Source organism: Plecotus auritus (genome assembly GCF_963455305.1).
Source record: "Plecotus auritus genome assembly, chromosome: 7".
Classification (NCBI taxonomy): domain Eukaryota; kingdom Metazoa; phylum Chordata; class Mammalia; order Chiroptera; family Vespertilionidae; genus Plecotus; species Plecotus auritus.
This window is the reverse complement of record NC_137774.1, coordinates 140,492,853-140,637,031: the sequence shown is the minus strand read 5'-3', so window position 1 is coordinate 140,637,031 and position 144,179 is coordinate 140,492,853. Positions and strand designations below refer to the sequence as shown.

General features: G+C 41.8%; 1 protein-coding gene across 5 annotated transcripts; it reads left to right on the top strand.

Moving 5' to 3' along the window:
- The first annotated feature begins 26,205 nt into the window (after positions 1–26,205).
- On the top strand, positions 26,206–110,061 carry PIK3R1 (phosphoinositide-3-kinase regulatory subunit 1). Of its 5 annotated transcripts, none has more exons than XM_080677149.1 (16): positions 26,206–26,631; positions 36,333–37,037; positions 84,097–84,189; positions 84,616–84,690; positions 89,873–90,004; positions 90,852–91,053; positions 91,243–91,322; positions 103,002–103,104; positions 103,853–103,951; positions 104,055–104,235; positions 104,492–104,617; positions 105,344–105,486; positions 105,716–105,892; positions 105,990–106,058; positions 106,675–106,845; positions 107,932–110,061. In XM_080677149.1, exons 2-16 carry the CDS (start codon positions 36,704–36,706, stop codon positions 108,119–108,121), a joined length of 2,175 nt encoding a protein of 724 aa, XP_080533275.1. In that variant the 5' UTR covers positions 26,206–26,631; positions 36,333–36,703; the 3' UTR covers positions 108,122–110,061. The 5 variants fall into 5 exon arrangements, with proteins under 5 accessions (XP_080533275.1, XP_080533274.1, XP_080533276.1 ...); XM_080677148.1 differs by lacking the exon at positions 26,206–26,631 and adding an exon at positions 26,995–27,230; XM_080677150.1 differs by lacking the exons at positions 26,206–26,631; positions 36,333–37,037 and adding an exon at positions 27,038–27,230.
- Positions 110,062–144,179: the final 34,118 nt, after the last annotated feature.

Genomic DNA, 144,179 nt, shown 5'->3' with positions numbered 1-144,179 from the left:
TTTGTGGATTTTTTCAGTTTTTTCTCTTGCTCTTGAATTCTAGTTTCACACTACTGTGGTCAAAAAACATACCTGATATGATTTCATTCCTTTTATATTTATTAAGACTTATTTTGTGGCCTAACATATGATCTGTCCTGGAATATGTTTCATGTACACTTGAAAAGAATGTATATTCTGTTGTTTTTGGAATGTTCTATATATGTCTGTTAAGTTCATCTTGTTTAACAAGTCATTTGAGGCCAGTGTTTCATTATTGATTTTCCATCTGGATGATCTATTTATTTGACAAAAGTAAAGTATTAAAGTCTATTATTGTATTGCTGTCTGTTTCTCACTTTTGGTCTATTAATATTCGATTTGTATATTTTGGTACTCCTATGTTGGGTGCATAAATATTTAGAATTATTATATTCTCTTGTTGGATTAACCACTTTATCATTATATAATGACCTTCTTGGCCACTTGTCCCAGTCTTTGTCTTAAAATCTATTTTTTCTGATATAAGTGTAGCTACTCCAGCTTTTTTCTGGTTCCCATTTGCATGGAAAATCTCTTTTCATCACTTCTCTTTCAGTCTCTATGTTCTTATATCTAAAGTGGGTCTCTTGTAGGTAACATATATGGGTCTTTTTGTCTTTTTTTTTTTAATCCATTCAGCCACTCTATGTCTTTTGATTGAAGAATTTATTTTACATTTAAAGTAATTACTGATAGGTTGGACTTATTGTATTCTGGTAATTGTCTTCTAGCTGTTTTATAATGGTTTGGTCCTTTTTCTTTAGCTCTTTTCTTGTGTAATTTGATGATTTTCTTTTTTCTGTGACTTTTTTTAAATTAGCAGAATGCAGCAGAAATGATATTGTAACAGTTTGGGTCCCAAACTTTAAGGAAGCATTTTCATTAGGGAGCCCTGAGACACCATGTATTCAGTACTATCCCTCAGCTACTGGAGTAAGCCTCGCCTAAAGCTTACACTCTGTTGGACCAGATGGACTTAACAGATATAGACAATAAATTTCCTTTATTACTTAAAAATCTTTATAAGTTGTGTTTTCTGTTAGTTACATCTGAAATCAACTGTGTATCAGGGCCAGTCCCACAGAAGAGAGAATTGTTATGAGCCAGGTAAATACCTCAAGAGGTGTCTACAAAAGGGGAAGGACTTCCCTTCCACCTAGATTAAGAGGTATCTTGGAAGCACAGAAGTCTGGGATGGTAGAAGGGGATGTGATGTCACCTGGCACCCTAGTGACATTACAACTCTGGATTTGCATGTCCCCTGTAATTATAGAAAAAGTAACTGGAACTAAACCTTAATGAGCACTTACTTCGTGTCAGGTGCTGGCCCCTTTTATTTAATATCTTACTGAATCTCCACAGAAAAACCTTTTTTTTTTTTTTAAATATATTTTATTGATTTTTTTTGTTTGTTTTACAGAGAATAAGGGAGAGGGATAGAGAGTTAGAAACATCGATGAGAGAGAAGCATCAATCAGCTGCCTCCTGCACACTTCCACTGGGGATGTGCCCGCAACCAAGGTACATGCCCTTGACTGGAATCCAACCTGGGACCCTTGAGTCTGCAGGCCAACGCTCTATCCACGGAGCCAAACCAGTCAGGGCCACAGAAAAACCTTTGATTAGTTACTATTAACATGCAGATGTAGAAGCTGAGGCACAGAGAAGATAACTAACTTGGCCAATGTCATTGCTAAAGGTCAAGCAAGTTTTCCATCTGACTTCTAAGCTCCTGCAACACATTTTAAAGCACCTCTGATATCAGTTCTGTTATCATCACCATCAGGCATAATTAACAATGAGGATAAGGAAGGCAAAAAAAACAACTCTAGGCACACAAATCTCTGGGGAAGGGGCAGTGGAGGGGACAAGATTTACTCTCCACCTCTGTTAGTCCACAGGCTGTCAAGTCCCACGGCCATATGTGTTCAATGTACAATCACTGAGTGCTGGAGCAGTGAGAGAACCGTGTGTCATTGCTCTGATTTTTCCTTTTACATTTGATGGAAATGAGGCCAGAGAGCTGAAATGGCCTGCCCCAAAGTCACACAAGAGGCAGTGCTTGAACTGGAACCAGAGTGTGCTTTGGCTCTCTGCTCTGGTCCAGAGCACAGGGTCGTTTTAAAGATCTGGCTTTGGAACCACTCTGCCTGGGTTCAGTGTTTGGCTCTGCCACTTACTGAGTGGGTTGGGCAACTTGTTTAATCTTTCTTGGCCTTGATTTACTCGCCTGTTAAACAGGGCTTAATAATAGCACCTATCTCTTGGCTATAAATCATATAAAACAGCAACAGGAGCACAGTGGGCGCTCTTTTCCTACATGGACCAGACCACAGCTCACAGCCTCAACTGCACTGACTTTCCCCCATCCTGGCCCATTTTAAGCACCTCTCAGGAGTCTTGTTAAACTTTGGTTACCTCCAGTGTGAATTAACCCTTTGTACGCCGGACCCGTTTTGGACACGTGGCAGTTAACTGGCTAAATTACAATGTCAGTCATCTGCCTATATCTGCTCTAGAAAAAAAAAAAATTGGTTACTACACTGTGAAGCAAGAAAGACAATAGGTTAAGAACCCTAATTTTAGTTTTAATCTGTCTAATATTTATTTTTTATTATATTTTTAATCCTTATTCAAGGATATTTTTCTGTTGCTTTTTAGAGAGAGTGGAAGAGAGAGGGAAAGACCGAGAGAAACATGGATGTGAGAGAGACACGTTGATTGGTTGCCTTCTGAACACGCCCCAACCAGGTCTGTGGAGGAGCCTGCAACTGAGGTACTTGCCCTTGCCTGGCTCTGTCCTCTGACTCAAACCAACCAGGGCTGTCTAATCTTTAGTTCTCCATTTTTGCTTTTCCTGACTGTTGGTGGAAGTAAAAGGAGAAAGGTTCAGCGTTCTTCTCTTTCCACTTTCTGATAAGCTCATTTAGTGATAACTTACTGATAAGGCTTTAACCAGTGACCTCTGTTTTGGGGGTGCATTTAGCAGTTTTACCAAAGGTTGAAACCTAAACCAAAGAATCTCGAATGTTAGGGTTTTGGTATCAGTCAAGGTTTGCAGTTGCATTTTGCCTTTGTTTTGCTAGTGGTGGAGAAGGAAAGGCAGGAAACCCCTGTCTTATCCAGGCTGGGAGTGAGCTAACCAGGAGGGAAAGAAATGTTGCATTTCCACCAGGATGTCCTGGGTTCAGCCAGCTAGGGCAGAAAATCAGAATTGCATCAGGGAGCCAAGGGGTGAGGGTGGAAGGCAGATCCACTGAGAAGCAAGGCCTGCCCTGGCTGGGTGGCCCAGTGGATTGGAGCATCGTCCCATATACCAAATTGTTGCAGGTTAACAGATGCATGTTTTCACACATGTGTGCCATGAGTTTTTCAAATGTATATGGAAGCTACAGTGTGGTTATGTTATTAATATCATCCCCAATTTATAATTATTTATTCTCTCAATGAATAGATAGTAAAATACAACTACTTTCATATGGGGACCCATGAAATTATTTTGACTTTCAAAAGAGATTCCCTTTCTTGAAAAGGTTGAAAACATTGGGCTACATAGTTGCCTTTTCATCACCACTGCCATGAGCTTCAGTCATAGTCTTGTGAATATGATCCCTTTGCCCACCATGACCTTCATCACCAGAGAGTAACTATTTGGTGTCCTCTCCTGAACATTGGATCAAATAAATATGTCCGTTAAAAACTTCCTTTAAAATACTCCTCAGTGTATTTCCATTGAGCTGTTCCCTTGGGACAAATAGTTCCTTATTTAGACTTGGGGCAGATTCTTCTGGGGAAAATTAACTCTGCTTTCTAAATCTTCCCACTCACAAAAACATTTAGACAAACGTGACTTACAGGCAAGATATATCTAAGTAATCTGGGACCTTGATAATATGTTAAAAAGTGTGCTACTCAGATTGCTAGTCAAGTAACAGTTCAAGGTCAAAGGTTCACTGCTAACTTTGTTCACTTTCCTTTCCACTGAAGTAAGTTGACTGTCAGATAATTTTAGATTCCTCACATAACTTCTAATTTTTTCAAAACCTTAAAATTTACAAAAATATATTGTAAAACATTTAAGGAGAATGGAAGTGTATTAAGAAAAAGCACCCTTGTTAGTGCATAGAGGTGATTAAAATTGAAATGTTCAGGCAGTAATAGTTGTGCTTACATATGACATTATTTTAGTGTTATTATTTCTTTTCTCGTATAAATACTGTAGACGTCCAAAAAATGCTCATGTATGTAACACTGAAGAAATGGTACTGCCTCCATCTCAAACTTCTAGCTTCCTCCATCATCTTTGTTTTCCTCATCATCAAAGGATCCGCTGCCTTTGTGTTTTGTTGGGAAATCTGTGTTCACAGCAGATGTCTGTTCCTATCTGTAGCAGACTTTCTTTCACTGAGTTGAGACACTACATTTATAAACTGGAACAACTCACTTCACCTCTCCAACTCTTCTGTAAAGAATGAGGGATGTATACAGCTTGACACTAAAAACACCATGCCATATTTTGATATTATTCAAAAGAAAAATAATACTAGTCCCTAAAGTAAATATCAGGATTCCCAACAAATTTCTGACTATCCCATGATGACTACTTCCTTCCTTCTGGGAAATATTAAATTCTTTCAATATGTGTATGTAGTTTTGATTCATCGGGCTATCATATATTCCTATCCTAAAAGGTCCAGGTGCACTTTATATTCCCTTCAAGCTCTGAAAGTCTATGATTTGGTAGTTACAATTTATAGAGTATAAGTAGAGGTAAAGAGATTAATAAATATAAATGGTATCAAATCAGGCTAAATAAGAAGAAATCACTTTGAAAGAATGGTAGAAATGAATAAGACTATTATAAAAGGTGACGAGCACCCCACTTAGGTGTGAGCTGCGCACAGTAACTTCCCAAGTGCACAGTATGGAAAGTTGCGAGGCAGAGTGGGTAACTTTCCAGTGGAGAAACCTGATAAACACTACTTCGGCAGGTGATCAAGATCAACATCAACAGTCATAAATCATGTTGATAGTATATACCCTTGATACCATGTGATGAAAATGGCACTTTACCTCGGAGGTCCTCTACTCAGAACCCATTAGTCTAATCATGAGTAAAACCTCAGACAGATTTCAAAAGGGGGGCATCCTCTTGCCTCCTACAAAATTACTGGTACATCTCAAAACTGTCAAGGTCATCAAAATTAAGAAACTATCACAGCCAAGAATTGCATGAATAAACTATGGACTTCAGCTATATTAATTAATTAATTATAACAAATGTGTGTTATTATCTATATATATAAATGGCTAAGTGACCAACAGTACATCCATCTAACTGACCAAACAGCTGGCTGGTATATATGACACACACTGGCAACTTAAAACTAAATGTTGACTCACGCATGCACGATACATATAAAGCTCTCGCTAGCACCAATCACACACGTTTTAATTTTGTAATATTATATTATATATACTATTTTGACATGTAATTTTTTTCAGTAACATAATTACTGCACAAATCTTTCTTCTAATTAATTTTCTTTCAATGTGCACAGGCCAATAGTATGATGATAATAGGAGAAGCAGGGTATAGGGCATATGGGAACTCTCTACTATGTTCTCAGTTTTTCCAGTAAATCTTAAACTGTTCTAATCAATGAAGTCCATTTAAAAAAATTAATGAGCAATTACTTATATAAGAACAATGGCCAATGGCATTAAAATTTTTTTGACAGGTTCACCAAGCCCAGACTGGCAGGGGAGGGGAGGGTCTTAAAGTATTGAGAAGGAATCCTTCTGCAATTCTGCCTAATGATTCTGCCTCTCCTGAATTTTCCTGGAATTCTCTGCGATGAAGAGTAGATGTTGTTGTATACATAAGTGATTGACTTACTCTGTATTCTGATGGCCAGCTCTCCTGCTTTAGGCTACAGCCACTTGGCACCTTGAATATAAAATTTACTAGGTATAAGCTATGTGTTTCCCTAAGAAAGAGTAAAAGTTATTTTATTGTCATGAACCATTTATAAGCTGCATAATAAACATTGAACAAATTACTTAACCTTTCTGAAACCTAATTGTATACTTTGTTAGAGAGAGAGAGAGAGAGAAAGAGAGAGAGAGAAAGAGAGAGAGGGAGGGAGAGAGAGAGACAACAACAAAACCTTGCAGGTTTGAGACGAATGAGAAAATAAGCATAAAGTGCCTAATTCAGTACCTAACACAGTCAAGTTCCTAGTAAATGATAGTTAATAATAAACAGGGCCATCCATCCAAATCAAGAGCAGATAATGCCCTTTGGTAGTGCTGAAATGTAACTTAGAGCTCTCCAATCCCCTTCCACTCTAATAGGTCACACTGCATCCGCCATCGAGAGGCCTCTCTGCCAACTACCGTGCTGGCTGTTATCTAAGGGAGTCTTGGTCATTCAGCCAAGTCAGGGTCTTTGTTATGGTTCTCATCACCACTGGCCCAAGGGTACATCTCTGCCTGCCAACATCCTGTATTCCTGAAACAAAAACGCAATAAAAAGGGCAGTCAGTGTCGAACCCTGAGCTGGGCTTGGGAGCGGATGGGGAGGAGGTCCTCCTCCTTGTTCCTCAGTTTCCTCACACCTGTCACTGATCCGGGAGGGCCCCTGCTGGGGCAGTCCTGCTTCCTCCTCTCCCCCCACCAACTCCTGGGCAGCTCCAGACCTTCAGCTCCCAGCAGCCAGCGCAGCCCACTCTGGGACTAGAAAGCACCCATTGAGGGCTTGCAGCTGCCCATGCCGCTTGCCCAGATACTAAATAAAGCCTCAACTTCAGTTCCAGTGAAGAAGTCACTACTGTGTTCTTCCTAAGCCCAGTCACGGCTATCAAACATTCAAAGCAAATTGGCGAGGGTTAAACACTGCATGTGTTTACACCCTGAATCTTGAATCACAATGGGGCAGCTTGAGCTGCCAAGGCCCAGCCAGGCCTGGCTTTATCCTGGACGCTGGAGTCTGTTCTCTAACCCAGAGGACAGGAGTAGAGTTGAGTAAATACCATATCGCTTTGCTTTTGATAGATGTTTGCTCTCAGAGACTTCAATAGGATTCGTCTGGGGGTGGGGTTGAAGGGCACATACTTGCAGAATCAAGATGCTGCCTCACATTAGTGGGCGTTCAGAAGCTTTGAGGCTTTGTAAGCAATCCAACAAGAGAAAGCCCGAGCTATATAAAATAAAATATATCCAGACAAATTAAAGGATAACTGTGATCCGTTAAAAAAAAAATCACTGCTTTGAAGAAGTGGGGAGGGAAAACCGGATGAAAGAAGGATGGCAGTGCGGTTAATGGGTTAAGGTGAGTGACAGGTCCCTGGGACCTTGCTTACTGTTCTCTTGAGAATTTAGAAGTTGTATTCATTAAAAAAAAGACTACCATAAAAATCCACTTTGTTCTCCCCATTTTCCCAGGCAACAATACAAAACATTGATTTTCTTATAAATATCCCAGTCTATTCTGTCTTTTTTAGCTTTTTCAGGTGTTTTTTTTTTTCTTTAAATAACATGCCAGGATTCTGTTTTTTTCTAGTTATTAAAAAAAAAAGTACATTATCATCATGGTAAATTGAGAGATGCAGGAAAGAAGTATAATGGAGAAAATATAAGTCTCATGTCTTTGAATTCGCACTTGTTAGTATTTTATATCTTCCCTTTGAATGTTTAGACACACACACAGAGGAAGAAAAAGGAAAAAAAAAATTGTAACATACCTAAATGGAACCCAGTTCTATCTAGCTGTTACACCATGCTTACCATGCTTTTTATTTCACCCCTGGTGACCATGCCCCCTGCCATTAGATAGTCTTAAAACAATGACTTATAAGGACTTGGAATATTTTCACCTTGTGTTTCTTAGTGCCAGAAAAAGTTCAGAACAGAGTTTTACTTACACCAATAGATACTTAAAAAAAAAAAAAAGAAAGATGTTTATAGAAAAAAAAAAAAAAGGAAATTTATTTTGCACTAGATATGTACCACTTCAGAATAACTTAAGAATTGCGATTGGATTCAGCATAGTATTTGGCAAATACAGATATAGTAGTAAGGTGAAGTTTTCTCACCTTCGATGTGCTCCAAAAGGAAAAATGAGGAGGAATGAAAATGGAGCACATACACCTACTTTTGCAGGCCCGGCATTAGCTGACATGGTCTGTCTCTTCATTAAGAGCTTTGGAATCAAAACTCAAAAGGATGCAGTGGAAATCACAAAGATTAAGAGGAAAAAACATATTACCTAGTAAAGTGCAAAGGAAACAAAGCGATGCCAGCAGATCCCGAGCAGGCTTCCAACACTGACTGAGCACCTCTGCACACAAGCTGTTCCCGGGATCATGAAGGTGAATGGCTAAACCGCAGTCCTTGGCCCTGTGGCCCTCACAGTCTAATGGAGGAGACATGATAATAAGCAGGTTATCTCAGTTCCTCATTGGAATTGCATGTACAGAGAAATGAATAGAGCCCAGTACAAGAGAAACCAGGATTCACAAAAGATCAAAAGTTCTCCGAGAAGAAGCACCTTAGAGCCACGGCCAGAAGAATGAGACCTCGCAAATGTAGGGGAAAGAAGAAATAATCAGAGAACATTTCACACTTGGGTTAGCAAAGAAAAACTATATTTTAAAATGCATTGGAACCTAATGTTATTTGATAGACACTTGCCCTTTGTTTTTCTGTAATAGAAGTATTCCTGAAGAGTTTTGCACAGGATGAACTTTGATATTTTTTAGGCATATTCCAAATAAATAAGGGAACTTGCCATTTAAAGAAACCCTATCTTGAATTTATCTAAATAACCCCTTATTCGTCTGTTTCTTTTTTTTTTTTTCATATGGGACTTTGTATATCACCTGCAGTTAGTGCAATCATGAAAACAGATGTCTTCCTACTTGTTCCATTCTTTAGTTCCAAACACAAAAGGACCTTTAGTGAGTTTCATGTTTATTTACTGACACCCTCCCCACATCCCCCCGTCCCCCGCCGCCCCTCCTACCACACACATACACATTCACTACTCTGCTTATTTAGTGAGTATTAACATTTAGATGACAAAAGGCAGGCAACAGCACAGGTAGATGTGGCCAGGGTAAATGTAAATTTTAAAGATTAACCATTTAAAAAAAAAATTCTGTTCATTTTGCAAACTACCATATTCGCAAAGCTGATTTAGTATTTTCTCAGGTTATCTTTTTTTTCAAACCAGTTTGCAGCTTCCCCCAACGGACACAGTGACTATTTAGGTAGGTCAGGACTATAATTTCAACTTTGCAAATAGAGAAACCTAAAAGAGGAGGCAAGGTTAGCTGCTCCCCCAGGTAGGCCTTGAATTGTCACCTGTTAATAAAATGGAACTATTGTCTGCAGTGACCGGAGGCTGCATCCTCACCCAAGCTCTTGGTCCATAGAGTCTGAAAGCCATCATTCTTAAGGGACGGGTCATGGTCCACTCTCCGATTGAATTAGAGCGCTTGATGATGTCGAAAATATCTATGAATTTATGGTGGGAAGGATCGCGTGCCACACAGGTCAGCTGAAGGGGTGGGAGGCAGGAGCTTATTCTTGCCTTCCTGTATTTTTCCTCTGATCGCTAAGCCAGAATGGGTTTCACTGTGGTTAGAGTAAATAAAGGCTTAGGGTGACCTCTTCCCCCCCCGCCCCGAAACAAAAACAAGAAATTCAGTTGTCCTGAAGAACACTGATAATGTGAACTAGGACAACTGTAGCTGTTATTTAAAGGGTCATGTTGGTTTCATTTCCCTTACATTGCATTTTTGCTTTTCAGAATATAGTGTTCCATGGATATGTTTCTAGTTTGAGGAAACAAATTACTTTTCAAGGCTGTACTTTAAAAATATAAGACATCTAAGGAAATTGCATGAAGCTTTTAGGTTGCTTAGTCCACATCTTTCTCTCCTTGAACACGGAGTGCATACCCACTGAAAAAAAATTGTAGTAATATTAATGTTTTCATGATTTTGATTCTGGATTAGTTTAAGAATAATTTTGGTGAAGATACTGGTCTGGTTACTATTGCTGTATAACAAACCACACCCAAACTAGTAGCTTCAAAACCACCATTTTCCTTTGTTCGGTTTTGTGAGTTGGGAATTCAGGAAGAGCTCAGCCTGGGCACGTCGCGCTTGAGTTCCTCGTGCCCTTCCAGTCAGATGCTGGCTGGGGCTCCCCTCATCAAAGGTCCCCTGTGCTCTCTCACAGGTCCACAGTTGAGTGGGTCCCCTGGGAGCTCAGCAAGGGCCGTTAACAAGCCTACACCAGCTTGGAAGTCTCAGGGTAGTCAGACTTCCTGCGTGGTTGCTGGTGAGTGCCCCAAGAGAACAAGGCAGACATCACACAGCATCACTGTCAACAGACCAAGTCACTAAGATTGGCCCCCTTTTGTTGGGAGGCATATCAAAGACACGTTTTAAAACTGCCATACAAGTGTTTTTCTTTAAAAAGTACAGCTTAGTGTATATTATCCTTTGTGTGTGTGTGTGTGTGTGTGTGTGTGTGTGTGTATTATCTTTAACTAGCAACCAGGATCCTCCTCAAGACCCCACAAGGCTGTGAGTGTACTTTGTACTTAGAGATCCTAGCACAGAGTAGGGTCCAGGTTATAGAAAATGCTCCAAAATGTTTGTAAAACTAACCAGAGGACTGAGAAGCTAAGAACCTTGCCATCCAAATGAAGGAGAAGAAACTTTGTAGCTGCCAAATTTTTACCCTTGATAAGTTGAGAGCCTTATCATGCTGATTAAACCACTCTGTAGAGATAACAAGAAAGCTTGGGTTTTTAAAGGTAAATGTGTCTCAGAAATCCTGTGGTCCCATCCTCCTCCTCCCAGATCTCCTCATCCCACGCCCGCTTTGCTGGGGAAGTTGAGTGACATAACTAAGTAATGGAGGTAGTCTCTAACCGTAAATTCTCTTCCATTTCATTGTTGTGTCAGTCACTGTTTGGGGTTTGTACTTTATTAAAAACCGCAGGGTCATTGAGTGTTTAGAGTGAGACTCCTGCCAACCTGTTGATCTCAGCTGGAGTCCTCTTCCTCCAGGACTCTCTATGCCTTGCATCTGGCGGATAAAGAAAAGTCCCAGAAAGATCTCACCAGGAGGCCACAGGATTCTAAGTTGCCCTGTTAAGATATAGGTCAGAAATTACAAACTTCCTGACCCTTTCCTCACCTCTTGCAGTTAAACTTTACGTTTCTACATCTGGGGCAGTACTGAGTCTGGAAGGCTTCCTGTGATTTGCCAAAAGCCTGTGAAGAAATGGGGATGTCCCTGAGCCTGCCTAAACCTGCAAGAGTGACCTGTGGTACTTCTAGCTGGTGACCACACACATCTGAGACTTAGTCCTCCCTGTTGTGGGTCTGGAAGGCAGAATGTCAAGCCACTTATTTTGCATCACAATGATGCAGTTTTGTCAGGAAGATTAGTAAGTTTAAAGTGACCACCCAGTTAATTAACATAAGGAAAGTAACCACACCTTCTCCTTTGAAGTTTCTATAGCTTCCCTTAGCAAGAGGAGGCTCTTGTCTTAGCCTGTGTCATGGCTAAATTGGAGGCTTTTTCAGTTTAGTAAATTATGTATTTATTGGGTAAGGAAAATGATAGAACTAGTGTCTGGGACTTGCTCTTAAACTAATTCCTTAGGTTAGTCAATATTCCTTAAACTCATTAAGCTGATGTTTGTGAAAGTGACTGGCTTAAAGAGAGCACTCAGTATATGTTCCTTCTTTTGTTGCCCACAGCACTGAATAGTGAGTGAGTCATGTTCGTTCATGTTCAGTATTTCTCTAAAATCCTCTGAGTCTTTGTTATAAGGAAAAAGTCCATAACTTTTGGTCTCCTGAATTTACTAAGGCAGATCATTCTCCTAAGTCCCCTGTATTAGTCAGGGCTCTCCAGAGACCCACTAGAATACATATATATGGAAAGAGATTATAAGGCATTGATCACATAATCCTGGGCCTGCCAAGTCCCAAGATGTGCAAGCGACAAGCTGGAGACTCAGGAGAGCGATGATTTAGTTCCAAAAGCCCAAGAACCAGTGGAATCAGTGGTGTATTCGTCTGAATGCCCATAGGCTTGAGATGCAGAAAGAACAAATAATGTTCAATTCGAGTCCAAAGGGCAGGAAAAATCACACAGTGTCCCAGCTCAAGGCAAAGGAGGATCACGTGGGAGGGCCAGCCTTTTTGTTCTGTTTAGGTCCTCAACTGATTGGATGGGACCCACCCACATTGGGAAAGATAATCTCTTTACTCAGTCAACCAAATGCAAATGTTTATGTCCAGAAGTACTCTCACAGACACACCCAGACTAGTATTTGACCAAATGTCTTGACACCCCATGTCCCAGTCCTGTTAACACGTGAAATGAACTACCACACTCCTCTTCCAATGAGTGCTCGTCAAATTGAAATGTCAGGTGACATTTGCGTGGTTGTAACAGAAAGGACTTTCTGGTTAAAAGGGATCTTTTACCAAGGATGCGTCATGTACCCAATTCTCTGTTACTGTGCGCTCAGAACACTTCATTTCAGGGCATGTGAATTAATGGGATGCCCCTTACCCCCATCCCTGGGAATGCATTACAGTGTTAATGCGGGGCAGAGGGAGGAGGATGTTCTCTGTCTCATGGTCGCCTCTGTGACCATCCCAGGAAGGGATTCTGGTGCAAGCTCTCCATCTTCACTCCAGAAAGTGACAGACAGACTTGCTTTTAGAGGTATCACAGGGCACGGAGATTATAGCACTGCTTCACAGACATTCCCAGACAGTGATGACCTATTAGTGCACACAGTTGGAAAACACATCACCTGTACAATTATGATCCATTTAAATTCAGAAATCATAACTGGGCTGCGCCGTGGTGTGTCATTCAGGGGCCAGGAGCCTATTTTCATTCCGTGGTAGGAGTTTGGCTTGCACAGTGGAGGCCACGTGCTGCAGTGGTTAAGAACATGGCAACTACCAGGGCTCCAGCTGCAGGTCTACCAACACAGAAGCAAAAATGGGAACCTTGTAGAGTTCTTAGCATAGGAATAAATTATTGAAAGAATGGCTGAAGAAGGCCGAGTTAACTAGAAACCGTTATATTTGTAATAACCATGCTGAAGAGATTATATCTGTATGATTCTATACACCTGCTGTGAGGTCGGTACTCTTGTCCCCATGCTGCAGTCAGGAAACAAGCATGGAGAACATCAGTAACTTATCCTAAGGTCACAGTGCAGTCAGTAGCAAGCTCCCTGTGGCGATCTGAAACTAGAGAGCCTGGCCCCAAGTCTAACCACCAAACTAGATACCTCTTAGTTGGGTGAGCCCTCTCTCTGCGACCCAAACAAAGCCACAGTCTGTCCCAGTGACTCACAGGGCTGCTGCCTTGCACTGCCAAGTCCCATGGGGATTACTGGGCAAAGGTTCTCTTTTTCTACTTTCAAGCTGTGTTGCTAAACCACAGGTGGAGGTTTATGGGGATGAAATGAAAGACCAGACCTGCTGAGGTCAGAGATCTCTCCTCCAGACCTTTCCCTACCCTAAGCTTTTTTATACCTGACTCCCTCCATCCTCCATCCCACCATCAATCATATGCCTCTTAAAGAACTATACTGTCCATTCCAGTCAAGACTTGAGTTCCCTTTAAAGTTTTTGTTTCTTTTATAACAAAATTTTAGTTTGCATAGCCAGTAGTGGTGCTCTCAGTAAATATCACCTTTCTTCTCATTTGGTTCTCATCATATATAAGGAGGGCCTTCTCTTCCAGACATAGGCTGGGGACTGGAGATGGGCTGGTGAGCAAAGCAAGCAGAATCCCTCCCTGCCCACACAGAGTTTGTAGTCTAGTGGGGAAGATAAACATGTTCAAAGACTTACATGTAAATATAAAGCTATCCTGTGACAAGTGCTATAAAGGAAGGATGCAGAGTTGGGTGAGCCAAAATGGACATTTGACCTACTCAGGGAGGTCAAGGAAGTCTTCCCTAAGGAGGTAGTATAAAGTGCAGATCTGGAGACAAAGGAGAGTTTGTCACAGGAAGAACCTGCTTAGAGTCCTGTACCCAGGCAGGAAGGAGTGTGGTGATTTTGAGGAACTGAGAGAAGGCCAGTGGCTGGAGAACAGAAGATGGGGATGCGGTCTATGATGAGGGAAGAGACGGAAGCAGGGGCAAGACTGTACAGCCAGTGTTAAAGATTTTGGTCTGTCTACAGCAGTTCTTTCAATTCTGGCTGCCCATCAGAATCACCTGGGGAACATTTGAAAAATACTTACAAGAATATCTTACTCCAGAATAATTAAGTCCACATTTCTGTAAATGAGACCCCAGGCATAGTTTTGTTCTGTTTTGTTTGTTTTTTCTTTATTCTTCCAGGTGATTTTATTGTGAAACCTGGGGTGAGATCATTGCCATACACCAATAGGAAGCCGTAAATGTTTAAAAGAGAGTATGTCACTGCATGTGTTTAGGGAGAAATGGATGCCATATTCAGATTTACATTTCAAAAAGCATCCTTTGAAGTTAGGAATTAAGATATTTCAGAAAGAAGACCAAATTAATTGACTACTGAATGATGCAAGGATGGATGGTGTAATAGCCATGGAGATGAAAAAAAAAAAAGGATAAATATGAAAGATTTTTTAAAATAAATCTTTATTGTTCAGATTATTACAATTGTTCCTCTTTTTTTCCCCCATAGCTCCCCTCCACCCGGTTCTCACCCCACCCTCTGCCCTTACCCTCCCCCCACTGTCCTCATCCATAGGTGTACGATTTTTGTCCAGTCTCTTCTCGGACCCCCCACACCCCTTTCCCCCTGAGAATTGTCAGTCCACTCCCTTTCTATGCCCCTGATTCTATTATATTCACCAGTTTATTCTGTTCATCAGATTTTTTATTCACTTGATTTTTAGATTCACTTGTTGATAGATATGTATTTGTTGTTCATAATTTTTATCTTTACCTTTTTCTTCTTCTTCCTCTTCTTAAAGATTACCTTTCAGCATTTCATATAATCCTGGTTTGGTGGTGATGAACTCCTTTAGCTTTTTCTTATCTGTGAAGCTCTTTATCTGCCCTTCAATTCTGAATGATAGCTTTGCTGGGTAGAGTAATCTTGGTTGTAGGTTGTTGCTATTCATCACTTTGAATATTTCTTGCCACTCCTGTCTGGCCTGCATAGTTTCTGTTGAGAAATCAGCTGACAATCGTATGGGTGTTCCCTTGTAGGTAACTAACTGTTTTTCTCTTGCTGCTTTTAATATTCTCTCTTTGTCTTTTGCTCTCTTGGCATTTTAATTATGATGTGTCTTAGTGTGGTCCTTTTTGGAATCCTTTTGTTTGGGGTTCTCTGCGCTTCCTAGACTTGTAAGTCTATTTCTTTCACCAGGTGGGGAAGTTTTCTGTCATTATTTCTTCAAATAGGTTTTCAGTATCTTGCTTTCTCTCTTCTTCTGGCACCCCCATAATTCGGATGTTGGTATGCTTGAAGTTGTCCCAGAGGCTCCTTATACTATCTTCATATTTTTGGATTCTTTTTTCTTTTTTCTTTTCTGGTTTGGTGTTTTTTGCTTCTTTGTATTTCAAATCTTTGACTTGATTCTTGCGATCCTCTAGTCTGCTGTTGGATCTCTGTATATTATTTTTTATTTCAGTCAGTGTATGCTTAATTTCTAGTTGGTCCTTTTTCATATCCTTGAGGGTCTTGCTAAATTTATAGGCCTTTAGTACAAAATTCTTGAAAAACCTTATAACCATGGTTTTGAACTCTATATCCCGTCATTTGCTTTCCCCCATTTCTTTCATTTGTGACCTGTTTCTTTGTCTCCGCAATTTGTTGCTTCCCTGAGTTGATAGAGTGGCTTTGTATGCTAGGTGTCCTATAGGGCCCAGTGGCTCAGCCTCCCCAGTTACCTGAGGTGGACACTCTTGGTGCACCCCTTTGTGGGCTGTGTACACAGTCTTGTTGTAGTTAAGCCTTGATTGTTGTTGGTATCACTGAGAGGAATTGACCTCCAGGCCAATTGGCTGTGAGGATTAGCTGTGTCTATGCTGGGAGAACTTCTGTGCTGGAGACACCCTTATGAGACAAGACTTGCTTCAGTGGGGCTTTGGTGCTCACTGAGTCTGCCCCCTGAGTGTGCCCCTTATGGATCTGAGGAATTGTAATCTGGATGGTCCCACTCTGACCCCTGGGTACACTGGCTCTTGGATCTCCAAGGAGGTGCTAATTTAGCCTCTGCCTGAGGCCACCCAGCTGGAGCTATGGAGAGATCTGCAGATTCCTCTTCTTTGTTTGGGTTTTGGAGGTGCCCAGATGAGGCCCAGCTGTGAAGCAATGCAAGCTGCTGCGGGGCCTTAGGCCTTCTTTTGGATGTTCTGGGTCTCACTGACTCAGCTGTTTGTTAGGTAAGTTTAGAATTCAAAGGACCAGGCCATTCATATGCAAAAGCATCTGTGCTCAGCTTGGAAGGGGTGGAGTCTCAGGGCGGAGCAAACAGCAATGGCTTCCCGTCAGCCCTGCCCTAAGAGTCCCCTGGGTCTCAGTGTCCCACGGTAATCACTGCAAGCACCTCTGAGAGAAAGCTGCCCTCGAGTTCCACCCGCTGCCAGACAGTCCAGTTTCTCCCCGTATGAGTCTGGGTCCCCAGATTCTTGCCCAGAACTGGAGTTCAGAGCAATCGGGAGCTTTTGTCTCCCTCCTGCTTGAGAAAGCCAGCCATGTACTCAGTTGCCAGCCCTCTCTGCACGTGTGCCTCCATACCTCTGCCTTCCACAGCTCCTGTGAGTCTAAGTGTGCTTTCTCTTTCCTTCTAGTTGTAGAATTTCCACTCAACCAGCCTTCCTCTGGTTCTGGATGATGTCCATTTTGTCTTTTAGTTGTAGTTTTGAAATGGTTGTGCGAGGCAGCAGTTCAGGTGTTTACCTATGCCGCCATCTTGGTTTCTCCTCTGAAAGATTTCTTGTTGGTTAAACCATTGGGACTGGTGGGATGATGAAATGATGGACTCAGTTTAGGGGAGAAGAGAGAGGATGATTATCAGGGTTCTGTGTACACAACAGGCTGGATAATTGTGCTATTTGTTGAGATGAGGACAAAGATTAGACCCAGACAGTGTTAGAGTGGGGTTGAGACTTTAATTTTGACATATGGTATATGCTTTTATTCAATCATGTTGCTTTTTACTTCTATTTTCTCTAGAACATCTATATGTCCCTCACCAAGTCTTGCTATTTATTATTCACTAAAACAAACAAACAAATGACCACAAACTATTGAGCACTTGCTAAATTCAAGACATTGGCCTATTAATCTTTGAGTATAATTTGTAGAAGTTTACTGATGAGTAAATAAACTTTCCTAGTACATACACGTTTTCTTAGGGAAATTGTTTCTGTTTCATCTTTTCCATAACTTTTTTATGTTGTGTATTTCTTAAGATGTTTAGTGCCAAGGGCAGAAACCCTCTTCAATAAGCGCAAACAAAGCTCATTTCATTGTAAAGATATAAAGGTATCTCATGGAATACAAAGATGAATCTGCAGCTAGGTTTCAGGAAAAACTAAAATCATGAACTCATGACTTCATGGCATCTCTCCTCAGTCCTTCCTCTCTACACATCTGCTTTGGTCTTTTCTCTCCTCACAACCCAGCTTCCATTACTAGTCAAGATAAAAGAAAACATGGCAGTTCACACTTCTGAGGTTTAAGTCTTAGAGCTCAGACATCAGGGAGGCTGCCCTGCCTCAGCACAAATTCCAAACCCTGAGGAAGGAACTTCACAGGCTCACTTGAGCCAGGTGTCCTTCTCTGGACCAATCAGCTGTGGCCAGGAAGTAAGACCTGAGGAAAAGGTTATGGTATTCCGTATTGATACACTGAACTGTGATTGAAATGGATGCCTCTGTGATAGTCTACCGGGATTGCATTGGGACTGAGGTTGCAATTCCTGGAAAAACAAGGACTGGGCGAATTGTGAAAGTTTGCCCTTACATTCCAATTGAGTAAATTACCACAGAATCTAACTGAAAACAATTCCAAGCAGGTTGAGAATTTTACAAAATATTGTATTTCTCTGGACTGGTATTATAATGGTATCTGAAGTTTTCAAATTTTTAAAATTTTTTAGATAGTGATGGATACAAATAGATTTGGACTATGAACTTTTTAATTGATTCAACAAAGCACTGCATTAGTTCTGAAATGATTCTAATTCTAAATATCATTTGCATTTGTGTAGATGGAAAATTATATAATAAAGTCTACTCTTTTGATTCTCATTAGCATTTGATTAAGACTCCCCAAAGCCCTAAACGAAGTAGCGGGAGTTGAGATTTCAGTTGCATTTGGGAAAATATGTACTTTGTTCCCGTAGAAATAAACTTCTAGATGACAAGTCATGAAGAAGTTGGTTTTGACAGTGTATTCTTTTGAAACTCTAAGATGAAATGAGGGCTTTGCAAATTACTGGTGATGAAAACGATCATAAATAAAGATCTCTTATGAACTTTCTCATGGAAATACTAAGAAAGAACCAGGTCAGTACTTCTATTCTGACTTCCTAGGGAGTGGCCCTCTTTGCAGACTCTACACCTCTTGTGCTCATGACCTTTGGAATTTCCCTCAAGGAATGAACAATCCAGTTAGGATTAAACAAACACATGATTAATGATGTTTATAAAATAATCTATTATTGAATGTCCAGTAGACAGCCTACAGTAGTTTAAAGAGAAGTAAGAGACTGGAAGTCCAAGCAGGCTTGAGTGGCTGGGCCAGGACTGGCCCTCAACAAAGCTGTGAAGTAGTGCAGTTTGTCTTGGGGGCCTTGAACCCTTGTCCAGCACAGACTGTGTCTTCTCCCTTTTGGCCTCTCTGTACTTATCTTTATTATCTTTACATCTCTTTTTCATCTGCTAGATGGTACCTACAGTTGTTCCAGCCTTGCTCTCAACCCATTTCAACTAATCCTTGCTAAGGTGCTAATTGAAAATTGAAGTGTTATTTCAAACACAGCAGAACTGTGGGTTTAGAAATTTGGATTATAGACCTGGCTCTGCTGTTATTACTCAGTATCACATAGGGGCAATTTTTCTTGTCCTCAGACTTTAGTTTCCTCATGTTTAAAATTATTGGGAAGGAATTAGGTAGATGTTAAACTGTCTTCCAGATTTTAAATCATTAGTCTATATAACAACAGCCTTCATTGTTTGTATTTTTAAAGCTGTGAGACAGACAGTCCCTGTTCTTCCCCAGCATAATTTAGAGCAAGGCTCAGCAACTTAGAAAAAAAAAAAGCCAGAGAGTATTTTAGGCCTTGAGGGCCATCGGTCCCTGTTGCAACTACTAACTCTGCTGTGGAAGCATGAAAACAACCACAGACAACAAGTTATTTATAAATATAGGTGGTGGGCCAGAGTGGGCCTGTAGAGTATAGTTTGCAGACCCCTGGTTTAGAATATGCTGTGTGGAGCCACGTTGTTTGGGTTCAAAGCTGAGCTCTACCAGCTACCTAACCTCTTTGTGCCACAGTTTTCTTATCTGTAAAATGTTAGTAATTGTACTCTGCCCACCTCGTAGGGTGGCTGTGGGGGACTAAATGAATTTATGTGTATAAAGCCCTTGGACTAGTAGTTAATATGTGCTATTAAGTACTGTTATTATTCTCCCTTTTTTCAGCTTCCTTTTGTGTTTTTCCTAGGGGAGAACTAGGGTAAGAGCCTGCCAGGTGGGAAAACACCTCCCCTTGTAAGGTCAACTTCCTACTTGGGAGCAGTCTTCAATACATTCAAAGCAGCATTCTAGAGCAAAAGCACTTTCCCTGGGACTGCCTCAAACTAATAGCTCTAGTGTTCATTTGTATGGCATTACTTTGAATCTAAAGACAAATGGTCATGTAGCCTTCTGCAAGGTGGCCAGTTGGTAAGCCAAGAAGTTTCTGAACCTCTTTCCCAGAAAGAAGGAATAAGGAAAAGCTTAGCAAAGCCACCTCACATTAGGAAGAATACTAGGCTTTTCGTATTACACAGAGATTGGTGAGGGAAGGTTCCCTGAATGATAGGACTATTAGGATACAGTGTTAATGGGGTCCAACATGGACTGTGGAAAGAAGATTGTGTTCGTGGATCTGGGGGTGTGTGCCAACATTCATGGTCAGGTAAATGGCTTGGGAACGGATACATTTTTTTTTTTCCTCTTCAAATTCAGTGACTAAAAAAACATCAGGAATTGCCAACTCCTTTGTCATGGAACGGTATGGTAGAGTATTTTATAGCATTTCAGGTTTAAAGAAGTTTGGTCTTAGATTGCATCATCAGCCTGCATAGCTCCTCCTGTTTTTCATGTGGCACAGTGCCTAAATTATATACAAGATTATTAATCTTTTACAAGGGCATTGTTGACAGGCCTGTAATCATGTAGAAGAGTCATAAATCTTTTCTTCAATAAGTCAACGGTGCCTGTTATATTTGGCAAGTATTTACCAGGTACTAGCTAAGCCGGAATGATAGCAGGAGGCCACAGGCTAGAACAGGGAGTCCTGTGCCTGGATTCATGGAACTTAGGTTCTTGTTATGATTCTGACACTAATTAGCTGTGTGACTAGGGGCATCAACTAACTTTGAAACATGGAGATAGTCATCTAAGTTCTTTGGGACTAAGTTTCCTTATCTGAAAAACTAGACAGTTAAACTAGATGCTTGAGGCACTTGCTAACTCTGTAATTCAGGATTACTCAGAGAGAGAGATGAGGTGATTCCAGAGGTCTGAAATTGTGTTGATCAGCCCGCATCCTTTTGGGCCTTTTCAAAGTTCCTCCTCGATTTGTGGTGTGATAGATCAGTTAGTAATCACAGTGGTTGGACTGAAAGTTGCCCAGAAGTGGCATATTACAGGTGTAAAATGCAGAGCACACTAACCTGAAGGCAGGTGTCACGGAGCAGTGAGGCAGCATGTGTTGCATTCCTGGAGTCAGAGACCCAAGTAGAGATTTGGTTCTGTTACTATCTATGGGGCCCGGGACAAATCACACAGCCTTCCCGAGTCTGTGACTCCATCGGGAAAATGGAAATCATGACACATGTTCTGCCTACAACCCAGGGCTGGTCCATTAAAGAAGACGACTTGTGGCCCTAACCGGTTTGGCTCAGTGGATAGAGCGTCGGCCTGCGGACTGAAGGGTCCCAGGTTCGATTCCGGTCAAGGGCATGTACCTGGGTTGCGGGCACATCCCCAGTAGGAGGTGTGCAGGAGGCAGCTGATCGATGTCTCTCTCTCATAGATGTTTCTAACTTTCTATCCCTCTCTCTTCCTCTCTGTAAAAAATCAATAAAAATATATTTAAAAAAAAAAAAAAAAAAAAAGAAGACGACTTGTGTAAAAGCCCTCTTTAAACATTAAAACTCAATACAAAAGCCATCATAAGCACGGCTCCCTTCTTAAACCAGAAAACACGAAATAAATGCTTTTCAAACATTTTAGTGGTAAAAGAAACGAATAACCTACCAAACATCCTAAATTATCAGTAGTCATTCCTTCAAAGTGCATTTTATTCAGAACTGGAGAAAGGAAATCCTTGTTAACATTGTGATACAGCCACCCAACAAGGATTTAGAGTGTTACAATGAAAGATTCTAACCATTTTTAGAAAAACTGGTACTGTCACAATATAGCCTGACCTTTTCTGAAGCAATTTTCTTTGCGCACACAGCTTGGCAAGACCCAGAGAAAAGGCTGTGTGATAGGCGCTCGATTGTGGGGGCTGATGGTAATGTGTTTCTTTATTCTGCAAAGCTGGCTGGATACTCACTCAGGGCTAGGCTCTATCAGAGCACTGACACTTCTGGATCCCCTCCAGTGGCGGGAACAAAGGCTGGTGTTTCTTTTGAAAAATTCTTTCTGAGCAGTGAGATTGTCCAACAGAGTTTCCTTGATAAAGGGCTCATTATCTATCGGTGTGACTTTGCCCTTAATTTTTATGCTGGCAGTGCCAACATGGGCATATTTAACCAAATCCTTTTACCCAGACAGCTGTAACAGCACCCTAACAATTGTGCTTGGGTGAGGTTTATAATCAATTATGGGCTAAATTTCCAATTAGTTGAATCACTAACGAATGTAGTTTGTTGGTTTGCTTTCCATTGTATTTACAGTTCTTGTCATGTTTCAAAGGCAAGCTCCTTAAAAAAAAAAAGATAGAATGGTTCAGAAATGCTTCTTTAATTCAAATGATACATCTTCATGGACCTTAAGATCTATGGTTGCTTTTGTTGGAGTAAAGTGGCTTCAGAACTTTTGGGAAAAGGTGACCTCTGAGAAAGCAATTGATAGAATTAACATGTGATGAATAATCTGAGAGAATCTGTAAATAGTGATGGAGAACATCTTGTATTACCCCATCTAAAAAGCTGATTAAGTTTTAGTCTCTGAGGCAGGATGGGGATGTGGTGTTAGCTCAGGAAGCTGAAAGCTAGCTAAGTGTGCTGTAAGCTTTGTGAAACATTTTTAATCAAAGTGAGGTAGATTCATGGAGTCTACAAAAAGAGATGTCATAGGGTAAGAGTGATCCCATGTCTATCAGACATACCAGGGAGAAAGTTTCTGAGATGTGGGATACACACATTCTGCTCACTAGGAAGATGTACTCCTTTGGGTCCTCGAACATGTCACTAAAGTTTTCCAAAACCAGAATGAAATATCCCTCCAGCCTCTTCACCATCATTTACCCTGAAGGTTTTCAGGGCTCATCCATGTTGTGGTATGTATCATAACTCCATTCCTTTTCAAGGCCGAGTAATATTCCATCATGTGTATATAAGATATTTGATTTATTCATCTGTGATGATGAACATTAGGGTTGTTTCCAGCTTTTGGTTATTGTGAGTAATGCTGCTATGAACATTGGCATGTATCTAAGTCCCTTCTTATTGTGATTTTAATTTGCATTTCCCTAGTAACTAAAGATGTTGAACTTCTATACATGAGCTTATTTGCCATGTAGTTATCTTATTTGGTAAAATGTTTAAATCTTTTGTATATTTTAAAAATTTTTGTTCTTTGCTTTTTTATTATTGTGTTGTGGGAATTCCTAATGTATATTTAGCAAATATTTCCTGTGGCTTTTTACTCCCATAACAATGTTTTTTGAGGAATAAAACTTTTCAATATTGATGAAGTCCAACTCATTGATTTTTTTTCTTTTTATAGTTCATGCTTATGGTGTGTAATATTTAAGAAATATAGGGTGTCCCCAAAACTGTACATACACATTTTGAATTATTATAAAGGCAGTGTTTATTAAAATAAATTTCCTTTTCAAAATTGAGTTATCAGCTGTTAAAGTGTATATACATTTTTTGGGACACCCTGTATATATATTTTAGGCTCACTTAATTGTATGATGTACAGCATCATAAAACCATAAATTGGTGGTCATCACACTTATGTGACCTAACCCAGGTTTCAAAGGATGTTGAATAATTGCCAGCATTTGTTAATTGAGAAATTTCCCATAAAAATCTAGATTTTAAAACTTTTCTTTGAAAATTGAAAGGTCTGGCAAATCTGGGTTTACATCCCTGTGTGGCAACAATCAGCTAAACCAGTGGTCGGCAAACTGCGGCTCGAGAGCCACATGCGGCTCGAGAGCCACAGTTTGCCGCTTTGTTGACTAATGAGTTTGCCGACCACTGAGCTAAACTCTAGTACCAGCTGCTTCCTGAAAGACCAGCCATTTGGGCTGCAGTCTCTCCCCAGCTGACTTTCCTGATGCACCTTTCCTACCTGGTTCCTCCAAGGCAGTGGTCCTTTTAAACCTAGCTTCCCATTGGAATCACCCGAGGAACCTTAAAAGCTACTGAGCCTGTGTCCCACCCCTAGAGGTTTTGATATAATCCACCTGTGCTGCAGACCAGGCAATTCCAAATATGTGGCCACAATTGAAGATGCCTGTCTAAGACAGAGCACCTCAAAGTTTAACTTGTATATCAATCACCTAGGGATCTTGTCAAAATGCAGATTATGATTCAGTAGGTCTGGGATAGGGCCTGGGATTTTTGCCTATATAATAAGCTCCTAGATGGTGCCAGTGCTGCTGGTCTATGGTCCTCTCTTTGAGAAGTAAGGCTCTAAGGCATTTGTATTTGTTTAACTTTGTTTTTTGAACCCTAAACTACATACTTAGGTTTCCAGTCTGGCACTGACATTGAGGTAGCTGGAGTGATGATGGCAAATGGGAGTATCCTCCTGGTCCTTATTGAGGAGGACACTGCTCTGCTTTCTGTGGCCACTGAAAGCCTTTCAAGGTGTGGGGGCGGGGAAGGCCTTGACTCCCTTAGGTCTGACTCCCAAAATGCCTTCACTGTCACCAGTTGTACATGACAGTCTCCTTTTGGTAAATTGCAAGCCCTCTGACATTTTGAGCTCCTTGATGGTGGCACCACTTGTCAGCCAGCAGTTTGGTCTTTACTGATTGAACTGTGGTGTTGGTGTGCTTATTTGAGCGTTTTATTACAGTCGTTTTTTACTCTGTGTTCCCAGATACCCTAGGCCTAGAGCAATGGTTTTCAAACCCCAGCAGGCACCAGACCATTTGGAAGGCTTAAACAGATTACTAGGCTCCATCCTCCCACCACCCCATATTTCTGATTCAGTGAGGACAGAATTTTCATTTCCAACAAATTCCCAGGAGATAAAGATGTGGCTGCTCCAAAGACCTATCAGCTCTTTTGGCCTTACCACATGGCTTCTTATAACAGTTCCATTTGGAAAGTCCAGATAAGATTTTATTAAAGAAAAAATTGTGCTTTTTTAAGTTTGAATACAGCTGTTTTGTTGCCTTTGTTTTATTTTTTCATAGAAACCAATGGAAATGAGTGTAAATAAAAATGTTAATATTAGTAATATGGCAAAGGTATCAATTTAATACAGATGACACAAAGACTGAAATTATTCAGTTTATGAAAAAAGAGGTCTATTGTCCTTCTTTGGACTTATCTATGTGTTCCAATATGATGGTAAAAAATGCTTTTAAGTACAATATATACTGGAAATAAATTACTGAAGACTATCTTAAAAAGGAAGCTCAATTAAGGCTTCCATGCTATTTTTAAGTTTAAGGGGGAGAGAACCCCAGTTCTCAAGCAGTCTCTTTCCAGGAACTCATCATGTACAAAGGAAGATTGCTGGTAAGCTTTCTTCAGACCCAACCAAGCCTAAAGGAGGTACTGTAAACATCACAGAAGTTACACCTCAGCTTATTGCATTGGATCAAAGTAATTCTACCACAGGATGAGGCACCTCACTTTATTTACAAAGCTCAGACAACATATGAGGGCCTTCATTTTACATAGTAGGTGGGAAGGATGTAGCTTGATAAACTTCCTATTTACTTTTAAATAGAGTGGATTCTTAAACAGGTAGATAGATGTCTGCTTCTGCATTTCCACTTCAAGAGACATATTGGAATAATAGAAATGCTAGTTCCTGATTAACCCAAAGTAGAACTTTTCCGTTAGAATGTGAGTCACCTTAAAAAAAATGGTATTTCCGTCCTAGCTGGTTTGGCTCAATGGATAGAGTGTAGGCCTGCGGACTGAAGGGTCCCGGGATTCCGGTCAAGGGCACATGCTGGAGTTGTGCCTCGATCCCCAGTGGGGGGCGTGCAGGAGGCAGTCAATCAATGATTCTCTCTCATCATTGATGTTTCTATCGCTCCTCCCTTCCTCTCTGAAATCAATAAAAATACATTTTTTTAAAAATGGTATTTTCTAAGGACAGTCCGTAAATTTCAGAATGTTCTTTCCTCTACTTCCAACACCCACTGGAATAAACTACCAAATTCAAAATTTGACAAATAAGTGCTTGGTGAAAAAAAAAAGTAATATTCTTGCAAGGAAATTGGGAAAGAGCAGTAAAAAGGCTTTTTGGGGCAAGCAGGTTGGGCCGGTGAGGAGGAGGAATCTGGAAAGGGCTTTATAAAAAGCGATTCTTAGGTGTTTTCATGGAAAACAGCGAACACCAGGTGCTGGCATGCCATCTTACCCAACATCAGGTTTGGGGGTGGCAACTTAAGTAATGATTATTATTTGAAGAATCTGCCTTTGAAAGCTAACATATTTATGGGACAATATAATTCGGGTGAGCTTTCTCCACTGACACCATGAACGAACAAGGAGAGAGAGGGCCGTGATCTGCCTGGGCGACCTACATTTGCTCGGTCATCTCAGGACTGCAAGGGATCAGCCAGCGTGCGCTCTCATAAAACTCTTCCATTCTCGCCGACCCGCCTGGCTCCCGGTGGCGGCGGTGCCAGGCTCTTGGATTTCGCGGCAGGCTGCGGGCGCTCGTCCCTCCGGTTCACCCTTTCACCCTTCCTTCACCCCCAGGCCCACGCGGAGTGGCGTGGTTTTTCCGCCCACTCCCGAGGCTGTGCTGGCGAGGCCGGGAATTGCAGGGCCTCCCGGCTTTGGCGAGTCCCTGAATCTGAGTCCTTCCCGCCCAGCCACTCTGCTGGGGCTGAGGGCTCGAATAAAAGCTGGGGTTTGTTTCAAGACGCTCGGATTAAAGACGCAGCCTCTAAGTAAGTCTAAACTTGTCCTAGACCTCCCCCAGCCCAGCTGCCTCTAGTCTGGGAGACGCCCAGCAGCCGGCTCTGCAGCGGGCGGGCTGCAGCCAGGCCGTCTCGGAGGACGCAGACCCAGAACGCTCCACAGCGGAGGTAGCGCGAGTCCGGGGCGCCCGGGGCATCGCCGCGGCGGGAGCGGAAGGCGAGCGGGGCAACTGGCGAACAGGCGACGGGAAGGGTCCTCAGGTCAGAGCTCCGCCCCACTGGCCGCCTGGCTGGGAGGCCGGCACGGCGAGGGGCAGCGGCGGAGGGCGCGGCGCCAGCGGAGAGGGGCGGAGACGCCGGCGCTGGTTGGCGCGGGCTCGGGGCGGGGCGCACGGGGCTGGACCGAAGGCGGAGCCGGCGCCGGGCGCTGGAGCTGCGGGCGCGCGGAGAGGAGTCGCGAGCAGCTGGAGTGGAGTTGGAGGAAGCGGCTGCTGCTGCGAGGCTGGTGGGCGAGCGGCTTGGAGACGGCGATCTCGGATTGAGAACGCCGGTGGGTCGGAGCCGTGCGTGCTTGAGGCCGCCGCTGCAGCCCGGGCTCGGGAGAGGAAGGAAGCCGGCCCGCGGGGGAGGTAGGCGGTGGCAGCGGGTCGGGGTGTGTGTGCTCGCGAGGGGGAGGCGGTGCGTGCGCGCGGCTGTCGCCGCTCTCTTCCTGTCACCGGCGGCGGCTTCTTCAGCGGAGCCCAGCCTGGGGAGAGCGGTCGGCCGCTGGTCCTCCTCGTCGCCGGAATCTTGCGCCTGGCCGGGGCCCCGCTCGCAGCCAGCGTCCTGGCTCCCGTTTCCCGGCCTCCTTTCGAGCTGGTACTGCATGCCGCCGGGCGCATCCGTCCCCGAGCTGCAGGCGACCCCCGGCTTTCCCTCACCCCTCCGGCCACTTCTGAGGGTCTCCAGTGTTGCCTGGCTGCAGTTTTCTGGAGTCCCTCACCAGAGGAGAGCGCCCTGACCGCTGCCTTTGCGTTAGCGGGAGGGAGCGATGCCTTCCTCCGTGCCCTCCAGCTGCAACCGGGGTCGTTGCCTGGGCCATCCCGGCGGGCGGGGCGGCGGTGGTCCCGGGAGCCCACTGCCAGCCCCCCCCCCCCCTGCGAAGTTTGTCTCCCTCCTCTTCCGGGGTGGAGGAAGTGAGCCTCGGGGCAGCGGGTCGCCGGGGCCCCAACCTGGTGTCTAGTGCCGGCCGGGCCTGGGCAGGTTGTTGGAGACGCGCTTAATGGGGTCTTGGAACAGCCCGGAAATCCAGCTTTTTGTAAAGCGGGTTGAGACTGGAGGGACTTGCCCAGCAATATGGAGCCGGTTAGGGAGGGCAAGAGAGCGTGCAAGCCCGAGCTAAAGTAGCTTGGGGAATTGTCTGGAAACCGCGGTTCTAACACTCACTTCCCAAGGGCAGACACTGCCCCGCAGATTACCAAAGAGAACGGAAGAGCCCAGACCAACCACTCCAGTCCAGAAATGTACTTTGGGAACCAGAATTGGAGGGTGTGAACGGAATGGCCGTTACATGTTAAATGCAGCATGTGTGTGAACTGTTTTAGGGAAATTCTTATGCTTCTCTGGGCGCTGTTAATACCGGGAATCCTGGTGGCTGCTGCAGCGCTGTTGGCAGCTGAAGTATGAGTTTACTCTCATTTGGGGTGGGGGTGGGGTGAGGGGAGTTAGGACTTCAGAAGCGATAGGATTTCTTTCTCTTTTCTTTCTTTCTTTTCCTTTTTTTTTTTTTTTTTCCTGTCCTTTTCCTCTTTGTCGGTGCAAAGTAGGAATGGATAAAGTAGTTCCGGGTTTTGAATGCAGCACGAGATTGTCATTTCAGTGGGATGAGGTTCAAGTTTTAGTTGTTAGGCAGGACATTCACCAAGCTTATTGACCCAAGCTTCATGTGGAATTGTATTTTAATATTTCATTAGATAGTGTTGCGTTTTGGCAACTTTAAAGATGGTGAGGTATTAGCTAGGAAAGGTTGGATAGGTAAGCAGGTTCATTTCTTAGGCTATCAGAGTAATGCATCTTCAAGGAGTAAAAATCATTAGGAATTTGGTGACTTCTGCACAGAAGGCCACAACCATCTTTTATGGTTGAAAAAGAAAATAAGAAGCACACTCCCCTGCCCGCCCCCCCCCCCATGTATACTTTTTTGACTGATTACACTGTTCTTGAAATAAACGGTTTAAAAGCAGTAGATAATGGTTTTTTTAGGAACAAAAGTTGCTTAAACTTTTGGAAGCAAATGTTTTGATCACTACAAAGAAAATAACCCCTTTCATTGATTTTTTTTTTTGGGGGGGGGTGGAAGTGTCCCTCTATAGTTTGGGAAGGTGTGTTTGGTTGGGAATCAAGGTTTAAACTGGAAAGGGCCATGGAGGAGGCTGCCTGCCTTGCAGAAGTGTTGGGCTCTGCCACTGCTGGCCTCAGCTTTTGTATGCCAGTTGCAGATGGGCAGTAGAGTCATACTTTTTCGTACGATTTCTATGATTGGAAGAAAGTTTTATGTATCTGATACTGGCTTTTAAAGTGTTATGTGCATTTGCTTTCTTTAACTTTCATCTTGATATGGGGCCTGTTCTTGCCAGTTGCCTCACAGAACACTGCAATGTACACACTATTATCTGCTGTTATATCTGCTTTTGTAAAATGATATCACTGTTTTTTTTACATCTGTGATGCTGATAGCCAATGTGAAAAAGCATTTCACTTCCCATTGATTAATTATATTGTCTACTTTAGTTATTTCTTGAAATGGAAATATATGAAGATCAGGAAATCCCCACAGTATAAGGTTGGTTTGGGGAAACAAGTGATGCAGTGAGTTACAGGTAATGCATACTTTGGTTATTGACAGTGGTGGTGGAGTATGCATTTACTCTTGGGACTGTGTTAGAAGAGTTTTGTATCTCAAATGCAAACCTACTGCACTTATCCAAAGTTTGTGTTGTTAAAGTGTTGGCCAAACCTTTAATTAAATTTTCCCATGAATGCCGTGTAACTTTTAGATTAGTATGTTGGTTGAAAATTTTTTTCTTAGGTAGTTTAGAGGACTGTTCTAAAAAGACATACTCTGAGAGATTGTTCATTAAAACAGGAACAATTCTAGTTCAGCTTTTATTATGCTTGCAATTTGTAATTTTCCAAATGTGTCTTACTAACTAAAGAGATGGTACATGAACAAATTGGAAAAAAAATGTTATGGTCAGGTAGACTATAGAAAGCTGAGATAATGTCTGCATTTGGGGTTTTACTTTTAATTCTCACATCTGAGGCATGCACAATGCAGAGAAAATGGGAAGTGCTTTTTTCAGTATGTTATACATTTTGGACAGGCTCCCCACAGGTCCCCCTCCTTTGGAAGGCACAGGGATTTTGCCATTTATGGCAGGAGAATTGAGCATCTCAGGGAAGCTTGAGAAGGTGAGCAAGTTACTCATCAATGGAAGGAAGGAATTGCCAATTAGTTTTTACCTTAGAAGGCATAATGTAATTATATGACATTTTTAAAATAAAAACTTAGGTTGTAATTAATATTTAAATATTCTTATTATATTTATTTTTTTCCCCATCTCCTTCACCCCTAATGCGATTACTTGCCATGATTTTGCCAACACTTTTATTGAAATTACTTGCCAAAAGAGTGGTGATTGAAAGTTATTTTATGTATATTATGCCAGAAGAACTGAAAAATTGTGTCATCATCTATAAACTTGTCTGTTTGGCTTATGTTATTTTGTATTTTATTTTTTTTGTAAAGGGTAGAATGAGTATAGTATAGATTTTGCTAAAAAACAAAAAATCTATTATGAAAACATCTCTGGATAGTTTATCTTCCCAGCATTGTTTTTCTTTAAAGTAAATCAAATGCATATCCACAGGCACCTGTAGTCAAAATAGTTTTCAGGTTAATGAACACCCCTCCCCAACCCCCTTCAGATTATTTAAATCACAGGAGTCTGGCCAAAATGTAAGGAGAGAATCCACCAGTGGGTGGAGTACTTTAATAAAGCGAGGTGCCTAAGCCATTGTGCCATGCCCCTTGCCCTCACTGGATCCCCAGTGGTCCAGACTCAGGGCTCAGCCCACAGAGCTGGGGCTGGCACATGCGAACTGTCAGTTCTGTAGGATTGCATTAGTGCCTTCATCTCTTCTCTTTGAGCGCACCTAGGGAGCCTCGTATTGTCCTCCCTGATAGACACTCTCACACATCCTTGAGACTCAGGAGGCAGCCTTTGCCCTGACCTCTGCAAAGCCACCCTCTACCTCAGGTAGGGAGAGAATTAGATGGGCAAAGTCTGCATGCAGCCTTTATCTGTCTATTTACTCTGGAAGGGAGTTAAGGGGACAGCAGAGAGTTTTATTTTGGCTGGTTTCCCAATTCATTTAGAACAGTTTGCAGTATTTAGAGGCAATACAAAAGAAAATTCCTGGCAAATTGTTCCTGTTTTAAATATGAGTTGCATAAATGGCAGTGTCATTCAATACTACTAATAACAGTGGTAACAATATTAACAAAACCATAGTTGCAATTTACTAGCCATGTAGCGTCTGGCACATTAATCTCTCCGCTTTTCTCATCTATGAAATGGGGATAATACTTGTACCTAGGGTGGCTGTAAGGATTAAATGGGTTGATATATGCAAAACTCTTAAGAACTGAGCCTGGCCCATCATAAGCACTGTGTTGGTGTTAATTGTTAAGCTCTAATTATCAATCATGGAGCTCAGTGCTTTATATGTGCCATTTAATTTAATCCTCATCATAACCCTATGAGCTGTAGGTTTGCTTTTTTTTGTATTTTTCTCACAGATGCTAAACTTGTGACACGCAGAGGTTTAAGTAACTTGCCCAAGTTTAAAATCTAGGCACTGATGGGGACAGCTGCTGAGTCCGAAGCTTAGTGCTTATACTAACCTTCTTGTTAAGAGTTTTACAAAACAGCATTGTATTTTAACAAGAGGAGGGGCTTTGGATTGTCTGCTTCAGCCCTCTCATCCCAGGGCATCTCCTTAGGGCTTCTCTTCAGTGATGATGCAGAGAAGCAGGATGCTCAGCCCTATGCCCATTTCTGGGTAACAGGGTGTCTCTCAGGACCAAGAAAGCCTTGGTGTGAGTGCCTGCATCATCCTTTCTCCTTGACCCCAGGTGATGACCTCTGAGCCTGGGAATTGTCTCCAGCTGGGCCTGGTCTCTCTCTCTCCTCTGCTCTCCCTGCAGTGCTTTCTGGAGAATCCTGCCTCCTGCCTCCTGCCTCCTTGTCCTTTCACCTGGGCTTGTTCTGTGCAACCTCCCCTCCCCAGCCCCCACCCCTCCAAAGGGCTCGCAGGCAGGGAGTCCTGCCCTAGACACTCCGCTTTCCCACAGTACAAGCTCAGCCCTGAGCGTGGCAGCAGGCAGTACATTCTGGTTGGTTTGAAAATGAATGGAGATATTTGATGACTGCAACTCCAAGATTAATTTGATCCCATCATTTTTATTTTGTTCAGTTGAGATAAAATTTATCCTGAGTGCATCATTTTAACTCGAACTTCATTGTGTTTACTAGGAAATTTTAACTTTTGTTCAGTTCGATTTTCATGATTTCCAGAACATACTTGAAAAGTGAAAAGATTTTTAAACAGTGATTTTTTTAGACTGTGAATTTAGGTGGGGAGCTTGCCCTAGACTCAGAGCGAGCACACTGAGGATGGAGAGATGGAATGTAGGGAGGTAACCGCTGGGGCCCAGGAACCCCTCCATAGCCCTTGCATCTGGATCGAAGACCCATTTTGTGCTGGGACCCAAAGCCAGATTGCTAATTTTATCGCAGGATAGAATCATATGATCAGGATATAGTCTTGATTTATTTAAAGTGACTTAACAATATCCTTTACCTCTCACCAAGTTTGCTAAACCCTTGTTCTTTGTAAAAGGGGAGTAAGTCAACAAAGTCAGAGGACTTTTCAAAGAAAAGTTTTTTTTGCCAAAATGCCTGCAGGTTAGAGGGTTAAATTGAAATTTTACTTTCAAGCAGTTGTACATTAAGAAGTCATGGGTGCTTGTCAGGCATCAGAAACAACATTTATTTTGAGGAAGAGAATGAGAATTTGCTCAGTATCTTAGCAGAGAGAGGAAATATACTTCCAATTAACAGTATCTTGGGTCATCTTTAAAATGGTTGAATGAATGGAGCAAAATCATTTAAGGAAATTTTGAACTGTTCATATGATGTTATATAAGTGAGTTAATTTGTTATTTGTTCATACGATTCCTTTATACCTTTTGTTACAGCAACAATAGTAACTAACTTGGGGACTAGATATCCTAATACCCTTGGTTATTTGAAAACATTAACTTAATGGATGGTGGATATTACCCACATATAAAAATCTTTACTCCGTGCTGGGTAGAAATAGCTCACTGGACAGGTGTGTGTAGCCAGACACTGGAAGCAAAATCTTGTGAATCTGGGCAGCGTGTAGCCTGTGGATCTGAATAGTTTGGGCTCCATTGATCTCAGGAGGTTTAGCCAGACACTACCAGTGCCTCAGGCTTCTGAGTTTTCTGCATTCCTGCTGAGAATTGGAGGGTGAGAGAAAAGAGAACTTGTCAGTCCTCTAGATGTGATGGCCCTTGTGACTGTGGGTTAATACTTCACATCTCCCTACGGAGGAGCTGAGTTTTCACACATTGTGCAATGAGGAGCCTGGGATGGCCACAGCAGGGTTGTGGGGGAGGGGGGACATAGATGCCAAGAGGGATACAGGTGGCAGAAGCTTCAGCTCATAGAGCAGAAGTGGGCAGCCTTCCAGAAGTGATGTGTCCAGTATTCTTTTATTCACTGGTTTATGGACTTCTTTGGCAAGAATGCATTTTAGTGAAGTCTCTCTGGAAGGAAATTTGCATGGTCCTAGATGCCTGGTCTTTGACTTGACGGAACTGCTCTGAGTTAGAATGGCTTCTTTTTGTGCAGGTGTGTTTGTGAAAGAGCCACAAACACTCAGTAAGGCTGCTGTTACAGAGAGTAAAAAGCGGAGGTCAGAGCGGGTGGGCAGGAATCTGCATCGGTCACCCCATGGACATATCTCAGGCATCGAAGCAAGTTGAGTTTGGGCAGTAGGTTCTAGTGGTGTAAAAAGTGGTGGCTCTGGCAGACTGCCTGGATCTGAATTCTGCTTCCACCTTTCAATGGCTCGGTGTTATCATGGCCAAGATACTAAATTTTTTGCACCTCACTTTCTCCCATGTAAAGTGAGAATTATTGATAGTATCTGCCTTATGATTATCTTGCTTTGAATGTGCTAAATGAATGTATTGAATGTGTTAGTACACATGTAACTCCCAACAAATATTAGGTGTTGACAGAACAGCTCCTGTAAGCGTTAGGTTAGGAGGAGGAGGAAGACGATTGAATCGGTTAGAACACACAGTAGCTTCCAGTAAGTGTCAGGTGAAGACCGTGTTGACCACAACGACAGTGACAGTCATTAAAATGGGCCTGGCTACTGCACACCTGAATAATGGCCCAGGTTGTTTCATTAGCAACAAATAACTTCTAATGGATTAAGCCATGGAGGGCAAAAAATAGCCTGCATCTTCTGAGCCAAGGATGCTGTGTACCTCATACTAGGACACAAGCCAATCATCACCCAAATGACTAATCAAGTCTCTTACAACATTGTTCTCCAACCACTTAATTGGCACCGAATCATGGCTGATCTCGAATTGTTCTGATTGATATTCCTGGCCTTGATGATGGAGTCCCAGAAGATAGGAATGGTGTATTCTAATACAATGGTGAACTTTCAATCCTAGAGTCCTAGAAGATCTGGGGTTCTTTTTTCTCAGACGAGGGCCCAGAGTGCTCTACAGCATTTATCTTACACAGTCAGTACGCTTCTTTTTGCTAATGGTGAGAGACCAGGAATTAATAGAAACACAGGTTTCTGGCACACATGGCCGAGATTGCTACTCTAGAGTCTGGCCTCAGTCAAGCCAGCAAGTTCTTCGTGTTTGTAATACCTTGAGTAGACATGGAGCCTTTCTGACTACAGTGTGCCCTAGCGAGGCACTTGCATAGATAGCTACATAGGTATGTGGTGAGCAGGGGCTCCCCATTCTGTTAAGAATCTCACCAAACTGGCACACTGAGTTGTTGAAATAGAGGAAGCCATAAGCAGCAGCTGGAGGAAAGATCTACCAGCCTACTGGTTGAGGAATTCCGCCCCCCCCCCCCCCCCCACCCCACACACACACACAAAAGATACATTGCCTGGAAAAGCTAACTAAAATTGCAAGACAGATTTGGGGGGATTACATTATTCTTAGGCATATTGCCTGGTTTCCAGGCATTTAGGGACATGTAAATTTTTTCATGTTCTTTAGAGTTCTGTGTCTCATTTGTACAGAGTGCATTAGTACTAAAAATGAGATTTGCTAGTTCTACATTTTTGTGTGAATTTATGCAGTGAGTATTTAATTTGATTCTGGATCTAGCAAAAGGAGAGGCTGTCTTCAAACATAATATAGTTTATTTTTTCATCCTCTCTGCTGGTTGCTTTCATTTTTTTCTCTGACAACTGAAATACAATGTAGAATAATACTAACCAAAATTCATATTCTTGCTACACAAAAATTTCCAGTGTTTGTTTTTGCTTCTTTTAATATGTAACTCTCCTAAGAGTGTTATTATATTACAGCTAAGAGGCTTTAGCCATGTAAAGTTGAATACTTTACACTTCTGAATGCCAACATAACAATTACTCAGCAATCAGATTTGTCTTCTTAAGATGCTTACACTGAAGAGTGCCTATAATATTAAACTTCTAAAGTGTTCCACACCGTAAAATTTGTACAAGCTCTCTTTGATATAGCACACCGAAATTGTGTGGCTGTTGTTTTTATTGCTTTATTGTTCGGCCAGCTTAACGGAAGCCTTTAGGTTGCTTTGACTTTATAATAAAGATAACGATGAGAAATGATTGGAGTGCTAAGTGTGCATATGTGTGCACTGTTCTTTTGGCAATCCAACGCTAACTTACTAACTTAGAGAATCTAATTTCTCTGCCTCCACCATGTTAAAAAAAAAAAAAAAAACACAAAACTTTTCATTTCCCATTTCTCCCTCCACTAAGCTCTCTTCATAGAATAATTTGCAGGAACGGTCTCTACTTCCTCTTCAGTTCCTTAACTCCTTAAATTCTGCTTGCTATCCTCAATACTACTAGACTGGAGCCTGCTTTCTCAAAAGTCAGCGATGCTCCCTCTTTGCCTCCAGACAGATTGGGCTCACTGTTCTGGCTCTTTCCAGAATATGATACTTGCTTAGTCACATTTGTACCTTAGGCCGTGCCACACATTTCATTCTGCCTTCAGATTCCTACAGTTAGATGTTATCTCTCCCCCATTTGAACTCTGTAGTGTTTAGTCGCTGCTGTCTTTTGGCATTTACCTAATGTTATTGTGTACCAGTTCCTTGTGTACCAGTCTTATCTCTGAGACATTGCCACATGCCAACACCCCTTCCAACCCTGCCTGGTGCTCTTAGAAGGCAGCGAGTGTGTCACTAATCTTTGTTGTGGATATCAAGTCCAGCAATAGCACGCTGCCCATGTACATCTGCCAAATTGATTAAGTACTTGTTGAATGGAAGTAGAAATTCAAATTCACACAGATGGCAAAGTGTGATGTTCATTCTTAAGTCTTGTTTTTCTTTTGCTAGGTGAAGCTTGCGTGAGGAGCGCACAGTAAAATCAGACGACAGATGGACAGTGTGACAAGAGTGTCAGAAAGGATTGGGCCTCGCTGTGAGAGTCAGCCTGGAGTCCAAGTGTTGACAAGTTGCTGAAAAGGAAGCCAGTGGGAGAACTGTGGCCTGCAGAGGAAGTGGAGCCCTGTCTTCAGTCACACCGTTGATGGAGGACAGATGGACAACCACCTCTCCTCTTAAACCTTTGGAGAGTTGTCCTTTGTCCTCTGCTGGACATATATTCAGAATCTTAACACACTCTCTGAGTTCACGTTCCATAGAAACATAAAATTAGACTGCAGTGTAACCAGACTCGTCTGTTGCATGGTCACGGATTTGCAAACATGAGTGCTGAGGGGTACCAGTACAGAGCACTCTATGATTATAAAAAGGAACGAGAAGAAGATATTGACTTGCACTTGGATGACATATTGACTGTGAATAAAGGGTCCTTAGTAGCTCTTGGATTTAGTGATGGACAGGAAGCCAGGCCTGAAGAAATCGGCTGGTTAAATGGCTATAATGAAACCACAGGGGAGAGAGGGGACTTTCCAGGAACTTATGTAGAATATATTGGGAGGAAAAAAATCTCACCTCCCACCCCAAAGCCCCGGCCACCTCGACCCCTTCCTGTTGCACCAGGTTCTTCGAAAACTGAAGCAGAAACTGAGCAGCAAGGTCAGTATTAATGAGTAATTTTTAAATGACTCTTTTTATTTTTATTTTTTTTAAAGGAAAGTTTTACATTTGGGTTGAGTTGAAATGCTCTGGGCAGAAGTCTTTTCGGCAACTTTACCTGAATTTATATATGTTGTGTAAAAGCGTGGCCAATCACTGTACGACTAGACTTTTGTGTTTGTGGGGTGGAGGGTTTAGTTATAAAACAGGGAGATGGTATCTGAGAACCTGTTTAGTGAGTGTTTTTAAGAACTACTTTTATAGTTATTGAATTAAATACTTTTTACTTCCTTATTCTTATATTTGGTATTATATATCTAAATCATTTTAAGAAAGTAGAGGGTAAGTCTAATGTAAGTATATTTAACATTAATGTGATTTGTGTGGAAAAAATGTAGAGAGTAATAAAATGACCACAGAACTCAGGGGAGAAGAAACCATTGTTTTCATAACCCGGTGTCTACCTCCTGGTTTCCTCTCCAGGATCACTGCGCCTGCAGCTGAAACCCAGTCCTGTCGGTAGCCTAGATGTGGAGGGAGTTCTCTTCCTCTGTGGGCAATGTGTATGTAGCATTGGTGCCTATAGTGCGCTTGGCCTTCATGAGAAAAAAAAGATCACTGAATGCTTTTCCTAATGGAAACCATCTTGATTCAAAAACCACTCATTGTTTATTGGAGGTGGTCCTTCTTTGAGCTTCGTTTGTTTGTTTGTTTGTTTGTTTGTTTGTTTGTTTCTGTTCAGTTTCACACAGAGACAAGCCTTTGACTCAGCTTTGCTGTTATCAGCTTTGTCAATTCATTTCCTCACTAGTAAATTTCAAGCATTTTTTCTTCCTGCTTGTGTAATCTTTCTTTCCCTTCCCAAGACTGGGATAGGTATGGAAAGGTATGCTTAGAATGGGTGGACTCGGTGGCCGTGGTTACAATAGAACTGGCTGCAGCATGGCAATGTATTTCTGGAAGAGATTTTGATACTGTTATGCTTTCTTTGGTGTTGGCTTGTTCTAGCAAAAAATGAATGAGGTAATGAGAATAAAGAAGCAGAATGTAAGGGTAAATAGCTGCCTTTTAGCGTAGAGTAATAATAGGATTGGGAATATTTTGTAAAAGTCAAAGAACTTACTAAGGATACCTCTTCCCTCTCCCACCTGACCCAAAAGAGGTACTTGTTTCAGGAACATTACACCGTATTTATTGTAAAATATGTCCATATATGTTTTACTATACATTTCAAAAGCCAAGACTTAATTTTTCAGGTGAATCAAAATCTAGACACACATACATTTTGTCAGTGGTGTTGACAAAAGGTGTTGAACCACCTTGATTCAGAAACTTCTTATTGATTATGGAGATGGTCCACATTTGAGCTTTGTGCACAGCTGCTCATTTAAGGGTTTGGGGTTTTTTTTTGTTTATTTGATTGATTGTTTCTGTTCAGTTTCACACAGAGGCAAGCCTTTTACTCAGCTTTGCTGTTATCAGCTTTGTCAATTTCAAGCATTTTTTTTTCTTTGTGTAATCTTTTTTCTCTCTCCAAGACTATGTATGGCAAAAACCATACATAATTGTTTTTTCCCCACCAAATTACTTATTTTTAATTTGAATTTTTGTTTTATTAATTAGAAACAGGTCCTTATAAGTAGGCTAATACAAGAGGGAAAACAATTTACTTTATCCCAGAATACAAAAGTTACAGGACTGCCCAGCTGCTGTACCAGGCTCAGTGTTTGAGCGTCGGCCTATGAACCAGGGGGTCACAGTTTGATTCGGGTCAGGGCACATGCCCAGGTTGCAGCCTGATCCTCTGTGAGGGGTGTGTGCAGGAGGCAGCTGATCAATGATTCTCTCTCATCACTGATGTCTGTCTCTCTCTCTCTCTCTCTCTCTCTCTCTCTCTCTCTCTCTCTCTCTCTCTCTCCCCTCTCCCTCTCCCTCTCCCTCTCCCTCTCCCACTCCCCCTCCCTCCCTTCCTCTCCCTTCCTTTCTGAAATCAATAAAAATATATATTAAAAAAATTACAGAACCATAAAAATATCTGAGCTGGATGAGAAAAGAATATTTAAAAGGTGGAAAGGGGTATTTTGTCAATATTAATGACAAAAAGATTTTGTAAAAGTAATTTCTGAACAAAATTGCACTTGATAATTGCTATCAGGTGTAACTTTATTTGGATATAGTATACAGAAAAGCAAGTCTTTTAAGAAAAATGTTTTTCTCTTTTTAGGTCCTAAGCTCTTTTAGCAGAATTTAAAAAAGAGACCCATGATAATGTGCATTAAAATAATAGAAAGAACAGGCCTGAATATAAATGAGAAATTGGGAATAATGGAGAGATTGAAAAGGCAGTGTTTGGGGGGGTTGGGCAGGGAATGTAGTACTAAACATTCAATTTTCTAGACTGTTAATCTTTCGTTCTCACTTAACTATGATTCCTGCCCTGGCTGAATATTCCATTGGTTAGAGCTTAGTCTGGATATGCCAAGGTGGTGGGTTAGATCCCCCAGCAGGGCACATACAAGAATCAACCAATGAATGCATAAATAAGTGGAACAACTAATTGGTTTCTCACTGTCTCTCTCCCCCTGACCCTTCTCTCTCCCTCTCTCTTTTTCTCTTTCTCTCTAAAAATCAGTACATAAAAATTTAAATAAATAAATAAATGCAATTTTATGAGAATTCAGTAACTCCTACTAGTTGCATGTCCAATTGATATGGAAAGTAGTTATAAGGACAAAGTTAGGTGTTGAAAGCTATGGGACTATGATTTCTTTTGCCTAAGCGTGTATTTGTTTGAAAACCTTTTGCAGTGACAATGTTCTGTGAAGGTGGAAAGGATAGTTCTTATTGTAACTGAATTCTTGAGTCCTTTTCTTCCTTTTTCTCCCCCCACGTGACTTAGCCTGTTTTTCGTGTTTGACTGCCTTTATGTTATTAGAATTGACCCCGGAGGTCTCAGGTCTCCATGCAGGTCCTTCTTGTTGAGACAGTGTCCTGTGGGCAGCTTTGCACACTCCCATGATGGGCAAGGGGGAAGTAGGGTGCTGCGACCTGCCTGCCTGCTGACCACATGCTCCTCGTACCCTGTGCTTGCCACCTACTGTGTTTAAAAGAAAGTTGTCATCAGACTCTGGCCAAAAGTAGACTCTTTGTGCAGGGTTCCTCCTTATATGATAGAACCAGCTTTTCCACTTTCCTTGTATGTTCCTGGAAACAAAGCTGTGGTATGTAACTTTTAGAGGGGAAAAGAGTAAAAAAAGCCCTTTTGAAAATCTGATGTTCCACTCCTCTCAGGAAAATGTATGTTCCGCCAATACATTTTGTGAACAGTTTTCTTACAAACCCTAGCCTGTAGTTTGGATTAAATTTGTGTGTATTGGGTAATCTTATATTTATTGGAATTTAAATAATTCAATAAACATGAACTGCATCCCTATTTTTTACTATGAAGCATGGATGAAAGATGAAATCAAGACTCAAGAGAGGCAGTTTGCCCTCTGATGCCCTCTCCTGCCCCCTGCCACCTCAGGGCTGTGTTTTGTCCTCTCTGCTTGGACACTCTTCCTCAGACATCCCTTTACCCAATCCACTCTCCCACCTTGCTCAAATCCTTCTCGTGGAGGCTGGCTCTGCTCACCTTATTCACGTAGCAGCCTGCCCTTCTGAGTCACCTCTGCTTTTGCAAAGCATTTGTCTTATCTGTTCCCTGTGGTAGATTATAAGATCCATGAGGGCAGGGACCTCAGTTGTCTGTCCATCATCCCAAGTATCTAGAACAATACAGTAGGTTCTCTGCAAGTGGATAAAATGCTTGTTATTAAGCTCAACATTTAACTATTTATGACCCTGTGACTTAAAATTAGCCACATGTGTTATATGTCATGTGCACGCACATGGGCCTATGACAGCCCATTTCTGTTTTCGAAATCACAGTTTATTTGTTCTTTGCATCATTCACATCTGAGGTATCTTGCAGCCTTCGCTTTGACCATTGCCTGCTGTGTCTCCAGAACTTTTTCTTTTCCTTTTCTTGTCCTCCTCACCGGAGGATATTTTTTCATTGGTTTTTTTAGGGAGAGTGGAAGAGAGGGAAAGACAGAAACATATCGATTGGTTGCCTCCTGCACAAGCCTTGACCAGGGCCCGGGCTGGGGAGGAGCCTGTAACTAAGGTACATGCCCTTGACTGGGGGAATCCAACCTGGGACCCTTTGGTCTGCAGGCCGACGCTCTATTCACTGGGCTGAACCAGCTAGGGCCAGACTGTTCCTTTCTATCCCAGTGGTCGGCAAACTCGTTAGTCAACAGAGCCAAATATCAACAGTACAACAATTGAAATTTCTTTTGAGAGCCAAATTTTTTAAACTTAAACTTCTTCTAACGCCACTTCTTCAAAATAGACTCGCCCAGGCCGTGGTATTTTGTGGAAGAGCCACACTCAAGGGGCCAAAAAGCTGCAGTTTGCCGACCACGGTTCTGTCCCATGGTTAGGACAGGTAGTTCTGTTGATGGGAAAGTGTGTTAAGCCGATGGTACTTTCTGTCTGCCACTTAAAGAGAGTAGAACATGTGTCAAGGTCAGCAAGTGTCCCAGGCACAGGTTTTTTGCCCTCTCTCCCCTCCTTTTGTCTCCTTCCCTTTGCATGAGGGTCACATTTCATTTTCCCACAACCCAGGAAAAGCCCCATTTTGCTGCCTTTGGAGAGGACCTCTTCCATGTTTTGTGCAGGTGAAGGATGTTGATGGGTGTTTCCTGCCCCTTAGGAGAGACATCCTATTCAAATAAATACTCCAGCCCTTTCTGCATGAGGCTGCTCGGACACTGGCATTTTATTCCCATGCACACAACCCCATTCAGCCCTGGTTCCATATTTCCTCTCACACACAAGGAAGTGAGTTAAAGGAGGTGGGGATTCAGAGATCGGGGGATGAAAATGTATTTCTTCCTTTCATAAGTAAGCTGTCCAGTGGGGTACTCCTTAAGACGGCATTTTAAGATCCTTTAACTAAAGCCATGCAAAGGCAGAATATTTAGGCTGGTGAGATTCTGTGGCCAGGTTAGTCTGTATAGAACATGGAAATCGGCTAACTTGAGAGGTCACTTATGAATCTGAGTTCATAACCCATTTCTATTCCCCATCCACACACTCCTCCCAAGCTCCCACTTCTGACTCTGACGGTGGGTCCCAGGTTTCATACATAAAATATAAAGCTTAAATTTTGATCAAAATTCTTTCTAAACAGTAAAAGAGCCTGCAATTTGTGTTTGCTTTTCATGGCTTCCCAGCCATGCTATTTTTACATTTCACACTCGGCATCGGAGTGACCCTCCATGGTTGTCAGTCCCCATCCAGAAAGCAAGGCTGAAATAAATCACATAAATTGAAGATACTGCACAGAGGTCACAGAAGACGGCGACCTGATCCCAAATTACACACCTTTGCCGGGCCCTGCGGTCATAACGTGTCTCTGTCCTTCACAGAAATAGTCTCTGTGAAAGTAATTTGCTTTGCTTCACAAACTCCTGCCTTTATGTATTCTGTTTAGTTCTGTTTAGTTCAGAATATGCCTTGTCGTAGCTTTCCTCACCTTTTCTCCCACTTACGTGAGACTGCTGAGAAGTTGGAGGATTGTGTTGTTAAAGCCCCCAGCGATGGGGTAAGACAGCTGACTGGTGCCGGCTGCCCCTTCTGGACTGACCACTGTGCTTCTGTGAAAAAGCGCGGCTGTTGGCAGGTACTTGAAGATGGGGGTGGGGGGCGGGGGCGGGCTTTGAGCCCTGCCTCCAGAAAAGGAATCAGAATGCAAGGTTCTTTCACCCAGGTATAAAAAAAGTGTGTTTTCCCTCTGTTTTAGCACAAAATGAAATACTTTCCAAAAGATGTAACAATATAATTGATTAAAGAGTAAATCCATCTGGAGAAAGCAAAGGTAATAATTAGTTTTGATAAAATCAGAGGAGCCTAGCCTCTTCTCTGATGACCACAGAATATATTCCTCGTGTATTACGTTACATGTTATGACACAGTTCTTCTCATGAGAACCAGCATTTCTTTTTTTCTTCTTCTTTTTTTTTTTTTTTTTTTTTTACTAAATTCTTGACTTTTAAGACATTTTCCTGTTAATTTTAGGTTTAGTTATTTTGTTTTCACAGAAATGTGAAAGAGACAGGGATGTAACCTTAATGAACAATTTACATGTCCAGGTGGGTGGGTTATTTGAAACAGAAATTGACAAGCAGAGAAAGTCTCACTTTGGCTGCTTTGTATTGTAGCAGGACTGTTCTGCCCTAAGCACTTAGAAATTTGCAAGCAGTCCCAAGTGGGCTGGGAGCTCCCCTTGGTCCTCCCTCTGACCTCCAGAGAAGGACCTGGCTTTCTCTTTCCTGGATTCGTGGTAACAATTAAGTGCAGGGTTATAGATGAGACATTATTTGATGAAAAACTTTCTGCCAGCCCACCATGACCTGTATCATTTAGAGTCACAGCTTGTGGTATGAAAATTACGTATTTTCTTATTTAAGTGAGACATATCTTCAGACACTTTCATTAAGTCTTCTGGCTTTAGGATTTCATTCTCTGTTCTCTTTCCAAAATGAGTAAAGGGTCCAATATCCACATCTGTACAACCTAAGTAGAGCCCTCACCCCTCCGATTCCAGCAGGAGCTGTGTAAGTGGTGTGAGTCTATTTTGTTTACCTACAACCAAGCTAGTGTTGATACTCTAATAAAATTGTCTTTGTTGTAAAAGTAGAACTCTATATGCTAAAAGTGTTTTCTTTTTAGCTTAGTTTCAATAAATTCTTTGATAACTTTGATGTCAGTCTTTTCTGATTTCTAAGTGAATGCATCTTTGTCTAAAACAGGAGAAATCCTGATTAATAAGCATTTTCCCAGTAAGTCTGAGTTTAAGAAAATAAACATTTGAAATTCTGAAATTCAACAACAAATGGTGCTTACATCTGCTAAGTAACATCCAAAAGGGGAGAATTTTGTACCTCTGTCAAGTAAGAATAAGTATAGGATGCCATTTACATATCCATGTTTTTCTTAGTAAAAGAAAACAGATGTCAGCAGTACAGCTGGCTGTCCCTTATGTGTGTCTTTGTTGCTAACAAATTTCCATGAGGAAAGACATAAAGTTGGTTTGAAGGCTGAAATAGGAGAAAATAACTTGGTGTGATAGCTAGAAATGAGAAGCATAATTGCATGATGGATTATATATAAAATAGAGGCCCGATGCACAAAATTGGTGCGGGGGCGGGGGGCGTGGTCCTTCAGACCAGCCTGCATCCTCTCACAATCAGAGAGCCCTCAGGGGATGTCCAACTGATGGCTTAGGCTTGCTCCCTGCAGGGAGAGGGCCTAAGCTGGCAGTCAGACATCCTTAGCACTGCCGCAGAGACAGGAAAGGCTCTTGCCACTGCCGCTGCACTTGCCAGCTGTGAGCCCGGCTTCTGGCCGAGCAGGGCTCCCCCTGTGGGAGCACACTGACCACCAGGGGGCAGCTCCTGCATTGGGCATCTGCCCCCTAGTGGTCATCATAGTGACCAGTGTGCATCATAGTGACCAGTCATTCCAATGTTGGGTCGATTTGAATATTAGCCTTTTATTATATAGGATGTTTTGAGGTCTTGATTGAGTTTATAGCATTCAATATCAAAACAGTTCTTAGACTTTCAATTATACTAATCTAAATGGAGGAGGTCAAAGGGAACTAGACATTGGCTTTATTTGAATTACTTGGGTACAGTTTCCCTAAAGTGTCAAGTTTAACAAAATATTGTCAGAGTACTTTATAAATGTGTTATTCCTACTTACTAATTTATGTGAAGGACCATGGTATTTTGTTTCTACCATGATAATTTCATACAGTATACATTGTTAAAGTGTTGTGATAAAATACAACTTTGTATTTACAACAAACAAGCAGCAAATCTTTCTGTTTCACTGCATGCAGAACTTTCTCCCAGTGTTTTTATGCTACCTAAAGTATGGCTGTCATTTTCAGGAATACCTTCTCTGGACTCTTTCTTGCTTGGAGGTGTCTGTGCTCATCTATTAATCGGTTCTCAGCAGCATGTATTATGCAATGCCTGTAGGTTCTTCTGTCCTGTCATAGTCTGAGGCATATTGAAGTTCCAAGTGTGAATTTATTATACTGTACTAGAGTCCCGGTGCACGAAATTTGTGCACCGGGGCGCGGGGGGGTGTGTGTGTGTGTGTGTGTGTGTGTGTGTCCCTCAGCCCAGCCTGCACCCTCTCCAATCTAGGATCCCTCTCACAATCCAGGACTGCTGGCTCCCAACTGCTCACCTGCCTGCCTTCCTGATTGCCCCTAACTGCTTCTGCCTGCCAGCCTGATCACCCCCTAACCACTCCCCTGCCAGCCTGATTGATGCCTAACTGCTCCCCTGCCAGCCTGTTTGCCCCTAACTGCCCTCCCTTGCAGGCCTGGTCACCCCCAACTGCCCTCCCCTACAGGCCTGGGTACCCCCCAACTGCTCTCCCCTGCAGACCTGGGTCCCCCCCAACTGCCCTTCCCTGCAGGCCCGGTCGCCCCCAACTTCCCTCCTCTGCCGGCCTGGTCACCCCTAACTGCCCTTCCCTGCAGGCTGATCACCCCCAACTGCCCTCCCTTGCAGGCCTGGTCCCTACCAACTGCCCTCCCCTGCTGGCCATCTTGTGGCAGCCATCTTGTGTCCACATGGGGGCAGCCATCTTGTGTGTTGGAGTGATGGTCAATTTGCATATTACTCTTTTATTAGATAGGATTGTAGGAGACTCTTTGTAATGTTATGAACAAATCTGATATCCAAGATAGTAAAGATGTAGGCATTTGTGAAATATAAATCTCTGGGATATATTATTTGAGTCAGAAATTTCACTCTGCTTTGCCTCCAGTAAATTTCTTAACCCTTCTAATCCCAGTGTCCTCTAATTGTAAAACAAGTAGCTACTGCCTCTGTGGAATTTTGGCTGTATTTTTGCTTTAGCCTTTTACACATGATCAACAAAAGTTTCTCCATTTCTACTCATAGAATTCTTGGAGAAACAAACCCCAGAAAATTTAAGTTCTCATTAGTAGTGTTTTCCCAGTAATGCAACCCTGAAGCCAGAGGGAGGGGTTTTATAGAGAGAAACAAGCTGGGATGGTTGGGCAGATGCTCTCACGTGACTTCATTGCAAGATCTGATTGGAGATTGATCCATGGGATTATTGCTGATGAAAGTGCCAAATCGGTACCAAGTTTTGGCAGATGTGCACCCTGTATGACTTTATGATGTATTTCACCACTGTGAGAATTCATGCTCTACCTCCGTTGGTGGGCTCTCAGCAGCTTCTGCCATCTAAATTGGTTTGAGACTCTTCCAGTTTCACACATTGCATTGCAGTCCATGAGTGAATTAGAGATATTCAGGGAATGTCTTCTTTGTACTGCACCTGTGAGGTATAACTAAATGTGTTGGCATGATATGCTCTCAGAGTTCCTAAGTATTTATCTAGGGCCGTGGTCGGCAAACTGTGGCTCGTGAGCCACGTGCAGCTCTTTGGCCGCTTGAGTGTGGCTCTTCCACAAAATACCACGGCCTGGGCGAGTCTATTTTGAAGAAGTGGCGTTAGAAGAAGTTTAAGTTTTAAAAATTTGGCTCGCAAAAGAAATTTCAATCGTTGTACTGTTGATATTTGGCTCTGTTGACTAATGAGTTTGCCGACCACTGATCTAGGGTTTTTGTGTGTTTTTTCCTGTTAAGTTTTCCAAGGCAGGTAGAGGGTGATGGTTGTAACCTGTGTCTACTCAGGTTGTAGTTTTGTTTTTTCACACCTCTTCAAGTATCTGTGATAGAAGTATTAAAATAGCACATTAGTATAGGCATTAGGCAAGGTTACATTGTAAAGCCAGTAGGACTTTGAGGTGGTCATCGTCATCCTGAAAGCTTTACCCTAAGGAGGCAAACTACCACAGTGCCCTCAGACTCAGCACGTGGTACCATGTGATAGTAAGAAAAGTCAGCATTGGTTCCAGCCTGTGACTGGGTTTTGGAAAATGCAGTTTTCAGAATTGCTTAAGGTTATTAATAAGATAATCTACTGTGAACCTGCATTAAACCCTTTATCCTATTTTTTAAAATAATTTTTAATATTTAAGAATGTTGTTTCTTTACCGGTAAACATGTTACTTGAAATATATCTTTCTACCTCTGTGTCCTAACTATAGAAACATAGTTGAATATCTATAATTTCGTAATATTGCACAGCATTAACTGAAGTCTTGCCATGTTTTTTCCAGGTAGTAAAAGGGACATATTCCATTTTGAAGGAGAGAGATTCAAAGAGGGTAGAATGACTTTATTGCTAAATAATACTGGATACCTATTAAGTACCAAGGAATGAGATTTAATGAATTTGATTAGAACATATCAAAGTATATATTATAGTCATTGTCCTGCAGTTTCCCATGGGTCTGTTTAAATGTTGAAAAGGCCTTTTTCAAAATGTACCTTAAAAATTTGCAGTTTTACTGCTTGCCAAGCATTCTGCTAGACATTTTAGATATTTTTCTTTTGATCCTCAGCCACCCTGCAAAGGTGGCATTATTATAACAATTTTCCAGATTAAGACAGGTAAGCTCAAATGATTATGTAAATATTTAAAAAGAAGGGGGTACATTCAGAGGGTTCAAGCAGTCCTTTCTGAAGTTATCAGAAACCAGATAGTTTCTGATGATTGGGTAGTCTTTAATTATGTCTGTTGTTCCTGAGTTTCTTTGGCTGTTGTATTCATACAAACACACAACACATTACCTCTGCTTTATGTATGACTTACATTTTCTTACATCTGTTAAATATATTAAAGGGTTGAACTATAAAGAGACTGATAAAGGCCATGAAACTTATGACAGAGTTTGGGTGTATATGTGTATATGCAGCTTTTCTTGGGAAGAAATATACCTTGTTTAGATATTCCAAAATTACATACCATTGATAAATGATTTTTCCTCCATTTCTGTTATTTTTGAAGAAGTTAAATATCTGCTTCAAATGTTTCTCTGAGTTTCAGATTTTCTTATTTCTGACTCATAATCATATCATTTTGATTAAAACCGAACACAGGATGGTTATTTCTGGCTTAAAAGCCCAAAAGCTGAAGGTATCCAGCATAAGAATTATGTGTTTTGGCATGTGGATAGCGGTTGCTTGAAATCCGTAAGTACAAGAAATCTCAAGTTGGCTCAAATGAATGGGAAGGCTTATACCTGAGTTCTGTCAAAGTTAGCAGCAAACGCCATTTTAAAAAGACTAGCGAAATGGCTAAATTCCTTTGAATGTCAAACTTCGTTTTTCAGAACAGTCAGTCACTGCCAAGTTTATAACATAAACATTGTGTTTCTGTTACCTGAATTCCAAGGACAGGAGGGTGGATGATGGCAAGTGGAAGGCACAGGTGAATTTTATTTCTAGGTGTTTAAAGGGACAGTGTGACATTGCACAGAGATGGTCTTTCAAAGGCAAATCTTTGATTAATAGATGAGCACACACACCTCCAGGCAAAGCCAAAGCCATCTGCTCCTCAGCTCTCTGCCTTTAACTCCGAAAACCTAGGTAGCTGTCCTCAGAAAGGTCTTCCCTTCCTCTTTGCCACCCCTCTCAATAGTGCCTTTTTATTTAGTTAAAAGGTTGTAGCTCAGAATAGCCAGGCGGAGCTGGGAGGGTGGGATAGGGGTTGTGTTACTATTACATCCTGAGGACCTTACTCTACAAAAGTAGTATTGTAGGTGACCCAAGTAGATCGAGAGAAGTTCAGAGCAAGCACCAGGTCTGGGTAGATCTCTCCTAGTTTAGTGATCAATAAACAGGAGAACTAAAGCCCAGCCTACTGTAAATTGTTGTTCTAGAAAGGAAACGAGAGGCCATATTGAAGATTTGAAGGAAGAGCAGATCTCCCACAATGATCCATTACTAAAAAAGATGTGGCCCTAACTAAAGAGGGACAGAAAGCAGATAGATGACTGTGAGCTGAGAAGATAATAGGACGGGATGAAACCATAAGAAGAATGATTATAAAGAAATTGAAAATGTAATAGCACATTAAAATCCCTATGAGAGGCAGCCAAGGGTAGAATTAACACAGCTGAAAATAAAATTAGTGTTGTAAAGGAGAAATGCAGATAAAGCTCTTCCAGAATCCAAAGAAAGAGAGAGAAAAACAAGGGAAAACTGGTAGCTATATAAAAGTTTTAACGTGATTTTAAAGTGTTGATAAATAGGAAGTCATATCAAGTGGAAAAGAACAACATAAAAGTTAGCTTGCATGCATGTGTATAGATTTGAAAGTATTCTCCACGTTGTTTGATTGAAGTCAATGAGAGGTCACCTCTGATAGGTTTTGGCAATTTTTTAAAAAAACTGTAAGAATACTATTAAAACAATCAGTCAAAATATCTGATTAACTACCAAGGAAAAAAATTCAGGCTCTCTTCTCCTTTGTAGTAAATGCAAAAGTAGTAGATTGCTTTAGTAGAGTTTTATGGAAAAAGATGGTGACTCAGGAGCTTACTGTTGGCTTCTTTATATTTCCTATGGAAAGGCCATTGAGAAGCATTCCCTGATAAGCAAGCCCCCAGAAAGGCATGTTCATCTTCTCGTGTCACCTGGGAAGATTTGGAGGTTGTCTTTTCATTCCTAAACTTTCTAATTAGATTTGAAAAGCATAGGTTAAAAATGATTTATTTTTAATAACTTAAAGAATAATTAGCAAAAGAATAAAACTATGTAAGGCATATATTTTTGCAAATACTTAGAAATACACTGTATATTAAAAAAATAGCAAGAAGAAGTGTAAAAATTGTATGGACATGGGAAAATGCATACTGCGTATGAAAACTTTAAAGAAATATAAGTATATGGATATATATATTATATATGTGTATGCATACATAAATATAGAACTGGATTTTTACCTACCTATAATCGTGTGTTCAACAAATATTAGTTCTGTGTCAGGTTTCGTAGTAATATTTTACTGCACTAACTTGTTACTTTTCATAAGAATTCTGTGACATTGGCCTCATTATTATACCTGTTGTAAAAATAAAGAGTTAAAGCTTAATTAAATAATGGCCTAAGCTCACCCAGCTGGTGGAGGAGTTGGGATTTGTCCCCAAACCACCTGACTCTTGACACAGTGTGCTTAAGCAACAGAACCATACTGTGTGCAAAAGGGCCCTTGGCAGTGGTGTTCGTGCTGTGTGACACGGCTTTGTTCCTGGACAGCCGATCAGCCAGGAGGGCATTCCCAAGCCAAAGGCAGATGATCCCTAGTTTGCCAGGGACTTAGGATGCAGCCTGATATTTGAAAATGAGTTAAACAGTAAGATTTATCAACTCTCAGGAAATAGACCCCAGAAATAACTAAGGAGAATGAAGCAAGTTACTCTTCCTTCCAACAAAAGAACCTTATTGGAGCAACAGGCTGGGAAGAGATGATTACTTTAAAGGCATGTTGGAACCTAGGGGGCTTAAATGGTTCAAGTTTGTACTTCTCTCTCTCTCTCTCTCTCTCTCTCTCTCTCTCTCTCGTTTCTAATATTATATATAATGTTATATATAAACATATCTGATAGTCTAGTATATAAGGCAATATAGAAAAGTCATTGTTGAGTTAACTATCCCACTGAACCTTTATAATTGAATGTGCTATTGCACCAAGATCAGTTTTAAAGGATTGAAAGCTAGTTCTAACTCGCTACTTTACTAGCCGTCATTGTTTGTAGTTACATGTACAGTTATATTGTAACTGTCATTTGTGGTCTAATCTTCCCTTTAAGGGAAACTTGAGAAACCTGGTCAGCTTGAACATTTAGAGGAAGTTTAAACACACTGGAGAAAAATAGTCACAGTTGTTTAGGTTAAAACTCCAGTTTCTTGTCAGACCATCTCTCTCCAGCTCTTCCGGGACTGGAATCGTCTAACTTTGGCCCGCCTGCAGGAAAGGTTTCACAAGGTGTGCAGAGTGCTTGCTTTTGTTTCCTTTGCCATGTTCCGGAGCCTACGCAGCAGGCTCCCTGCCGGTCTGGTGGCAGTGTGACCAAATAGTGAATTGTCCCCGTTAACCAGTTTTATTCCCCTGACTGCTTTTGGTGAGTTGCAGCCTAGTTGTTACATCCTTTTAATATTTTGAGTAATTTATATTCTTTAACTCTAAGGGTGAAAATATTTGTTTTGGTTTTGTTAGTCGGGGGAGGGTTAGTTTTAATCTAGTTGTGAGACTAGCTGCCCTTCATATACTCGAGAAGGGAAGCATGGGGTCATTTTCACAATGATATTTTCCCAAAATATAAAAATCATGTCCTCCCACCTCTCAGACAACTCCCACTCAATCCATTTTCTAGAACACATTTAAAATATTGCTGAGGCGTTTGCCTGTGAGGCTCTTGATTCAGAGGATCCCTTGGGACCATGCTTTGCCAGTGTCAATATGCTCTGTTTAGTGCACATTTTGAAACGTTTTAAATCTTATATCCCAGCAAATGTAGTCAGTAATCTTCAGATTATGCTGTCTCACATTCATGTATAATTTCCAAAAGAAGGAAATGGAGAGGGTGGGTTTAATAGTTGCAGTCATTAAAGCTTCTTAAAATGAAGGGGGAAAGTCTTTTGTGTATAAGAGTTGAAAAGAAGAAACCACTACTGATTGGTTTTAGCCATTTCCCAGAAATCCACCTCACAGAGTTTATATTTATTTAATGCTTTGGGCAAAGGCAGGACAGGTTTTGATGAATTTTGTTATCTTACTCTGGACCTCTCAGTTATGGGCTTGTGGCTGGGTGATTACATGAATTTTTGATTTGCTAATAGGTTGTATTTGCAGTGTCTTTATGTTTTTAGTCCATTGCTTCCGGATGCTATCTTTTTCTTTTCTTAAATACATATAAGATGAAATGATTTACCTCTGAGATGAAAAGTTTGACATTTCTTCAACAGGATTCTTTACTGATGTTTGCTGGCATGCTTTGAGCATTTGCTTTGTGCCGGCCACCGTGCTGCGTGCTCCACCTGCATTACCTCACTTTGTCCTATTTCCAGGTTGAGGCAGAGAGAGAAAAAGAAACCTGCCCTGAGGCAAATGCTAGTGGCCGGTGGACTGCGGGCACCTGCATGCAGACCACACTGCACCACCTCAGAGTGCAGTGGAGGGTGCGAGGAAACTGGCAGGATGAGCTTTTCCAGAGGTCATGTGCTAAAGCCATCACAGATTCTGAAAGCCAGTATTCAATAAATATTAGGAAGTAGTGGCCTATAAATTATAGACGTTTAAATACTGTCTCCCATATCGGTAATCTTTGCCCTTATTTCAGTTACCCTCAAACTAGTTTAAAAGTCTTGAAGATAGAGATATTAAAAATATTTGATTGACCAATATTTTGTTTCTGTTAAAGATCGTGAACTTGAACATACATCCAACTGGAGACTTACATGAGATAATGTGTAGACATTTGTATGAAATTATCAACTTCTTTAAACATTTTGATAGAGAAGAATATGAAATTTAATTAAAGCAAAGGCCTCATTCTATCAGGCAAAGTACTGTGCTCTTAGAACAGTATCAGTGTTTGAACCTAAGTTGGACTCCTTCATAGCTGGGAGAAGATTGTTTTGATTAAGTAAAATTTAATCTGTACTTAGATAAGAGAGCATTTGAGACTAGAACACTGATCAGGGTTCTGCACTTGTCCCTGTGGCCTCAGGTTGAGTCTTGCTCGGAGAACACAGCAGTCAAACTTTGGTTCTGGCCACAGTCATGAGGTATGAAGCCAAAAGAAAAGTCTTAGGTGCTAGAAGGTTGTCTTAAATCAGTGGTCGGCAAACTCATTAGTCAACAGAGCCAAATATCAACAGTACAACGATTGAAATTTCTTTTGCGAGCCAAATTTTTAGAACTTAAACTTCTTCTAACGCCACTTCTTCAAAATAGACTCGCCCAGGCCGTGGTATTTTGTGGAAGAGCCACACTCAAGGGGCCAAAGAGCCACATGCGGCTCGCGAGCCGCAGTTTGCTGACCACTGTAAATCATTAAGACAGGTTTAATGATTTTAGTGAGCCAAGGTAGTGGAACCCAGAAAGCAAGGTCTTGCATGGGTAGATTGGCACTCATGTGCTTTTCTAATATCAACTACTGTGATCTGGCTTAACCCTAAGACAGATAATCCTCCCCTTCTTAGGAGTTAGGGTCCCCTCTGTAGCTAGGATGGGGGAAATCATTCCTGTGAAATGTGAGGTATGCTGGGTTGATGGCCCAACGATGGCCCAAGGCTGAGCCGGAGCCAATGATTTCTCGATTTGGGAAGCCTCTTCCTTGAGCTTCCTTTCTTTCAAATTTAAAACTCAGTTTCTGGGTAAGTTGGAGTATATTTGTAGGGAAAGCCCCTGGTTTGGGTTTAGTCAAGTTGCCAGAGAAAACTGGATCTAAGCAGGAATAAAAATCGCTGACCCCGGTCTCAGAGGTTACATTTTCCTTTATGTTTTACATGAGTCATTTTAAATTACAGTGCTCTACCGATATAGAAAGAAGCCTTCCTCTTCCCACCCTCCCCTAGGCACCACATAATGGAAAAAGCAAGAATTTTCTGCATAAGCAAGGCTTTTTCTTTCTTTCTTTTAAAAAAAAAAACACAAAAAAAAACCAACAAAAAGCCAGTCTCTGGTGGGACTTTTTTCCTGCCAGAATTCCCACTGGTCAACTGTCGCAATTTTTACAAAAGGCCACACGAAAGAGGAAGGCCCATTCTGAGGTCTTTGCCTCTGTGTTACGTGAAGCGTTACTTGTATTTCTGTTCTTGATATCAGAAGAATTATTTCTGAACCTCTCTGGTTGGCATGTAAAACCTACTAAGCTCTGTAACTGTTAAAGTAATACTTTTGATTAAGAAAAGATTTGTTCTGTTAGACACACAAAACTTTGAAAGGTTTTGATGTTCTGTTTCCTGGTGTGTGTGTGTGTGTGTGTGTGTGTGTGTGTGTGTGTGTGTGTGTGTGTGTGTTTAATGTGTCCTTTCTTATGAACTTTGACTAGATGAAAGGATTTTCCTCAGAGAAAGTTAGCTCTGGGAAGAGCCATCTGTGGAGGTCATAACCTAGAACATTTTTGAAGGGGAATTTCAGTGAATTACAAGAGGGCGGAGTTAGGAAGCTGAAAGTTCTGTTCTACTGTAGCTGTAGCTGAATAAACTGTTTCACCTGAATAGTTTCATAATTTGTAGCAAATGTGTTTACAGAAGTCACCAATATTAGTTCATAGTGGAGGAGAGAGAGGTAACCTGCAGCCCCATGAGGAATTTGTACTAATAGTTGTACCTTTTCTTCCTCCCGGAGAACATACATGTAAACCAGCTGTGATAAACACACGTGTCCCATGTTGCAGCCTTTCTTTTGCTTTAGAGGCAGTCTAGTTTGCTAACCAAAAAGAAGCATTGTCAAGATTAGCTCCCAGACCAGGGCTCTAGCATAAAGCAAGTGCTCAATTAACTTTGGTGCCTGGGGATCCAGATTCTGAATAGTTTGTCCTTGAACAGTCACATGGACCAGAGTGACAGGGTATTTAATTGAAACTACATAAAATGGTTCCTTAAGTTTCATGGACAATTGAGTAACTTCAGTTTCCTCTCTTTACTCTTGTTTACTTCCTGCTCTTCTAGAATCAAGCATTAGGTATTCTGGCCTCTTACAATGAGAAGATTAAACAGCTGTAGTTTAAATTGTAGCATTAATTTAGAGTGTTCTGTGGCTGCATTAATTATATCTTTACTAAGATTACATTCCTGTGGATTTGACAGATGCAATAAGCAACGGTATGGCTTATCCAGGGCAAACCAAACTTCTGTTAACCACTGATCCTTGTTGATCTTTTATTTATGCATGAGAAGCTTTTATAATTGAAATTATTTGACTTGATTTTTTTCTTCTAGTGAGGTAGAAGATAAAGGAATCAGCATGAACCACAGTTGTGAGGAATGTATTTGGGATTCTGTTCTTTCATTCAGTGGGACTTAGCAGAAAGCATGTGTTAAAAGTTTCTTACCTAAATGAGTTATAATTAAAGAAATAAATAAGGTTTATTTCTTTTAATTAGAACATTAAACTCATTCGATAGTCCTTGTGAAAACTTTTCTTCTAACTGCGTATTTTATATCTAGTAATAATAAATTTCTGTGGCACAATGAAGAGTTTGTGACTCTAGCTCATGATGAATATATTTGTTACTGTTCATTCAATAATTGACTGGTCAGATCCATTGTTGATTTTAAGTTTTCCTCCTTTGTTTTCTAATAATATTTTTAAGACAATGTATGTTTTGGAAAAATGCACTTGCTTGAACTTCTTAGATATGATGTGGAGATGAGTGGGACTAGAGGTAAGAAATAATAGCTTTTCCTGAACATCATTGGAAATTCTATAATAATTGTATTGCACGACCTATCCCATGGTTTTATAGACAATTTTTAAGATATCCAAAGTAGTGTGCAGTCTTATTGACCTCTTTGCATCCCTGTGGCACAAGGAATTGTTTTTGTTATCGAGGGGACAAAACAGGGGTGAAGTGACTCATAGTTAATTGCCGGGTTAAATCAGGCATCCAAGTCCCTCTGCTTCGGGTCGATTTTCTGAGACTCAGCTGCTGTCCTCAAAAAGAAGAAATCATTTCAGATCCGAAAAGAACATAGCGTGCAATATGTAATGGGTCTTATTAACTATCACCTGTTTTCTAATCAGAAGAAGCCCTGGTTGGAGGGAAATTTTGAACTACTTTAGTACATCAACAAATCCTTATTACACTTCATAATTATTCATTACATTGTGAATAGCTATATTGAACAATGGTGTGGTTGTGCCTCTTGGAAAATTTGGAATTCTGATTAATGTGCTTTCTTTCCTTTCTCATTTTCAGTGGGTTCAGTTTTGAGTATGTTAAATTTGGGTCCTTGTGGGCCTGGGGAAGATACATAGGTGAATGAATCTGTGACTGATGTTAGAGGAACACCAGAGCAACCACTGCACTTCTGTTCAGCATCACGTCCTTTTCATTGTTCTTGCTTACGTGGAGGGTTGTGCACCGGCTGGGCATCTCAGGGATTTGAACAATGCCCTGGGCCAACCGTTAGTCCTAATTGCTGGGACTAATTTGTTGTGTGACCTAAAGTCATTCACATAGTTAACATTGGTGTTCCCATGTGTAAAATAGAATTGATGACACTCCTCCAAGCCAAGGATTTCCGTGAGGAATCATGATCACAGCTAAGTCCTTAAAAAACTAATTAGGATATTAAAAACCAGATCATTTGGTGCAAACCAAATATTTGTTGATACCATTTAAAAATTTTAAAAATGTTTTGCATATACATACTACGCACATACAAATTGTTTTGTATACTTACATGGTATGTTTAGATCTGAAGGAAATGAAAGGGAATTGAAATTGGTTAGCCATGGGAAATAAAGATGTAGGGCTGATTTTAAACAGGTAAAAATTACATGAAGCGGTGTACTATGGAGAGTAGTAATGAACTCTTTTTCAGCTTCTTTGAGGCTATCCACAGAATAAATGGGGTTAAATTACAGCAGAATTGCATAAATGAGACAGCAGTGGTTATAAATATTGTCCCCTGGAACATGTTGTCTAGTCAAGTCCTGTATTCTTTTTACATTGTAGGTCTTCGTTATGTGTGCTGTTGGTTGGGAGCCACTGCAGAGTTATTAATATGCCATGTGGATATATTCTATACTTAATCTATGCCTTACTTGGTAATAATACTGTCAAAACCATGCTGAGGTTGCGGGGGGGTGGGGGGGGCGAGAGAGGGAGGTCCCTTTTTCTTCTCTTTATTTGGTATGCATTTAGAGATTTTAGATTTAATATTCTCAGGTCTTCTTTTTCTCTCACAAGGCCAAAATTGCAACTATTTCACTTTTATAACAGGAGGGAGGAAAACTAACTAAACCGAATCTTTTGCCTAAATTGTCTTAGCAATAAAGATTGCCACCTACTGGTTAAAAGAAGAATTAAAACTCAGAAACATTTGCCTGTGACAATTATTTTGAAGGTGTTCTTGGTTGAGGTATTTGAAAGTAATGCACAATTTAATGAGGAGTCGTTGTGCTTTGAATTTCTCAGCCGATCTCATTAAATCATAGCAGATATTTAGAGAGAGGACATATTTTAAAAGAATTTTATTTGAATGGAATGTTAGGTGGATAAATGAATTTTTAAGCAGACAAATGTTGGAGGCTTTATTTTGAAAACATTTTTTAACTCTTGTTAGTTTGGGCTTTCCTTCAGTATAAGCTTCGAAACCCAGAATTTCCTGTCCAACTGAAGTGGGACGGGCTTGGTGACATTAGCTTTTTGTGCCACTTGATAACAGGATTTGTTTTTCCTGGTCATGAGCACTGTATAGAGAACACTGCCCTGAGCGACTGAATCTCCCCAGAGTCATGGGGACATCCACCCTTGAGGAGCATTTGATTTAAAAAAAAAAAAAAGTTTGGGTTTTTTTTTTTATTGCCTGAAATGGTTACAAACTGGGAAATTTTTAAATAATTCTTCCCCCAATATTTGGATAGATACATAAATTCAATTATTAAGAACTAGAGGCCTGGTGCACGAAATTCATGCACTGGGTGGGGGGTGTCTCCCTCAGCCTGGCCTGCACCCTCTCGCAGTTCAGGACAGGGAGTGGGCCTAAGCCGGCAGTCGGACATCTCTCTCGCAGTACGGGACCCCTTGCTCCTTACCACCCACCTGCTCGCTGCTTCTTACCGCTGCCGAGGAGGTGGGAGAGGCTCCCGCCACCGCTGTTGCACTCGCCAGCTGTGAGCCCGGCTTCTGGCTGAGCGGCGCTCCCCTGGCCACCAGGGGGCAATTCCTGCGTTGAGTGTCTGCCCCCTGGTGGTCAGTGCACATCATAGTGACCAGTCGTTCTGCTGTAAAGGTCGCTTAGGTTTTTATTATCTAGAATCTAGATACTTAAATATAAAACACCAGTGTAGCAATTTTTCATTGATAATACTGTATCATCTTAAATCCACGTCCCCTCTGTGTCCCCTATATCTAAACACCCTTCAAATCTTGAGAAAATGAAAATTTACATAGATTAGAGTTTTATCTATGATTGTATGTATATAAGTGTATGTGTTGGTATGTGTCCTAACAAATAGGAATAAAACAACCATTGTTCCTATTTTAAGCTTTTTTTTTTAATGTAAGGCACTTACCAAATAACCATTTGATAACTTTTGTTGGCATTACATATTTAGTTAATTTGGCAAAGTTTATTACCCCCTTCCCCCCATACACACACACACAAACATACCCAGCTTGCTAACTAAGTACTCTTAACAGCTAAAGAACGTGGCACAAGGGAAATTGGGAGAACCATATGTTATTTGCTTTAATTTTTACATAGTGCACCTATATATGTGTGAAAATGTATGTAAACTGTTATAAAGCAACATATTGATGAATTTAAATGAGCAGGCACAATACAAACAAAAACCAAATAGAAGAGTTGTTGGAGTTGAGGTCATAATAAATCAAGGAATGTTTCCTGAGGCAGGTGTAAAACATTTCTATATTGTAGCGGATCCTGATGGATGTCAGCAGTAGGCTTATCCCTGGTGTTGCTGTATCATTTGAAATGCTGAGATAGAGAGGAGGTGACTGTGAACATTGTCAAGGAATTTAAGAGTTGAGCATTTTATGTAGGAAAGTTAAAATGCATTGTTACAGTCAGTCTGTGTAACTTCCTTCTGTAAAGACCTGCCCATTTACCAGTAATGATACCTTCTTTTGCTTCTATTTTTGTCCCTTCCTTTAGGAAAAGGAATGTATGCTTACTCATTATTTAAAATTCAGAGTCATTTTCCTGTTCCAGTTGGTTATGTTCCTACCATTAAAAGAAGAATAGATTAGCTACACACGAAACTTTTATCCCTTTTAAATTTCGGCTTTTTCCAACTATCCAGCTTTCATCCCTTTTAAAATTTTTTTCTTTCAACTGTCAAGTCTAAATAGAGGTATCCCCCCTTGGCCTTTTTGTAGTGTATTTCCATAAAAGCAGATACACTAGTACAGGGCTTTTTCACTGCTGCCTTGGCCCTAGGTGGTCTTGTCACAAAATCTAGTACTTAAACACATGTGACTGAACCCTGCATATTCAAATTCATTTTCAAAGAACATTGTTTTGGGCATTTGGACTTTGTAACTAGTTTCTTTCTCTTAGTGTCATAGGTTAAGTTCAACAGGCCATTCTTGGAATTCTGTTATCCCAGGAACTCCTGTTACTACACTAATGATTTAACCTCCCATAAAGCTGCATTTTAGTAGGTGTTTATAGGCATCACTTACCAAGCATTTCAAGTGTTCTTTGAATGAAACTACTGGGGAAAAAGTTAGCACACTTTCTCAATCTGGCCACCATTTGCACATTCCACAAAGAAGGCAGTTGATAGACTTTTGGTGAGTAAATAAATGGATGACTGAATAGCTGTCTCATGCCAGTGACCTTCAGTTGTTCCTCTGGAGAAGTGGAGGTGGTTCCCTGGGCCCCCCTGTGCACTGTCATTTATTATGTGCTCACTGTGTGCCAACTACTGGGCTGGATGCTGGGGTCACCATAATGAACAAGGCATCTTCACTGCCTCACTGAAGCTCCTTACCTAATGGAGGGAAGCAGAGAGCATGCGAGCCACCACCCTGCTGTGTGAACAGAGTACCTTGGAAACGGAAGGAGGCACCAACCTTCATCCTTACCACGGTGCCGCTCTCATGTCACTGCCCTTGCTTCTCTCTGAGCTCTAGATTCCATAGGTCCTGGGATCTCAGTGACAGGCCCAGCAGTCAAGGGAAGGCAAGGCAGTGGGAACCCATGTGTTGCTCTCTGGTGTTGCCGGACCTCCTCTGGCCCCTGTATCCCCCAAACCCCCTGCTCTGTCACCACCCCTGCCTCTGACATCATTTGCAGAGCAGGGGAGGATTGGATTGTTCCCATTGGTTCTGACATACTTAGATGTAGAGATTATCATAAGTGAGTTAGGTTTCCATACTTATTTACTAAAATTTATATTACCCACAATGTCACTCAAATATGCCCATTTACAGTCATCACCAATGAAGTTATTTTAAATAACTTGAGTGAAATAGACTTTGGTGATCTAATGTGGGGGACCACCAAACTCTATAACACTTCTGAGAGAAAACTGTCCCTGGATTTGCACAACCAGTTTACAAATAAGCTTTGGAAACACAATCCATGTATAAGTTTGAGACTTCCTGTGTAGACCGGCAGCCATTCTAGGAGAGCCCAGCTTTGTGTGTCCCCGCCCCACCTGCTGTTCTAAAGGCAGCGCTGCTGGCGGATTTTGAATCAACTCTTCAAGCTCTTAAGGTTGTTAGTTGGGTGATTTCAAAACATACTTATCAGTGCTACCTAGCTAAGGGAAACCTAATTCATGTCTTAAAAGGTCCTTTTAAATCAAGACTGTGTGTGTTGACCTGTTATGCATGTGCTGAAATTAACCTGATATAGCTTGTTGCCCTGAGACTCCCCAAGGGAGAAGGGGAAGTAAGAGATAGGATTCATTTTCTGACACAACCAACTTTTAGATACTAAAGATTTGCCTTCAAAACCATCATCATACAATGGGTTACTGCTATTCCTTTCAGATAAGGATCCCATTTGAACTGTCCTAGGATTTTGTTATTTTGGCCACCTACCTTGATTCCTTAAGATAGGTGATACAGTGGATCTGTTGGCTAAGATTGCCTTTGTCATTGTGGAAGTAACAATTCCTGAATCCTTGATTTGATTTTAAAATACTGTAAAATTCTAGATTTAATAAGCTGGAAGTGTGTTCTCTTGGTAAAACCTTTGCAGCATATCTCTGGTAGTCTCACTGTGCATGAGGTCACTCAGGGCCTTGGTTCAGAAGATGAAAGGTGTAAAGGTGTTTGCTAAGTTGGGTTTTCAATGTAATTTGTTATGTTAAAAAGAAAAAAAAAGTAGTTTTTAAAATGAGTTTGTTCGAGCCCTAATGGTCCTCAAGGGTTTCACTTGTTTGGCAGGAGTGAGGGGGCTGGACATTTGTGAGCCCTTGCATAAAAGGGTAGGTGAAGTCAGGCTCCAGGTTGGGGCTGCAGTGTGTGGAGAGCTTGGTTCCTGTAGACCTGGATTAACCAGCCACTGATTTCTGATGGTCAGCCCAGCTGCAAACAGTAGGAAGCTTTTCTAATGGGCCAGGATTACAGATCCTATTCTTTCTTTCAAATCTTCCAGCCTTTTCATGAGTACAGTTTTCAGACTTTGCAAATTTTTAGTCTTTCTTTACTCACAGAGGAAAGCACACAGTTGACAGCACTGTGAGAGGGGAAAAGAGCAAACTGCTTATCGTCCAGGGAGGACTGGATCAGGAGTTGTTCAGGGTCCCGCCCCGTTGGGGGTTGGTGGAACCTTGGCTCTGTGCACAGGAATGGGTGATCTTGGAGATGTTCTGGTTGGATCATGAGTTTGAGCTTGGAAAGCACTGCCTCCCGTTCACCAGCAGGAATGAGGCAGAATTCACGATTTGGTGTCTTAAGACTTTAATGTTTGCCAAATGTTTGAGCAATCCCTCACATCCCATTGAAGTGAAGAGCTAGCTTATGACTTGTTTCACAGTAAGTCCAGCAGAGATAAAAAAAGGTCAGCCCCTTGCATCTCTCTTCTGCTGTTCAGACGAAGACCTAAACCACCCTAAACCCCTCTTGGTACACTGTCCCAAACCAAGGCTCAGCAGAATTACAGGCTCAATTGCAGGCGGACTTGAGGAGTTTGTGACTGATGACGGGCAAGTACCTACATGTGTCTTTCATTATTCGGTTGCTTTAGGTATAGGACAGTGGTCGGCAAACTGCGGCTCGCGAACCACATGCGGCTCTTTGGCCCCTTGAGTGTGGCTCTTCCACAAAATACCACGGCCTGGGCGAGTCTATTTTGAAGAAGTAGCGTTAGAAGAAGTTTAAGTTTAAAAAATTTGGCTCTCAGAAGAAATTTCAATTGTTGGACTGTTGATATTTGGCTCTGTTGACTATGAGTTTGCCGACCACTGGTCTAGGAGATACTGTTTAAGTTGGCAGATAGACTTATTGAAAGCAAAGCTTGTCACTGGTGAGATTACTGATTTCACCAAAAAAAAAAAAAAAAAAAAATCAAATGCCAAGGGAGTTAGGGAAGGGAGTGTGTAGGATTTAAAAGTATGGGGAAGCCGTCATGTTAACAAGAAAAAGTAGAATTAAATGTGGTTTTCATTTGTTGTACTGGGTTTGGGATGATAATGTTTCAGTAGTAAATTATAGGATGTGTGTGTTTTCTGAATTTCAAAATCCTAGAAGTTATTTAGAAGTTTTAATTTGTTTTATCCCCAAGTTATATTCTAGTAGTAAATTAGTATTTTTTAAGAGACTTACTGGTGACCAGAGCAGAGGTTTATAATTCCTAAGCCAGAGGCCCCAGGCCTTTTTGTGGACTTTTTATTTCCTTGGGCAGAGTGTGTGGGGAGTGTTGAATGACCCAACCTAACTTTCTAAGCAACTCACCTATGTGATGGCCCGCTGCCTTTCAGCAGCAGCTGCCTAGGCAGCGCAGTGGTTATAAAACCTACCTTGTTCTGCTTCTCTCCCCGAGTTTCCTAGTTTGGTTGTTTTGTCGGTCTGTTTTTGTTTTTCACATAATACCTGACACAGTAGTTGGTGGGGGGAAAAATTGTAATTAAGTAATTCAGGATGAATGTGAATTTATTTTTACCTTGTCTCTTTTTTCTGTCAATACTAATTATATCTGCATTGCTGTTTTTCTCCCCAAATTAGTACTGATATGCATACTTTTTTCCTTGAATGTTTTTGCTTCCTTGTCTTCTTTCTTTCCATGAACGAATTAATGGTTGGTGGTATTTCTGATTGCCACATTTTCTACTTAAAGTGGGTCTTCATTCACATCTTTGCTTTTATGCATTGAGCTGTGGCTTCCCATTGTCCAAGGCTGTTTCATGACACTTATCCTCCATTTCAGACAAGGACTTATGTGTCCCATAGGACTCGAACTGCACTTGGAGAGAGAGCAACTAGCAAATAGAATAACTCTTTCTTGTGAAAGGTTCCAGCCCTTTTAAACGAGACTCTGAGAAATAGAAAACAAATATTCTTGGGAAGAAACTGGGTTTGTTCGTACTTGGCTAGAAATTTTAGGAAAGGAAAGAACATTTCCTCTGGCCTCAGGAGCATATTCAATATGAAATATCACTGTTTTCAAAAGAGCTCAACTTAAATTTATCTCTGGGTCATTTATTTGACTTGAAAATAAATGGATCTAGTCCTCATAAAAGAAGGGGTTCAGAGTCCTATTTTAAGTAAACTGAATAGCCCAGTAAGTTAAGCAAGATGCTCCCAGCATCAGCCATCAACTAAAAACAGCTGGAACTTATAGAGGTGTTTGCAAATACCTACCATGAGCTGGGGGATTGGCGAAATGTGGTACAAGTTAGTTCCAGCTGCACACATTTGCCTTATTAGAGTTCTTTACCGTAAATGAAATGCTTGCTTCATTTTGGTGTAGTCATTTCTCTCAGCACTTGACTAAGCAGGTGGCAAGTTTATTTAGTTGAAGGAATGACTGCAAACAATGAACTATAAACCGATCTGTATCAATTCCAAGAAAGAGCTATGAAATGTCTTCCTTTCATTTTCTCATGAGTCCCCATTTTTTTTCTTTTGTATTTTTATAATCTTTCCAAAATCTTGAGTGATTTTTAAATGTTTGCCATTTGGTCATAAATGCGGCACATAAATGTTATATAAGTCAGCTGACCAAACTTTTTGTTTGAGCAAACTTCTGGTGATCACTCTGTGAACTTCCTCTTCTTCTGGGACTGTCAGCAAATATAAGGCCAGACCAGGAGAGAGCTGTTCCTGACAGAGTGATTCTGCATTCTAAATCTAAACATAGCTGTTCAGAGGTTTTGTTGTTCTGTATGGTCACGTCCCTTCCCTTATTCCCCCACCCCCTTTTCAATTAGGATGGAAAATTGAAAGTTTGCTGATAATAATTTTGAGTGGGATTTTAGATTTGAAAAGGAGCAGAGGGATTATTCAGTCCAACTTGCAAAAAAGAAAAGAAAGAAATAGGGGATGAATGATGTAGTCTTGGGACGCTGGAATCTCTTTATAAAGCAGAAGTCATCTTATGGTATTTTCATCTAAAACTTCTATTTAAAAGGGCATCTTTTAAAAAGCGTTGTTTTAGTGAAGTCTTCAACTAAAAAAATGACCCTGGCTCTGGCCTGGTGGCCCAGTTGGTTAGAGCGCTGTCCCATACACCAAAAGTTTGTGGGTTGGGGCCCATAGGATAAGTGTTTCTCTCTCTCAAATCAATTAACATACCCTCAGTTGAGGGCGGAAAAATTATTTTTAACTTTAAAAAATGACTCTGTGTCAGGAATTCTAAGGATAGGGTTATGGTACGTTTCTGGAACACTGGTTTAATATAATATTTAGGTCAACTTTACATTGGAGCTGGCCTGAATGGACTAAGCGTTGAGTTAGTTACCATTTGTAACTTACTTTTTACAACTTTGGTGCGATTTAAGGGAAGACACCCTGGGAAGTGCTTAGCTCTGGCTCATAACCATAATCATGTTTCTTTTAGGTCTTAACACTTTAGATAATATAGGAGAGTAGATTGCATAATTACAGTCCTCCCCCCCCCCCCCGCTTTTTTTTTTTTTTTTTTTTTTTTTTAATGAGGCAAATGAAGCAATATCTTAAATTAAGTCAGGGTTTCCTGAGGTTCCGGAATCTTATTCCTAAATTTTCCACTGGCTAACCTCCAAATCCTTCTCTTGCATTTGTCCCCGGTTGACACAAGTGAGGCCACATTTTGTACCATGAGTGGATGCAATGCTGCCCTGAGCTGTCCTTGCTGGGAGAGCCATCCTTCGAGGGAAATAAATCTGGAGTGGCCTGTAACATTCGTCACTGGATGGCTCCAGGAGCTTTTTAGGGCTTAACTTGTAAGGTTTCTAAATGGATGATGAAATTTAGCAGCATCTAATTTTCTAAAAATTTCCAAAGGAGAATTGTTTCAGCCCCTGATTTTCAAGGTATTCACTTTGTAGTCCTCTCAAGTTTTTGTCAGATACAAGTTTTTCCATGCCACGGGTGTGAAAGGGACAGCCCACTCGCACTGGTGAAGGGAGGTTAGTGTTGCGCAGGAACAAATGGTGAATTCAGGGCTTCTCCCCAGTCTTTGGAGGTATTCATTTTCCACCAAGCTGCATGCAAATGGCATCTTTATCTGGGTCAGCCTCTGGCTCAGCCTTATCGTCTCCTTCAGCAGTGGGTTAAACAAATGTCACTTGTCAGCTACTTATTCGTGACCCTTATGGACCAAGCATTAATTTGAAGCTAGGCTCCATGAAATAGTCCTTGGGGGAAATGGGTCCGTGAATTTATAATGAGCTGTATCTTAATTTTGAGTACTTTCATGGTACAGTATTCTTTCAGGACCCCACCCTGACTGTTCCCACTGCTCTTCTTATAACGTGGGAGGGACTCAGAGGGCAAAAGTGAAGCACATTGTCAGTATGAAGCAGCTACTTCCTCTAGTATTAGTAACTGTTGTCGTTACCCACCCCTGTAATGGAGAGATTATAATATGCACATTCATGAATGTTCTTATGTTGTTTGGAACATTATTTATACTTTTGCAAAATTCCCGAAAAGTGATGATTCTTTAGAACTTCGGTCTGCAAGATGTTTCACATTAAAATGCTGATAACATCTTCAAAAAACCTCAGAGACGTGGGCTTTGCAGGCCTGGTGAAGGAGTGCCTTTGTGGTTTTATTCTTTTCTCTGAAGCACCCAGTTGCAAGTATGGATACTGAATTCATAGGGGCGTATTCACAGAAATCTTTAAAACCAGGTAAGTATCTGTTTATTTAAAACAGCACCTCATTCAAAGCAACTTGGATTACCCCAACTAGGTTTTTTTCTGTTCTTGAATGAAAGTAGCCTGATCTTACTACTTACTTATTAACCTATTGCCTTTCTCTACCTTGACCTCCTATCCCTGCTTTTCTCTTTAACTTGTCTTTATTCTTTCCTTCCTCCCTTCCCTTCACTTCCCTTTCCCTTTCCCTTCCCTTCCCTTCCCTTCTCTCTCTCTTTCCTTCATTCCTTTCTTCCTTCTCTCTCTCTCTCTCTCTCTCTCTCTCTGTTTTGAGGGTTAAAAAAAGGTATAAACACATTTTGTAATCTTTTAAATGCTATAGAAATTTAAGGTGTTATTGTTACAGTACTTAATTTTGCCATTGTGTTCTGAAGCTGATGGTTGTTGAAGTACTGACAGTGAGCAGGGGTGGGTGTCCTACATGCTCATCTGGTCTCAACTCTGCTGAACCCATTGACCGGAATGTTTTAATGATCTTATTTAGACACATTTCAATGACTCATTCATAGCAAAGTACCGAAGAGTCATACGTGTGCATGTGTGTTTTCAGAGAAGATTATGCCTGAAATTCTGCAATTAGGAAAATTTGGCTGGAGACCCTATTACATCTGCCAGATCCGTCTGATGTGGTAACACGAGAAGCTTAGTTGGTCATTTCCATTGCAGGGTGGCTGTTGATCAGACCCTGACTGGGAGGCTGGTTTTTGAGCAGGGGAGACAGGGCCCACAAGGCGCTGAGCGGTTCATGGATTGAAAAGGAGGATTAGCCAGAGAATGAAATAATGGAGGCAGAAAAATATTGCCAGTTTGGGAAAGGAAGGCAGAAATGCTCAGGATGGCCTCCTGTTTTTCAGTTTTGTAGGCTTTTCCCTATTGAAGAAGGTCAGTGTATTCACCCAGCCTATTGTGGCTCCGTAACCCATCAGCTGTGTGAGTGTGTGTGTGTGTGTGTGTGTGTGTGTGTGTGAGAGAGAGAGAGAGAGAGAGAGAGAGAGAGAGTGTGTGTGGCTGGGGGCGAAGGGGGCAGGGGGGAGTGGGAGGCAGTGAGGCACTAGTACTTGTCCTGTGAGAGAGAGTGTCCTCCTCAGGGTGTGGCCACCAGGGAAAGACAGGCAGGCTACCACTGTGATGTGTACCATCAGGGATGTAGGATGCTGCGTGGCCCACAGTCTGCGGTGGGAGCAACAGACAGGTGAGAGCTGCGTGGCTCAGCCAGGCCCAGCTTACCTTCACATCCGGTTGTTTTCCCAATTCAGCAAGTAAAGGGATTCATAACTCAATGAAATGTGGACAGATGGACAGTAGAAGTTGCCTCTTTGTTAGGAAGAGCTATGAAGTTTCCTCGACCCACAGATTTCACCCCCTCCTGTTTACCACAGATCCTGCTGAAATGCAAACATAACCCTGGAGGAGAAAACTCTAGTAATTTAATGTTGATCCCATTTATGCCTTTGGCTGGCTGTCTGTAAAAAGACCCCCAAAGGGGAGTAAGGTAGGCATGACAGTCAGTTAGGGTTGGGAAAATGGACATACTACACTGTGAAGTTAAAATGTTCTGCTCATACTTTTTCTTGTGTTCTGCAAAATGGTCTTCTCCTTCCTTTGTTCAGATTGATTAACATTTTCAAATAGTCACTTTATATGGCAAATATCTGTGTGTTTTTTTGTTTGTTTGGTTGGTTGTTTTTTGTTTTTCCTAACACCATACCATTTTTTTTTTATTGTTCATCAATAATTTCTGAATTATTCATATACTATCTTCAAGTACTGGGTGAGGAAAGGACTAATACTTATGGGTGTTAAAATCTCGATGTTACATTATTTCAGGGTTTATGTTCAGTATTGGTAGCAGAAATACATAAGTGTTCAATTCTTTTCCAGCATCAAGTTCAAGTCATAATACTATTCATAGAGCACTTGAAGGGATCTTAAAAATGATAACCCGATCCATATAACTTACATCTAAGGAAACTGAGGTCCATAAAGATTCTACTTAGAGGAGTCGAACCAGTGTTCACTAAAAACTTCCATGTGTCAGGCCCCCAACACAGCGCAGGGTACAAGATTAACGTCCCTGCTCTAGAGACACTACCGCCAAGAGCAAAAGAAGCAGAGGGGTCATTTAAACCCAGGTCAAACAAATTCTAAAGTAATTGTCCTCTCATTTACATTAAGTAAATTACCTAAGGTTTCTTAGTTGAGAATCTCAGATGGATCCTAGTCAATCATACTAGTAAGTTTCATCTTCAAATTGTCCTCTTTGAACAAGAGTTCTTGAACATTTTTGGGAAAATGGACCTCCTTATAGATGGGTATGAACAGACACTCTTTGATCACATCCTCTGTGTCCCGGTCTGATGATTTTGGGACAGATTCCATGAGTGACTTCCCAGAGCTTACATTCTTTTGGTGATCTTGAACCACCTTCTTTATTATTTTTTTAATTTCTTTATTGATTAAGGTATTACATATGTGTCCTTATCCCCCCATTACCTTCCCCACCCCACCCCCACCCACTCATGCCTATTGTCTGTGTCCATTGGTTAGGCTTATATGCATGCATACAAGTCCTTTGGTTGATCTCTCCCTCTTACCCCACCCTCCCCTACCTTCCCTCTGGGGTTTGATGGTCTGTTCGATGCTTCCCTGTCTCTGAATCTGTTTTTGTTCATCAGTTTATGTTGTTCATTATTTCCCATAGATGAGTGAGATCATGTGATATTTATCTCTCTCTGACTTATTTCACTTAGCATAATGCTCTCCAGTTCCATCCATGCTGTTGCAAATGGTAGGAATTCCTTCTTTTTTACCGCAGCAGCGTAGTATTCCATTGTGTACGTGTACCACAGTTTTTTAATCCACTCATCTGCTGATGGGCACTTAGGCTGTTTCCAAATCTTAGCTATGGTAAATTGTGCTGCTATGAACATAGGGGTGCATATATCCTTTCTGATTGGTGTTTCTAGCTTCTTGGGATATACTCCTAGAAGTGGGATCACTGGGTCAAATGGGAGTTACATTTTTAGTTTTTTGAGGAAACCCCATACTGTTCTCCACAGTGGCTGCACCAGTCTGCATTCCCACCAGCAGTGCAGGAGGGTTCCTTCTTCTCTGCATCCTCGCCAGCACTTGTCGTTTGTTGATTTGTTGATGATAGCCATTCTGACAGGTGTGAGATGGTACCACATTGTCGTTTTGATTTGCATCTCTCGGATAATAAGTGACTTTGAGCATGTTTTCATATGTTTCTTGGCCTTCCTTCTGTCTTCTTTCGAAAAGTTTCTATTTAGGTCCATTGCCCATTTTTTGATTGGATTGTTTATCTTCCGTTTGTTAAGTTGTATGATTGAACCACCTTCTTTAAATGTTGATTTACATCTGAAATTAATCTTTTCAAGCTGTTTAGTGCAGGTTCTATGGACACAACTTTACAGACCACACACTTCCTCCTGAGAGTCAGTTTCCTGGGTAGCATCATAAAGTAGCACATGCTACCAGGGTTTGACCTGCATAGCCAAGCCCTAAAACCATAAATTCACACCTTGAAAGCCTTGCTGACTTGATAAATCCCTATGTCAACTGTCTCTTAAGGTGGGCTCCTCAAATCCCTCCTTAGAAAGTCAGGCACAGGCATCCCTCTGCCTTCAGACTCAGAGCTCTGAGGAGGAGCACACTCACTGCCATTCTGTTCTGTTCTTGTTGCCTCCTGAATAGTAATTTTTGATTCAGGACCTTTTAGCGATTTATAATGTCATATAATCTGAGTTGGGAGCTGCTTGCCACTCCCAGTTTCTGACACCCAGAAAATACTTTGCATTTGGATAAAACAATAGCTGCTTGACTTTTTAAAGGATGAGTTTTTCTTCTGGGTCCAAACTGGAAGCAGATATTTGAGCTGTGCAGCTCATTTTTTTCTTAGAAGTGTCGGTTAGGAGCTGGGCTTGAGCTTCATGTTCCATGTACTTGGAAAAAATAAGGCTTTAGGCCTGAGAGCAAACCACATGGGCACCTGCTACAAGGGAGACAGCCTTTGGCAGCACAAGCTGTCACTTAAGTTCCTCCATCCTTGTCCACGGTCCCATGTCATGCTGCCTTTTTAGCAGGAGTTTGAAGCCCAGGATGCACTTAGTATTGTGACCAACACAGTTGAGATTGTGTAAGAATTGATTTATTAAGCTGCTGCTTCTGTATAGAAGGTGTGTCAAGTAGAGACTTTGAATTCGAAGGTACTGGGCTATAAAAATACAGGCCAGTGGACCATCTTATCAGGAGGAAAGACAGCTCCCTGAGGCACCTGCCTCTGCCTCCAATACTAGGTACGCATTTCTGCCTCCTCCTCCTTTAGTATTAACTTCTGTTCATTTATCTTGTAGCCAATATCATACATGTTAATGATCACTAATTTCATAAATGAAATGATTGCAGCTCAAGCTGTCAAGATGTGAACCTCAGCAGACTAGGCTTTCTGACTTAATAGCTAGTGGCAGCCTTGCCCTGAAAATGGGACCTATGTCACCTGCGGTCAGCTTACTGTGTCTAGCAGGAGCTACCAGACACACTTCATACTCATTCCAAGGGTAGCCAGTAGCAGACAGAGAGCCATCAGATGAAACAGCTTTACTGATCACGGCATATCTGAAGAATCAACTTACAGGTCTGCCTAATGTCCCCACCCCGCACTGGGCATTGTGACAGACACCAGGACACCTGCTTCCTGGTGTTCTTAGTGTTTACGGTAATGAACACTGCAGGTGCCCAAGCCCCCTCCCATCCACCCGGACTAAATGCCTCTACAGTAGCGTTAAGTTAACCTTACGCGCTAAGAGTGAAGAACGCAGAACTCTTATTTGACCCTCTCGGGATATAAGGAAGTTGGTTCTTTGTATAACTTTTTAGTTTTATCTCAAAGCTCACACATTCTCCAGAGAACCAGATTCACACTGAGAAAACTGAAGACTGCCTTCTGGAGCCATGCTGCCCAGTGCAGGGTCCACCGCCATGCGTCACAGTCGCACTGAGCCATTGAGTGGCCGGGTCAAGCTGAGATGAGCTAAGAGTGCAGAAGAACAAAAGAAGAACGTAATACATCTCATCAACAGCTTTTATATTGATCATACAGGTGTGGGCAAAAGCAGGTTTACAGTTGTAAGTAGGTGAAACAGTTTATTCTTGTATTATTTATTTGTAATACAACTGTAAACCTACTTTTGCCTATCCTGGCATGCTGAAATAATATTTTGGATATATAGGGTTAAATAAAAGATTTAACCTGTTTATTTTCACTGGTAATGTGGCTACTAGAAAATTTTAAATCACATATAGGGTTCATAATTGGACCCCATCATTACAGATTACTAAAAGCCATTTTTTTCTCTGAATTTCTAGTATAAATTCTGCTTGGTGCTGATTTTTATATTCTGTTGTATTTCTTTTCTTTTTAAAAAAACTAATTCAGTTTCTAACTTTTTAAATTTATTAGGGTGACATTGGTTAATTATATGGGGTTCAAGTGTGTGGTTTTATGATACTGATATTCTTTTCATGTATACCAATGTCTTGTCTTCCAAAGTGATCAATTGGTAGAGAGAGGGCCATGGAAATGGTTGGCCTCATAGTGTGATTTTCAAGGATGAAGAGGGTTGGTTGTCATCATGAATGGGAAGTTCTCTCATATAGTGGGGGTAGATCAGATAGCTCAACATCCGGTAGAATATCATAGCATTTTAAAAATACAGTATGTAGGAAATGGGCCAATCAGGGAGTGGCTGTTCTTGAGCTCCCTACTTTCCGGGTCTGTTAAACTAGAGAACTCTTATCTTTCTAACTTTGTGGGCTGGCTCTTGGCAGTCCATTTTCCAGAATAGTGCACTGGGCTGTACCAAGAAAAGGTGCAGTCTCTACGGAAACCATATGCCCTGAAGGAACTCATGGGATGACACTGAATTAGTACACAAGGATCCCTTGGAAGGAAGATGACTTCATGTCTTCTAAACCAGATAAGCTCTGACTGGTACAGCTGTGTGAGCCCAGACAAATCACTTAACCTCTCTGAATCTCAGTGTTCCCCTCTATAAAGTGGGGATGATGATAGAACCTTCCTCATGATGAGATAACTTCAGACAGACTTGGGCTGTGGTGTCTGCTCTGCCAGACACTAGTCAGGTGACCTTGCCGTAGTCACCTAACCTCTATCTTTCCCATGTACAAAGTGAGACTGATGTCCTTCACATGGCTGTTATCATGACTCAAGAAAATGACCTCAGTGACTAGAGCAGCATCTAGGCCAGTGACTGTTTTCTTGCCTCCTCACCTCCCTCAGCCTGACTTTCATGTTTCATGATCTCCATCCCCCTTCCCCTAATTCATGATGTATAGAAACCGAGTTAAAGTGACAGTCTCTGATTTGTGGTAGTCTTGACTTTAAGAACATGTAGTTACTTAGTTGTCTTCTTAGATCTACATATAGACATTGGAGAAATGTTTTAGTCCTTTTTAATTTGTTCATTCTGACAGACTGAAATTTATATCTCACTTGAAAATACTACTTCAAAAAAGCTTCCCCGCCCTCTGTTAGAAATTATAAGCTAAAGTAGCCCAATGAAATATAATTAAATTGTGTCATTTTTAATTTATTTAATGTCATTACCTCCCCTACCCCCCATATTTGAAGTAATTTTTCACTTGGTACCAACTTCATTCATCCCCCGTGATTTTTGCCAGATTTGCAACAATGCAGTGCCTAAAGAGAAAATAGAGTTGTTTTGAGAGTAACTCATGATTAAATGTAATTTAGTAATTTTATGTTGGTCATGTGATTTCTTTGATTTTATCTTCCAATCATGGAATTGAAGGACTAGAAATTATGTTACAACTTCTTAGCTAAACCTTCCCACTTCCCTGATGTGGAAGTAAAGGCCTAGAGCTATTCAGTTGTTTTCCCCCTGTGATTGACATATCTGGAACTCATGTCCTCACCTATTGTCTAATATTTTTTTTCTATTACTTCACAATAGCTTTTCAACTGTTTTCATATGCTATAGTAACCATACATAGGTAAGGAGTATTTTTTTTTTTTTACATAAAAGTCACAGAAAGGATGCAACGTGTTATAAATTAAATCCCTTTCTAGTTTCTCCAAGAGGTTACTTTAAATGGCCCCCAAAAGTATTTTCTGGCCTAAAATGAATATGTGCCTTGAAATAGATAATGCAAAAAGTGACCAACAGGGGGAAACCTAATATAGCCTTTTAAATTAATTTGCTTAACTTCTAGCCCCTTTTAAAAAATTACCCAAGCTCCCATGGAAGCCAGCAAAAAACATCTGTTGTTTTATTTATAGCCACAATTTCTAAGAAGCATATTCTATAGCAGATGAAAAAGAAGTTGACAGCTCATAATTCATAAAGTTACTGAGGCCTAATCTGATAGAACAAAATGTACAAAATTCCCTCCCTCCCATAGCTCAGGCCTTATCACTTCCCTTTCAACTGAAGAGCGAGTGGTGCAATGGAGAAGTGGGGCATAGGTGGTTAAGAAAGAGGCGACTCTGAGATGAGAATGCAGAAAGGAACACCCTGCAGTGATCAGTGATTGCTGCCACCTCTGGGCCGCCTCTCAACCCCCAGCCTGCGTCACCAGGTACTTTTAATTAACAACATTACAGGTATTTTCATTATAGCAAATCAGCATTTTCCTTACCATTCCCATTTCTCACTGGGAAGTTTTAGTCATGTGCTATCTACAAATAGTTACCAATATATTTTCTAGCAAGAAACTCGTGTTGGTTAAAATTACTGATAGAGTAGTTTCTTATCTGGATCCAATTACTTTTTTTACTTCACTCCTTTCTTTTCATCACTTAGCTCTCGTTTATTTGACATAGCTACATTTTTTTTCTGCTGACGTTTAAGCAATTATAAAAATACCCAGTTCTCATTGATCACCTATCTATATATTTTTTTGCTTATTTCTGAGACTCTTGGGGTACACAGGCAGTCTTCTTTCTGTAATCAGCATATGTTTTATATGTTGCTTCTGTTCTATCTGTAGGGTCTCCTGTATATCAGTATTGTTGTGTTGTTTTTTAAAAAAGGGTAGATAGGTCTAGCACAGATAAGTGTCTAGCATTGTATGCTTTCTTATCCTAAGCTTGAGAATTTAATGATATGATCCAACTGCTGCCCAGATTGGCACATCTAAAATCATTATACTTAAAAAGAAAATCGTAAACAGAACAAGCCATGAATTTTTTTTAGTTGAGAAGATCACAGTACATGAGATATATGAGAATTTATTAGCCCACCAGAACTAATCACATTCGTCTGAGGTAATGAAAGTATATTGCTCATTTAAAAAAACACACACCGAAACAACTCTTGATTCCTCACACCATTGTTTAGGGTTGTGTTTACTAGTACTTTTACCTCAAAATTGTACCCTTTATTATACATGGATAGCTTAGTTTTGTATCAGTGATTTAAAAAGAGCTGTTATTTAAAAAAACCCTGACTAAATACTGTATCTTATTTTCTTATGTAATTTTTATGTATTAGCTGGTAGGGAATTTTCTAGTCAATATTTTCTGGCCTCTTGTCTTTTTTGCCTTTTTTTTTTTTCCTTCCCAATCCCACAGATCATCTTTTTTCTCTTCTCTCCCTCTTTCATCATGAGCACTTTAACTCCCTTCATATACTTATTAAGCATATCTTAGTAAGATTTCATTTTGGAATCCTTTGGAATATAAGTTACAAAATATATGTGCTTGTAGGTTATTTGCTGTGCTCCTTCTCTACCCAACGATTATCCAGAATAGTCCATTTGTACCTTGCCGAAAGTGATACGTTAGCCAGCCATATTCAGCTGAATAAAACCCATTACGTCCTTGGGGAAGAATGTGCTTAGTTTAGCCTTATGAGAAAATATTTAATAAATGCTGTCCTGAAAATATTTAGCCTAACTGAGTGGGCTGGCAAGGGTTCAATCCTGATAAAACCGAGGTGCTGGCGAGAAAATGGCCCACCAGTCCAAGCCAAGTTGAACAAACATACCTCTGGTCACTAAAGGTTGTACTTGTGTGTGTCTCCTGTTGCCAAGTGCCTTTCCATCCACATCCTGCAAAGATTTTTCAAGCTCTCCCTGGCTTTGTAACCACCAGAATGTTGTCATGCGGTGTGTCTGCGCAATGAGGGAACTGAGATTTGGAGTGGCTATGGCTGGCTTTGAAGTTGACCAATTCTTCTAAATCCTACTTCTACCACTTACTGCTGGCATGACTCTGGGCAATGTGCTTAACTTTTCCTAGTCTCAGTTTCCTCATCTGCACAATGGAGGTGGTCACGGGACCTCCGGCGTATAAAGATGAAATGAGACAAAGCACACACAGCACTGAACACAGTTGTCAGTACCAGGTGTTCAGTGCACGAGAACCACCAGGAGTAGTGCTAGTACGAGCAGCAGTTGTGGTAATGGTTCGATCAGCCTTTCTAGCATTTCTGATCACTCTCCTCCTCCCCTCCCCCAACCCCATCACAACTTAAATGGCTGAGTCCTCGAATGTGGCAGGAGGTGGAAAAAATTCTGGTGTGGGCATCAGGAGAACGGGGTGCTAGTCCTCGGCCTGAACTTACTGTGGGAACTTGGCAAGTTGTGGCCATGTGACCCCTTTCCACAAGGGATACACAGATGCATAGAGCAGTAGCGCCTCTGTCGCTAGTCTCTCTTTTGGTATCTAATTAGGTATCATATTAGATCTAATTAGAGTTTTTGGCTAGCTAGACCCTCTGCGTCAGTCAGCATCATCTGCCCAACACAGGTTCAGAAGTTGGGCTACTGGGATCTGGGGCATTTAGGCCATAAGTGTGAAGTATGACGGTTGTTAGGATCCTGTCTCCCACTGTGATCTAGATTTTCTCTCTGTGACTGATGGACTCATCCTAAATCCTTGCTACTGAAAGTGTGGTCCACGGACCAGCAGCCTGGGCATCACCTGGGAGCTTGTTGGAAATGCAGAACCCTAAACCCCACCCTAACCTACTGAAGCAGGTTTTTACTATGCATATTGAGTTTAGGAAGCACTCACTGCCTTGGGAATGTTTGCTAAATACCTACAGAATTGGTATTTGACTTTTTCCCCCTTAGACTAAAGGTTTCCTTCCTCTCTATGGGTGTAGTATATTGATGTATTAGGCAGTCTGGCCTGCTTTGATGAAATCCCATAGACTGGGTAGCTTCAACAACAGAAGTTTGTTGCTCACAGTTCAGGTGACTGGAAGTCCGGTTGCCTGTATGGTTGGGTTCTAGGGAGGGCTCTTCCCTAGCTTGCAAGCAGTTGTCTTTTCTCTGTGTTCTCACATAGCAAAGAGAAAAAGAGGAAAGTCTCTGGCATCTTTTCTTATAAGGGCACTAATCCCATAATGATGGCTCCACCCTCATGAGCTCAGCTAAACTTCATTACTTCCCAAAGGTTCCATCTCGAAATACTGTCATATTGGGAGTTGAGGCTTCAACATATGGATTTGGTGGGGGAGGGGGGTACAATTCAGTCCATAGTAATTGATTTCTGTAACTTACTTTGAAATGTATAAAAAAAGTAAGAGATTGTTGTATAGGTATGTGATAAAACAGTAAGATATTACGTTTGGAGTCTAGGATGAGGATATATGGGGGATTCACTACAGTTCTCTGTGCTTTTTGGTATTATATTTTAATACATCAGAGAGAAAACTCTGTTCTCTCTGTAGTTATTAGAATGGATTCTAGTGGTTCTTTTCTCTGATTTCTATCCAGACTTTCTTCAAACTGCCTGTTCCGCCTAGCTGGACAGATTTTCCACTTTGGCAGTCCCCCCTTCCTTTTGCTCTCTCTCCTTGGTCAGCCAGCGTCTTGCTTCCGTGCAGTTAGTGAGGTTCCTACCTAGATCAGAACACTTCTTTCTGGTCTTCAGTTTCACCAGTAACATCTTTCTATCCAGTTCCTCTCCTCCCTCTCATGATCGGAGGATCTTAAATTCTTACCAGATTGAGCTTCTCAAGTTACACTGGAAGACCTTGCTTAATTATTTGTAAGCATTTCTAGCATTGCATTTCATACCTTCGACTGTGAAATCTATTACCAGATATAAATGGGAGAGAAGTGGGTGCTCCCACAGGTTCACCCTGAACCACGAGGGAGACGGCAAGGCTCACCTGGAGCCCCCAACTCCCTCTTGTTGTTAAAGGCGATCCCATTGCTTTCTCTTTATAGTGTTAATTACTTGCATTTCAGAATGTTTTATAGTGAGGGAGAATTATACAAATTGTACCAACTTGCTTATTTTGTGGGAGTAAAATTGTGAGTACTATGGCTGCTCGTGGGATCAAGCATCAGATACCTGGTTACCCTTTAAATTAGGGAGACAGCAGGCAGTTTTGGGAAACTGATGATAGATGTCTTTTCTGAATGGAGCTTGTAGACTCTAGTGGAGAGAAAGAGGTCCAAGCTGAACTTAGGGCCACTACTTATGAGCTTTGCTACCTTGACCAAATGACTTAATTTCTCTAGGTCTTAGTCTCCTAAGCTTGAAATTGGGGATAATAAGGATGTCTTTGAACTGCTATAGATAATAAATGAAATCATGTCTGTAGAATTCTACTGGGGTGTGGCTCCTAATTGATGTTCAGTAATAGTCACTTATTTATTCTACAAATGGTCCAGTACCCATTGTTTGTGTCACCTGATTTTTCCTTCTTTCTTTCCCTCGGGGGCCTCTTAGTCATACTTCCTCTGGAATCTTTCTAAGCCAACAGACCAACTTTCCTTATAAATCTTTAACCTAAATCCCACAGACTCAGCTATAAATTATTTTCCTGATGAAGAGAGAGGTGAGTCCCTTTCTTTCCCATTTACCTCCTGCTCAGCATTTTAATTTGCTATGCACTGTAAATGGTAATCTTTAAATCAGACTCCAATTTAGGTGATAAGAATCAAAATTAATTAGGGTAGCCTGTCAAAGAGTAAGTAAGCTTGCGTTTCAGTTACCTTAACTCTGAGGCTTTAGCTGAGGCCATCAGAAGCAAAGCTGTAATGTCTGTTTATGTTTAATAAGATCTTTGCCTGCTATTTGTTTCCTATACTGGTTTGCTGTCTAGAAATAAAGCTAAATGGGTAGAGGAGTTCAGATTCCCTGCATTTGTTTTTGAGCTGTGGAGGAGAGATCAGTGGGAGAAGATGAAACAAAGATATTGAAGACTAATTAGTGTAGGGTATCTGAAAAGATTTGCAAACTTTGTTTAAATCTGTTGGCAATTCTTTTAATTCCTTTCAGTTAGTTATCTCTGGACATGATGTAGCTATGGTTGAAGATTTATTTTCACATCTACTCTTTTTACTTCTATTTTTAGTTGCCCATATTCCTTCCTCTCCCAAAAAAGCTCCTTCCACCAAGTTCAGTATCATTCCAACATCATTTTTTTTTAATATTTGGAAAACTGAAGAATAATAACTCAAATAGATTTAGTATAATGGTCCTTATAGGGAAAAAGTGAAATACAGTAAAAATAATGTGATATTTTAAATATGACTTCTGTAAAAATATTGAATATGTTTATACATAAAAATGCAGGTGTCTACCTTCTCATATGCTTTCTGTTTGCCACCTATAAAAATTATCGAGAATTCTTTCTGTCTTTATAATAATATTTTCTGGTTTTAAAATGTGCCATTGTAATTGGGTATTTTAAAAATCTATTAACAATAATAATGAAAAAGATTACATGAATAATTCTAAATTAATCATAGCTACCCATTAGTTTGTGCTTTCTGCATACTGGGCACTATGCCCACCATGTTGATTTATAGTATTCATTGAGTCACTATTATACTAATAATTATTCCCATTTTACAGATTAAGAAACTGGGGTTCAAATTAATTAGCATGCCCAAGATCACACTCAATAAGTGACAAAACCAGGACTAAAACCAAGGTCTCTTTGGCTTTAAGCCTGTGCTTTTAATAATTTATCTACTGCTGATGAAACAGGTATGCTCCACATTAAGGAACCCATAAATGTTTTTTGCTTCGCTTAATTTTTTTAGCTGCATTGTCTTAGCTAGCATTTGTTATGGCTTTGCCCATAGAGCTTAAGAAGTTTAAACATTCAGGGTATTAACCATTATAGGCATAAAGTATGAGTGTGCTTATAAGGTTTATTTAAGAAAAGTATTGGGATTTGTTGGATTCTTGCCCACCAGAATTATTATTATTTCTTATTTGAAATAATAAGATTGTTTCAGACAAAAATTAAAGTTTTGATTCAGCAACAGAGATTAGACAAACATCTTGACTTAATATTGATCCACACTTTGCATATACACACTCTCTTCCACGTATTTGTATCAGATTTTAAAAGGTAAGGGGCAGTTTTTCATGTACTTCCAAGCTGCTTTCATCAATAATGAAATACTTGGCTTGGGCAGTCTCTGGAGCCCCAGAATTTCAGCTTAAACTTTCCATTCGTCCCTGCCAGGCACTAAGTCTAAAATATCTTTTTTTATGGAGACCGCCTCCAAAAGGTGTGGCTGTGTGCTGGTTTCATCTTGCACTTTGTAGCGGTGTTGGCACCATGCAGTGCGAGGAATGCCACTGTCTCCCACACACACCGGTGCCCAAGGACTGTTCAGGCCTGTCCATGTTAGTGGTTTGGGACGGGCCTGAGTTTGGAGAGGAGGCTCTCTTCTGTCTACTGATTGGTTGTCACCAGGGCAAAGGGGGAAAAATAGAACTAGTGGAAAATGCAGAACCTGATGTGTCATCAAAAATTCTTTCTGTAGTTTGGAGCACCTAGTTCAGTGTTGAAGACCGATTCCTCTTTTCTTAGGAAACAATACATCTTGGCTTCGCCTCTTTTAGACCCTACTGCTGTTCGTTTTTTGACTTCTTTCTCCTTACGTAATATTGATTTCTTCTGATGAAAAAAACGATTCAGCTAAGAATCTGCGTTCATCAGATTCTTAAGAGTGGACTTGCCTCCCCAGACTTATACACTGGCTACCACAGGATTCACAGATAAAAAGCATTCCTCATTCAGGTATAAAAATCTGTCTGGAAGATGAAATCTAATGAGAATTTATGTGCAAACTTTATGAGGAGCATGCTAATTTCTGTTTTGTTTGATAGCCACCATAGATGATCTATGTATTTTTTTAGGTCCATTACATTTTGGTTTATTGAACTGTATGATGTGGGGCTTATCAAGGACTTTTGAAAAAACAACTTACCAAATTTGGTAATTCCTAGCAATTGCCATTTCCTGTTGGATTTCTTTTAAATGAGATCTCATGGAAAAGTAGATATCAACCTTGGGTATTTAAATATAATTAAAGGAATCGTTGATTTTAGGATTGTTGAAATAATGAATATTTTTGCTTTAGAATGCTTTTTAGACTTTTGATGTTAGTGGATCCTGTTGCCTAAAGTAAAAGATGTGAACTTCAAATGTTTCTGGGTAGGACTTCCACATTCCCTGTTTAAATATTTTAAAGGGGAAATGTATTGAATCACAGATATTGTACTAGAGAATAGGAAATCCTTGCATTGTTACTTTTAAAAATCGTCTCTTTGTAAGTTTACCTTTTGAAACTCCCATTGTAAAACCTTGATCAGCTGTGATGATTCATACATTTAGGTAATAAAGCTTTTTTCAATATTAAAAATTCAGTAGGAAATTCAGTATATTTCCTGTACTTCCTATCACACACATACATCTAATTTCTTTCTTTCTGCAGTATTCTGGTGTGTGCTCTGAGAAAAGTTCCATATACCTGATAGTTATCACAATGCATTTTAGAAACTTCATATAACACTTGTGTGAGTGAAACAAATGATATAACTCAGGATACTGAAACTAAACTACCTTTTTTTTTTTTTTTTTTTTTTGCCAAGGAAACATTGAAAGAACTGGGGAAAAAGGGATTTGCTTTTTTTCCCCTTCAAGCTGAAGTGAAGAAATAGAAAGATAGCCAACTCAGTAATATAAATGCTGTTGGGTATATATTTCAATTCACAATTAGGTGAAATCTTTAACATTTAATTTAACTTTCATATTTGCCTGCAGAAATGATTGTTTTGATAAGATTCTGAAGGAGATAAACCTTTATTAAGTAATTCCATTTTCAGTTGCCAACTTTAAAGATTTGCTTTTTAATTTTAAAAGCATAATGCTTAAATGCTTGTGTAATTTATGAGAGAAGAGAAAGTAGAATTGGGCATGTTAATTGGATGAGTGTTGGATGGATATGTGGGTTCATGGATTTACGATTTAATTGTTAGCTTTCTGCATCTTGGCATGTGCTAATAAGTAAGACCTGTAAGTTTGAGAGGGCTAAGAAGAGAACGACAGTGAATCCTAATTAATAACATTTCTGCACATCATTTCTCTACCTTTATGTTTTCCTTCTGTTACATATGCTGATGATATTTCATTTTGTTCAGTAGAGAAGGCATTTATGAGGGAGGATATTTTTATGAGTTTATAGTCTTTGAAAGGCAAGGGGAAATAGCTTATATAGTTAATCCAAGGAAATTAAATGGTGTGCTCTTTCATTTTATAGTATTTCTTTTTTTTTTTTTTCTAAATATATTTTATTGATTTTTTACAGAGAGGAAGGGAGAGAGAGAGTTAGAAACATCGATGAGAGAGAAACATCGATCAGCTGCCTCCTGCACACCCCCTACTGGGGATGTGCCTGCAACCAAGGTACATGCCCTTGACCGGAATCAAACCTGGGACCCTTCAGTCCGCAGGCCCACACTCTATCCATTGAGCCAAACCAGCTAGGGCTATAGTATTTATTTTTACAAAGTTTTAAGTTAAAGAAGTCTATATGAGACTTTCAAGGCATTTGTATTTTAAGTGCTTTTCAGGTATGCTCACATTTTAACATTTAGAGACTTGGGGTGGCATTGCTGGATTTTTTCAGGGAGTCACCCACATGACCTTGCTTATCATAACAGCACATCCTAAGACTTACTACTAATCCAAAACAGATCACTAACTCCATCCTGGATATTCCAATTCCAGAGCCCTGTGGTGGTACTCTGATTTCCTAGCAAATTCTCAAGTGGCCCATAGGCCCAGACAGGTAAAGGAAACGCAGGAGAGGTAAAGTTCCCACTCAACTGTCTGCATAGTGACTGTCTGGAAAGTCGGTGGCATATCTGTCCTGCCTTCAGGAAGTCAAAAAGGGGTTCCAGGGATGTTACAGTAGCACACAGTCACCCAGTGAACAACTTTGCATGCCCAGAGTTCAGATGTGGATCAGCCCTATGTCCAGGCGCCCTGTCCTCAGGGATGACTTTAGGATGACTTTATAATGGGAGTCTCTAGAGCACAAAGCCAACTCTGGAATCTTTCATCTGCTAGGACTGTGCTTTCTGATACTGGGGTCACTAACCACATACAGCTATTTTAATTTAAATCAATACAAATTAAAAATTCAGTTTCTCAGCCCCAGCAGCTGCATTTCAAGTGCTCAGTTAGCTACGTGTGGCTAGTCACTGCTTTATTGACTAGCACAGCTATTAGAGCATTTTCATCATCACAGAAAGTTCCACTAGACCAGAGGTCGCCAACCGGTGGTCCGTGAGGTCTGAAAGGTGGGCGACCGCTGCACTAGATAGTGCTGCTGAGGATTTTCTCCCATAATTTAGCTCTTTTGTCCTAGGACCTAGGTGGCTGCAATGGCTAATAGAGATGGGTGGCAAAATCAGATGTTGTCTATCACAGGACAAGCTGCAATCTAAAAGGATCTTAGACCATAGGGTATCAGGTTTGCAAAATGATATAAGGCCATTAATTCTCTGAGGTCAAAATTTGTTAACACAATTTTATTTATTTTTGTATCGTAAATCTGTTGTTGTCTTATACAGACTCATAGTATTAGAAAGAGAACCGCTTATTAGAAATTTGCTTAACATGATATGTGGCTTATAATAATTACACACCTAAGATTTCATTGAAACAAAATTATAAATATTTAGCCTATCTTATATAAACTATTCCTAGATTGAAGTACACAGTAATGAACCTTAAGTGTCTAAAAAGTTATTAATCGATGGCCAATAAGCAGGTTGCACATGTAGATATTTTCATAAAGATTATTATTTTACCTATATTTTGCAGTTTGAGAAATTTGAGGTAGATATATTTAGCTCCCTCTTCTGGTTTATTATGATAAAAATTTTTATTTAAAATGTTTCATATGATTGTGGAGTGAGAATAGTTATCAATGTAATGTTGAAGGACATTTGTGTCATCCAGTTCGATTTTTTCTTTTGAATCATTATAATCAGTAAAACATGTAAATAGAGCATGGAAAAATGGGTTCATGAAAGTATCACATTTCTTAAGATATTAATTGACCAAAACAGTGTAAGCAAATAGGCTCCAATGCAAGTACAGAGAGACTTAACCTGAGTGCCAAGTGGCCAGTGATTGTGTCTATTGGCTTCCAAATCTGATATTGGCCCAACCCTGACATTTGTGGGGCTTTGGACAAGAGTACAAAAGGAAACGCATGTACCCCTGTGTCTGAATATTTTAAAGTTATAAATTACATTAACAAACGGATAAAATCTGTTCTGTCCTCCTGCCTGTACAGTTATTTATTCATAATGACCAGGAGGCCACATTTCAGGGGCCTTGCACATCCAAACTCCATTCCATCTGAGCCCAAGGTTAGGGAGGCCTACCCTGGGGAGGATGGACCTGGGGAAGAGGCCAGGAGAAGCCTCCAGGGCAAGGAATTTGGGTATTCCAAGTGAGTATTCTGAGTGTGTCCTTGGAGAAAAGGCCGTGTGTCTTGGCCCCCAAACTCATAACAATGTGGGAAGAGGCACAACTGGAGGAGGCCCAGCACAGGGCTCTCTCTCGCTCAGGACGGAGTTTACTACTGTCAAATAGAAGTAAATTATTTTGCAATTAAATTTTCTTCATTGTTGCTTGATGTATTCATTGCCCCAAATTAAATATAATCATAGGATTTTGTTTATTTGCAGCTTTGACCCTTCCGGATCTTGCAGAACAGTTTGCCCCTCCTGACATCGCTCCACCTCTTCTTATCAAGCTAGTAGAAGCCATTGAAAAGAAAGGTAATCTGACGGGTAGAGGGAATCAGCTGACTCGTTATATCCTTGTTTCATGGGTGTTACAACTTATGTTTGACTCCTGGGCATTCAGCAAATCCTGTGCTAGATACCCAAGCCATGTGTTGCTGTGTACTGGGGACATAATCTTGGTCCGATTTCTTGCTCCATATTAACATGTAGTTACGCTATGGAAACTATTAAGTTCTCCATAATTTAAAAAATATAATTAACTTGCTCCTTAGTGGACAGAAAATTTTGCCAAAGTTATTGACATGCCAGATAGGATTAATAGTAGGTGTTGACTTCCAAGAATATTTGGTAAACATCTAGAATAGATATTGGATGGAAACTGGAATGTCTTTCTGGCAGCAGGCTCACTGGTTCTCCAGTGAGCTGTGTTTCCCATGCTCACTCTGTTTTGTGTCCTAGGTCTGGAATGTTCAACTCTATACAGAATACAGAGCTCCAGCAACCCAGCAGAATTACGACAGCTTCTTGATTGTGGTGAGTGTTATGGAGCTCAGATACAGATGGCAAAGACAGTGCTTACCTTTCTGTTTCAGGTAAAGCACAAAACACTTGAACTTAACCATGCTACCTTCTAAGTTTGAAGGGAGCCCAGAAATCAAGCATAGTTCCCTCTGCCCTATTTTGGTAACAGTGCAGACCTTTGATGTTTGTCTCCTGTGTTGGGGTGTGTGTGCACGCCTGCCGGTAGACATGTTGGCCATCATCACAACCACGGCCTCTAGAGTTGCAGAGGAGAGAAACAGCCTCTTGGGGTTTCTCTGGCTCTGCATATCTACCATCTTTCTCTGACCCTGAAGTTGGCTACATCTAACTCATCTGGATCAGTTTAAAAAACACTTATCTGTCTGTGTCATTTAACAAATGTCTCTTCTGACCTTTTCCTTTTCCCTTTCCTTTTCTCTTTCCTATTCCCTTTCCTTTCTTTCTGTCTTGCTTTCTTCCTTCCTTCCTTGTTTGCTTGCTTTTTCATGCTATATTTACATTAAGTAACATCATGATACTGTTATAGTCCACGGTGTACTAGTAAACCAACTCTGAAAGAGGAAAAAAGCCCTGGTTGGTTGCATTTGCCCATTTCTGTGGTGTAAATATTCTAACCATGCTCAATTTCCAACTCTCATGTTATCACTGCACTCCAACTTGGGCAGAATTGAGCACAGTTACAGTGGCCCTTGTGAGTGGGTACAACCCAGCTCCTGCACACCAATTAATGACATCAATTAATTCAACCAAGTAATGGTTCTGTTATTTGTCCCTTCCTTCTTTTGCCAGACAGAATAAAACTGTACAAATATGAATAAATTTACTTGCCATCACTTTTATATCAACTTCTATATCAACTCTCAGATCCTTCATTTCTTTCCAGCACTTTTCTTTTTTAGAAAAATAATCTTCCTCTTCACATTATTTTAATTGATGGATATTTGAACAAAAAAGAGTGAACCCATTTTAGAAGAAGCTTTTTCAGACATGTGCAAAGAATGCCCACATGATAGTTAGCAAATGAAAATTTGAAGTGTGAGGCAGCTTCAAATTTTTTAGAAAAGATGTTTCAGGGGATAAAGGAGATTAGATCTTTATCAGTAAATAGTTTCACTTGAAATGCACCACCTGAATGTTTGAAGCTTAAAAAATGTTTTTTCTTAACTTTTTTTTCCCCTTTGGACATGGAAATCAGTCTTACTGTGCAGCACATGTCCTCTGTACTGCTGTGTCTCCCGTCTTGCCCACAGAGTAGGTCATTAGAAGTTGAAAAGCATAAAACTCTAGGTGAGAGACCTGTTTTTCTTTATATTTAACAGCTTTACTAGGGTGTTAAGGAAACTGAATTTTTTTTTCCTGAGCCAGTTGAAATAGTGATACATGTTTTGGTCAGAAAATCGGTCAAGTTGAACATGTTAAAAGTCACAGGAAATGTTTAGACATCAGAGACCAATGCAATGGGAGTTATTTGATAAATAGTGGTTACGTTTTTAAATGTGACCAAACACAAATGATGCAGTTTAGTTTTTTAAAAAAAATCCTCACACCACTTGTGAGGTGGAATAAATAACCAAAATGCACGTCAACAATATATTTTGACAGATTTCCTTCCCCTTTTGAGATCAAAACACACACATAGAACACTGGTTTCATTTGGCATTTGGATTCTGTACTATAAAAGTGAATTTTGTGGCAAAAAAAAAAAAAAGTAAGCAATATCTAAGTTTAGGAGTTAGGGCTGTTTCCAGCTTGAGGATTTTCAATTTATAAAAATATTGTAGTATTCTGGAACAAGCTCAGCGATAAGTCACTTACACTAAACAGAAACATATCTTTTAATCAACAGTGTGAATTGCCAGTGTCTGAAAAGGACAGACTGGAAGACTACAGCTCACTTTTATTATCAACTACTAAGTTCTCTTATTTCACCCACATTTTAACCTTGCGATTTAAGCATCAGTTATTGCTGATTGAAAGCTCTAACTTGCACCCAAATTGTTCTGACTCCAAAAGTTCTTATACTTATGTTCCCACTATATTGCCCTAAAATGAATTATTTTGTTCTTGTCTTATGTGAATTTTTTCCTATTTTGGTTTTCCTTAACCTGAATCAGGTTTTTTCTTTAAAAGTTCTCATCAAAACAATTTTTGTTAGTTAGGCTTACTGTGATCATCATTTCACAATATATACAAATAGAAATCATTTTGTTGTGCACCTAAAACTAATATAATATCTCAGTTTTTAAAAAGTTAGGCCTTTTAAACCTCAGTACTATAATTGACATTTTAGGATAAACAGTTCTTTGATATCCTATGCAAGATAGAATGGTTAGCAGCCTCTACCCACTAGATGCCCTCCTCCTCCAGTTGTGACAAAAAAAATGTCTCCAAACATTGCCAGATCTCTGGTGGGGGTGCAGTGGGGCAGCAAAACTGGGAGCCACAAACAAAGAGGTCAGTTGAAGAGGGGGTGCCATTCCACTTGGAGGAGGGCTGAAGCGGTGGAGAGTTTACTGGTTATCTGTCTTGAGTAGAACTCGGTGAAAAGTGAGGTGGGAGAGAATGTGAACTCCCCCAACCCAGATCTAAAGATTGTACAGCTAGGTAGCTTCGAAAGTCATGGATGGCTCTTGGAAGTGCTTCAATGCAAAAAAGAAAACATAGGACAGAGGTCAGAAACTCCAAGAAACTTTAGAAGTTACATTAAAAAAATAAATAGAACATACTATGTCATGAATTTTAGTGGAATTTGACATAAGGTGGGCTGATGCAAGGGTTTGCCAAAGACTTAAAATAAGGCGATTTCATTCAAAGATGGTTAAAGCTCTTTGGGATACACCTCCGGTATTAGAGTAATGTTCATTTACCAAAGCCCTACTCCCTTTTTATATAGTTTAGTCCACAAACATTGAACAGGCACATTCTATGTGCTGGTCTGGGCACTGAGAGAGGCTAGAGGAGCAGGTAAGAGCCATAGTCCGTGCCCTTGAGGTACTCTCAGTCCAGCAGGGAGACAGCCATTAGCATCCTGTCTGGGACATGTCATGATAGAGATGTGGCTCATCAGCACTGCTCTGGCAGAGAAGACAGCAGGAACCCTGCCTGATGGAGGGACATGTGGAATATTTAGTGTCTTGATGTTTATACCACATCACCCAATGGTTTATCACATTTTTTAGATGAACAAATTAAGTAATAATTTTCTGGCAAAGAGACTTAGTAAATGAAGCATATGGGGCGGAGTGTGAGGGGGTAGGCAGCAGCTTGCCCAATAGTCAGTGGCTATGGAATGTTCCCATAGTGATTCACACACAATTTTGCTTGACAGTCCACTAGTAAGTAGTTGCATTACTTTCGAGGTAGGTGGATCCTTTATCCAAAGACATAGGATCGCCTTTCCCACGCTTGGGACATATCTAATGTGATGTCTCTCGTTAGTTCTTTGTAGGACATTTAAGTGATTTAACCCTTTGACACTCTACCTTTTAAGTTTAATAATTCTTTTAGTCAAACCTGCCAACATTTTCCATGAAATGAACTTTTTGAGCTTTATGGTGTTTATTATCTTTTGTAAAATCTGCCTACTTAGTTGGGCAAGTTTGGATTATGATAAGGATGTGTCCAGGGAACTGTTGTAGCTTCAGGCTCAACCTGGAGTGATTTATATCATCACACTTGGTTCACGGAATCCAGAATACCACCCTCTACTCATGCTCAAACATCTTCTTGCTCATCCTCTTCAGGCTCCAGCCTCATCCAGTCAGTCACACATTACGTTAGTTCTGGATAATGTCTCACACATTTCTAGCTGTATTAGAATTCAAATGACCAAAAGTGTTATTTTCACTTCCAACCAGCTCTGCTTTCCAACTTATTTTTAACACCACAATTAATAGATCAGTTTAAAGATGTAGCATTTTGTGCATCAGCTCACCTTTTCTCCATTGAGTCTCCAGATAATTTTCTTCAAGTTACCCTTCATGTCACAAGTGCATCTTTCACCAGCAGCCAAACGCCCCTTGTTTCTGGATGGCCATTCCTGCCCCAGAACCCCTTCTTTCTCCTGAGCACCATGCCATTTTCTCTCTCAAGCACTCAGTGTGGCTTTGATTCGTATCACCACATTCTTGAATTGCCTGACCTCTTTTCCAGCTGAAGGATTTGCTGGACAGATACGCTCATCTTACTAGTCTTCTGAGATAGTTCAGAGCCCACTGGTTAGATTAGTAATCCCCTGATCATAGTACCCTGTCAGAATTAGGGGGACATGTGTTAAAGATGCTCAGGTTATTTTTATGGGTATTCTTGAGATTGCTAAAATTCTGTATCTTACTGCGTCAATCAGTCACTCTGTTGGGTTAAACTTGTATTAATTCTGAGATGCAGTATTTAGCAACTCAAATTTTAGGAAGTCTAAGAATTTGCATTTTACATTTTCCTGTTGAGGTTTTAGGAAGCATTTACTGTATGATTAGACATCCCTAGGTGAAACCCCTCTCAATCGGCAAAACCACCCTCTGGAAATGTTTTGGGGACTACATTAGTTTGTTAGAGCTGCCATAAGCAAAATTCTACAGACCGGATTACTTAAAAAAATAGACACCTGTTTTTTCACAGTTCTTGAGGCTGGAAGTCCCAAATGAAGGCAGGTTTGGTTTCTTCCGAGACCCCTCTCTGGTTTACAGATGGCCACCTTCTCTCTGTGTCCTCACGTGGCGCTTCCTCTATGCGTGCACCCCTGGTGTCTTTTTGTGTGTCTAAAGTTCCTCTTCCTATAAGGACACCAGTTAGATTGGATTAGGGCCTACCCTAATGGCCTCATTTTAACTTAAAACCTGTTTAAAGGCCTTATCTCCAAATATAGACACATTCTGAGATATGGGAGTTAGGGCTTCAGCATATGAATGAAGAGACACAACAATTTTTTATTGCCCCAAAGTCTGGGAGTGTGCTCCTGGCATCATGGCCAAGGGCCATCATGCTAAGTGCTCACTGTGTTGGAGATAGACTGACACAAAGGAAAATTGTTTAAAATGCCAGGGGCAACCCCTGTGAGAAACTCATTTTAGTCCTTATTGCTTCCTTTCATATGTCTCATTTAAGTCAGACATTCAGAAAATTGGCCCAACCATTGTATAAAATGTCTGAATTTTTTTTAATGTTTTCATCATAGATGCCGCCTCCGTGGACTTGGAAACGGTTGATGTTCAAGTTTTAGCAGATGCTTTCAAACGCTATCTCTCGGACCTACCAAATCCTGTCATTCCAGTAGCTGTTTACAATGAAATGATTTCTTTAGCCCAAGGTTTGTTTTCTCTTGGAGAACCTCATTGAACATGTATTGAGATGTGGATATGCTTGTATAGTCTGCATATGAAGAGATGATTTTTTTTAGAAAATATTAGTAGGAATCTTTCCTCCTCTCCCCCGGCTCCCCCCCACCCCCGCACTCTTGACCCCACATCACCACCCTACCGGCACTCGAATTAGTACAACTCCCTCCATTAACATCCAATAGAAGACCCAGTTCCTTGTTTGCTTAGGAAAACTGTCCACATGTTGAAGTGGCTAATTGTTCACCTTTATCAGTATTAACAGAGTTCACTGCATCAGTGAAGGCCACCGTGTTCCAGGTACCATCATTGGGTCCAGGGAACCGGGACTGAGCCCCAGTGGCTGGGGATGTTCTTACTATTGTCTTCAAGTGGCCATTAAAAAAGTGTCGAGGGAAGAGGACTCAGTTTTGGAAGCTAATGCTCAGTTAAAGTGCTTTGGGGACAGGAAATTGTGGTTTGTAACCTTCAAAGTTAAAACCTGTGATACTTATCTGATGCTCCTGCAAATTAGCCAATCACGCAGCTGCTCAGTAGAGGGCAGATTTCTGCCAGCACACCCTGAACCTTTTGTGGGTTTTTTTTTTTACACCAAAAACTTCTTACATTTCCATTTGACTTGAGATTTCTACTTTCTCACAATGTCTTTTCTAATGAGAAGGACAAATGGACTGTCTGCTGCTTCTGATGACTTTGTTTTAAATGGCTCCTTCTTCCATAGCCAGAAGGACAGGAATTTTTTAGGTGTTTATTCACTGGTACCTAGAAATACCTTTTATTCTTTTCTCATTTCCTTTTGTTGTTGTTTTTAACTTGTAGAAGTACAAAGCTCCGAAGACTATATCCAGCTGTTGAAGAAGCTCATTAGGTCACCTAACATACCTCATCAGTATTGGCTTACGCTTCAGTATTTGCTCAAACATTTCTTCAAGCTCTCCCAAAGCTCCAGCAAGAACCTCTTGACTGCAGGAGTGCTCTCAGAACTTTTCAGCCCTCTGCTTTTCAGATTCCCAGCAGCCAGGTGAGTGAAAGAAGAGAAACATGTGTTTTGGGATGATGGGGATAGTCCTAGGTTGATCCGCCTTCACACTTACTCTAAAGATATTAGTTCCCAGATCCATGTGCACATTTACATTGGAATGTGTATAAATGAAGATGAGTCTGTTGGGTAGGGAGAAGATTTCTAATGGAACTCTCTTTTTTTCTGTAGCTCTGAGAATGCTGAACCCCTCCGAAAAGTTATAGAAATTTTAATTTCAACGGAATGGAGCGAGCGACAGCCAGCACCAGGTAGTGCCCTTTGAACTTTCCAGATTCACTCCTTGTTTGGTTTCTAGAGCCTGATAAATGGTGGCTTTAGACTTCATCTGAAATAGCATAAGTTTCTATTATAATGTGTTCTTGTGATTAAAGACCCACTAGCTGAATGGTAGTGTGTATGGTCAGTGTCATCCATATTTCAGTGTGTGTGGATTTGAAATGATCTTGGTTTTCGATGAGCTTGTTGGGAGAGCTCTCTGTTCCCCTCAACTTTTATACTTCTAGTTTTGCATAAATTATGGAGGTCATTTTAGTTGTTGACATTTTAGTTTGTCTTTCTAATATGTAGAAAGTAGGGGATTTATAATTACTATATAATTTAAAGTATTTGGGAATGTGTTTTTTGGAAGCAGGTATGCTGAGAAATGTCTGTCAAAATAAACATTTTCAGGAACGCAAGCAGCATGAAACCAGGGAGTTCACTGCAGCACATTAGAGCAAGCCAGGCCCTTTTTTGAAAGCAGGCTGGCGTTCAATTAGCCATTTGACAAAGCAGGAAATGTAGACTGTGTTAGCAGTGGGTTTAATTTAAACTTTCTTCTACTGTGGAAAGTCTAAGCAACCATACTTTGCTGCATATACTGGTTAAAAGCTGGCCATTTAAAATAGTGATTAAGGTCTTGTAAGTGAAGTTTCAGGACCAGTAAAAGGTGTTGCTTATGTTCTTAATTTATGCTTAGAATTTAAATAAAACCTTAGAGGTAGCTCATGAGAGTGCCCAGCTTTACCTCTGTGTGGGCAGGCATGGGAACCCAGTGTCACTGACAAGCCGTGGAGATTGAAGCTGTGCTCATTGAGGTGTTCCACGGCCAGGGTTGGTTATTTCCACATGGATGGAGCAGACTGAGAGAGGCGAGGGCCTGTGCTTACAACCCGCCTGTACGGGTGGGATAAAACCAGGTGGGTATTGGGCAGGGCTTCTGTGGACAGGCCCAAAATATGGTCTCCAGAGGAGGCAGCAGAAGTGGTACTTAAGTCAGGTGTGGTGCGTTCCAGATCACAGCAAGCAAGATGTTCCACAGGGGGGCCTCGCATTATAGGTAAACTGCAGAGATAGCTGTCACCAAGGATGGCCAGGAGGTGGTCCAAAGATTTCATCTCCTGTGATGCGTGGGTCGTTTGTTAATGGGTCTTGGAGCTCTGTGTCGATGCTCAGAGGTTGCCTTTGGGCTCAGCAGAAAAGAATGCAGTGATGTGTTGGAAAGACCCTGTGAGAAGAGGTCGGCACAGGTTTGGAACATGGCACTTTAGTCATTCATTGATGGCCTTCCCTAAACTAATCACACGAGTGGGGAAGAAAGCAGATCTCTGGGCCAAAGGTTGGGCTCTGATCTTTCACTTCCTCCTGACTAGTGTGGCGGTCTATCTCAGACCCTAGGGAGAAGCGGGGCCTGCTGCAGGGAAGGTCTAGGTGGTACCACCATCCTGGTCTTCTCAGTGGCTCCCCCTCTGGAGAGGGGAGGTATGGAAGCTAAACGCCAGCCAGGGTGTGACAGACACCCACAAATGAATTTATCACATGGAGTTTTAGAGAATTTCTACTATATGGGTGTAGTAGGATCAGTGGTGGAGTTTAATGAGTGACTGGTGTAAACTGATTAAATGTCTTTATCGGTTTCTGCTGAATTCTGCCAAAGAAAAGATTCATCTGCAACCATTTTCATAATACACACTTAAAAGTGCTTAATAGCCCCAGCTGGGTGGCTCAGTTGGTTGGAGCATTATCCCATACACCAAAAAGGTTGCAGGTTCGATTCCCAGTCAGGGGCACGGTGTGTACCGAGATTGCAGGCTTGATCCCTGAATGGGGCGTATACAGGAGACAACCAATTGATATTTCTCACATAGATGTTTGAATGCCCCCCACCCCGCCAAAATCAATTTAAAAACACCCTCGGGTAAGGATTAAAAATAAAAACAAAATTGCTTGATATATCATAGACCCTACCTACATTTTGTTTATAAGAAAATTGGTGTGCCAATTTCAAAGGTGGATTACTTCCACCAGCTCTGTTGAATAAAGATAAATGAAGCCTTAAACATTTGCTAGACCATCCCAGGATTCACACAGCCTATTCAAAAAATGAACCCAAGTCATTTTAAACACTGGTGTGAGCCATTTTTACCTTTGTGTGATATCTCCTAGCTGTTAGGCCCTTTGGAATTAAACGGATGCTTTAGTGTCTCTCACCTGTGGAAATAGATGACACATCCCAGGAAAAACACCCCATCCTGAACACCTTTGCTCAGGAATGGCTCCAGTGCAGGTGACTGGCAGGAGGCCCTGGGTCAGAGAAATGGCCTGGTAGGAATGTGGCATTTCCAGGCCCCTCATTGCCCCAGCGCGTGGTCTTACCAGAGGGCTTTGGAAGCACAGTACCCAGGCGTTCCCGTAAGCGATTATAAATCTATTCATTTGCAACAACTTTATTATTGTGGATAGAAATGAGCACGTGAATGATATTTGTGGGAAGGGGTAGCAAGATTATTATGGGACAAAGACATCTTTGATAGTTTTTACCAGATAGAACTTGAACGGACAGGCAAAACTGATGATGTTAGAGGCAGTGTGTCAGTTCGAACAGGATCCATTAGCACATCGTGTCTAGTTAAGCACTAGACCGAAGGGCTTGTATTGTAAGTACAAAAATAATTTTAGGGATGTGATTGGTACCTTGTTAGGGTAATTGAGTCGACAGAAAAAGCTCATGGGAAAAATAAGACTTGAAATGGGCTTTGAATAAAAGGAGCAGTTTGAATAGGGGTAGGAGAAATAACATTTCAGTTCAAGGAGTTTCAAAGATTTATTCAAGATAAATTGCCAAGTACAGAAATAATGAAATGGCTTGACAAAATTAATCAGAAAAAGCTAACAACCATATGGTTTCACTCATAGGTGGAATAGAAAACTGAAACTCATAGACACAGACAACAGGATGGTGATTACCAGAGGGAAGTGGGTGTGGGGTATGTGTAAAGGGGGCCCAATACATGGTGACAGAAGATGATTTGAGTTTGGGTTAAAAAAGAAAAATAGGCTTGATATTTTTATCAGATTCTAAAGAGCAGGAGATATTTCAGTGACAGTATCATAAAAGCATCACTTAGTTTGAAAGTATTGCCCAGCTCTTTGTGTACAGATGAAAAAAGGGAAGCCAGCAGAGGTTAAGGGTTTCATGGGGTATCACCCGACCCATGGGTGCTGACTCTCGGGTCTGTGGAGGGCTGTACTCCACTGCTCTGCTGCCCAAGCCTGTGGGGCCTCCGTGAGCAGTGCTGCTCTTAGTGGCCAGTCAGAAGTCCTCTGAGTCTCCAGCAAGTAATCAACTAAAAGTACGTGAAATTTGCTCCTCTGGGTCACAGATAGTAAAAAGCCACAGGCAGTTTTTACAACTCTTGTCATAAGGCTCCGAATCACTCCCTCTGTCGGCTGTGCAGAGGAAAGAACCTGGGAGTCAAGTAGAGCTGGGTTTGAATTTCAACTCTTGCTACTTACTTGCCAAGTTCGTTATCAAGTAACTCGGCCTTTCCAAACTGTTTTCCGGTCTTTGACATTGGAATAATGCTTCTGTCCTGGGGTTGTTGTGAGAACTGTGAGGTGGTAGTACTGAAGCTCACGACCTTACAGTAGGTCTCTGCTGTCTGTTGTGTCAGCTCTGGTTTTTAAGGCCCTGCTAGAGCTTGCCTCACTCTCAGCTCCGATCCCCCTTGTTCCCCTTTCCTGGTGAGCACTGTCTCACTGGTCTCCCTGTGAGGCTGTTCTCCCCTCTGACCCCCCTTCCTAGCCAGCAGGGATAAGCCCCAGGCCAGGGAGCCTGCGGGGGTTTTAATGCAAATGTGAGAGGGACACTCTCTGGGCAGCTGCTGCCTGGGGAGTGGGAGCATGCTGAGAGGGAGGAAGGTGCCCTTGTAGGATGCCCTTTCCTCTGCGTGGCATGGCGAGTGGAAGGGCCTGGATTTTAGTGCCAGTTCCTCCTGCCACTCTGCCAGGTGCCTTCACACAGTGCACACAATGTACAGCTGTGCACAGCAGCCCCAGACAGTGCCATCCACTGCATCTGCCCTGAAGCCCCTTGTCCTCATCTGCTCAACCACATTTCTCAGGGACAAAGGCTTCTCCTTTTGAGCTCTTCCTAGCATAGAACGGCACAGGATGATAATCATCCAAGCGAACTGTCTTTTAACCTCTGATGAACATCCCAACTTTCAAAGCACTTTCACATACCACCTCTGTTAATGTACCCAGCAAACCTGCAATGCAAGGCTTCTCCCCTCCTGGAGGGAAACTAAGGTTTGAGGGGTTAAGCATAGTGTTAAGTGCTGAGCCCTTTGTGACTAAAGGTCTTAAACACATTTCAAGCTCAAACAGCAGGTTTTCTTGAATCATTGTGTGATGTTTACCCTACTAATCCTTAGGTAGCTAAAGCAGATCGCTATAGGGCAACTAAAGTAAAAACAAGACCAGTTAACATGGGCTGCCTTTGAATGAAACCCATTCTAAGTGTATTTACATATTTCAGATTTCATGGATACATTCAGAAATATTAATGCAGCATAATTGAAGTCTGATATGGCACCTCAAGTCCAGAGAGGAAAATAAATGACTCTTTCTCCCCCTGCCCTTTTACACCTGTCAGAGTTAATTTTTAACCACTGGAGGATTGCAAAACATTCATCCTAAAGAGCCTGATTCATAAATCTTGTTTTAAATTCTCTGGGCTTGCTTTTCAACCAGGACTAAAGCAAGCACTACGGTAGAGTGAAATGACATTCAAAGAATTTTACTTTTCTCTTATTTGTTTTTTTTTATTTTTATTTAAAATGTGGACTGCCATTAGAGGTTGTTTTAAAGTTGAGAAATTAAACCTTGAAAAAAAAATGCATGCATACATTTAGATGGGTTGGAGTACACAGAGGCAGACCATCAGGGTTACGTATTGAAAAATAGGAAATTTTACTTGTACTCTGAAAAAGAAACATTTCAGGGTGTGGATGTTGGCTCACAGCTCAGTTTTACTTCTGATTTCACAGTGCAGCCTTACTTCTGATTTCACAGTGCAGCCTTCTGTTTCCAGGGACAGTGGCTGAGGGGGAAATGACAGGGCAGGAGTTCCTTACTTCACTAAACAGTGGATGCACCTTTTCAGATATTTGGTAGAATGTCATTTTTGCGCATATGTAAACCTGAGTTTATTTAGAAATTCAAATGGACAGTCTTCTCCATGCGGGGTCATTAAGAGAGCCAGATATGGAGTGATGAGTTTGCATCATCCTGAAAAGGCCCTTTGTCCTAAATTGTTTTAAGTTAAATTTTAAAGGGAGGCCTTCATTTAACCCTTAAAGGATGATTTAGGTTCATGTATTTTTTTTTAAGTCGTCTTTTGTTCAGAAATGATAGCCGACCAAAGCAGGTAAGAAGTTGTGCAGGATGAATGGTGGTTGTGAAAAAATCACGATTTGACGGTGATTTGCACATGTGAATACAGTGTTCGGTCTACAACTTTCAAAGATACTTTTAGTGATTAAGGGACCTGCTGAGAAGCGAAATATGAACTATTTTTTTGCCTCGGAAATGAGTTTTACCAAACTTTGGGAAAAGGAAAATTAGTAAGACATATTGTCTTGAAGAATTTGGAGGGCTAAAGTTTATTTTTAATTATGTGTGTAAGTTCTCCAGGGTGGCTCAGTCTTTGAGTCTCAGATAAATGCTGAAATTAACATACAAGTTTTCTTCCAAGAGCTTAGCAGCCACGTGAAAAATATTTCCTACGTTGTTATGACATCTGTGCATTTGATTTATTAGTTATTTGTTAGTGAATCATATAGATGAAGTGACATTTGGACACCTATGTTTATTTTGTGTGAAATTTTGGGCATAAGATGAGATGAATGAAAAGTACCGAAACTTGCCTGGTTTTTCCTAAGCAGAAATCACTGACTCTGTTCTACCACAAGAGGGCTCCCTTTTTAAGCTAATAAAGAGCATGTTTCCTGCAGATCACGTTTCCACCACTAAAAGTGAAGAGGAAAAGACCTAGCTCACACTTTGAGTAATATAATAGAACCTCTATGGTAGATGATGGTGCATATTGTGAGAAATTCGAAGCAAAGTTTACAAATCTATTTTAAGACTTTTCTGTAAGTAGAGGGTGTACTGCTTTCCAGTGGATAATTTTCTTCTGAAACAGAAAATATATTGTTGGACTAGAAAGCATTTTAACCTTAGAAGGTTTTGACATGAATCATCATGTGCCTCCAGACAGGTATGCTTAAGAGACTGATGTTTCCAAGTTTTCTAGCTTTAGAAAGGCTTTTTAAAATAGAGCAAGATGCTGCTGCTCAAGATGCAAGGGTAGCCCCTGAACTAACCACGCGTCCCTGTCATCAGCGGGCAGGAGCTGGAAGAGATGCACTTACACACAGTTTTTGTTTTCATTAGAAATGGAGATCTTTCTTATTACACACACCAACGGAAAGTTTGTAAAGTCACTTTCACTATGAGTGCAGCAGCACTTCCCAGATGTTGCAAGTAATCCTGAAGCTGGCTCCCCGGTTCCCACCTGTGTCAACTTTATATCAGCACCTCAGTCTTTATCCCTGCATGTGACCATTGGGTCACCTTCCCATACAGAATCTGAGGGTGTTAGAGACCAAAACCATATTTCTCCAAACAGAATTTGAAGATAGCTTTTTAAAAATTTAGATAAGCTAAAAATAGAAAACAAAAAGTCAGTTTGTTGCAAGTGTGAAGTTTTTGGTGTGTGGCTTAGAAGAAATTAGCTTCAGTTTCACTTGTTAATTTTTACTTTCTCTGGCAGAGGGAAGTGAAGAGCAGGGCCAGTGGGTGGAGGAAAAGGAGTTCTGGTCCTCCTGCTATAATCTTGTGCAAACCTCTTTACCCCTCTGGTCAGAATTGTGTGTGTGTGTAGTATGAGGGAATTGCTTGAAGTCATCTCTGAATTAGTTTCTGGTTTTAAAGGTATGATTCTGCGATTTTTACATTGTGTTTTGGTTCTTGGAGTAATCGTAAAGCTGATACAACTGAAAATTTTCTTAGGCCAAATTTTAATTAAGTCTGGTTCATTGCACCTTTCTCAAATAGAGGACAAACATCCTCCAGAAAGGTGTTCCATTCTGCTTGCCCTCCCATCCTTTGCTCCATGAGGCCATCCCATGAACCTGATGCAGACACTCCTCCTAATTATTACAAAACCCTGTGGCCATTTCAGCCCACGTTGAAATGGACTATAAAAATAGCTGCAGCGGGGTTTTTTCTTTCTCAGTCTTCATGTGGTCGTGGAGCATAGTGTCTATGCAGAGTTAGAGTCATCTTCCCTAGGACTTAAAAATATTTTTCAGACCTGTTCCCTCCCCAGTTGCTGCATAGGGCTTTCCTGTTACACCTGCGGGCTGCCTGTGCTTGTGTGTGGGAGGAGGTGGACTGAGCAAGGCATGGTGTTCTGGGCCATTCCGAGGGCTCAGGCCTTCACAAGCAGGGCTTTGATTCTATTTTTTGCTGAACTAGCTCAGCCACTTCCTGTGTTTGGCTGCGCATAGTGCCTCGCTTCACTGTGGCCACTTGAGCCCGGCGAGCCAGTGAGCGCGCTGCCGCAGCCAGTTAGAGAGACTATTTTAGGTCCCCGCACAATGGCCTTCTCATTTCCTCGGTGAAAATGAGCGAGTTGGGCTGGCATTGGCCACTTGTTAGCAGATGACAACTTTGACTTTGACTTGGGCTCTCCTCCCCTCCCCGAAATCCCTGGCTCAGCAAATATTTGAACCTGCCCAAGTTAATCATGAAGCCGCGATCTTTATCTGAGAGAGCCATGCGAGCGCCGGTGCCTTTTCCCTCCCGGGTACTGTGCCCACGTCCAGCCGCTTTCTCCGCGGGGAGCCGGTGAGGGTGCAGCCGCGCGATCCTCCTTCAGTCCCAGGGGTCCTGCGTGCTGGCAGCCAGCACCGCCTGCCTGAGAGCCGCGGGGGGAGCCTCCGGGGCTGGTCCTGCTGGCTGGAGAATAGCTTTTTGGATTTTTTTTTTCATTGTCGGATACACGCATTCAAAGAGAAACCGTTGAAATGCATAACCTGCAAAGTAAGTTGCTTTTAATTTGTGCACTTCTCTGCCACTTCGCTGTTGCATTAGGGTTTTTTTGTTTGTTTTTTTATTGTTTTTGTTTTGTTTTGTTTTTTGTGTTTTTTTGTTTTGTTTTGTTTTTGTAGTTCTGTGGAAGGTTCCTGTGTGAGTGAGTGAGAAAGAGATGAAGCACTCCCTGGGGAGGGCAGATGGCAGATTAGGGAGATACTCCTTTCCTGGAGGGGCACAGTGTGAGGGGAAGATGGGGTGTAGGTTGGAAACGGGGAAGGACGTAAGTACACAGTGCTGGGCTAGAAGTTGGTGCCTGGCCAGGCCTGGGAGAGACGTGGAAAATCACCTGTCTCCCTGCTCCCCGTGCCACACGGGCTCCCTTTGCAGCCCTGGTTTGCACCACGGGCTTCCAGAGGCATGTGGCCCTCTGTCTCCCTTCCGGGGGGGGGGGGGGGGGGGGAGGGCATCAATATCTTTATTAAACTGAGAGATTTCTTTCTGAATCTTAATTGAGGGCACCCCCACCCCCACCACCACCCCCACCACCACTTTTACTTGAGTTTAGGTTTACTTAAGCTCTTAGGCAAATAGAAAAGTGAGTGGGAGGGTTTAGGCTGAGTCTGCCTTCATGGTTAATGAGAAGATGAATTAAACTAGAGAGGGGATTCGAGTGAATAGTGCTTGGAGAATGGCCTGCCTTTGCTCTGCTCTTTCATATAGTTTAAGATTCCAAAGTTGATAGAACGTCTAAGAGTAAATTTTTAGGGCTTCTGTGCTCTTCAGTCATCACACAAATACTGTGTAGATCACAAAGCCCACTATAGTTTTTAAAATCAGCCACATTTACATGGGGTGGGGGCTTCCCCCCCCCCTTCCTTCCCTCTCATCCTATTGCAAAGAGGGACCATTTCTTAAGGGGAAATGTACCTTAGGCTCCAGTAAGAGCAGCAGGATTATATAGAGAACAGCTTTAAAGAAAAAAAGATTAATGATCAGGCTTAGGGGAATTGATTTCTTTACATTAAGTACTGCTAAGAAGGAATAGTAATATTCCTCACCCGTGTGAGGCATTTGAGATAGAGGAGATAAAAGCCCCCTTCCCCCCCCCCAAAAAAAAGTGATTACATCATCCCCACACCCACCCAAGCAGTATTAACACAGTAAATCCCAGGATGGGTTCACCGGTGAGAAATACTTTGCCAAGACAGCTCTCCCCCTCTGCATTCTTATATATATGTTCTCTTTCTATTTGGAAGACAGCTTACCTTGACCATTCTTGTTAGGCAGTAACATTAAAATTCTCATTAATGATATTGACAGTTCTGTTAATTATTTCTGCCAATAGACCTCTTCATTCCTGTTAAGAATTTCCAGTGTTAGTCCATAAAGTGTAGTTTTGACTTTGCAATATTTGGTCGAGGAGGAGAGTTTGCCCATGTGTTTCCTTGTACTTGTGCTTTCTAATGTGGCACACTTGTGACAGTGTTTAAGTTTTTATTTAGGACTGAAATTAAATATCCAGAGTCCTTTCTGCTTTTAATATATATGGGAAGTATTTAAGGACTGTAAAATATACCTTAAATATACCATTTTCATGCATTTGTAAGATTTTTAAACCAAGGAATGATCGGGCTATCTAAAAACCCAGATGCACTAGGGGAAAAAAGCTACGTGCTGCAGCATATCAGCTTTTGTCAACCTGCCAAGAGCGGAGCGTACCAAGCTGCAAGGAGTAATAAAAAGGGAATTAGAAAACTCACTGCTGGAGGAGAACAGTCAAATTAAACAGCTTTTGGAAATGATGAGCATGTATACGTTGCAGTTCTGTTAAATGTAGCTTAGTGAGGTTGGGGTTGTGCTAAGGCTGATACAGAAGAGAAATGATGAAGCAGGAGTGGTCTGGTGACATTTTTCTGACTTGATTGGCTGGGCTGTGTGATGTAATAGGTTACAGTGCAGCCCCTTATAGGTTTTAAAATGAATTCCAAGGCACCATTACAAAGAAAGCCGGACTCTTTTCTTATAACTGAGCTCAGCCAAGGAAACTCTCGCACAAATGTACAACACTGTTTGGAATATGGAAGACCTGGATTTAGAATATGCTAAGACAGATATAAATTGTGGCACAGACTTGATGTTTTATATAGAAATGGATCCACCAGGTAATACTGCAGTATTCTTGTAGAAAGCTAGTTAATTTTGTGGCTTTTTTTTTTTTTTTTTTTTTGACAACTCCTGTAACAGAGCCTCTTTGGATTTCTATTCTATTTTTATTAATTTGTTCTAATTTAGTAAGAATTCATTTGATCGTAGCCTGTGGAAGCAGGCAGATCAGATTGTATGTGGTAAATGCTTATTCTGACTTGAATGGATATGAATGGAATGCCCGTTTTTCACTGGTGTCTTTTGTTAAGATCTTTTGCTATTTGGGTTGTATTGTTGTATAGCGTTCCTGTAATTGAATTGATGTCTCCTTTGTGCTGCTTTTCTCTGTTGCCAATGGAGGGGAGCAGTGTGGTACTTTGTGGGGGATAGCACTTGGTACTTTAGAAAGCATGTAAAATGTAGCAATGATTGCGACTCAGTTCTAGGTGACCGGAAACTATTCTAAATCAAATTTTGAGATGTTGCCTCCTGTCTCTTATATTAGGATACTATAAAGAGAAAAGAAGTTGGCTCTCCATTCCTTAGTCCTAGTCTTTATCACATAGTCTTGATAAACTCCTGAAATAATTTTACATAAATTAAAATAGTAACTGTGCTTTAAAACTTATGACTTAGAATTTAGCTAAAAAAAAATCCTGGATTTATTCTGCTTTCTAAATTATTTTTATCCCTATGTTATTAGCCCATTTCCCAATTAAGAAATTTCAGAAATACCACAGCCTTTCATTTGTCACCAATTGGTATATGAATACTGATTTGACATTGAGAAAGAGGAATATAGTTTTTAATCAGTCAGCATATAGAGCACAATTTCTCCAATAAAATATTAACACTAAAGAGATTTAGGTCACAGATGAGTTTCTTAAAGTGGCTTTTGGCAGAACAGTGCCTGAAATACTAAGATGAGAAATACGAGTTCTCCTCTGGAAACACACTGCTGTAGGTGAGCCTCTTTGCCACACCAGCATTTGTGGAGGGCAGAAGCTGAATTTGTCTCTCATCATTAAACAGGAAGAAATTAAAGCCAACCCATGTGGTTCCTCCTGCTCACTGTGCACGGTTTCTGACTTCAGCTGGATTTGACCAGGCATGAAACTTTAATATAACTAGAACCTAGCTAGAAGCAGAAAGTGGCACAACTCTGGATTTACTCTGAAATTCACATTTATTAATCGCCAAGCTGTTTTCTTCAGTTTCTTTTCTCTTTGAGCTGTACTCTGAAAGATTTCTGATCTTTTTTTTTTTGGAAGAAAACAATCTTGCATGTTTCATGGAATTCTGAACTATTGCTGTATGTCACACTCTCTACTTTCATCTAAAGAAATTAGGTCTATTTTTAAATGTCTAATTGCAGTTTGGGGTTGCAAACAACTTTTTCCTTTCTCCTTAATCTACAGCACTGCCTCCTAAACCACCAAAACCTACTACTGTGGCCAACAACGGTATGAATAACAATATGTCCTTACAAGATGCTGAGTGGTACTGGGGAGATATCTCGAGGTAAGCCCACAGAAATGCTTAGTTTTCACTAGAGATAGAGGGGTTTAGGTTAAGAGAAAGAAAAGCACCAGCTTGCTAAGTTTCATTTTTAGGATATCATCCAATATAAGCATTGAAGCATACTGGATTCCCTTCCCAAGGCTCCCAGAGAAGTCACTGAGCCGACGGAGAGCTGTGGGTGCTGGTGCCACCGGAAATTACACACAGAGAAGTTCGATTATTGGCAGATGTCAGGGAGGCACCGGGTCGAGTGGCACTGCCCAAGGCAGCGTGCAGGCACTCCTGTCACGCAGAACTCTTAAGAATTCATACGATTATCTCACACACAATAAAATAAAGTGGCATTTTTATTCTTAGCTTTTTTTTTTTAAGGGGGGCGTGGTGGGGAGGAAATCTTTTTGGGATCATGACTTGCTTGCTGATTTGTTAGCATCTTTGGTTAGAAAATAAAAACGTGTACCAAAGTTATACGGATAGTGAAAGTAGGTATTTTTTTTTTAACTCCCATGCACCTGTTAATAATGAGATGGAGTTTGTAACATTTTTTTATATAAACAAAGAATAAGTTGTTAAGCTTTGAAAATGGTAATTAATAAGTATAAATCTATAGGGGCAGGGTGTTAGAGGCTTTTTCTGTACTTCGTGCTCAGTTTTGCTGTGAATATAAAATTGCTCTAAAAATTAAAGTCTATTTAGATAATCACTAAATCCTCGAGGTAAGCACTGTCTTGTGTTCTTTTCACGTCAGGGAGGAAGTGAATGAAAAACTTCGAGATACAGCTGACGGAACCTTTTTGGTACGAGATGCATCTACTAAAATGCATGGAGATTATACTCTTACACTAAGGTGAGTCAAAGAATAGAGGTAAAGCTGGGGTGGTTCAAGTTGACATTAAAACACATTTCTTTAAAGGAAATTGTATGCCATTATATTTATATTGTATTTACAGGAAAGGAGGAAATAACAAATTAATCAAAATATTTCACCGAGATGGGAAATACGGCTTCTCGGACCCATTAACCTTCAACTCTGTGGTTGAATTAATAAACCACTACCGGAATGAATCTCTAGCTCAGTACAATCCCAAGCTGGATGTGAAGTTACTTTACCCAGTATCCAAATACCAACAGGTAATCAAATGCTCACATAGTAAATGTTATTTAAATAAGGTACTTCCAATGCTTAGAAACACTTTGAAGCAAATGAATTGCATGTAATGAAAGTTGAAAAGCTTTGTACTTGTAATCACAAAATTACAATTTCAGAATAGTTCAATAAAATACTCCAAGGATTTTTCCACGTCAGATATTTGGTTAAATAGTTCTTAAATTGATTACATACCTTATCAATTGAATTGCTTTTTCTTCTGCTCTCTAATCCTTCTAGGATCAAGTTGTCAAAGAAGATAATATCGAAGCTGTAGGAAAAAAATTACATGAATATAACACTCAATTTCAAGAAAAAAGTCGGGAATATGATAGATTATATGAGGACTATACACGTACTTCCCAGGTGAGTTTTCTGTGAAAATCACATTAAGATTTTAGAAGTGTTAGTTATTAAAACCTAACACGTATTAGTCAGCTTCAAAAACAGGATAAAAAGGTTGAGTTTTTACAGTACAGTGAGGTTGAGAGCTCATTTGTTTGTGAATCATTGTCGATTATTCTAGTAATTTATTCATTATATCTCTACTTGTAAATAAAGCCTATAAGTATCAGAGTAGTAAGTCTACAAGAGAAAGGAAGAGGTTACTGTGAGTTTTAAGTTGATTTGACATAATTCTTGATTGAAGAATTCTTTTTAGATGGGAAGTTCCACAGACTTGGCTAATATCAGAAATAGGGATTTGACCATTATATACTCTGCCATGAAGAACAGAGGCATTGCCACTGGAATGTTTTCCTAGAGCCTTAATCTTTTCTAGGCGGTCATACATCGGGACCGGCAGGGGGAGTAGAGGGCAACATGTATGTCATGAATTGCTGATCAAGTGGCATGACTTTAACCAACATGATAACTTAGGAAAATGTCAGGTAGTCATCTTCCATAGACTGGAATAATTCCCAAAGGAAGTGTGTGCTTTTGTGATAGTGTTTTACTGGGTTCTATGAATTAGAGTCCCACCTTGCCAACAAAGCACTTACGTTCTAGATAATCATAATGGGAGTCTCTCACAATAAGAAATCACCTGTTCTACGAAAGGTGTGACATGGTCTTACTGATATTGTGTTGCAGGAAATCCAAATGAAAAGAACAGCTATTGAAGCATTTAATGAAACCATAAAAATATTTGAAGAACAGTGCCAAACACAGGAGCGCTACAGTAAAGAGTACATAGAAAAGTTTAAACGTGAAGGCAATGAGAAAGAAATACAAAGGTTGGTCAGAAGAGTATTCCTTTGTTCTGCTAGAGATAACCAGAATATTCTTAAACTGCTTAAAAATGATCTTGCTTTCTGTGCTGTGCATATTTAAAAAACAACAGGAAGAGAAAGCATTCCTTGCCTGAGAAAAATGGCTGGGGCTTCATGGGGAGCCTTTTCATAAACTGGGGGAAACCTTCATGATGAACTCGGGTGATCACAGATGCGTTTCTCTTGCCTGCAGGATTATGCATAATTATGAAAAGTTAAAGTCTCGGATCAGTGAAATTGTGGACAGCAGAAGAAGACTGGAGGAAGACTTGAAGAAGCAGGCAGCTGAGTATCGGGAGATTGACAAGCGCATGAACAGCATTAAGCCTGACCTCATCCAACTGAGAAAGACAAGAGACCAGTACTTGATGTAAGTGGTGGGCACGGAACCCGCAAGGGAATGACTGCCAATGGCTAAAATTAAGGCTAAGTTCTGAATGCGTTTCCCCTCTGAAACTCTTTTTCAGGTGGTTGACTCAGAAAGGTGTTCGGCAGAAGAAGTTGAACGAGTGGTTGGGCAATGAAAACACTGAAGAGTAAGTCGTTACCACAGATGGAGGCAGCAGGGGATTTTTTTCATTTTAGGAAAACGCATGACTTGCCTTATTTAGAGAACAAGTGAGGAATTTTACTGAGTTTGGAACATCTTGTAGGAGAAAATGTGTAAATTCAGTCTCATTATCCAGAATTATTTAAAGGGAAAGTTTAGGGAGGGAAGATACAGATCCCCCCTTTCCCCCCATCATTCCAACACTGTGTCCACAGTGATGTCCCAACATATTTTTGGAACAGTTTTTTAAAAAGAACGGAATTAGGCTTAGTATGTTTTTGAAGCTTAAGCATATGTTTTGTTTGAATTATTTGAAAGCTGGCAGTCCTCCTAGACCATCAATTTCCTGATCTGAACTGGACAAACAGGATTGTTTAATACCTTTCTCTCTGCCCAGGTACCTGAGCTTAATGCTGACTCTTTGTCCAGGGAAGTTACCTAGAAGGCTCCCCTCCCAGGATAAGAGGGAGGGCTGGTTGAGTCAGACCCGTGATCGCTGGTCTGGCCTGCTTGTAGGAGGGGCAGAACCGAGGTAGAAGAGGTGAGGGTAGGCTTGTGGCTCAATGAACCTCACTTAGAAACCTCCTCCCTTCCCTCCTCAGCCAATATTCGCTGGTGGAGGATGACGAGGATCTTCCCCACCATGACGAGAAGACCTGGAATGTCGGAAGCAGCAACCGAAACAAGGCTGAGAACCTACTACGAGGGAAGCGAGACGGCACTTTCCTGGTCCGGGAAAGCAGTAAACAGGGCTGCTACGCCTGCTCTGTAGTGTATGTATCTCCCGCCCACTGCTGTCCTGGCCCACATCTCCTGTCTCCTGGAGGGAGGTTCATTCTGCCAGCCATGGGCAGGGAGGTGAAAAGTTTTAACCTGGAAGAATCTTATGGCACACAGTATAGAAGAGGGAATAAAACAGGCATAATATTTAAAGTTTGTCTTTCAGTAGAGTCTAGTAGAAAGAAACCTGCTTTGCTTGGGTACCAATTCAGGAACTACTTTCAGTCTTTTTTAAAAACGTAAATGGCAATGTTTGCCTCGGCTAGTATAGAGTCAAAGGTAACTCACCTAAGAGCACCACACACAGGTGAAAAGTCCCCATCAGGAACTGTCCTTGAGGTAATTACACCCAGAAGACCTGGCATATTTTCTTTCTGTTGATCTCTTAATAGTCTAGGGAGCACTTTGAATGGACAGTGAGTCTTTTGGGTCCCTGGCGTCATTTCAGAGTGCGAGGCTCTAAAACAAGCATGTCAAACTCGTGGACCGCGGGCTGCATGCCTTGTTTATTTGGCCCGTGTTAGAGTTTGACATGCGTGCTCTAAAAGCACATCCTACTCTGCAAGCTCTCTCATTTACAGAGAAGTCCTATAGGAAGGAGGCATGAGAAGAGCTCTGAGTAAGTGCCAAGATGGAGAGACATGTAGACACTTGAAAGCCAGCCTGAGAGAAGGGATCCTATTAATAACTAGTCACACCTCTGGTCACACAGCGGCGCTGATGGTCAGCAGCTCCCACTTGTTGCGTGCTCACTGCATTCCAGGCGTTCTACCAAACACATCATGCACATCATCTCATTTCTCAAAGCCACCCGGTGACACATATTACTATCATGTTCCTCTTCTACCATTTTAAAGATGAAAATACAGCGGCTCGGTGAAGCTGGGTTCCGTACCCAAGCCACTCAGCCAGTAAGTAGCTGGCAGAGCCACGAGTCTGGCAGTTCACCTGGGACTGTTGCCCACGTGGGGCCTGGCCTGTGTCAAGTGTACTTTTTGATGATGATTTTGTTAACGCCTAGCAGCGTCACGGTTTGTCCTGGTCAAGGTCACAATGCATTTGTTCTCTCTCCTCTCTAGGGTGGACGGCGAGGTAAAGCATTGTGTCATAAACAAAACGGCAACCGGCTATGGCTTTGCCGAGCCCTATAACCTGTACAGCTCCCTCAAAGAACTGGTGCTACATTACCAACACACCTCCCTCGTGCAGCACAACGACTCCCTCAACGTCACACTAGCCTACCCGGTATATGCACAGCAGAGGCGATGAAGCGTGCCCTCCAGTCCTCCTCCTGATGTTCAACCACCCTGAGGCCTCTGGGAAGCACAGGGCTCCTCTCCAGCCTGACCTGTGAATTGAGCTGCGGAGACCACGTCTTCAGATGGGACTGGAGCTTTCGACAAAAAGAAAGCAGTAGGGGAAGACATGCAGCCAGCACTGTGCGATGACCAGACGTTGCTAATCTGGAGTGCTTATCCTTCCTTTCCTTTCCTTTTTTTTTTTTTTTTTTTTTTTTGGTTTAATTTAAAGCCACCACAACACAGAGAAAAATAAATGCAAAAATCTCTGCGTGCAGGGACAAAGAGGCCTTCACCATGGTGCTCGTTAATGCTTTCTGAAGCTTTACCAGCTCAAAGTTGGGACCTTGGAGACCGAGGATGCACGGGGCTGTGGAGCCCTGGCCCGGGAACGCTCGGTCCAGCCTGGTTTAGCCTGGTGTTGCTGTGCACGGTGGACCCAGACACTTCGCACTGTGGATTATTTCATTTCCTAACAAATGAATGATATGTAGCAGAAAGGCACTTCCACTCACAAGGGACACTTGGGGAGAACGTCAGCTCACATGTATTCAGAGGAAATTCTGTTGCAGCAAAGTGCCAGAAAGCGTTTTGTTTAAACTTTTCAACAAAAAACAAAACCCACCAATGGAAAAATGGAACTTGGAAAACAGGACTTCAAATGACATTTAGTATATAAAATATGTACATAATATTGGATGACTAACTATCAAATAGATGGATTTGTATCAATACCAAATAGCTTCTGTGTTGTTTTGCTGAAGGCTAAATTCACAGCGCTATGCAATTCCTAATTTTCATTAAGTTGTTATCTCAGTTTTAAATGTACATTCAAAATAAGCTTCCCCTGCCCCAATTTTTGTTGCTTGAAAATACTGTTGTTCCTGATTTTTGTGTTAATATTCATTTTGTTTATTCTTTTTTTTTTTTTTTAAGAAGAAATGTACAGGATGCCAGTTTTTAAAAAAGGCTTCAGAATTAAAACTATGAAATATTTTACAGTTTTTCTTGTACAGAGTACTTGGCTATTAGCCCAAGGTTAAAAAGTTCCTAACAGATTTTTTGGACTAAATGTTTTGTTGGGCAGTGCCTGATAAGCTTCAAAGCTGCTTTATTCAATAAAAAAGAGAAAGATATATGAATATGACAAAAGTATCGCGGAGTTCGACAATGTTGTTTCAAAACTCTTAAAATACGGTACCTGGCAATGTTTGTTTCATAAAGAATTGTGAACTTCTTGAATCTGGGGAGGAGGGATATAGCAAAAGGTTGTACAGGTGGGGGTTGGTGGTGGAATGCACTTTCTCTTTCTCATGATTAGAGAAAAAGTAGGTAACTGCAGAGAGAAGTTGCTTATACTTCAGTCTTTCCCACTCTCATCTGCTAGTTATTACCAATTATGACAATTACAAATCTGCTACGACTCTTAACAGTGAGGCTGGTCAGATGTTCTAGTTCTGACCCTCGTTCGGAACACTGATTTCAAGGTTAAATTGCTACACTTAGAAAATATCTCTTTTTAACATTAGACTACCGCTACAACCCACAAACATTCATTTTTGAGAAAGCATGATTTGAGAAAAGATTTTTATCTGGCTGTTTGTTATTTTCCTAGCTTCCCATTCACATTAGACCGTAAAGCAAAGAGGCATGGTGGTAACTGCTACTGCTCTGGGCTGTGTGGAGCTCGTTAAAGTCATGGCCATTTCAGGAATCATAATAACAGTCCTTCTCATTCATCCAAATAATTGCATGTGTTATACTTCACTGTGGGGAAAAGGAAGGGGTGTTAGAGTCATTGCAATTTAGGGCATGAGTGAGAGGTCTCCCTGATTCACTTATGCAAAAAGCCTTTCTGTTCAGTGGAAATTGTGCATGTATTGGGAGGAATAAAGGATAATTATAACCATAGTCAACTACGCTGGTAGATTAAGATGGAATCTTACAATTTCATACCTTTATTTCTCTTTTCTTCAAATATTGGGGTAAAGGGGTTTGGTTTTCTTAATATTGTTCCTTTAAAAGTTCTTTAGAAAGGATCTGTCTAGCGGCTGACTTAATCAACTGTAGAATGTATTTTTTTTTTTTGTCCTTTTTTCATGAAGCTACTCATATCAAGAGCAATAGTCAGTCTTATAGCCAGACTGTCAGCCTGAGACTTGACTGTACCGATCTGACCACCTCCCTCTCATCTCCAGACAACTGACGATTCTCCTGGTTTGAGTCTGTGAGTGTCTGGCTTAAAACTATCCTTCCATGTCTCACAGAAGTTTAACAATTAGTTAATAGTAGCTTGTAAACAAGCGTGGTTTTGTTCTTGTTTTGTTTTGTTTTGGTAGCACATCCATGTATGCTATTAAGTATAAATAATTTTCATTTCCTAAAATACAAGATCTGAAATGGAATGTTTCATTAAGAGTTTTGTTAGTGTTTTTGCTTCAACATTTTCAAGATGACATGGTATTAGGCATCTGCCTTATTTTTGCATCTCACAAGCACAAACAATAGATGTTCTTTGCACTGCAAAGGCAGGATTTCTCCATATCACAGTGAGTTGCACACCTGTGATGTCACCCCTCTGCCAGGTGCCTTCTTGACTGTGTGTAGCATGCCCACCACCTCTGTCCTTCCAGATGTTTGACCAGCAGGGCTCTCTGGGTTCCTTCAGACAGTCATCCAACAGCATCGTCTCAGTGGCTCACGAGTATGAATGGATACAGTGGAGGTGCTCTGAGACATTTTCTTAGCCGTGCATTGATTTCCCCCACCCAAGAGAGCATCCTGAAAATAAAGCCAGGAGCTAGGCTTCAGAGAGGCTATGACGGGGCTATAGAGGTGGGAGCCCTGGGACCGGACATTAGACACGAGAAATACTATAACCGTGCGAAAAGGCAAAAAGCATGTGTTTGCAACATCTGACAACTTCATGGCCCTTGATATATGTATATATGTATATGTGCATGGACTGTGTTTTCAGTACACCTTTCAGCCAAAACAGATCCACAGTCGAGTTCAAGTGCAAACAAGCAAATGTCTAGTACAGTTCTTGTATATGTGTATGGGTGGTTTTTTCCCTGTGATTTTGCTTTGTTTTGTCTTACAAAGGTGAAAATTGTTTGCAAGTGAAGTGAGAAGTTCATAATTCTTTGGCTTTTTTTTTTTTTCTTTCTGTGTTTAAAAGTTAACTCCTTTTGGGAAGCTGGTCTGGATGACTCAATTGAGAAATCCTTGTTTTCAATGTGTCAAGTCAAAATGTGTGTATGTGAGCTGTCACTGTAGGGAACCTATTGCTTTGTCATGTAGCTGGTTATGAACTAGTAATGTGTTTGGGAAGTCCTACTGATGTCCCTTACTGGGAGAAAAATTCTGCTGGTTTTAACAACTGTGCTTTTGCTATGCATGGTATCCAAGTCAGCTGGAAAGCAGACCCTGAAATCTGAGTTCAGGGTCACTTAAGAAAGGGGCAGTTTAAAAGCACAATGCCTCACATGAGACAAAGTTCCAAAATGCCAAATTCTTATTTTTTAAACATCTAGTTATATAAAATACTAGTGCGAGTGGGGCGGGAACAGCATTGGAAACACTATCTAACTTAACATTAAACTTGTCACCATGAGATAGCATTAGCTACCCAGGATGCTGCTATTAAAAAGACAAAAACAAAAAATCATTTATATGTGTGTATTTTTTAAAGCTACGGTCTGTTCGATGTTTTTACAAATCTGTTTATATGACAATGTTCAAATGAAGTTGGTCTTTTGACGAGAGGGAGGATGTGATGGTCTGTTGTAATTTTGCCTTTACAAGGCAACCTGGGTTGGGGGCGGGGGGAGTGTGCCTCCTTGACACTTGGTTCAAGCTATAGATTTAATGGAGCTATGTCTTGTTGTTTTAAGTTGCTGTAATGCATTGTATTAGGTCCTCAAACAGAATAAAGATTGTTTTGAAACTTATGTGATGGTTTGAAATTTCAATTATTGCCTAAGAAATATTTCTGAAACCCCTCTCTTCCTCTTTTGGTTAATGAAAGTTGCTGTCTCTATAGTCTCCCTCCCACCCCCTTTCATCCTACTGTCTCACTTTTGTGAAGTGGTAAGGAAGGCCATGAAAAGCGGTCACATGAATGATTGCTTAGTGTTGTTTACATAATTATACTATGTCCTTAATGATGACATAACCTATAGGTGATGTTATTTCAAGGCATGTTCTTGCTATAAGAAAATAGAATGCCCATCGTCCCTCAATCCCTCCACTATCCACCTCCAAACCTTCAGAATTGCTCTCTACAAACTATGGTTTGTTGAGGAGTTGGTGTGTCTGTCTCACAGGGGCAGCATGAGGCACTGAGCAGCATGCAGAGTGTGACATGGAGTTGCAGACGGAGCCAAGCACACAACAGATTCAGGTTTCGCATTGTGGCATCTAGTCAATACAGATATAAAGTATTCTGATTCTGAAATAACGCCTATGTCACTTTCCTTGCTAAGTGAATTTATGACAATGAATGCCGCTTTGTACAGTATACACACTTTAACAGCTGATAGCTCGATTTTGATAATGAAATGTATCTTAATAAGCACTGCCTTAATAATTATTCAAAGTGTATGTATACATTTTGGGGGAACATCCTGTATATATGTGGTGCTGACTTTTCCTAAGAGCCCTGGCGATGAAGACATCCATGTAGCTGAGGGGCACTTAGGTAATTAGTCCTGCTTCTCGGTATGGCGGTAACTCAGAGTCAGTCCCCTGCTTTGTTCTGTGCCCCAGATAACTGTGTTCCCGGGGTCTTTTCCCTCTGGCTGCCAGGGAGTGCGTCTCCCGCGTGGCTCCTGCTCCTCAGGCAGCCCCTCTCTGGGGTCTGAGCAGCCTCACTCTGGGCTCTCAGTCAAAGCCTCTGGCTTCTGAGCCTCCTAAACTGTAAACCAGTCTATTTCTCTCCTGTAGAGAGTCTACACTAGGAGCATACATTATATAAAGCATATTTATATCATTCATTGATGATTTGCCTGGTAGAAGTGAAAATTCCAGGGCCCCAACCCTGGCCTACTAACTCTCCAATCAGGACCCAGCAAATCTGTTTCAACAAGCTCTCCATGTGATTTTAATGCACACTCAAGTTTGAGACTGACTACTTAAGGTCACCTGATTGTTGAAATAGTACATCAATGAGTGATATAAATATGCTTTATATAATTTACTAGAGGCCCAGTGCATGAAATTCGTGCACGGGGGGAGGGGGGAACCTCATCCCAGCCTGCACGCTCTCCAATCCGGGACCCCTCAGGGGATGTCCAACTGCCAGTGTAGGCTGGATCCTGGGGATCCGGCCTACACTGGCAGTTGGATATCTTTCTCACAATCCAGGACCGCTGGCTCCTAACTGCTCACCTGCCTGCCAGCCTGGTCGCCCTCAACTGCCCCCCCACTGGTCTGGTTGCCCCTAACTGCCCCCCCCCCACTGGCCTGGTCTCCCCCTACTGCCCCCCTGCCAGCCTAGTTGCTCCCACTGCCCCCCCTGCTGGCCTGGTCGCCCCCAACTACCCCCCCCCACCAGCCTGGTTGCACCTTACTGCCCCCCTGCCAGCCTGGTTGCCCCCAACTGCCCCCCCTGCCTGCCTGGTCACCCCTAACTGCCCCCTCGCCAGCCTGGTTGCCCCCTACTGCCCCCCCTGCAGGCCTGGTCACCCCAACTGCCCCCCTCTGCCAGCCTGGTCACCCCAAACTACGCCCCCCACTAGCCTGGTTGCCCCTTACTGCCCCGCCTGCCAGACTGGTTGCCCCCAACTATCCCCCCTGTCTTCCTGGTCACCCCCAACTACCCCCCCCCGCCTGCCTGGTCACCCCCAACTACCCCCCCCATTGGCCTGGTTGCCCCTTACTGCCCCCCCTGCCAGCCTGGTTGCCCCCAACTGTCCCCCCTGCCAGCCTGGTCGCCCCACACAGCCTGCTGTTCAGTCGTCTGGTTGTCCCTCACTAACCCCCCTGCCAGCCTGGTCGCCCCACACAGCCTGCTGTTCAGTCGTCTGGTTGTCCCTCACTAACCCCCCTGCCAGCCTGGTCGCCCCACGCAGTCTGCTGTTCAGTCATCCATCTGGTCGTTTCAGTCATGACGGCCCCTGGCTTTTTATATATTAGGATGCTCATAGTGTAGACTCTCTACAGGAAGGAAATAGACTGGTTTACAGCTTAGGAGGCTCAGGCTGGTCTTAGTTCTGTCTTTAACCAGCTGCGGAAACATGATGAACTCAGTTTACTTGTCTGGGCCTCCATATCTGTGAAATAAGGTTATGAATCTAGACAGTCAGTCTCCAGGACTGCTTCTAGAGTGTACATTGTAACGGAGCACACTGAATGAGAATGTTTCCCCCTCCCTCCAGTTCTCCATTTGCAATTTGACCACAGTTATAACCCACAATGTGACTGGTGACTACAGACCACTGCCGTTGATTGAGTATTGGCCCTTTGTGTTGCCAGTGATGATGCCCAAGAAAGCATTAGCAGGATGAGAGCCCACTTATTGTGCAGATGCCTTAAAGCTACACTTCAGCTGTATCATAATGGGCAACCAAGTTCTTGATAATGTGGAGGGGCATATGCTTGGAAATGACACTTTGCCCATCTAACTAAAGCACAGGGCACTGGGTCAGAGAATGTAGCCTGCAAATCCTCTAGTACACAATGAGAGGCATGTAAGTATACAATGGTAAGATCTGATCCTGTGTCAGCCCATTAAAAAACTTTTTTCTGAAGTTGTCCTTTAAAAAGTCCAAAAGTAAGATTCCTATAAAGACTTAACTGTAAGATCTGAAACCATGAAACTACTAGAAGAAAACATAGGAAAAAAGCTATTTGATATGGGTCTTCAAACAGATTTCTTGGGACATGACACCTAAAGCACAAAATAACAAATAAGCGGGACTATGTCAAACTAGAAAGCTCCTGCACAGCAAAAAATAAATAACCAGTGGAATGAAAAGGCAACTTAGAGACTAGGAAAATATATTTGCAAACCATATATCTGATAAGAAATTAATATCCAAAATATATAAAGAACTCATACAACTCAATAGCCAAAACAAAACCCCGCAAATAATCCAACTTAAAAATGAGTAGAAGACGAACAGCTGAGGCCCATCCCGAACGTTGGAGCCTAGTCCCCAGGAGCTGAACCTAGTCCTGAACAGCTGTGCCCATTCCTGAAAAGCCACACCTGGTCCCAAAGAGCCCAGGCCTGTCTCCAAAGATGGAGCCTAGCCCCTAACAGCCAAACCTAGTCCCAAACACCTGTGCCCATTCCCAAAGAGCCAAACCTAGTCCTGAACAGCAGGTTAGGGGAAGCGCAGGATCAGATCAGTGAATTAGAAGACAGGGTAGGAAAAAAAATGAGCAGAGGACTTAAATAGACATTTTTCCAAAGAAGCTATACAAATGGCCAATAGGTACACAAAAGTGTGCTCAATATCACTAATCATCAGAGAAATGCAAATCAAAACCACAATGAGGTGTCACCTCACACCTGCTAGAATGGCTGTCAGGCTATCATTGACAAGACACGTCACCAAGATAGTGACATAAGTCATTCCTGACGTTGCTCTCCCTCAGAGGAACGACTAGCAACTATTCATGGGCAAGACACCACTGAGAGAATCCTAGAGCTCAGGAGTGAGGCTGAAGCATCCCCTGCATCACAGAGACCAAGAGAGACTGCTCTACAAGGGTAAGAGCTACATCCAGACCCTTCCCTGAGCCTATGTCTCCTCAGTGGAAAAAGAGAACTCAGAGGTGACCTCTAGCCCCCACCCCCAGCATTGTGGACTTCTTGGGAACCCCTACACTGGTCTTGCCCCACAGGGGACTCTGCAGGGCTCAACTATTGGGCCTCTGATTTTTTTTTTTAAATATAATTTTTTTAAAAATATATTTTATTGATATTTTACAGAGAGGAAGGGAGAGGGATAGAGAGCTAGAAACATCAATGAGAGAGAAACATCGATCAGCTGCCTCCTGCACACCTCCCACAGGGGATGTGCCCGCAACCAAGGTACATGCCCTTGACCAGAATCGAACCCGGGACCCTTCAGTCCGCAAGCCGACACTCTATCCACTGAGCCAAACCGGTTTCGGCTGGGCCTCTGATTTTGACAGGGAAGAGGAGAGGGCCTTCCAACAACCAGCACCCAGATCTTGGCAGACTACCCTCCTACCTGCAGAGCCCAACCAGCAGCTTTGCTAATCTGCAAAACTACGTCAGTGGTGCATTCTGACCAGGGTCCTTGGCAGGGTACAGGTCTGTCTGATTTGAGTCCTAATTGAGGAATTTTGCTGGCTAGGTCTGCCACACCCAGGCAGAAGAGCTGAGCCACAGCTCCACCCACTGTAGTGTGGTGTGTGGCCCCCAACCCCATCTGACAGGAAGGGCTGGTGAAAACACCTGGAAGCTTTGCAACCAAGCAATGCTTGAGCCAAGAGGCAGGCGGGCAGAGCTGACTGCTCTCAGAGCAGTGGCCCGGTATAGCCTGGGAATTTGGGGCACAGATCAGCTTGAGTCAAAACTACAAACAAAGAACCTGAGCGGCCTTGGAGCTACTTCTCCCACTGTGCCTGTCAGGGAAACTAATTCATGGCCCTCTTATTGCTGAATATAGCCTGCCCGACTAGGAACCTTACCAGAGCAATGGGAAGCTGTGTAGTGCATCCAACAGCCCTGCTTACAGTGGAACTTGGACAGAGAGCATGGCTTTTCCTGTCTTCAGAGCAAAACTGGTGGCCTCACCTGACCAGGACGTTCAGTACACACTCTTGCCTAATTCAGGCCTCCAAACAATGAGCCGTGCAGTCCTTGGACTACAACCAGGGCAGGGAAGCTACTTCATAGCCCCACCTACTTCTGAGTATAGGAACCAGTCCTGGCTGTCTAGTAAGCCTGACAAGAGAATCCAGGTAACTGTGTAGTCCATTCTACAGCCTCACTTGTACAGGGAACCAAGGCAGCAGTCCTATCCAGCTATTCTGAGACAGTGGCACACACCCCCTACCACCAACTTCAGAGCTCAAACAGTTGCCTCACCCAAAATAGGCCCTTATAGCAGGCCCCACCTGCCCAACGACCTTACCAACAGATAAGTCCAGAAACCCAAACTGAAGTGATTGGGGAAAAACTGTCTCTGCCAAAGGGAAACCGCAAAGTCTGGAAGAGGAGACCACTTACTCAAATACACAGATATTAACATAGGAACCAAAGATCATGAAAAAATCGGGTAAATATGACACCGCCAAAGGAAACTAATAAAGCTTTAATAACTGACACTGAAGAAATGGAGAGCTAAGAACTGTCAGAGAATTCAGAATAATTATCTTAAAGAAATTTAGTGAACTACAAAAACACACAGGCAACTAAATTAAATTAGGAAAACAATGCATGAACAAATCGAGAAGCTCCACAAAGAAATAGAAACTATAAAAATAACCTAGAAAGTCTAGAGCTGAAAAATATAACTGAAATGAAGAAGTCCACAGACAGCTTCAAAAGCAGACTCAACGATTCAAAAGAAAGAATAAGATAGCTGGTAGATGAGACCTTTGAAAATGACCAGTCAGAGAACTAAAAAGAATGGAAAAGAATGAAAAGAGGACACAATGAAAAGAAGCAGCAGTCAGTATGGTAATTCCAGAAGGAGATGAGGAAAAGGATAAAAAAGTATATTTAAAGCAATAATGGCTGAAAATTTCCCAAACTTGGGGAGAGAAGCAGATATCCAGATCCAAGAGGCCCAAAGAACACCAAATAGGTTGAACCCAAATAGGATAACATCAGGTCATACTCTAAGTAAACTGTCAAAAGTCAAAAACAAAAAATTTTAAAAGCAGCAAGAGAAAAGAACACTTAAATTGTAGTCAATGTAAAATAGACTGCTATAGATGTAAGTTGTTATATGTAAGCCTCATGGTAACCACAAAGCAAAATCCTATAGTAAGTACTCAAAAGAGAAAGAAATATAAGCATATAACAAAAGAAAGTCATCAAACCTTAAAGAAACAGAGCAAGAGCAAAGGACATATAAAAACAACCAAAAAATTACTAACAAGATGGCAATAAGCACATACCTAACAATAATTACTTTAAATAGACTAAAATTTTCAATCAAAAGACACAAGTGGCTGAATGGCTTTTTTAAAATAAATATGCATCTACAAGAGGCCCAGTGCATGAAATTTGTGCACGGGTCAGGGACGGGGGGGTGGGGGGGAAGTGTCCCTCAGGTTGGCCTGCACGCTCTTCAATCTGGGACCCCTTGGGGGATGTCCGACTGCTGGTTTAAGCCTGATCCCAGAGGGATTGGGCCTACCCACAGTCAGACATCCCTCTTATAATCCGGGACTGCTGCCTCCTAACCGCTCACCTGCCTGCCAGCCTGATTGCCCCTAACCACTCTCCAGCCAGCCTTATTGATGCCTAACTGCACCCTTGCCAGCCCGATCACCCCCAACTGCCCTTGCCTGCCAGCCCAATTGCCCCCAACTGCCCTCCCCTGCTGGCCTGGTCGCCCCTAACTGCCCTCCCCTGCAAGCCTGTTTTCCCCCAACTGCCCTCCCTCCCCTCAGGCCCGGTCACCCCCAACTGCCCTCCCCTGCCGGCCTGGTTATCCACAACTGCCCTTCGCTGCTGGCTATCTTGTGGTGGCCATCTTGTGGTGGCCATCTTGTGGTGGCCATCTTGTGGCAGCCATCTTGTGATGATGTCACACGAGGGCATTGCAGTACCTAGGCTTTTATTATATAGGATATGCTAACTACAAGAGACTCACTTTAATTTTTTATTGAATTTATTGGTGAGGCATTGATTAATAAAATTAGATAAAAGAACACACACAGACTGAAAGTAAAGGGATGTAAAAAGACATTTTATACAAATGGAAACCAAAAGAAAGCTTACATCAAACAATATAGACATTAAAACAAAGACTGTGGTAAGAGACAAAGGAGAGCATTACATAATGATAAAGAAATCAATCCAACAGGAAGATATAACATTTGTAAATGTGCACCCAACACAGAAGCACATAAATATATGAAGCAATATTAATAGACCTAAAAGAAGAAATAGACAGCAATACAATAATAATAGTAGGAGACTTTAATATCCCACATATATCAACGAATAGATCATCCAGAAAGAAAAATCAATAAAGAAACATCAGTTATACTAGATAAACTTAAGATATTTACAGAACATTCCATTAAATAATAACAAAATTACACATTCTTCCCAAGTACACATGGAACATTTTCTAAGATAGATCATATAAGGCCACAAAAACATCTTAATAAATTTAAGAGTATTGAAATGATATCAAGCATCTTTTCTAACCACAAAGGTATGAAACTAGACATTAATTACATGAAAACTAGAAATTCTACTGATGTGTAGAGATTAACCAATGTGCTACTGAACAAATCAGTGAATTAAAGGAGAAATTAAAAAATTCCTTGAGACAAATTGAAATGTATTATACCAAAACTAGAGGCCCGGTGCATGAAATTCATGCATGGGGGGGGGGGTGGTAAGGGGCTCAGCCCAGCCTGCACCCTCTCCAATCCGGGACCCCCTTGGGGGATGTCTGACTGCCTGTCGGACATCCTTCTCACAATCCAGGACCACTGGCTCCTAACTGCTCACCTGCCTGCCTGCCTAATCGCCCCTAACTGCTCCCCTTGCCAGCCTGATCATCTATAACCACCTCTGCCTGCCAGCCTGCTCGCCCCCAACTGCGCCCCCCCCCCACCAGCCTGGTCACTCCTAACTGCACCCCCTCCTGACCTGGTCACCCCTTACTGCCCCCCTCTGCTGGCCTGGTCACCCCTCACTTCTCCCCCTGCTGCCTGGTCACCCCATGCAGCCTGATGTTCAGTCGTTTCTGTGAGGGTGTCCTGACCAATTTGCATATTACCCTTTTATTAGTATAGATTAATGGGATGCAGCAAAAGTAGTTATAAGAGGCTAGTTCATAATGAAAATTACTACCTCAAGAAAGAATAAATGTCTCAGACAACTTAACTTTATAACTCAAAGAACTACCAAAGTACAAATGAAGCCCAAAATTAGTAGAAAGGAGGAAATAACAAAGCTTAGAGCAGAAATATGCAAAACAGAAACTAAAAAGATTATAGAAATATTCAAAGAAACTAAGAGCTAGTCCTTTAAAATAATAAACAAAATAGACAAACTTTAGCTACTCACCATGAAGAATAGAGAGAGTACTCAAATAAATAAAATCAGAAATGAAAGATAAATAACTGATACTACAGAAATATAAAGGATTAGAGGCCCATTGCATTAAATTCATGCACTGTGGGGGCGGGGGTGTTGTCCGTCAGCCCAGGCTGCACCCTCTCAAATCTGGGATAGGGCCTAAATTGGCAGTTGAACATCTCTCTTAAACTCTTGAACTGCTGGCTCCCAACTGCCCGCCTGATCACCCCCTAACCACTCCCCTGCCAGCCTGATCAATGCCTAACTGCTCCCCTGCCATCTTGATCACCCCCAACTGCCCTCCCCCGCTGGCCTGGTCTCCCCGAACTGCCCTCCTCTGCTGGCCCAGTCACCCCTAACTGCCCTCCCTGCTGGCCTGATTGCCCACAACTGCCCTCTCCTGCAGGCCTGGTCCCTTCTAACTGCCCTCCTCTGCTGGCCTGGTCATGCCCAACTGCCCTCCTCTGCTGGCCTGGTCACCCCTAACCTCTCACAACTGCCCTCCCCTGCAGGCCATCTTGTGTTGGCCATCTTGTGGTGGCCATCTTGTGTCCACATGGGGGCAGCCATCTTGTGTCTTGGTGTGACAGTCAATTTGCATATTACTCTTTTATTAGATAGGACACACACACACACACACACACACACACACATAAACTAGAGGCCCAGTACATGAAAATTCGTGCACTGGAGGGGTGGGCTCTCAGCCTGGCCTGCTCCCTCTCACAGTCCTGGAGCCCTCAGGGAATGTCCTACTGACGGCTTAGGCCCACTCCCCAAGTGGAGCGGGCCTAAGCCACAGACTGGACCCCCTCTGTGAGAGGCGACTGGGCTGATCAGGGGAGGCGCTGCCCACATCATCCTGCTGCTGCTGCTGCCACTGCCAGCCACAGGGGCTGCAAGGCCTGAGCCCTGGGCCTCGCTGCTGCCTGAGCCCACAGCTGCCTTAGCCCATGGCTTCCTGAGCCCCAAGTCTCGCAGTCACCAGGGTTCAGGGCTGCCTGAGCCCCAAGCCTTGCAGCCTCCAGGGCTTATGGCTGCCTGAGCCCCAAGCCTCGCAGCCACCGGGGCCAAGCCTCGCACCCACCGGGGCTCATGGCTGCCTGAGCCCATGGCTGCCATGAGCCATGGACCTCGCAGCCACCAGGGCTGCCTGAGCCCTGGGCCTCGCAGCTGCCTAAGCCCACAGCTGCTGTGAGCCCTGGGCCTCGCAGCACTGGACCCCCTGCCTCTGTCTCATCTCTGCTCCAGGCCTCACCTGCGTGCGCAACCTCCTCCTGTCTGGTTGTGACCTGTTATGGAGTCCTGGCCTAATTTGCAAATTACCTCTCTCTCTCTCTCTCTCTCTCTCTCTCTCTCTCTCTCTCTCTCTCTATATATATATATATATATATATATACATATATATATATATGTATATTTATATCCTATTAATAAAAGCCTATGTGATCATCATGCCCTCATGCCATGATGCCCTCACGCTGCAACGAGCGATCACCAGGAGGCTGCGTGTGCAGTGGGTGTGTACCAGTGGGCGGGGCTGTGTGTGCGCGGGTGAGCAGGGGCTTGATGCTGCATGCACGGTGTGGACGCGGGTCCCACAGCTCCACATAGTGAGGCTGGGTGTCCTGCAGCTCTGCGTGGTGCGCAGGAGGGACCCCTGGCCCGGGCCTACCTCTTTGGGGCAACCCATCAAGGAACCCTGAATGGGTGGGAGTGGCCTACCTCTTTGGTGCTATCAATCACGGGGCTTCCGCTCTGTGAGAGGGCACAGGCCAAGCTGGGGGACTCCCCCACCCGCCGAGTTCACAAATTTCGTGCACCGGGCCTCTAGTATATATATAATGAAATATTATTTAGCAATATAGAAGGAAATCCTGCCATTTGTAAACAACATGGATGGACCTTGAGGGCATTATGCTAAGTGAAGTAAAAGACAAATATTATATAATCTCACTTATACGTAGAATTTAAAAAACAAACAAACACCAAACTCATAGAAAAGATCAGACCAGATGTGGGGAGTTGAGGAAGGGGGAATTGGGAAGGTGTCAAAGGTACAAATTTCCAGTTATAAGGTGAGCAAATATTAGGGATGTAATGTAGGACATGATGACTGCAGTAAACACTACTGTATGATAGGTATGAAAGTTATTGAGTAAATCCTAAGAGTTCTCATCACAAGAAAAAAAATTTTTGCATATTATTTTATTGTATCTATATGAAAGGATGGATACTAACTAAACTTATGATCTTAATTCTGTAGGATCTCATATGAGGAGTAAACAAACAAACAAAAACTCAGAAAAAGATACCAGATTTATGGTTACCAGAGGTGGGAGGAGTCTTATAAGCTAAATGTAGTAATCATTTCACAATATATGCTAGTCAAACCATTATGCTCTACACCTTAAACTTATATAGTGATGTATGTCAATTATATCTCAATAAAACTGTGTGGGGAAAGAATGGCTATTATAAAAAAGACAAGCAGAATCAAATGCTGGGAAGATGTGTGGAAAAGAGAACTCTGATGCATTGTTTGTGGGAATGTAAATTAGTACAACCACTATGGAAAACAGTGTGGAGCGCTCCTCAAAAAAGTAGAAATAGAACTACCATGTGATCCTACAAATCTACTTCTGGAAATATATTCAAAAGAAACAGACTTTATGTCAAAGACATATTTACACTACCATGTTCATAGTAGCATTATCTACAATGGTCAAGACATGGAAACAATCTAAGTGTCCATTGAAGGGTTAACTGATAAAGAAAATAGTATATATAGAGATACACACACACACACACACATATTATATATATATATATATATATATATATATATATATATATATATATATATACATACACACACGCACACACACACACACTATGCAATGAAATATTACTCAGCCATACAAAGAAGGAAAACCTGTAATTTGCAACAACATGAATGAAACTTGAGGGTATTATGCTAAGTGAAATAAGTCAGACAGAGAAAGACAAATCCTGTATGATCTCATATGAGGAATCTAAAAAAAAACAAAATCAAAAACCCAAAACTCATAGAAAAAGGTATCAGATTTGTAGTCACCAGAAGTGGGAGAAGTGTTATGGGCTAAATATTTTGCCTCCCACTTTCTCCCTCCCCATGTCAGTTCATAAGCTAAAGTCCTACCCCTCATTGTGGTGGTATTTGGGAAGGAGCCTTTGAGAGGTGATTAGGGCTAGATAAAGTAACAAGGTGAGAGTCCTGGTGGGGTTAGTGCCCTTATAAGAAGAGATACCTAAGTGCTGTCCCCTCCATGCACCCATATAGGCACGCAGAAGAGGGCACAGGAGCGCACAGCAGAAAGTACCGCCTACAGGCTCAGAGAAGAAACTTCAGGGAGAAGCCTACCTTGCCAGCACTGTAATCTTGAACTTCCCAGCCTCCAGAATGGTGAGAAATACATTTCTGTTTTTCTGGTGTTTATAAGCTTCCAGGCCTATGGTATTTTGTGATGGCAGATGGAGCTGAGTAAGAAAGAGCAATCAGGCATAGGGCCGGTTTTTCTAAACTAAGTCACATTTTGATATGGCTCCTTTCTGAAGCTTAGCCTAACTTCTCCTCCCTCTGGCCATTTGAGGATTACTGTTCATTCCTCTCTACTGTATCTCTCATGATGGGTGGTGGTTGTTTAAGAGCTTGCCTTCACCACCAGGCTGAGATCTTTGAAGGCAGCTACCTGTCTTATTGTTAGACCATGTGCCACAGGACCTCTCTTAAGATTACAGTAAATATGATACCAAGTGACCAGCACATTTTCTCCATTGCGATGAAATTATCTGTATTTTTTTTTTTTTTTTTTTTTTTTTGGTTTGCAAAGGTTTGGACTATAAATCATTGAGCTCTGAAATGAGAGCTCCATAAATAAATTGGTTCCAGTAGGTTAGGCATAGAATGTGTGGCATGCTTTCCAGTCAAACCCACAATTCTAATGAGCAGTCCTGGTGATGAATGGCGCTTCCCTGGAACTCCGCTGTTCATGTGATGAGTGGTGATGGCTGGAAGTCGACTGTCCTGTTCTTGTATTATAGGCCAAAACTTTACATGTGTGAAGAGAGGTAAAGCATTAGGATTTTTTATTTAACAACAAGTTAAGCCCGAGGTCATGCTTCAGACACTTGTGATTGAGTGCTACAGAGAGTGGGGAATTTCTAAATTTCCTTCTGGAAAGCAAAAGCAGATAAGCATGTTGGTGGTTAGTCATCTATCTTTTTTTTTTTTTTTTTTTTTTTTTTTTTCCGCCAAAAGCATCTCAGCAGTTTTCTGTTGAGCTGATTTATGACATCAATACCAAGCTGGAGATAACCAAGTGCTATCTTTTGAAAATATTATCTGAAGTTTGTGTAGCCAACAATCATTTAATCTATTTACACAAGATATCACTACAGGATTCGTTAATTTTTTTAAGTTATACTGAGATATAATTGCCACACAGGACTGTGAAGTTTAAGATGTACAGCATCATGATGTGACTCGCATATATTGTGAAAGGATGACCACAATAAGTCTAGTTAACGTTCATCATCTCATGTAGACACAAGAAGAACATTTTTTGTTTCCTTGTGATGAGGACTCTTAGGATTTACTCTCTGAACTTTTGAATATACTACACAGTGTTAACTACTGGCATCATGTTGTACTTTATATCCCTAATACGTATTTATCTTAGAACTAGATTGGAAATGTACACTTGCTGTACATTAGAGTCACCTGGGTAGCAATTTAATAGCAAAACTGACCTATTGCATTTGGAGTCTTGGGGGTGAGGATTCAATAAGAGAATGTGTAGCCTGGCCCTGGAACATGACTAGCAAGTAATGAATGAAAGCCAATATTTATGGCTGATGGTAAGGCTTTCCTATTCAGTACAATTAGTTTTTCAAGAAACTACAACCTTTGATTTATTGTAGTTCTTAGCATGGGGCTGGACATATGGTAGACCTACTCAAAATGTTCCTACTTCTAAAATATTTATTTATACTTTTACCAACAAAATATTTTATTATTTTACTTTTATTGGAACTTAGGTACACAAAATTGGATTTCTCATAATCCAACACACTAAAATCACTGATTCCTGAATATTTGGCTGTTCTATTTATGTAGTTATTCTGAAAAAAAATGTATAACATTTTGTTAAACACAAGTATGATAAGATTTTTTTTTTAAAAAAAAGATCAACCTAAGTGCAAAACAAGTTGTAGAGGAGGGGAAGGGAGAAGTTATTGAAAATAAAACCAAATCATGTCTAAGGAAAGTTCCAATAATTGAAGGAAAACAGAGCTTCCTACCAGCCAGGCAAGAAAAGGACCACACAATGGTTCCATAGTCCTCATGCTCCAATAGGAGGAACTTGTTAGTTCATTGTGAGAAAAACGTTTCCCTCGCCCTCATACTCGAGTGGAATCTGTCAAAGGGGGTCTTTGTAAATGATGGTGCCTCTCACACAATGTTCTTGATTTTAAAAAATTGTTTTAGAAATACTCCCCTCATTGTGCTTTCTTACTCAACCTATGTCAGAAGCTGAATATTGTTCTAGAAAGGAGATTGTGTGGCTTGGCTCTAAAACCCTGGTCATGGTGCAGTGTGTCCATTTCCTAGCATGCTTCGGGCTGCACTTCAACAGACCTGACAAAGCTGATCTGCAAGCTCCTCAGAAAGACAATCACAGACCACAGTTCACATGCTAGTCAGTTCCAGACCAGAAGCTCAGTGGTAAATCACTTTTGCTACTGAATGGTAGTTTTGGCATGTGGATAATAAAAGTTAATGCAAGATATAAGTTAATGCAAGATTTCAAGAAGTCCTGGGACATCTCTAGGGTTGCCAAATCTCAAGCTATGGAGCAGGGGTCCTCAAACTTTTTAAACAGGGGGCCAGTTCACTGTCCCTCAGACCGTTGGAGGGCTGGACTATAGTTAAAAAAAACAACTATGAACAAATTCCTATGCGCACTGCAGGCCCAGGACGAGTCGGCTGCTAAGCAGGACAGGAAGCAGCACCCGGCGGGCTGGATAAATGTCCTCGGCGGGCGGCATGTGGCCAGCGGGCCGTAGTTTGAGGACGCCTGCATGGAGAATTGGACTCTGTACTCTTTTCCAGACATGAGCTTGGTCAGGTCTGGAGCCCAACTTTATGAGGTACTACATTCTGTCCATCACTCTTCCACGGGACATGCTAGTTCCAGCTCATTTTTATTGGTTGCATTTTTGAAAGTTCATATCGCAAGGATACATTTTAGCTAAATAACATCCGCAAATTTTTGGAAGTGTAAGTTTCCTGGTCTTTTCCTGAGGGGAGAGTTGCCATCAATACACAGAACTTGACAAGAATTTCTGCAAAAATTTGGGAGTATAGGATAGGATGGAAGAAGGTTCTGATCAGTCTAGGACAGTGGTCAGTAAACTGCGGCTTGTGAGCCACATGCGGCTCTTTGGCCCCTTGAGTGTGGCTCTTCCACAAAATACCATGGCCTGGGCGAGTCTATTTTGAAGAAGTGGTGTTAGAAGAAGTTTAAGTTTAAAAAATTTGGCTCTCAAAAGAAATTTCAATCTTTGTACTGTTGATATTTGGCTCTGTTGACTAATGAGTTTGCCGACCACTGGTCTAGGATTAGAAGGGAAGGTGCCTTATTTTGTTGTAGAACAGTGATCCCCTAGTCTAGAAAAATAGAACTTTTTAGATTAAAATGTTAATAATTATTTTTCAATTAAAACCTTAAATTATCAAAAATGTTTACTTAACTTCCACCCCCACCCCCAAGATGATTTCAGGTAGAATCTCTATGTTTTCTCAGTACTAAGCTACATAGTGTCTGTGCTGCAGAAATTTCACTACCAACCACTGGGCCTGCGGAAAGCTTTAGTAATTAAACTGAAGGGGACATGCCTGGAAGGTTAGGGAAAATGTCTCCTACGTATAACCAACTGACTTCAGAAAACAAGAAAAAAAACTAAAATCAATTTGCTCAATGAAATTTGAGAGAACCTTGCATTATAATGAAAATGAAACAATTTTAGCTCAAGTCTAATGGCTAGCAGATTAAAAACACTATTAGCAAAGTGTAAAGTGGAATTTTGTCAGTAAAAAACAAAAAACAAAAAAACCATTGGGTGCTACAGAAACTTAAACTAGTGAATTAGAAGAACAATTCAAGTTATCCTCTCAAAATGCAGAGAAAAGAGATGACCTAATAAGCAAAAATTGAAGACCTAGCCAGTAGATTGGGGAGATCTAATACATATGCTAGGGACTGCAGGAGAGCAGAGCAGGCAGAAAAGTACTCATGAAAGAACAGATAGAAAAGATTTCCTCAAGATAAATAATGATTGAGCCTACATATATAAAGGAACCCTGGAGTAGCATCCTAATATATAAAAACCCTGGGTCTGTCATGACCAGAGGCTCAACCAACCAGAAGTCAGTCCTGCATTCAGCGCTAGGTTGCCATGGTGACCCAGCACTGACTGCTGCAGCTGCAGGTGTGGTGACCCAGCACTGACTGCCAAGGGGGCTGCGAATTAGGCCTGGAGAGAGGCCTGAAGAGAGAAGCAGGGTCTGATCCGTAGCCTGTGTGGCAGCTTTTGATCAGCACTTGTCTCTCTCTTTCTCTCCAGGCTGGGCCAGCAGCCATGCCTCCATTTCTCTCCAGGCCTCCACCAGGGCTGGTAATCAGCCCTGCCTTTCTGATCAGGCCCCATTTATAGGCACAGAGATGCTGATTGGCATAGAAACCGAACAATCAGAACCAAATTTGGGTGAACTGTGAGGAGCCAATGGCTGCCTAGGAGGTGGAGCTTTTGACACTGACTGGCGTAGAAACCGACCAATCAGAACCAAATTGGCCGGCAGAGGAGGGCAGTTGGGGGCGAGATCAGGCCTTCAGGGGAGGGCAGTTAGGGGTGATCAGGCAGGCAGAGGCAGTTAGGGGCGATGAGGCTGGCAGGGGAGGGCAGTTGGGTGCAAGATCAGGCTGGCAGGGGAGGGCCATTGGGGGCAAGATCAGGCCAGCAGGGGAGGGCAGTTGGGGGAAACCAGGCCAGCAGGGGAGGGTAGTTGGGGGTGAGATCAGGCTGGCAGGGGAGGGCAGTTAGGGGCAATCAGGCAGGCAGGCAGAGGCAGTTAGGGGCAATCAGGCAGGCAGGCAGGTGAGCGGTTAGGAGCCAGTGGTCCCAGATTGCGAGAGGGATGTCCAACTGCCTCAACTGGCAGTCGGACATCTCCCAAGGGGCCCCCAATTGGAGAGGGTGCAGGCTAAGCTGAGGGACTCCCTCCCCCCATGCATGAATTTCATGCACTGGGCCACTAGTGAGATAATAATTAAGAGGCTCAAATTGCAGGTAACTTTTCTTAAGATATGAGGGGAAAAATTTTTTTTACAAATAACCAAACAAAAACATGTTATTAATAAAATAATTTTTGAAAATAAAGGTGATAATGCCTTTCCTTCACAGCACTTAATTGCAGAAGATAGCAGAAGAACATCTACAATGTCTGAGGAAAAACAACTGTGACAAAACAGCTATATGACCTCCAAATAATTGATCATGTTCTAAGGCAAGAAAAATTTAAGACATGTAATGTCTAAGAATGACTACTATTTACCTTTTCTGAAAAAATTACTCAAAAAATCCTCCAGCCAAATGAAAAGTAAGCCTAGAGAAAGAACATAAATATGGGAAAACTAGTGGCCCAGTGCATGAAATTTGTGCACATTAAAAAAGAATTAATTAGAGGAAATATTTTAATATTGCTATTTGCTCTTTCTCTATAATAGAAGTGTCCAGCTGGCCCTACCCCCATTGGACGACACGAAGACCTGACCGGTCCACCCCCTGTCAAGCCCTGCCAGGTAGGGGATGCAGCCTTACTTCCTGGTGCCAGGGCGGGGGGCGGGGGGGGCAGCTTCAGGTCTCCCGGCCCTGGCCCGCACCATGCAGCCTCACCCAGACCTGCCGTACTGAGACACCCCACACCCGCCGCACCTCGGGACCCATCAATGCACCTCCTGGTGACCGGTTGTTTGGTCGTTACAGATGAATATAAAATCATGCACTTAAGCATGCACATTCATTTTCAATGCCTGATTTGTCTACGTTCTCTAAATTGCAAAATAAATAAGATCTTCAGCCAGATAGCATCATAATGCCAAGTTCTTTATATAATGACACATACCATTCTCTCCACTCAGTATGCTTCATTTGAATGGATTAAGTGTATGTGACTCATATGAAAGGCACTGCTGCTTGCTCTTAATAGAGGAAGCATTAGCTCATTACCTAATGCCATAAAGTGGTTTAAATGGCATATACTCACTTGAAGAACAGAAGGAAAAATAACAAAAAACAAAACAAAAACAAAAACAAAAAACAATGTTCAGTGCTGTGGATAGCAGAAACCTTTCGCTTTTTTTTTTCCTGCTTTTCCCATGAACCTATTTGCGCTCTGCCTCAAAATCAACATAGAAGACAAAATCAGATGCTGTAATCTGCATTGTATAGTGCCATTTGAGTACAAAGAGGTGTTTTTCAATCTTTACCTTTTTTTTTTTTTTTTAATCAATGTAGCTCAAACTTGCTCCCAACGTTCCAGAAGCCAGGCCAACATGGCTGTGCGGACACACCTTTGCTAGGTGCTGTCAGGCTTCAGGCCCGGGACAGGGAACACTCCAGGTGTTGCTGGAAACAAATCACCTCTCCTCTCTACATAGCAGGAGTCTTTTCATTACAAAATGCAAAGTAGCAGCCGTTTTCCATCCCCAGCCCTCCTCACCCCAGGGACATAGGAAGGGCCTGGGAGGATATTTACTCTCGTCTCTTTGATTTCTCTTATTTAACTGACCCCAGTGACAGCTGCTTCTCTGAGCACAACGCCAGCCGGCTCAGGGCTAGCCGCACCTGGAAGGTAAGCGGCAGAGTTGACCAGGGGCTTTGACCAAGCCCGAGCATGCGGGTCACAGCAACCTTGGCAGGTGGGCTGCTCCCGAAGATTCTAGGCCCCTCCCAGCTCCACATTCCAGCTCCCTGCTCTCCCCCTTTCACCCACAGGCACCACCGGCATGGTGTGCCCCAAGGCTTGGTGTGCAGATGCCAGGGTTGCAGGTTCAAGACGCTCCGCTTCCTCCTGGCACTTTGAGCCATAAGTGCTGGCAGGGACCTTTCCACTCGGTCTTGGTCTTTGGTCACTGCTGACGTTTTCTGAACTCTCTAGTCCAGGGACAGCCAGGACCCTTGCCTCTGACCAATGCTGTGCCAGCAGCCTGCCTGGGGTACCCCCAGCCCCAGGAAAGTGTGGGGGCGTGGCTGGCCTGGGTGAGGGGCTGTGGGGGGTTTGGGGGGTTGGCTAGCTGCCCCACCCTCAACTGGGGTGGGAGAGGCTGATTAGGGGTGGGGCTGGGGGAGAAACAGGGCAGCCATCTTGTGACGGCATTAAGGCATGAGGGTCAATTTGCATATTACCTCTTTATTTTATAGGATTGTTTTTTTTTTAATGGCAGAGAACAGTGATAGCAGTAAAAACCGTTAATATTCAAAGAGTTGTTAAAATATATGAAAAAGAATGAAAATGACAAAATGGTTATTGAATGAGAATATAATGTAAAAAAAATTGAGATGAAAAAGAACAGTAAGAATCAAAAAGGTGAAGTTGTTCCAATAATCCTGAGGATTGGGGGATAATTGAACAGGTGTGTGTATGTGTGTAAGCAAGCATGCATATTGGTAGATTTCTTTTTTTTTTTTAATATATTTTATTGATATTTTACAGAGAGGAAGGGAGAGGGATAGAGAGTTAGAAACATCGATGAGAGAGAAACATCGATCAGCTGCCTCCTGCACACCTCCCACTGAGGATGTGCCCGCAACCAAGGTACATGCCCTTGACCGGAATCGAACCCGGGACCTTTCAGTCCGCAGGCCGATGCTCTATCCACTGAGCCAAACCGGTTTCGGCAAGGTAGATTTCTTTTAATAATAAATGTTGGAGTTAATCGAAATGAACAATTTGCTGAATAAATAACAGTATAATTGGTCCATGTTCCTCCTATTGATTCCTCCCTCCCTGCTAACTCCTGGCCACCACTGACCTTTTCCCTGTCTCCATCATTTTGCCTTTTCCAGAACAGTGTATCATATAGTTGGAATCATATAATATGCAAAAGCCTTTTCGGATTGGTTTTGTTCACTAAGTAATATGCGTTGAATTCTCCTCCATGTCTTTTCATGGCCTGTAGCTCATTTCCTTTTACCACTGAATAAATTCCATTGTCAGATGTGCCACAGCGTATTTAGCTATTCACCTGCTCAAGCACATCTTGGTTGCATCCAGTTTTGCAATTAAGAATAAAATTGCTATAAACATCTGAGTGAAGGTTTTTGTGTGGACATCAGTTTTCAACAACTTTACGTAAATACCAAGGAGTGCATCTGCTGAATGATATGGTAAGAGCATGTTTAATTTTGTAAGAAACAGCCAAAGTGTCTTCCAAAGTGGCTGTACCATTTTGCATTCCCACCAGCAATGAATGAGTTTCTGTTGCTCCATATCTCTGGCCAGCATTTGGTGTTGATTGTGTTCTATATTTTGGCTGTTCTAAGAGGTGTGTAGTGGTATCTCATTGTGGTTCTAATTTGCATTTCTCCAGTGACATCTTTTCATATGTTTATTTGTCATCTGTATATCTTCTTGGTGAGTGTCTGTTAAGGTTTTTGGCCTAATTTTTAATCAGGTTGTCTTTTTCTTGCTGTTGAGTTTTAAGCGTTCTTGTATATTTTAGATAACAGTCATCTATCAAATGTGTCTTCAACAAATATGTTCTCCCAGTCTGTGGCCTGTCTTTTTATTCCCTTGATACTATGTTTTGCAGAGCTGAAGTCCACGCTATCAATTTTTTCCTTCATGGGTCATGCCCTTGGTGTCCTCTCTCTCTCTCTCTCTCTCTCTCTCTCTCTCTCTCTCTCTCTCTCTCTCTCTCTCTCTCTCTCTCTCCCTCTCTCTCTATTTTCCTCAGTGAGCATGAAATACCTACAAAAATTTTAAAAGTTAAAAAAAGTAGATATCTAAGGGAATACAGGAGTGGTAAGTTTTGATTGGGAGTGTCAGAAAGGCTTTTAAGAGATATCATGAATAGGGGGGGAAAAGTTTTGAAAGGCATCCAAATTGAAGAAGAAATGCATAGAAGTGTGTGTGTGTGTGTGTGTGTGTGTGTGTGTGTGTGTGTGTGTGTGTGTTCCTGCGCATGCTCATAGGGTCCACTTACTTGAAGAACCACCACCTGGATAACTGCAGGGGAATTTTCAAGAATTCCAAAGCACATGCAGATGGCAGTTTCCAGGTTTATGACACTTCATCTTTGTCCTTCTCTCAATCTTCCCATCTATCTCCCATCCTTTGTTGACCAATGAAGACTGTATAACAAGAAAGTCTTATTAAAAAAGACAGCTTCATGCCCTTGAATTTTCGCATGCCTTGAGGTCTAAACTTCTTTAAAAATTATCAAAGTCTAAGCCAGTTTACTCTATACTATGGCTACCCTGAAAACTTCACTGGGTCTAAAGGTCATTGTTTAGAGTTTTATATTCCTGCCTTACATAATTCTTGTATCTTCTGCTGGGAAAAGTCACATAGTGATTTATAGCTCAAAAGTATTAAGTGCTTAAAAATGACAAAATGTTATTTACACATTCCAGGCAAATTTGCTTCAAAGAAAAACAATTTCACAAGGACCCTCATTAACATTTAATACACAGTTGAGAGATGACATTCCCATTTGATAGGTAAGACAATTGGATTCTAGAAGGTTAAGAAAGCATCCTTATGGTGGCAAGCAAACATGGACAAAATAATTAATACCTGGTCACAATAATAATGATAATAGTTACCACTCATGTGATTGAATGCTATGTCTTGAGAAATGTTTTCATGCTTTACACCAGAGGTTCCCAACGTTTTTTGGCCATGCCCCACCTCAGCATCTTTAAAACCCTGATGCCCCCGCCCGCTCACCCCTTAACATATAATTCTTATTATTCAAAAAATGAACTTCTGTTCACATGGAGGAAGCCTGAAAGGCCATTAACTTGGTCTAAACAAGCTTCCAAAATACATGGCATCCATGAAAGAGAAAAATAAAAGAACAAAAGGACAGTTGAAGTACTGAGGAAGACATCACTAAGAAATTGTTAAAAAATAATAATAATATGAAGTGATATGAAAAAATAGCAAATAAAGTTTAAGAACATATAATAGAGAACTGAAATGCATAAATATGTTACAATATATATTTATTTACTGTACTAGAGGCCCGATGCACAAAATTTGTGCAAGGGGCTTGTCCCTCACAGCCGAGGCGGTTTGCCTCGGTCCTTGCAGCCCCGGCTTCGTCTGGAAGGTCGTCCGGCAGGTCATTCGGCTGTCCAGTCTAATTAGCATATTACGCTTTTATTATTATAGATATGAGGCCCCTAGAATCATAAGAAATGCAAAAAAAATTACTTTTAATAATTCATTCTCAAATTGTCCCCCTAAAAAGCGTGGGAACCATGCTTTACACATTATCTTATTAAAAAATTGTTTTTGCCCCCAGTTTACAGATGAGGAAGCTGGAGCTTTAATGAGGCTATGCAAAGAGCTCAAAGTCATGCAGCTAATTTGTAGCAGAGTTGGGACCCTGGCCAGGTCCATCTAATGCCAGAGCCCTTGCTCACACACATTACCCTGTACTGCTTCCTGTTACACCAGATGTCTTCAGCCATGTGATACATTTTAGGGAACAGGACCCACAACCTTATCTTTAGAAATACAGATTCTGTGGCAGCAATGAACAGAGATTCTTGGTGCATCCACTCTATAATGTCATTCTTCATCCCATCTGCTACATTGCCATCTAGTCATGGTCCCTGATTTCTTGAACCAGCCCTCCCTTCCCTCTCCACTGTCACTGAATGCACCTCTCACTGATCTTTCAGGCCATTTACTCTCTAACACTCTCCTTTGGCCCTAAGTTGAATCTTTCATGTCCGGACTAATCTGCAAATAAAGGAAAACCATCTAGAAATGACAGGATGAATATTACTGGAAGTCTGCAGGCAGGCAGCTGCTGGAATTGGTTTGGTAAGGCAACTATACCATCTATGCCTAAGCTTCCTTTCATGCTGTGCTCTGCCTATGGGTTTCTGGCCTCACATTTGCTGCTTCATGTCACAAGATAACTGCCCTACTCTAGCCATCACATTCACATCCAAGGGAAGAAGGAGAGGAAGGGGCAGTGCCAATGCACTCCCTTCTCACACCTGTCCCTTTTATAAGGAAAGAAAACATTCCCAAATGCCTGCAGCAGACTTCATACCTCTGTGGCCAAGCCTAGGTTATGGGGCCACCCTAGTTTCCAGGGAAGCCAAGAAAGCAAGGGCCTCACTTCTGCACCTGTTGTGGGAGATGGACAAGGAGAAGGCATTGAGATGGCTGCCGGGTCTGCCAGGCAATAGGGTCTGCCATTGTAGCTCCTTAAAAAAAGTCCTTAGTCACACACCAAGACCACATGGTTCTTGACACTGTGCCCCTCCCCACTCTCACCATTGTCTTGCAAAGATTATGTGGCCCATTGTTGGTAGTGTATAAATATCTGTACAATTGAATTTATTAGATATAAACTACCTAGAAATAAAAGGAATGTTCTTTTTGACATTTTATTCCATAAACTCTTACATTTCCCTGAGACCAAAAAGGCGAAAGAAAACCTTGGAGAAATTTTGTCAAGATTTGGTTGTATTCCACTATTGTGGAAAAAAATGCCACGCTCAGAGCACAAGGGAGGTTCCTGAGCTTCCCGCTTTCTGTTTGGCCACCTTCCTGACCATTTCCGTGCTGGCTGACCCCTTACAGAAGCTGAACAGGAAACAGCACAGGAAGTCAAGCTCACATTTGGTGGAAATTTGAAACTATTGGTTAAATTTGACTCTGTTACTGCTTCCATCTTGTACCAGCACAATGAGGGCTGAGACACTAATCACTTAGTATTCCTGACCCTCTTCTGAGCTGCTTAATTGATCCTTACTCACTGCTCTTTTTTTCTAAAAATATATTTTTATTGATTTCAGAGAGGAAGAGAGAGGGAGAGAGGAACCAAAACATCATGGATGATAGCGAATCATTGATCATTTGCCTCCTGCATACCCCACGTTGGGGATCGAGCCCACAACCCGGGCATCTGTCCTGACCGGAATCGAACCATGACCTTTGGTTCATAGGTCGACACTCAACCACTGAGCAACACTAGCCAGGCATTCACTGCTCTTTTTAAATAACCATGACACTTGCCTCCTCTTTCCTATCATTAGCACTACCTCCCTTCCCACCCTGCTCTCCCAAATGTCCTTTAAAAAAAAATTGCCTTTTGTTGTCATAAGCTCAGAGAACAGAAAGAGCTGTTGGTCTGATAGACTGAATTGTAGCCAAAGGCCCCTTAAGCTAGAAGTAGTTCCAAGTTACAGCAATGTCCTCAGATAGAACAATAAATCTGATGATACCTGCAGTAGCCAGCTTACAAATGGCCTCTAAGATGGTTCCTTCTTGACCCTGTCAGTCATGCTCCTATGAGGTCCCTTCCACATTGACCAGGGTAGACCTATGTAGCCGGGGAAGGTCCCCTCAGGGGGAAGCCTGCTAGATGTCATGAGAACACGGAGGCAGCCCTACCGAGAAGTCTGTGCTCTGAAGACCCCGACCTCCTGCCCAACGCCAGCATCACCTTGCCAGCATGTGAGTACATCATCTGAGGGGCAGATCCTCAAGCTCCAGTCAAACCTTCAGATGACACAGCCCCGGCAGTTGTCTTGACTGCAACCTCCTGAGCATCCTCATACCTGAGCCACTCAGCTAACTGGCCCCAATGCCTGACCTACTGCAACTGTGTGAGATAGCAAATGTTTAATGTTTTTGGAAGCCATTAATTTTAATACACTGATATACTCATTGTCTCAGTATTTGTAATCTCAGATGCTCCTCACAACCACTCAGTATGAGGTAGGAAGAACAGATATAACAATCTATAATTTTCAGATGAGAGGTTAGGCAACAGGGCCAGGATCTCATTGCTCATACATGGGGCATCTGACCAAGGACCCTGCTCATCTGATGTCTAGTTTGGCATTTTTTTTTTACCTTGGCTCTCTGCTATACCAGGGGTCCTTAAGGAAAGTGACCCCAGAGTCCTCATTTCCTTCCTGGCCCCACAAGGCCGAGTTATATTCAAGTGGACACCAGCTTAGGTATCCAGCCTCTCTCTGGGATCAAAGGTAATCACCGTATTGCCATGGGCAACCTCTGTCTGGAGCTATGCAATCTGAGCTGGGTGAGGGAGATGCACGTGATCTTTCTAAACTGAATTTCTTTTCCTTCCCCCTCTTTAAGCTTCAATCTCCCTCTAGCTATCTTTGTTTCTCTCCAAAGAGGGTTTTGAAGTAACAATGGGAAGATGATGACTCCAGATCTTGGTTCTAGATCACAATTACACTAGTGGCATGTCATTCTCACATGGTCCAAGAGCTTCCCAGCTATTTGGAGTACGGTTTTGGGTAGAGAAGAAACCCCCGTGTTTCCCATTGCTTCTCTTTCCACATTCTCCTCATCATAACTTCTTTCTAATACCACCTCCTTTTCCAGAAGATCTTTGGTTTCAGGAGAGAGGAAATACCCTCTAGCGGCTGGATCAGGCCCACCTTCTGTAAATCCCTGGTTGAGCGCTGCTCTCGAGGCTTTGGGTGCAGAACGTGTTTCCCCGCACAGACCACAGCAAAGAGAGGAGAAGCAGAGAGAAGAGCTTGAAGTGGCCCCTATAAGCAGGACAATGAAATAGGAATTTAGTTGGAACATGGGTGTTAGCTAACCACTTCAGCCCCCTGCCCCCCGGCAGTTGAATTCTCCCATCATGGCAGGAACTGTCCAGCCAAAGCCTCTGGGCCCCCTCCGGTCACAGCTCCTGTTGGGCCACTTGTCCAACACAGAGCCTTGCTCCACGTCTACCAGCACAGAAGGGGAGCAGGTGTCAAGGGTCAAACGGGACTTCTGATTTTCTAAAACATTACTTTGTGTAATTAAAGGCGTTCACAGTTGAAAACATTCTTGGCAGTAATATAGCTCAACCGCTGCAGTTCACAGATGAAGACACCAAGCAGTAGGGATAACGAGAAGGACCCTGCATCCCGTGGACAGCCAGGCTGTAGCTCCGTGACTGTGCTGTTTTCCCACACATCACATATCCTACTCAACCTGCTAAAAGACCACTCAGGACAGGTCCTCTCCTGTCATCCCTGTACCTGAAGTTCAGTTTGGGGGACTGACCACATTGGGGGTTTGAGAGTAACCTACCCTTGGGCCCCCTCCATGGGAATCAGCTAGAGCATTCTGGAATGTAACACATTTACTACAGACTCTCTCTTAACCTGTCTGTGACTCAATTTCTTTATCTAGACAATGGGTACAATAATACTACCTGTTTCATAGGGTGTGAGGAAGATTGAACGAGGAGCAAAAACTGTATAAAGCAGCGATCGCCAACCTTTCGGACCTCACGGACCACCGGTGGTCCGCAGACAACCGGTTGGCGACCGCTGGCCTAAAGAACTTAGCTCAGTGCCTGGCGTACAAAAAATGCCCACTAAATGTCAGCCATTGAGAGGAAACACACGCAAAAGCATGTCTGCAGGGCAGTAAAGACTGGCGATGGAGAAGGGTTTGCTGCTCAGAGTGGAGCGGTTACTATCACAAGCTCCTCTGGCCACATTATGAGAGCACCAGGTCAGGCCGAGTGGAGAAGAGGGGCCATGGGAGGGTTCCAAGGAAGCAGCCGGCAGGTGGGAGAAGGGATGTAGACAAAATGAACAAGAAGAAAAGGAGAACCGGCCAACATGTGACATTTGACACCCTGGGCAGCTGAAAAGAAGCCCTTCTCGTCCTGACCACCCTGAGAAGGTGGCCCTAGGTCAGCATTCTGAGGAGCAAGGAAGGGAAGAAAATAACACACAAGACTGATGGCAGTGGAATCCTTGGGCTACCCACCAATACCAGGCTCTCTGTAAAGCGGCACAGGGCTGGGCCCACCCTCGGACCCTGGGATTTCCCCACGCCCTGCCTCTGGGCCTCAGCATTCCCCACACCCTCCTCCGCAGGACTGCTGGATGGCCTCCAGGTGCACTGTGGGCTCTGGCCTGGAAGAATGCAGAGACCCATTCTCCTCTGCCCACTTCTGTGAGTCACACTCCAGGCTTGTCCACTTCCACCCACCTCAGCAGCATGTTCTCCCAGAAGGATAGTGGAGCAAGCAAGTCTGAATGAATGGCTTATGTTGAAAAGCCCCAGAGGCATTTGTGGGTAGTGACCAGGTCTTAACACCAACTTGCCAAGTAACTTTGGGCACTTGAACTCAGCCTTAGATGCCACATCCATAAAATAGAGTTAATGAGACTCATCCCTGCTGTTACTCCAGAGAAGGGGTATGGATCAGTGAAACATGCTCAGTCACTATCATCCGAGAGATGCAAATCAAACGACAATGCGGTACCATCTCACATCTGTCAGAATGGCAATCATCAACAAATTAACAAACGACAAGTGCTGGTGAGGATGCAGAGAAAAAGGAACCCTCGTGCACTGCTGGTGGGAATGCAGACTGGTGCAGCCACTGTGGAGAACAGTATGGAGATTTCTCAAAAAAACTAAAAATGGAACTCCCATTTGACCCAGTGATCCCACTTCTAGTAATATATCCCAAGAAGCTAGAAACACCAATCAGAAAGGATATATGCACCCCTATGTTCATAGCAGCACAATTTACAATAGCTAAGATTTGGAAACAGCCTAAGTGCCCATCAGCAGATGAGTGGATTAGAAAACAGTGATACATCTACACAATGGAATACTATGCTGCCATAAGAAAGAACTTACCATTTGCAACAGCATGGATGGAACTGGAGAGCATTATGCTAAGGGAAATTATGCTATAGTGAGTAAGAGAAGCTGCTCTCTGACACCTGCAGTGGGTCCCCAGGAGTAGGGCTTGTGGGGGACGCTGCCCTGAAAGCCTGAGTTGAGTGAGTCAGCAGACGCTATTTGCTCCTAATAGGAGCCCTGCAGACAAACCTCTCCAGGAGAAACAAAATCAAGTTCCAGCTGTATCAGCTGCTATGGTTGATTTTCAGCCAAGTGCACCTAGAGTGAGCTGGAAAAGGTACCGATTAGCTGCTTTGATTTAGCAGCAGTCAGGAAAAGCACCCCAGCCCAGACCTCTCCAATCTTAACTTATCTTTTCCCCCAGCTAGACAGGTGGAGAGACAGGGATGCATGAAGCCCGCTGACCTGGCCTGTGCACTATGCACTCGACCACCAGGCGATAGCAGGACTATGCCAGCACCGGAGCTAACTCAGCAGGAGAAATACCCAGACTGTCCTCCTGCCTACTTTCAAAAACCAGGCCTAGAAAGGGAACTTTGTCTATAAAGACTTAGAGAGGAAGGCTAATGATGAAACATTAGTGACACAAACTTGTTTTGAAATAGACACATTCATCAAGAAGCTTCATTCTCTCTCTTTCTCAGTTTCCCTTTCAGGGCCTGCTAAAGCAGGATGCAGTTTCGGGTGGGTGGGGATAGAAAACCTCTCAAAAAGCTCCCTTCGTAGGGATGTCTGTTTGTTCTATCTGCATTCTAAAAATCATATTATTTTGTTCTTCTGAAGTCACACATGAATATAAGTTTAAAAGTGAAATGATAATGGAAAGGATTTATTGAATGCCAGACACTATAGTAGGTGTTTTGTAAGAATTATCTCACTTAATTCTCAGCACAACTCATGAGTCATCCCCATTGTACTGATGTTAAAACCGAGGCACACGAATCACCAGGAACTTTCCCAAGGTCACAATGTGACTAAGCAGTGACACTAGAATTTGAACCCCGACAGTTTTTCTCCAGAACCAACACGTTCAATATTACATTATCCTGCTACAAAAAGTCTGTAATACAAGTTGAATTTAGAGTTTTAAAATTAAAAGGTAGCAGGATCCTAAACACACACATACTATCTCTCCCGCTCCCTCTCCTCACTGTCCCACTCCTGTGCCTTTGTGTATTAATCACTGTGGTACTAAATAATATTCATATACTTGTATCTCTTGGTTTGTAATTTTTGCATAATCTACTTAATTTTTATGGTAGATGAGCATTTTAGCGCTTATATGCCTTTAATATAATTGTAATCATAATTTTTGGTTAAATTTATATTTGATATTTTCATTATTGTTGACTACTACTCACTTTTAACCCAAGTAACATAGCCATTATTTACATTCCTATATTGTATAACTTTTTGGTTTTCTTGCAATTATTTCCTAATTTTTTATTTACTTAGGGCGTTTTAAATCAATGGCAAAATCTTCCCATATCTTTGTATAGCTTGCATCATGGCTTTCAATACAACGTTTCCCATTTTAAACCCATCAAGTAACTGAAAATTTCCATTTCTCTCTCTGGAGACATTCCTCCCAGAGTCCCCTGCCCCCGCTCCCCTTCGGGTTGGGCGTCCTCTATTTCTGCTGCACAGCTGTTGTTTCAGGAGTTCCCTTTGTCATCTTCCTGGGAATTCCCTTCCCTTCCTTCCTGTGTGGATCTCTTGTTTCCTAAAATCCGTCTCCTTTCTTAATTTGTACCCTGTTTTGGTCACTACGCCCTTCAAAAGTTTCCTTAAAAAGTGGGTAGGGTGGTTATTTGAATCCGGGGATCCAGATAACTTTAAGGTAGATGTTAATCAATCACCCCACTCATTGTTTCAGGCTCCTCCACCCAATCTCTTCTCATATTTTACAATTTTGGGTGTTCCAGTTTTGATGTCTTTCCAGAGGTTTGTAGGCAAGGTGGCTTAATTCACTTTTTTTCTCTGTAAACCTTCAGTTCTGGCCTTGTACTGTTTTGCTAAGTCACTTACCAATCTTCCATCTGCTCTTCGTCTTCGTATTTTATGTTTCAGGGCTTTATTTGGCTTCTAGTCCCACGGAGGGCAGTGTTGCTGATCCCTGTAATTCTTGTAATTAAGGGGATGAGTTCTGAGAGGAGAGTGGGGGGTGTTGTCACTCTGCTGTTGCTAAGCCCCATGTCCCTTGATCCCCGGGTGTCCTACGGAGCTGGCATCAGGCAAGAGTGTGATCAATGCTCTTTACTCAATAAGTGCCCCACAAGGCCAGTTGGTAATTATCTCTCTGGTTAATTGATGTCCCAAAGGCCTAGGAATTGGGATCATTTTGTCAAACCTCATGGCTCAGACTTGCTTCTATCCAGCTGCAAGTCCACCTTGATCCTGGCAGGACACTCAGTCCTTGGGTGAATGGTAACCAAATGTTCAAGTGCCCAACAATCACCTAGAATACTTGTCTTTAAAAAGAGAGAAGGAAAAACAGACATTACAGGGCTTCTGAATCAGTAGGATCCACGAGTTTAACCGGGCAAGAGGCCCTCAGACTTCTCTCTGATCAGCACATACGACAGCTCTCCGCGCATGCAAACCGAGGGTGCTGGGCTCTCTTCTGGCAGTGCTGCGCCCCCCACCCCCGCCCTGTTCTACTTCCCAATTGATAAAGAAACATAAGTTACAGCCCAATGTACTTTACTTGTAAAATAGTTCCTTGTTAGTCTTGTTCTGTAATCATGTTACAACTTGTTCTCATATACAATGATCTACAATTCCTAAGTTGTGAATTCTAGCACCTGAACCCACCCAATATCCCCAAGGAACTCTTAGAGGGTCCAGAAACAATAATAAACATTGACTGAGCTCTTACTATGCAGAGCATTATTATAAGTGTTTTACAGTTACTCATTTAAACACCAATCTTAAGAGGTAGGTACTATAAAGATCCTGATGTTTTAGATAGGGAAACCGATGGTTAGAGTATTGAACTTACCCAGATCACACAGCAAAGCTGAAGAGCTGGCCATGACTGAAATATAATGAGCTGCCAGCCCATTCAACAACGGTCAAGGGGCCAAGGAAAGCGGAAGACCCAAGCAGACCCCAAGTGCCTTACCAACTTCCACCCCTTGGCTTCCTAACCAGGCAGAGCAGGTGGACAGGACTGGAGGCAATGCAGGGAGATGCTAGCAGCAGTGGCTGTTACACATGCTCATACAACATCTGTAGACTTGAATCTGGGGCAGGTGTTATGGGGTAACCACCAACAATACTAAAGCCATGAATCTGCCCCAGCTAGAACTGAAGTGTGGCTGCAGGGGAAGCTACCTAAATATAAGGTTATCAGTCTCAAAAGAGTGGTGGAAATGGTGACAAAGAAAATCCCAAAAACAAAAGAAATGACAGGCCAGAGTCTAATCATGGGGATAATTATACTTACAGCCAAGCATAACTTTTGGGGGAACCAATTCAACATTTTCTAAGCCTCCCTTTCCCCATTTGTAAAATGAACATAATAATAAAGTTTGTGAGGATTAAATGAGCTGATATCTAAGTGGTGTAACATAGTACCTGACACAAAGTAAGTGTTCAATAATTGTTAGCTATTATTATTAGATATCTTTGTTCATTCAAGTCTATGGCACAGCTAGAATTTTACATGAGAGCAAAAAGTTAAATAATATTGTCAAATTTCATTTTATTTTTCTAATTTGGTCTCCACTTTAACCAAAACAAGATTGTTTTTCCCTCTCTAAAATTAGAAATATCTTGATTCATAATAAAATAAATCATTGGATTGGCCTTCTATAACTACAGTGGCCTGTGGGAATCTCTTTTGACCTTCAGAAGCACACGTTATCCACATTACTCACAATATTTATCGAACAACCAGTGGCCATGTATCTGGCCTTCCTGAACAAATGCCTCTCCCCAAACACCTCTTCTCCTTTCTCTGTCCTGGCTGTGAGACCCTAAGGGACCTTAGAGAACTGATTTCGTATTTCTTCTTAATGTCTCCAGCACAAGTAGGTACCCAATATTGTTTTATGATTAATAAGAATTACTCATTCTTGTTGGACATTCTTGTCCAACACACAAAAAAGAAAATTCAGGCACCAGTTATTTTATGAAGACCTCGCCTTTCTAGCAACCCAGGCTGGACCTTGTCCTTTGACCTCCCCTGGGCACCAGAAGGCCCTTGGGGTCAGTTAGTGTATGTTAAGCAGAGGCCCCTCCTGTCTGGTTGAATCCACAGGAGTGTTGCTCTTGTGTGCCTTACCCCAGTCCTTCCACTTGACCCCTGTTGTACCACCAAAGCCTCAGGCCTGTGCTACAGGTTGTCTTTCCTGTGCTACAGGTTGTCTTTCCTCCAGGCTGGCCAGCCAGCTCTGCCCAAGATGCTCCCAACACCGCCACGTGCACCAAGGCATGAGCTTGTCCATAAAAACCTTAATTAGCTAAAATCCAAGTTCCTCCCAAACTAAGCCTGAATTATCTCTACTACCGTTCCTTCCACTTGACCCCCGCATCAACCCTCTGCTTGAGGGTCTTTCTTGACTAGAAAGACCTATGTATGTTATCTCCTTCTCATCTGTACATGGTACACCTGTATCCTGGCCTTGCTGAGATGTGCCCATGACCGCCTCCCCTCCCACCTACATGTCAAGACTTGGGCAGAACCCCACTTCCTCCGTTTAGAATTCCTCCATTCTAATTCACAGAGATCTACCCTTCCATATTTATTATATGCTGTCTTTTTTTTGGCAGTTG

Bases quoted from the DNA above. Each gene is read 5' to 3' on its own strand.
- PIK3R1 (XM_080677149.1), top strand. From the start codon at position 36,704: ATGAGTGCTGAGGGGTACCAGTACAGAGCACTCTATGATTATAAAAAG. The intron at 37,038-84,096 runs GTCAGTATTAAT...GTTTATTTGCAG, and splicing joins AGCAGAAACTGAGCAGCAAG to CTTTGACCCTTCCGGATCTT. The intron at 84,190-84,615 runs GTAATCTGACGG...TTTGTGTCCTAG, and splicing joins AGAAGCCATTGAAAAGAAAG to GTCTGGAATGTTCAACTCTA.